Source organism: Oncorhynchus keta, chromosome 19, assembly GCF_023373465.1.
Source record: "Oncorhynchus keta strain PuntledgeMale-10-30-2019 chromosome 19, Oket_V2, whole genome shotgun sequence".
Lineage (NCBI taxonomy): Eukaryota > Metazoa > Chordata > Actinopteri > Salmoniformes > Salmonidae > Oncorhynchus > Oncorhynchus keta.
In genome coordinates this window covers 54,278,173-54,410,706 of record NC_068439.1, presented here as the reverse complement: position 1 = coordinate 54,410,706, position 132,534 = coordinate 54,278,173, and the positions used below count along the sequence as shown (strand labels likewise).

The 132,534-nt window shown below is 43.3% G+C and overlaps 5 protein-coding genes and 1 non-coding gene across 8 annotated transcripts; 2 read left to right on the top strand and 4 right to left on the bottom strand.

The window, feature by feature from the left end:
* Positions 1 to 24,235: 24,235 nt before the first annotated feature.
* On the bottom strand, positions 24,236 to 40,446 carry LOC118398501 (cleavage and polyadenylation specificity factor subunit 2-like). 3 transcript variants are annotated; one of them, XM_052470802.1, is made up of 15 exons: positions 40,344 to 40,446; positions 39,799 to 39,964; positions 39,389 to 39,548; positions 39,108 to 39,213; positions 38,862 to 38,991; positions 38,358 to 38,473; positions 37,969 to 38,156; positions 37,204 to 37,494; positions 32,057 to 32,157; positions 31,611 to 31,814; positions 31,189 to 31,344; positions 30,087 to 30,309; positions 29,277 to 29,615; positions 25,102 to 25,236; positions 24,236 to 24,816 (listed from the first exon to the last, which is right to left on the bottom strand). In XM_052470802.1, exons 2-15 carry the CDS (start codon positions 39,945 to 39,947, stop codon positions 24,724 to 24,726), a joined length of 2,391 nt encoding a protein of 796 aa, XP_052326762.1. In that variant the 5' UTR covers positions 39,948 to 39,964; positions 40,344 to 40,446; the 3' UTR covers positions 24,236 to 24,723. The 3 variants fall into 3 exon arrangements, with proteins under 3 accessions (XP_052326762.1, XP_035649783.2, XP_052326763.1); XM_035793890.2 differs by having other exon boundaries at positions 40,287 to 40,419; XM_052470803.1 differs by lacking the exon at positions 40,344 to 40,446 and adding an exon at positions 40,187 to 40,332.
* A 95-nt stretch (positions 40,447 to 40,541) lies between these two features.
* On the top strand, positions 40,542 to 43,801 carry LOC118398504 (NADH dehydrogenase [ubiquinone] 1 beta subcomplex subunit 1-like). Its single transcript, XM_035793892.2, has 3 exons — positions 40,542 to 40,690; positions 43,262 to 43,406; positions 43,623 to 43,801. Exons 2-3 carry the CDS (start codon positions 43,267 to 43,269, stop codon positions 43,657 to 43,659), a joined length of 177 nt encoding a protein of 58 aa, XP_035649785.1. The 5' UTR covers positions 40,542 to 40,690; positions 43,262 to 43,266; the 3' UTR covers positions 43,660 to 43,801.
* A 78-nt stretch (positions 43,802 to 43,879) lies between these two features.
* Positions 43,880 to 48,113, bottom strand: LOC118398503 (ribosomal oxygenase 1-like). Its single transcript, XM_035793891.1, has 15 exons — positions 47,964 to 48,113; positions 47,548 to 47,679; positions 47,171 to 47,310; positions 46,976 to 47,075; positions 46,773 to 46,886; positions 46,502 to 46,608; positions 46,205 to 46,312; positions 46,036 to 46,070; positions 45,745 to 45,923; positions 45,426 to 45,530; positions 45,047 to 45,188; positions 44,738 to 44,858; positions 44,551 to 44,650; positions 44,360 to 44,446; positions 43,880 to 44,191 (listed from the first exon to the last, which is right to left on the bottom strand). Exons 1-15 carry the CDS (start codon positions 48,048 to 48,050, stop codon positions 44,123 to 44,125), a joined length of 1,626 nt encoding a protein of 541 aa, XP_035649784.1. The 5' UTR covers positions 48,051 to 48,113; the 3' UTR covers positions 43,880 to 44,122.
* A 5,443-nt stretch (positions 48,114 to 53,556) lies between these two features.
* Positions 53,557 to 102,523, top strand: LOC118398500 (exostosin-like 3). Its single transcript, XM_035793889.2, has 6 exons — positions 53,557 to 53,810; positions 89,823 to 92,461; positions 93,211 to 93,338; positions 94,663 to 94,807; positions 98,072 to 98,200; positions 98,854 to 102,523. The coding sequence occupies exons 2-6, from the start codon at positions 90,320 to 90,322 to the stop codon at positions 99,061 to 99,063; spliced, it is 2,754 nt and encodes a 917-aa protein (XP_035649782.1). The 5' UTR covers positions 53,557 to 53,810; positions 89,823 to 90,319; the 3' UTR covers positions 99,064 to 102,523.
* A 2,862-nt stretch (positions 102,524 to 105,385) lies between these two features.
* On the bottom strand, positions 105,386 to 131,413 carry syt14b (synaptotagmin XIVb). Its single transcript, XM_035792614.2, has 12 exons — positions 131,320 to 131,413; positions 128,560 to 128,610; positions 124,367 to 124,513; positions 119,625 to 119,777; positions 119,265 to 119,518; positions 114,812 to 114,982; positions 111,481 to 111,654; positions 111,286 to 111,378; positions 107,373 to 107,550; positions 107,123 to 107,179; positions 106,021 to 106,136; positions 105,386 to 105,938 (listed from the first exon to the last, which is right to left on the bottom strand). Exons 1-12 carry the CDS (start codon positions 131,411 to 131,413, stop codon positions 105,738 to 105,740), a joined length of 1,689 nt encoding a protein of 562 aa, XP_035648507.1. The 3' UTR covers positions 105,386 to 105,737.
* On the bottom strand, positions 119,828 to 120,013 carry LOC118398913 (U2 spliceosomal RNA). Its single transcript, XR_004828734.1, has one exon. It is a non-coding gene; the product is annotated as a U2 spliceosomal RNA (small nuclear RNA).
* Positions 131,414 to 132,534: the final 1,121 nt, after the last annotated feature.

The window sequence follows — 132,534 nt, the reverse complement described above, 5'->3', positions numbered from 1 at the left end:
GCACAGCTCTCTGGTCTTGGCCATTGTGGAGAGGTTGGATGGAGTCTGTTTGATTGAATGTGTGGACAGGTGTCTTTTATACAGGTAACGAGTTCAAAAAGGTGCAGTTAATACAGGTAATGAGTGGAGAACAGGCCGCTTCTTAAAGGAAAACTAACAGGTCTGTGAGAGCCGGAATTCTTACTGGTTGGTAGGTGATCAAATACTTATGTCATGCAATAAAATGCAAATTAATTACTTAAAAATCATTCATAAAAATTCTGGACTTTTGTTTTAGATTCCGTCTCTCACAGTTGAAGTGTACCTATGATAAAAAATGACAGACCTCTACATGCTTTGTAAGTAGGAAAACCTGCCTAAAAAGGCACTGTATCTCCCCTGACGTGGGCATGTTTTAAATAGAGACTGCTTTTGTTGTACAGTATTCCATATGAAGGCATCCAGACCTTATGAAAGTTGTACAGTATACCCTTAATCTTAAAACAAATCTAGTGATGCTATACAGAACTTGACGTCTTCCATCCATTGTGGGAGGATAACCATCCTTCCAATGAATGGCAATGCATTTATTAGCCACTCTAAATGCTAGGTTACACAGTTTCTTCTGATAACAGTCTCCAGTATCAACATTTCCAAGCAAACAAAAACCAGGGAAAAGGGAGAATCTGTAGCCAAGCCCCAAAGGAATAATACCATTTCTGAATGCATGATATTCAGTTTCACTGGCATATAGTATGTTCTATGGTGCAACACGATTTTGATTATTTAGTTAGCATGGATCTAGTTCAGTCTTATCAATTACCTAAACATATTTAATGATCTCTTACCTAGCTTGATGACTGTGGCCATTTTTGCTTACTTTCTGTTGTTCTAAAGAGAGATGACTAGAAGGGCCATGGGTCATATTAGATTGTGTAGAAATTATCTTTCGATGCCCCAGAAAATGTGATGACCACCAGACCCCCTGCCAAGTTATGTCCACCTCTGCAAATAGCACTGATGGGTGATTTAAAAAGTCATAGTCAAATCGATCAATAATATAATAATACTCTTAGCAAAAACTTTATTTTATTTTATTTATAATATGTAGAATCTATGAGAATAGAAGTGTTCAGAACTTTTGTGAAACATCACAGCACAAAACTGGCTGGTGTTCAGAGATAGATGGGAGGGGTTGTGTGGAGCTGAAGGATGGGACTGGATGGTGTTCAGAGATAGATGGGAGGGGTTGTGTGGAGCTGAACGATGGGACTGGATGGTGTTCAGAGATAGATGGGAGGGGTTGTGTGGAGCTGAAGGATGGGACTGGATGGTGTTCAGAGATAGATGGGAGGGGTTGTGTGGAGCTGAACGATGGGACTGGATGGTGTTCAGAGATAGATGGGAGGGGTTGTGTGGAGCTGAACGATGGGACTAAAAACAAACAAAAGATAACTATTGTAAAATATACGGTGTCCGTAAAATGTATATAGTATATATAAGATGAAAGTGGAAGCCTAAGAGTTGTTGTCTATTCGTTCATCCCATTTAGGGGAGGGATGTTAGGGTTAGTGGGAAAAAATGAAGGAAAATATATTTAAACAAAACAAATATGGGTGATTGGAAATGATGCAGACAATTACATAGATGGAAGCCACAATCTATCTGCAATATTAAAGCTGATCTACCCAATACATTTAAAAAAATATATATATACACATTACACACAAACTGAATTCTTCCGCTGCTACATGTTCACCACATACTGTACTTCTGTCTGAGTCTGCCGTCGCTGAAGTCATTTGTGGTAATGTCGAAGTGAGGGGCCTTGTAAAAAATTTTTTTTTAAAGTAATCAGCAATTGGATCATCCCGCAACCACACACCATACAAACTTGTCTCATAAGGGTAGACTGCCGTAGACCGCAGCCTTGATCTTGAGGCGCTGAGGGATGGAGATTGCGCCCCTCCCACTGGGCCCCATAAGTCACCTCAACTACCAAGATAACAGGCAGGAGAGGAGAGATGCCGCATGCAGCCACAGACCAATCCGCAAGGGGGCAGGTTGACATGTCAGAAATCAGCCAGTCCGCCAGGACTTACTGCAGCCGCCCACTTAGTCGAAAACACCAAGGAGGATATAAAGATCAAAGGGGCAAGGCACTCGCCTCACAATATCTGGTGGACATGCATTATGTCAGATCACCCTCAACCTCCAAAACACACTCTTTGCATTAAGGGATGTACTGCAATGCCATTTATGTTTTCTGAGGGCCCTGTGTCTGTGCCAGCTGGTCAAGTGTGAATGGAAGGCATCTCTGTCATTAGCGAGGGCTTTCTAACCCTGTGAGACCAAAGCATAGATCCAAATTAGAGCAAGAAAATGGATTACCCTTCATAAATACTTACTTGGCCTCTGATTATGAAAATATGTTTTTTTCAATTTCAGGTTTGTAGAACAATTTTATGGAATCGTTGCAAAAAGGCCACATGGGCTTCAATGGTTTTACAATTGTGCTAAAAACAACTGAAATGATATACAAATCCCATTCAAATGCAGCAAAAGCATTGACGTGATGGGAACTATTGTCTAATGGTATATACACATCTGAAATGGCAAAATGTACCAACTTGACCAATTCAAATGTTTGTATTTCGCTACCAAAAATGTATATTTATGAAAGGATCAACTATTTGGGGTGTTTTCTACGTATGGAGAACATCTGACTTACTTTTAGTAATATTTGGTTGTCCTGATCTCTTTTAGCATACATTAAAAAATATATTTACTTTTGGTCATTTGACATGTCTGTAAGACAATGAAATACATTTTATATTTTGCCTGTAAAGGATGCAATTTAGGTAACGTGGTTCTCACAGGGTTAATCTGGCCCCAGGTTCTTCCATCCTGCAGCATGGGTCACCAGCCAGCCAGCAACACACACGTCAAGGGAGGCCACGGCCCACAAAGCAGGCAGGCCACAGCCCACACAGCAGGCAGGCCACGGCCCACACAGCAGGCAGGCAATCGGGGAGCCGTGCCAGGGCTTGCTTACAGGACTTTATCCACTGTGCTACATCTACACATATCACCTGCTTGCTCCCTCCTGCTACTTTTTTTCTCCCCAATTTTGTGGTATCCAAGGTATCTTGGTAGTTACAGTCTTGTCCCATCGCTGCAACTCCCGTACGGACTGAGGAGAGATGAGGGTCGAGAGCCATGCTTCTTCCTGAAACACGACCCAGCCATGCCGCACTGCTTCTTGACACAATGCACGCTTAACCGGGGAACCAGCCGCACCAATGTGTCAGAGGAAACACCGTACACCTGGCGACCTTGTCAGCGTGCATTGTGCATAGCCCGCCACAGGAGTTGCTAGTGCACGATGGGACAAGAACATCCCTGCCGGCCAAACCCTCCCCTAACCCGGACGAGGCTGGGCCAATTGTGCACCGCCCCCATGGCTTTCCCGGTCGCGGACGGCTGCGACAGAGCCTGGACTCAAACCAGGATCTCTAGTGGCACAGCTAGCGCTGCGATGCAGTGCCTTAGACTACTGCGCCACTCGGGAGACCTCTCCTCCTGCTCCTTCTGTGGGACCCATCGCAGTGTATCTGACCTGCAGCAGAGAAATAGAGACAGAGAGAAAGCTGTGTGGGTGTGGACTTGGATGCAAAAGCAACAAAAATACTAACCTCATTGTGGGAAGCTTGTGTCATGTCCTTACCCGGGATAGACAAGTGTTGAGGGCGTTGACAATGGACTGAGTGACACACATAACAATACAGCAGTTTCTCCCCCTGTCTACCTCAGCAGTGGGGTGATTCATGCCCCACTATTCACAATTCAAATGAGCAATGCCTGCATCGTCATGCTACATTATTTAGCCATTCTAAAGTTGGTAGCAGGCTTTACGTAAACTGCATATGTAGTGTGGAGAAAGAAAAAGGATGACGGTGATATGTTCTTTTGGATGGGTTCAGATGTCAAGTTGCTAGGGTGGGCTGGGATATCCCATACTGTACATGAGTGGCAAATTCTGCTGAGGCCACCAGCAACACACAGACAGCCGAGCGAGCATACGTGTCCATCTCTCCAGAGGGGGCAGGGGGAGAGGCTGCCTGGGCCTGGGTGTCACAGAGCTGAAGGAGGGAAGTCTGACACCTTGTATTAATGCCTCGCGGGCATTGTAAATAATATTTTTCTAACTGTTTGGGAGCTGGTGGAGGAGAGAGGGAGGGAGTCTGGTCTGAATTAGTCTCCGGTCTGTATTAGTCTCCGGTTCTGTAGTCTCCGTTAATAGCATAACACTGAGGTCAGGACTGGCCTTTTTTATTGTCAGTTTCCCATGTGCTAACGCCGCCCCATACCATTCCAACAACTTCCCCCACCCTATCGGATACCGCAAAGAGCTGCAAAATCTGGATCCCTACAAATCAGCTGGGCTAGACAATCTGGACCCTCTTTTTCTAAAATTATCCGCCGAAATTGTTGCAAACCCTATTATTAGCCTATTCAACCTCTCTTTTGTATCGTCTGAGATGCCCAAAGATTGGAAAGCTGCCGCAGTCATCCCTCTCTTCAAAGGGGGAGACACTCTCGACCCAAACTGTTATAGACCTATATCCATCCTGCCCTGCCTTTCTAAAATCTTCAAAAGCCAAGTTAATAAACAGATCACCGACCATTTCGAATCCCACCGTACCTTCTCCACTATGCAATCTGGTATCCGAGCTAGTCATGGGTGCACCTCAGCCCCGCTCAAGGTACTAAACTATATCATAACCACCATCGATAAAAGACAGTATTGTGTAGTCGTCTTCATCGACCTGGCCAAGGCTTTCGACTCTTTCAATCACCACACTCTTATCAGCAGACTCAATAGCCTTGGCTTCTCAAATGACTGCCTCGCCTGGTTCACCAACTACTTCTCAGATAGAGTTCAGTATGTCAAATCGGAGGGTATTTTGTCCGGACCTCTGGCAGTCTTTATGGGGGTGCCACAGGGTTCAATTCTCGGGCCAACTTTTTTCTCTGTACATATCAATGATGTCGCTCTTGCTGCTGGTGATTCTCTGATCCACCTCTACGCTGACGACACCATTCTGTATACATCTGGCCCTTCTTTGGACACTGCGCTAACAAACCTCCCAACGAGCTTCAATGCCATACAACACTCCTTCCGTGGACTCCAACTGCTTTTAAATGCTAGTAAAACTAAGTGCATGCTCTTCAACTGATTGCTGCCTGCTCCCTCCCGCCCAACTAGAAAAATTAAATCTAGAATCGGCTTCCTATTTCACAACAAAGCATCCTTCACTCATGCTGCCAAACATACCCTCGTAAAACTGACTATCCTACCGATCCTTGACTTCGGTGATGTCATTTACAAAATAGCCCCCAACACTCTACTCAGAAAACTGGATGTAGTCTATCACAGTGCCATCCATTTTATCAGCAAACCCCCATATACTACCCACCACTGCAACCTGTATGCTCCCGTTGGCTGGCACTCACTACATATCCGCCGCTAAACCCACTGGCTCCAGGTCATCTATAAGTCTTTGCTAGGTAAAGCCCCGCCTTATCTCAGCTCACACCAAAGCAACACCCACCCGTAGCATGTGCTCCAGCAGGTATATTTCACTGGTCATCCCCAAAGCCAACACTTCCTTTGGCCGCCTTTCCTTACAGTTCTTTCCTGCCAATGGCTGGAACGAATTGCAAAAACCTCTGAAGCAGGTGTCTTACATCTCCCTCTCTAACTTAAAGCATCAGCTGTCAGAGCAGCTTACCGATCACTGTACCTGTACACAGCCAATCTGTAAATAGATGACTTCCTCATCCCCATATTATTACTTACCCTCTTTCTCTTTTTGCACCCCAGTATCTCTTACGTGCACATCGTCATCTGCGCATCTATCCCTCCAGTATTAATGCTAAATTGTAATTATTTTCACCTCAATGGCCTATTTATTGCCTACCTCCCTACTCTTCTACATTTGCAGACACTGTACATAGATCTTTCTATTTTTCTTTACTTTTGTTTTACTGACTGTACGCTTGTTTATGTGTAACTCTGTGTTGTTGTTTTTGTCGCACTGCTTTGCTTTATCTTGGCCAGGTGGCAGTTGTAAATGAGAACTTGCTCTCAACTGTCCTACCTGGTTAAATAAAAGTGAAATAAAATAATAATAATAACAAAACAAAAAAAAACAGCACCTGACAGCCTTGTCGTGTACATGGGGCGTCCCTATGAAAGTGCTGAATTTACTTCTTGCTGCAGGAAAAATGTAATATTCATCATCAACGTAGAGCGTTGGTTCTGTGGCAGCAGCAGCGCTGCAGGTCTGTTTGTATGCCTGGTCGGGTGTGAAGAGTAAACAGCACAGAAAGAGAAGCAGCAAAGAGCCTAGTCTATGCATTCTGGAGCCAGCAGTCATCTTCAGCACTATGCCTGACTGATATCAGCTCCTTAACAATTGGACTCTATCACCCATTGAGTGTCACCTCTGATACAGCCAGGCCAGGCAAACACACCTTGCCCATAAAATGTTTATTTCTCAAACACAGTGAGATGTAATGTGCCACAATGACATATTGACAAAGATCAACATATTTTTGTTGTTTAACCTTTATTTAACTAGACAAGTCAGTTAAGAACAAATTCTTATTTTACAATGACGCCCTACCCTGGCCAAACCCTCCCCTAACCCGGACGACGCTGGGCCAATTGTGCGCCGCCCTATGGGACTCCCGGTCACAGCCGGTTGTGATACAGCTCGGGATCGAACCAGGGTTTGTAGTGACGCTTCAAGCAATGAGATGCATTACCACAAATAACACTTAAAAAAATGACAAATACATGTTTTTGTTTATATTGAACTGCTTATCAATAATTAATCATGAAAATCCTTTATACTACAATCATTTTTGTTTATGCGTTGTTTAAAGTGCTTAGGGAAAGAAAATTGGCTTGTCCCAGCAGTGCTTTGTGGAGTTGTAGTGACATTTAGAGATATCTATTATTTTGAATGTTAGAAAGTGAAAAGTATTTCATATATTGTATAGATCAATAAGAAATTATTTTAAAACATATACACTACCGTTCAAAAGTTGCCAGTTAAGGACTTGTGAGGCGTCTCTAATGTACTTGTCCCCTTGCTCAGTTGTGCACCTGGGCCTCCCACTACTCTTTCGATTCTGGTTAGAGCCCGTTTGCGCTGTTCTGTGAAGGGAGTAGTACACAGTGTTGTATGAGATCTTCAGTTTCTTGGCAATTTCTCGCATGGAATAGCCTTTACTTCTCAGAACAAGAATAGACTGACGAGTTTCAGAAGAAAGCGCTTTATTTCTGGCCATTTTGAGCCTGTAATCAAACCCACAAATGCTGATGCTTCAGATACTCAACTAGTCTAAAGAAGTCCAGTTTTATTGCTTCTTTAATCAGAACAACAGTTTTCAGCTGTGCTAACATAATTGCAAAAGGGTTTTCTAATGATCAATTAGCCTTTTAAAATTATAAACTTGGATTAGCTAACACAACATGCCATTGAAACACAGGAGTGATGGTTGCTGATAATGTGCCTCTGTACACCTGTAGATATTCCATATTCCAGGATTCAGACAAGGGATGGAAGATAGCCCACTCTGTGCTTCTATCTCGGTGAGGGCACAGGGCATTTGTAACGAGCCTGATATAAGTAACTTCATTATGCTTCTGTTTGCCAAGCAGAAAGGAAGGGCCGGGAAAGGAAAGACTAACCTTTCGCCCCTGCAAATCACTGCAAAGAATCCCATTGAGGAACATCACAAAGGTTATTCCTGCAGTTCGTCAAGCCCATTTACTCTTGAGAAGATAACAGAGTTTCGGAAACAGGATCCTAAATATGATGCGGCTCGACTGGGAAACGTATAGGACAAATGTGGGAGTGGAGAGGTTTGCCGACTTCTCTATACGGTGATGAAATAAAACAGATGAGCCACAGGCTTTTTAAATACAATTTCAGTCGCTGCAGATTAAAAATGTGTCCACTTGTCCAAAGGTTTGGTGGTATTAAATTGTTCCCCACAAGGCCCTTATCAAATTGATATATGATTTTTTTTAAAAGAAGCATTCTATGTTTTTCACACCGTAATATATCTTGTTGTATGGGAGCCTATACAATAGAATGTTCACAGAGTGTTGACAAGTTGGAATGCTGACATGCTCATTGAAAATTATTATCAGTGGATGCTCCTCAGAGGAGGAAGGGGAGGACCATCCTCCTCAGTGAATTTCATTTTTTTTCCCATAGTGAAATGTGGAAAGCTATCCTTTTTAGATAAAATGGAAGACTTTCCGTCCTCCTATGTGTACATTGACTTCAATACAAAACATAGGAGGCTCAGGGTTCTCTTCCGCTTCTATAGACTTATATAGTAATTATGACGCCCTCCAGGAAGATGTTCTCCAACCTATCAGAGCTCTTGCAGCATGAACTGACACGTTGTCCACCCAATCAAAAGATCAGAGAACGAATCTAGTATTGAAAGCATAGGCTAACTAGCACTGCAGCGCATAAAATATTGACTCAAAAGAGAGAAAGCGAATAGTTGAACAAAGTAACTTTTTTAATGAAGGAAAGCAAGAGCTAGAGTATCTATATTTCATAATTTTTTTATTTTCACTCCAGCTAGCTAGATTAGTTTACGCAAACACCCGGAGCAAACAGAGAGGGATGCTATGTTATCTAGCTAGCTATGGCTATCTAACTCTGAAACTATTCCAAGTCAAGGTAAGCTTTTGGTTTTATTAATTCATTGCCACCAGGGCCCGCCGGTGTAACTGCTAAATAGCTTGCTGACTGTACACCTTACTGCATCATTGTAGCGACTTTACTAACACGTTAGTTCTAGTAGCTATGTTGTCTATGACGTTAGCTGATCCATGCCCCTACCTTTAAAGGTATCTGTGACGAACAGATGCATATCTGTATTCCCAGTCATGTGAAATCCATAGATTGGGGCCTAATGAATCTATTTCCGTTGACTGATTTCCTTATATGATCTGTAACTCAATAAAATCTCAGAAATTTTGCGTTTATATTTTTGCTCAGTTTATTATGGAAGATCGGAGAATATTAAAACCTCTTTGATGCAAAGTCTCCTGGTTAAGGGACCTGCGTGGTACTGGTTCCGACTGACATTTTCACTTAATTCGATCTTTAGACACCGATCTCTGATAATAAATGCATTAGGCCCTAATCTATGGATTTCACATGCCTGGGAACACAGATATGCATCTGTTGGTAGGGAAACCAGTCAGTATCTGGTATGACCACCATTTGCCTCATGCAGCGAGACACATCTCCTTCGCATAGAGTTGATCAAGCTGTTGATTGCAGTCTGTGGAATGTTGTCCCACTCCTCTTCAATGTCTGTGCGAAGTTGCTGGTTATTGGCGTGAAGTGGAAGACGCTGTTGTACACGTCGATCCAGAGCATCCCAAACATGCTCAATAGGTGACGTGTCTGGTGAGTACGCATGGAAAAACTGGAACATTTTCAGCTTCCAGGAATCGTGTACAGATCCTTGCGACCATTTTGGCTGTGCATTATCATGCTGAAACATGAAGTCGGAGGATGGCCAGATGGCGGCGGATGAATGGCACGACAATGGGCATCTCGTCACGATATCTTTGTGTATTGAAGTTGCCATCGATAAAAACGCTCGCCCACACAACGCCATACACGCTGTCATCCATCTGCCCGGTATAGTTGAAACAGAGATTCATCTGTGAAGAGCGCACTTCTCCAGCATGCCAGTGGCCATCGAAAGTGAGCATTTGCCCACTGAAGTCAGTTATGATGCCGAACTGCAGTCAGGTCAAGACCCTGGTAAGGACGAAGAGCACGCAGAGGAGCTTCCCTAAAGACTGTTTCCGACAGTCTGCCAAATTCTCTAAAATGAGGTAGAGAAATATGGTCGAGAAATAAACATTAAATTCTCTGGCAATGACTCTAGTGGACATTCCTGCAGTTAACATGCCAATTGGATGCGCCCTCAAAACTTGAGACTTGTGTGGCATTGTATTGTGTGACAAAACTGCACATTTTAGACTGGCCTTTTATTTATTTTTTTAAATAAAAGGCCAAAAATGTCTGCTGCACCTTTGTAATGATCAGGCTGTATAATCAGCTTCTTGTTATGCTACACCTGTCAGGTGGATGGATTATCTTGACAAAGGAGAATTGCTCACTAACAGGGAAGTAAACATTTGTGCACAACATTTTAGAGAAATAAGCTTTTTGTGCGTATGGAACATTTCAGGGATCTTTTATTTCAGCTCATGAAACATAGGACCAACACTTTACATGTTGCATTTATATATTGTTTTCAATATAGATGGTTCTAAACTTTGAGAATGAAAATATCAGTTTACTTTAGTTTAGGCACACCCACCAACTTTACCATCTGTCTTTTTACAGCTTTAAATGTGTTAATTGTGTGCAACGGTCCAAAGATGAATGGAAAATTGATAAGGATGTGGCCTTGGCTGATGCCTTGATGTGACAAAAACAAAACTATACTAAACCTTCATAAAATTCCTTTTTACTTCAGTTCAGCCCCCTACTTTACTGTGTTGCCATCTTTTGTTTTACAGCTTTTTTAACTTTATTGCTGCTTTGAAACAGTCCAAAGATTAATGTCAGACCAGGTACAAAGCAGAAATACATCTTATTGCACAATGAATGGGGAGGGAACCAGTAGTGAAATCATTGACACTTTTTAAAAGTTGGAATCCTTAGTTGCAACATCCATTTTTGGACTTGTAAATTAATGGTATATACCCATTGATTCTTAAAGAACATAGCTTAGAAATGCCTCATGAGCTTTGAAGGAAAGGACTGGGACTAGGGTGGACTGTAAACTATGTTCAGGACTGTTCCTACCACTATTGCACATCGGTCAGAATTAGATTTAGATTTAGCGGTATTACACACACAAACAAACAGGAGTTGGAGATTGGTGTGGATACCAAGGATATGCTTTAGGATGTGGTCTGGAAGGGAGATGAGGGAAACACATTAAGATCAACATAAGGTGCTGCAGACAAAACAAAGTAGTGGCAGGTGACTAAAAGGAATAGGAACTAAGGGCATGGACATACAAAGGGATAGAACATAGGGCAGCAAGTATATATTATTTAGGACTTACAGTTGAAGTCGGAAGTTGACATATACCTTAGCCAAACACATTTCAACTCAGTCTTTCACAATTCCTGACATTTAATCCTAGAAAAATTCCCTGTTTTAGGTCAGTTAGGATTACCACTTTATTTTAAGAATGTGAAATGTCAGAATAACAGGAGAAAATGATTTATTTCAGATTTGATTTCTTTCAACACATTCCCAGTGGGTCAGAAGGTTACATACAGTCATGGCCAAAAGTTTTGAGAATAACACAAATATTAGTTTTCACAAAGTCTGCTGCCTCAGTTTGTATGATGGCAATTTGCATATACTCCAGAATGTTATGAAGAGTGATCAGATGAATTGCAAAGTCCCTCTTTGCCATGCAAATGAACTGAATCCCCCAAAAACATTTCCACTGCATTTCAGCCCTGCCACAAAAGGACCAGCTGACATCATGTCAGTGATTATCTCGTTAACACAGGTGAGTGTTGACGAGGACAAGGTTGGAGATCACTCTGTCATGCTGATTGAGTTCGAATAACCGTCTGGAAGCTTCAAAATGAGGGTGGTGCTTGGAATCATTGTTCTTCCTCTGTCAACCATGGTTACCTGCAAGAAAACATGTGCCATCATCATTGCTTTGCACACAAAGGGCTTCACAGGCAAGGATATTGCTGCCAGTAAGATTGCACCTAAATCCACCATTTATTGGATCATCAAGAACTTCAAGGAGAGCGGTTCAATTGTTGTGAAGAAGGCTTCAGGGCGCACAAGAAAGTCCAGCAAGTGCCAGGACCGTCTCCTAAAGTTGATACAGCTGCGGGATCGGGGCACCACCAGAACAGAGCTTGCTCAGGAATGGCAGCAGGCAGGTGTGAGTGCATCTGCATGCACAGGGAGAATAAAACTTTTGGAGAATGGAATGGTGTCAAGAAGGGCAGCAAAGAAGCCCGTTCTACAGAAAAAAACATCAGGCACAGACTGATATTCTGCAAAAGGTACAGGGATTGGACTGCTGAGGACTGGGGTAAAGTCATTTTCTCTGATGAATCCCCTTTCCGATTATTTGGGGCATCCGGAAAAAATCTTGGTGAGGTGAGCGCTACCATCAGTCCTGCGTAATGTCAACAGTAAAGCATCCTGGGACCATTCATGTGTGGGGTTGCTTCTCAGCCAAGGGAGTGGGCTCACTCACAATTTTGTCTAAGAACACAGCCATGAATAAAGAATGGTACCAATACATCCTCCGAGAGCAACTTCTCCCAACCATCCAGGAACAGTTTGGTGACGAACAATGCCTTTTCCAGCAAGATGGAGCACCTTGCCATAAGGCAAAAGTGATAACTAAGTGGCTCGGGGAACAAAACATCGATATTATGGGTCCATGGCCAGGAAACTACCCAGACCTTAATCCCATTGAGAAGTTGTGGTCAATCCTCAAGAGGCGGGTGGACAAACAAAAACCCACAAATTATGACAAACTCCAAGCATTGATTATGCAAGAATGGGCTGCCATCAGTCAGGATGTGGCCCAGAAGTTACTTGACAGCATGCCAGGGCATATTGCAGAGTTCTTGAAAAAGAAGGGTCAACACTGCAAATATTGACTCTTTGCATCAACTTCATGTAAATGTCAATACAAAGCCTTTTACACTTATGAAATGCTTGTAATTATAGATTCAGTATTCCATAGTAACACCAGACAAAAATATCTAAAGACACCTAAGCAGCAAACTGTTTGAAAATGTATATTTGTGTCATTCTCAGAACTTTTGGCCACGACTGTACACTCAATTAGCATTTGGAAGCATTGCCTTTACATTGTTTAACTTGGGTCAAATGTTTCAGGTAGCCTTCCACAAGCTTCCCACAGTAAATTGGGTGAATTTTGGCCCATTCCTCCTGACAGAGCTTGTGTAACTGAGTCAGGTTTGTAGGCCTCCTTGCTCGCACGTGCTTTTTCAGTTCTGCCCACAAATATTCTATAGGTTTGAGGTCAGGGCCATGTGATGGCCACTCCAATACCTTGACTTTGTTGTCCTTAGGCCATTTTGCCACAAATTTGGAAGTATGCTTTGTCCATTTGGAAGACCCATTTGCGACCAAGCTTTAACTTCCTCATGTCTTGAGATGTTGCTTCAATATATCCACATACGTTTCCTTCCTCATGATGCCATCTATTTTGTAAAGTGCACCAGCCCCCCCTGCAGCAAAGCATAACCCACAACATGATGCTGCCACCCCCGTGCTTCACAGTTGGGGTGGTGTTCTTTGGCTTGCAAGCCCCCCCCCCCCCCCCCCCCCTCCCTTTTTCCGATGGTCATTATGGCCAAACAGTTCTATTTTTGTTTCATCAGACCAGAGGACATTTCTCCAAAAAAGTATGATCTTTGTCCCTATGTGCAGTTGCAAACCGTAGTCTGGCTTTTTTTATGGCGGTTTTGGAGCAGTGGCTTCTTCCTTGCTGAGCAGCCTTTCAGGTAATGTGGATATAGGACTCGTTTTACAGTGGATATAGATACTTTTGTACCTGTTTCCTCCAGCATCATTACAAGGTCCTTTGCTGTCGTTCTGGGATTGATTTGCACTTTTCGCACCAAAGTAGGAGACAGAATGCATCTCCTTCGTGAGCAGTATGACAGCTGCGTGGTCCCATGGTGTTTATACTTGCATACTATTGTTTGTACAGATGAGCGTGGTACCTTCAGGCATTTGGAAATTGCTCCCAAGCATGAGCCAGACTTCTGTAGGTCTACAATATATTTTCTGAGGTCTTGGCTGTTTTCTATTGATTTTCCCATGATGTCAAGCAAAGAGGTACAGCGTTTGAAGGTAGGCCTTGAAATACATCCACATGTACACCTCCAATTGACTCAAATTATGTCAATTAGCCAAACAGAAGCTTCTAAAGCCATGACATAATTTTCTGGAATTTTCCAAGCTGTTTAAAGGCACAGTCAACTTAGTATTTGTAAACTGCTGACCCACTGGAATTGTGATACAGTGAATTATAAGTGAAGTAATCTGTAAACAATTTTTGGAAAAATGACTTGTGTCATGCACAAAGTAGATGTCCTAACCGACTTGCCAAAACTATAGTTTGTTAACAAGAAATGTGTGGAGTGGTTGAAAAAACGAGTTTTAATGACTCCAACCTAAGTATATGTAAACGTGCGACTTCAACTGTACATTCTCCAAACAGCATAATAGGGCCTGATGTTACTTTTGATACCGGAGCTTCGAAACATTGTGCCGATGCTTTTATCCTTTATCAGAAGCACGTGATCAATGGCGACCGAAGCTTCGTTATGTCGAATAACCATCTGATTGGTTTGGTAGAAGACAAAAAGGCTACACTGCTACGCTACGGCATCATCTGTAATAATTTGACTAGCAGGTTCTGCTTGACTTGACACCCAGTGTCATAACATTATGACACGGTCATAACCATGTCCTAATGTCATAACAGCTGACATAACCTGTTATAATATGGTCACAACACTGTCATGACACATTTAGACCTTTTGTGATATATATTGCATTATTTTATGGATGGTTATGACACCTTCATAAGAGTGTCAAAACCCACAAAACCAACCACACAAGGCAAAACATTCCATTACACCATAAACATAATGTTGACACGTAGGCTATGTTATATATATATGTATTTTAATTGACCCTAGTAAATGATCATTGTAATTGCACACACATTGATGTCCAACATGCACCCCTCCCAATGCCCTGTTGATGACTGAATGCAGGAGCAGATTTCAGGAGCAGGACAAGAAGACAACCTATTAATGACTGATACAAGGGCATGTAAGTGATAGGCTTATCTGGTTTATATGATTATGATGGTCGTAATGCTTCTTGTCAGTGTCAAAGTATATACTGTTAGTCCAAGTAAGGCAAGGATTAATCTGCCCTTGCCTTTCATCCTGCTAGCTACTGTTCAATGGCTGGAAAATAAATGGGATGAGCTGAAAGCACGTATATCCTACCATTCAAAACTGTAATATCTTATTATTTATTTATTTTATTTAACCAGGAAGGGCTCATTGAGATTAAAATATATTTTTCAAGAGCACCCTGGCCAAGATAGGCAGCACCAAGTCATTACAAAAAAATTACAGAAAGACATGAAAAACTACAAGTAATCTAGTAAAAACCATTGAATTCACAAGAGTATAAAACAGCAAATTAAAAACATTGACAGGTCAGGGAATCAGCCTCAAAATCCTTCATCAGTGATTTAAAAACACCAATCGGGACAAGTTCTTCCAGTTTAAAAGTATTTTGTAAGGTGTTCCAAGACGATGGCAAAGAATACATAAAATCCCTTTTACTAAATTCAGTTCGGACATTTGGAACAGTTAGCAGGATAAAGTCCAGCGAACGAAGAGAGTACCCACCACATTTCTGAACAATAAAAATGCACTAATAAAAATGTAGTAAACCCAAAATGGCTTTGTAAATACAAGTATACCAGTGACTGAGCCTACGAGTGACTAGAGAAGGCCAGCCAACCCTGGTATACAAAGTGCAGTGGTGCATAAGGGTTTTGCAGTTTAAAATAAATCTCAAAGTACCATGGTAAAGGGTGTCAATTGATCTCAAACACTGAGTGGAAGCATTCATATATAAAATATCCCCATAGTCTAGTAAAGGCATAAATGTAGTTGATACTAGCCTCCTTCTGGCTTCAAAAGAAAAACAGGCCTTATTCCTAAAATAAAATCCCAATTTCAGCTTCAATTTTTTTGTAAATGATTGAATATGCAATTTAAAAGAGAGGCCGTCATCAATTAAAATTCCAGGATATTTATATGAGGTTACAACCTCAATCTCCTTGCCCTGACAGGTAGTAATAGGTGAAAGGTTCAGAGGTCTATTTCTTGCATTAGAAAACACCATTAGTTTAGTTGTCAGTATTGAGGATAAGCTTCAATTGACACAATGTATGTTGAACAGTATAAAAGCAGTTTGCAAGTTCTGGAAAGCTTTTGTAAGAGACGAGGCACAACAGTAAATAACAGTATCATCAGCATAAAAAAAGTTGTGCATTTTGGACATTTTTGTCTCAATCATTTATATAAATAGTGAATAAGAGAGGACCAAGTACAGAGCCTTGGGGCACACCATTCAAGACAGACAATTTAACAGACATAAGCCCATCAAATTGAGTGCACTGAGTTCTATCAGACAGATAGTTAGCAAACCATGCAACTGCATGCTCTGAAAGAACTACACTTGACAATCTCTGCCTTAGTCTAACATGATCAACTATATCAAAAGCCTTAGAGAGATCAATAAAAAGTGACACACAGTAATGTTTTTTGTCAATGGCTTCAGTGCTATCATTTAAAACCTTCATGGCTGCTGTAATTGTGCTATGCTTCTTACTGAAGCCCGATTGCTACATTGATAAAATAGAGTTAGTAAATAAAAATGATTTTAGCTGTTCACTTACAAGGGTTTCAAATGTTTTCACCAGCTTTGAGATTGGCCTATAATTATTTAAAATAGTTGGATCTCCCCCTTTTAAAAGTGGTAGGACAAATGCTGATTTCCAGATCTTTGGAATTTCATTACATTCAAGGGTTAGATTGAACAGACATGTAAAGTGGTTCAGCTATGAAATCAGCTGCCAGATTTAAAAAGCAGGGATCCGAAAGACCAGGACCTGCAGGCTTTCTCTGATCTAAGGATTTCAGGGCTTTATGTACCACCTGCACTGAGAATGGCAAAAAGCTAAAAGTTTGACCAGCTCTCACTGGTTCATCCACACAGGGTTGTACAGAGACAGAGGACACTGAATCAAACAGCCTACCAGATGATACAAAGTGCCCATTGAAACAATTCAGCATTTCAGTTTTGTCATATATAGCAACAGAGTCCTTCAAAACACATGACGGTAATTCATTAACATTACTGTTACCAGACATAGACTTAATAGCCTTCCAAAACGTTCTAGGGTCATTCAGGTTATCAGTGGTAACAGACATAAAATATTCAGACTTGGCCTTCCTGAGAAAAAAAGAACACTTGTTTCGTAACTGCCTAAAAATAAGCCAATCAGCATCAGAACATGATTTCCTTGCTTTAGCCCCGGTTAGATTACGGTCGTGAATAATACAAGACAGCTCAGAAGAACACCATGGATTATTCCGCCCTTTAACCCTGAACCTGTGGAATGGGGCATGTTTGTTTACTATTTGGGAAAAACCATCATGAAAGAATTTCCAGGCAGTTTCCACATCAGGGATAAGCTCAATCTTGCTCCAGTCAAAACAAAACAAAACAAATCATGAAAGAAAGCCTGCTCATTAAAACACTTCAAATTTCTCTTACAAATAAAATGTGGGTTTGTCTTTGGAACCTCAGTATTTCTAACAGCAACAACAGCACAATGGTCACTTAAATCATTACAAAAAACACCAACCGCAGAATATTTATGTGGAACATTTGTCAATATCAAATCAATCAGGGTAGATTTATCTGGACATTTAAGATTTGGGCGAGTGGGTGAGTTAATCAACCGGGTAAGATTCATAGAATTACAAAACATTTTTTATATCATCAGACACCGGCTTTAACCAACACCAGTTGAGATCACCAATCAAGATCATTTCACTGTAAATAAGTTTAGACATAAGGTGCGTGAAAGAAGAAAATGCATCACAGAGAGCAGAGGGGGGTCTATAACAGCCAATCACAGTTATAGAGAGCAGAGGGGGGGTCTATAACAGCCAATCACAGTTATAGAGAGGCCCTTTGAAACCTCAACATTCAAAGCAAGAAATCCCAACTGTTTACAAATAGTTTCAGACTTTGCCACACTTGCATGGAATTTAGATTTGACATATATAGCCACACCCCCACCTTTCTGAACCCGATCAGTGCGATAAACATTGTAACCACTTATACAAATATCCTTATCAAAAACAGACTTGCAGAGCCAGGTTTCAGAAAACACAATTGCATCAGCATCAGTTGGCTGAACGACAACATTAAGAACATACAGCTGGCGAGTTATACACTCCATCGGCAGGACAGAACAGCAGCCTCTGGTAAGACACAGGGTGGTGGCCTATGCATATATGTGAACAAAAGCTGGAGCACAATATCTAAGGAAGTCAAGGTTTTGCTCCCCTGAGTGGAGTAGCTCATGATAAGCTGTAGACCACACTATCTATATTTTTCATAGCTGTCTTCATACCACCACAGACCGATGCTGGCACTAAAACCGCACTCAATGAGCTGTATTCCGCCATAAGCAAACAGGAAAAAGCTCATCCAGAGGCGACGCTCCTCGTGGCCGGGGACTTTAATGTAGGGAAACTGAAATCCGTTTTACCTCATTTCTATCAGCATGTTAAATGTGCAACTAGAGGGAAAACAATTCTAGACCACCTTTACTCCACACACAGAGACACATACAAAGCTCTCCATCCATTTAGAAAGTCTGACCATAATTCTATCCTCCTGATTCCTGCTTACAAGCAAAAATTAAAGCAGGAAGCACCAGTGACTCAGTCAATAAGAAAAGGTTCAGATTAAGCAGATGCTAAACTTTAGGAGTCCTTTGCATTGACAACGTCGCCCCCACAGTGACTGTACGTACATACCCCAACCAGAAGCCATGGAATACAGGCAACATTCAAGCATTTTTTTTTTAAAACGCTCTGCCATCTGACAAACCATCAAATAGGCAAAGTGTCAATACAGGACTAAGATCGAATCATACCTAGTCAGATGTGGTAGGGCTTGCAAACTATTACAGACTACAAAGGGGAGGACAGCCGAGAGCTACTCAGTGACACAAGCCTACCAGATGAGCTAAATAACTTCTATGCTTGCTTCTAGGCAAGTAACACTGAAACATGCATGAGCGCATCAGCTGTTCCGGATGACTGTGTGATCACACAGACCTTCAAACAGGTCAACATTCACTAGGCTGCAGGGCCAGATGGATTACCAAGGCGTATAGTACTTAGTACTTCCGGTGCCGACAGAGATGGCTGGAAACTATGCAGTATTTTGTTCACGGAGACATGGCTCACTCGAGACATGCTATCGGAGTTGGTACAGCCAGCTGATTTCTTCAGGCATTGCACCGACAGAAACAAGCATCATTCTGGTAAGAAGAGGGGTAGGGGGGTGTGCCTTATGATTAACGAGACATGGTTTGATCATAACAACATACAGGAACTCAAGTTCTTCTGTTCACCTGACTTAGAATTCCTCATAATCAAATGCAGTACGATGGCCCTGAACAAACTTTATTTGACTCTATGTAAACCACATATCCTGAGGCTGCATTCATTGTAGCTGGGGATTTTAACAAGGCTAATCTGAAAACAAGACTCGCTAAACTCTATCAGCATATCGATTGTGCTACCAGGGCTGGTAAAACCCTGTATCATTGAAACTGAAAGCGCAAACCACTGCTTTTAACCAGGGCAAGTGACCGGAAACATGACCGAATACAAACAGTGCAGAGATTCCCTTCGCAAGGCAATCAAACAAGCTAAGCATCAGTATAGAGACAAAATAGAGTTGCAATTCAACGGTTCAGACACAAGAGGTATGTTGCAGGGTCTACAGTCAATCACGGATTACAAAAAGAAAACCAGCCCCGTCGCGGACCAGGATGTCATGCTCCCAGACAGACTAAACAACTTCTTTGCTCGCTTTGAGGACAATACAGTGCCACTGACACGGCCCGCAACCAAAACCTGTGGACTCTCCTTCACTGCAGCCGACGTGAGTAAAACATTTAAACGTGTTAACCCTCGCAAGGCTGCAGGCCCAGATGGCATCCCCAGCCGCGTCCTCAGAGCATGCGCAGACCAGCTGGCTGGTGTGTTTACGGACATATTCAATCAATCCTTATCCCAGTCTGCTGTTCCCACATGCTTCAAGAGGCCACCATTGTTCCTGTTCCCAAGAAAGCTAAGGTAACTGAGCTAAACGACTACCACCCCGTAGCACTCACTTCCGTCATCATGAAGTGCTTTGAGAGACTAGTCAAGGACCATATCACCTCCACCCTACTTGAAATGCTTTGAAAGGCTGGTCATGGCTCACATCGACTCCATTATCCCAGAAACCCTATACCCACTCCAATTTACATACCGCACAAACAGATCCAGAGATGATGCGATCTCTATTGCACTCCACACCTGGACAAAAGGAACACCTATGTGAGTATGCTATTCATTGACTACAGCTCTGATTTCAACACCATAGTGCCCTCAAAGCTCATCACTAAGCTAAGAACCCTGGGACTATACATCTCCCTCTGCAACTGGATCCTGGACTTCCTTACAGGCCGCCCCCAGGTGGTAAAGGGTAGGTAACAACACATCCGCCACTCTGATCCTCAATATGGGGGCTCCTCTAGGGTGCATGCTCAGCCCCCTCCTGTACTCCCTGTTCACTCATGAAGGCATGGCCAGTCACGACTCCAACACCATCATCGATTTTGCTGATGACAACAGCTGTAGGCCTGATCACTGACAACGATGAGACAGCCTATAGGGAGGTCAGAGACCTGACCGGGTGGTGAAAGTACAACAACCTCTCCCTCAACATGATCAAAACAAAGGAGATGATTGTGTACTACAGGAAAAAGAGGACGAGCACACCCCCATTCTCATCGACGGGGTTGTAGTGGAGCGGGTTGAGAGCTTCAAGTTCCTTGGTATTCACATCACCAACAAAGTAACATGGTTCAAGCACACCAAGACAGTTGTGAAGAGGGCACGACAAAACCTATTCCCCCCCAGGAGACTGAAAAGATTTGGCATGGGTCCTCAGATCCTCAAAATGTTTTACAGCTGCACCATTGAGAGCATCCTGACCGGTTGCATCACTGTCTGGTACGGCAACTGCTCAGCCTCCGACCGGAAGGCACTTTTGAGGATAGCGCGTACAGCCCAGTACATCACCGGGGCCAAGCTTCCTTCCATCCAGGACCTCTATACCAGGCGGTGCCAGAGGAAGGCCCTAAAAATAGTCAAAGACTCCAGCCACCCTAGTCGTAGACTGTTCTCTTTGCAACCGAACTGCAAGCGGTACCGGAGCGCCAAGTCTAGGTCCAGGAGGCTCCTAAATAGCTTCGACCCCCAAGCCATAAGACTCCAGAACAGCTAATCAAATGGCTACCCAGACTATCTGCATAGCAGCCCCCCGGAACACTGCTGCTACTACTCTGTTAGTCTCTATGCTTAGTCACTTTAATAACTCTACCTACATGTCCATATTACCTCGACACCGGTTCCCCCGCACATTGACATTAACTCTGTACAGGTACGCCCTGTATACAGCCCCTCCTATTGTTATTTACTGCTGCTCTTTAATCATTTGTTATTCTTATCTCTTGCTTTTTTTTGTTATTTTCTTAACTGCATTGTTGGTTAAGGGCTTGTAAGTAAGCATTTCACTGTTGTATTCGGCGCATGTGACAAATAAAATTTGACTTGATTTTGATTTGATCATACTACCCAACCCAATGTCCTCCATCCACAAATGCACAATTGTTTTATCACAAAGGCAATATGGCAGATGCCTGTATTATTGGCCTGGGGGATAATCTGTCATCGAGCTGCCTGCCTTTGTGGATGGATTTATGCTCACAGGGATCGCCTACCTTGTATTGTGTGCCGGTGTGAGGAGCCAGTTGCGTAAGAGGATCACCTTCGTAATTGTGTAATTCAAAAGGAGGATGCTCAGCCCATCACATGCATCCCCAGCAGCCCCCCGAGACAGCCCAGCCCCTCCATGTGTCTTATGAGTGGGTGGCCATTACTGCTTGAAGACATTGGCACAGAGGGATTACCCAGCCCCATGGAGTAGAGGGAATTAGAGAGAGACTGAGAGAGAGGGCAGGGGAAGGAAAGAGGGGTAGGGAAAGTGAAAGCAGACCCCTCCTCATCCTAACTGTATGCAGCGAATCAGGAGTGTTTCACACCCACATGGAACGGCTCAAACATAGCCTACCTTTGGAAGCCCAGACAACAAATGATTTGCCATTTGTGCCTGTGCCATATGTTGTTTCAAACATTCTTTCTTAGAAAACCACTCCTATTTCACATTATTCCATTGATGTCACTGGCAGCATTAAGTGGTCAGCTTAATACAGAGAAAAGAAGAGAGGGGAGGGAGAAAGAGAGGCCACCAGGAATTCAACGGGATCAGGTTGAATTAATTTGTCCTCCACAGAGCTATGAATAAATACACATACAGTAGATGCCCAGTTTTAAACTTTGCTTTTGGCCTAATATCCTTGCTTGTCCTCCCATCCCATGGCACAACTGAGAAGAAGCACAGCATTTCTCCTCTTCTCACTCAAATGGCACCCTATTCCCTATTTCGTGTCCTACTTTTACCAGGGCCCATAGGTCTCTGGTCAAAAGTAGTACATTAGGGAATAGGGTGTCAATTGGGATGCATTCAGGGCTCAGGTCTCCTCCCTGCCTCCTGGGGGCAAAGTGGGGCCTTAGCTGCTCGTTACATTAAAAAAAATAGGGAGCTTCTGTGACAGTCAACATTATAAACAACGCACTAAGAGGATTAAGCTGATGGACCTTTCTGGCGTTCCCACCGTCAATTATCAAAATGAAAAGTAGTGACTGGTCAGGAGCCTCTCTTGTTCCATCTCTCTCGGTTTATCTCCATCCCATTCTCTCTGTGTGAACTTCACTAATCCCTTCTGTGACAGAGAGAATAAAGGCATATTTTCTGCCGCAAATGTTGTGTGTGTATGTGTGTGTGTGCCTGTGCCATGGATTATAAAAAAGGCCATTTAAATTTTAATGTTTCTAAAGTGCAAAACTATATGTTATGCAACTGTTCTGTACAAAACGAACCTAGCTGCGCATCAGTGGGCCAGCCATCCATGCTGCTCATGCCTATAACTCCCTCCCCCCATCCATCCATCCCCATGATCCCTCTCTCCCCCTGCCCACCGTCAGCTCGCTTCGTCGGGTCGGCCCAGACTAAAACGTTCGTGGCCCACCATACTCTGACCGGCTGCAGGTTCATAGGTTGGGCAGTTTGGTAGTTGACAACGACTGAGGGTGAAGTGATGTCACTGTGTGTATGGTAGGGGAGGTGCTTTGACCCATGACGATAGTTCACAGAGTGAGTGTGTGTAGAGAGAAAGAGAGAGCGAGAGAGATTGTGTGTATGGTAGGGGGGTCCTTTGTTGTGGGTCGAGCCACGGCAGTGACATATCACAACTGCCCATGTGGTAAGGTGGCTCGGCGAGGGGCCACCCCGGGGATTTGCACAACGCTGACCGCCTGTGAGCGTAATGGGCTGAGACGATGTGCCACCACTACTGCAGCAGCGGACTTCAGCCAGCCAATGACACACCGCCGCCGAAGAGAAAAAGGCTGCCCCCCCCCCCCTAGCATCATCACAGTCACACCACCCTACTCACATTATAGTGCACTACTTTACACCATAAGGCTCCGGTTAATTTGGCAATTTGGGACACGCCCTCCCCCCAAGCAGTCTCCTGAGACAATGGTGAATTTAAACTTCACAGGGATAATAACATTGACCTTATATGTGGATTAGAAGACATCACAAATCAGCAAGCCATTGGAAATACATTCATTTCCCTCAGTCTCAATCTTAACTATATAACCTAATTTGTTACCTGAAATGTAAGCATTAGAGAATTAAGTATTATACCTTGTTATGTACAAAACTGAGTGAATTATGCTAATTTTCCAAGATATCACTGCAGGAACATCGTCATCTCTCAACCCTAGAATTGCTGCTGTGGGAGAGAGGTAGGGAGGAAGAGGCAGAAAAATGTCTCCATCTAGTGTTATCAAACCGTAACTGCAGCAGCACAGTAGAGCAAAGCCCCTTAATAGTACTACATACAGTCAAGGTCGGGGTCAATTCTATTTCCATTCACTCAATTCAGGAAGTAAACTGGAATTCCCATTCAAAATTGCCCTCATTGAAACATTGACCCCAAACCTACATACAGTACATATACAAGTCTGGTTCCCCTCTCAACCAACAGCAAATATATATGACACAAACCAATTAAATTGTTCAAAAAAGGGAATTTAATGTGTAGTAGAAAACAAAAAAAAAACAGAAACCATTTCAGCCTATGTCAAGCGATGTTGGCACTCTCCAGCGAGTGTGTGGTGAATGTTCTCGAGAGCTGAGGGAGTTTGAGGAGAGGTAAAAAAGACCCTAAGGGTTACCGTTGGTTCGCACATCATGTGTTCGCATCAAGGAGAGGTCACTAAGGGAGAGCCCATCTGTCTCTCACTGCGGGGGGAAAGACGCACAATAAAAAAATAACAGTAAACAGACAAAGGGGGTAAAAAAGGAGAAATCAACACAGCGGTTGGAAGTAAAACAGCTGGAGATGCTCGAGGGGAGCCCAGGTAGCCTGTGTGCGGAGAACACCTAGAACACTGTGGTCCTCTGGGTATCGTCCCCTCTCTCCACTCTCTCTCCTCTCAAACGGAATGTCTCTGTGTGATCATGTAACGGCCGACGCCGTCTCCGCGGCTGCTCGTCTCTCCTATACCACAGCATACTGCTGATAGAGCAGCTCGCGGATTTTATAGTAGTCATCACACAGGCAGCCCTCCAGGCCGATGCGCCCTGCCTCCGTCTGTACAGGGGGGCGACACAGACAAGGGTTAGAGGGGTCACGCATAGTCACAACCATTTCCCCCCCTTCAACATCCACAAATAGATGTGTAGATGGAGATGGAGTGGTGCTGACTTTAGTATGCAGCAGAAATGGTTTGTTTATACATAGGTTGCCCCTTCAGCCTACAAACTACTTATCGCCGGTCAGGGCTGGGATTGGCTTATGCTGTCAAAGCGAGCTGAATTAACTAAATGAATGACTGTGGTGTGCTGGGGTAGAAGGACAGAGAGACGGACAACTCACCCTGCGGACGGCCACAATGTTGTTGCACACCAGCACTCCTCCCACAAACTCAGCCTGGATGCCTTCCCTCAGCAGCACCTGCTTGAAGTCGGACAGGCGGGGCTCGTTGATGAACACCGACTGGTGGCCTGGGATCTGTGAGTTAGACAGGGTGTGTATGGGTTAGAACCAGAACACATTATATACAACTGATCTCAGACCAGTTGTATTCTACGGCTACATTTACACAGGTAACCAAATTCTGATTTTTTTTTCCACTAATTGGTCTTTTGATCAGATGAGCCTGTGTAAACGCATCCTATGTGGATTAGTAGAACCACAACCATACAGTTTCTGTACATCTGATCTCAGATCAGTATGACTCTAAGGACTATGTTATCTTTTTTTGCTCATTTACTGGCAAAAGAGCTGATCTGATTGGTCAAAAGACACAATTAGTGAAAAAAAGCTCAGAATTGGGCTGCCTGTGTAAATGCAGCCTTAGAAACAATATGAATGGACATTCAAAAATGTTACGGTGAAACATGAAACAAAATATTTTATAAGGATTACTGTGGCATTTAGAGGAAATAATCAAACTGCAAATGACTTTGCTATTCCAACTACAATCCTACATGGCCACGTGCTGACCAACTCGCAGGTGTCTTCACTGACATTTTCAACCTCTTCCTGTCTGGAATACCAACATGCTTCAAGCAGACCACCATAGTCCCTGTGCCCAAGAGCACTGAGGTAACCTGCCTAAATGACTACTGACCCGTAGCACTCACGTCTGTAGTCATGAAAAGCTGGTAATGGCTCACATTAACACCATTATCCCAGAAACACGAGACCCACTCCAATTTGCATACCGCTCAAACAGATCCACAGATGATGCAATCTTTATTGCACTCCACACTGCCCTTTCCCACCTGGACAAAAGGAACACCTACAAGAGAATGCTATTAATTGACTACAGCTCAGCGTTCAACACCATAGTGCCCTCAAAGCCTATCACTAAGCTAAGGACCCTTAGACTAAACACCTCCCTCTGCAACTGGATCCTGGACCATCCCCCAGGTGGTGAGGGTAGGTAACAAAACATCTGCCATGCTGATCCTCAACACCGGAGCCCCTCAGGGGAGCGTGCTCAGTCCCCTCCTGTACTCGCTGTTCACCCACGACTGCATGGCCAGGCACGACTCCAACACCGTCATTAAGTTTACAGACGACACAACAGACAGCCTATAAGGAGGAGGTCAGAGACCTGGCCGGGTGGTGCCAGAATAACAACCTATCCCTCAACGTAACCAAGACGAAGGAGATGATTGTGGACTACAGAAAAAGGAGGACTGAGCACGCCCCCATTCACTGGAGCTAAGCTGCCTGCCATCCAGGACCTCTACACCACATGGTGTCAGAGGAAGGCCCTAAAAATGGTCAAAGAACCCAGCCACCCCAGTCTTAGACTGTTCTCTCTACTACCGCAAGCCCAAATGCTTCTCAACAGCTTTTACCCCCAAGCCATGAGACTTCTGAACAGGTAATCAAATGGCTAACGGACTACTTGCATTGTGTCCCGTAAGTAAGCATTTCACCTGTTGTCTTTGGCGCACGTGACAAATACACTTTGATTTGATTATCTGTAGTGACCGTTTAGATCCGAAACAGACACGTACGTTCGCTGCACACTTCCTTCTCCGGCTTTTTGATAACGTTAGCAAAATTCCGCAACTTCATGGCCAACACAAAACAAATGGAACGTGTTAGCTCATGGTCAAAGTATTTACCTTATTGAACACACTTCTGATCTTTGATCAGTTGAACTGAATGGACTCTGTGGAACCCCAACCATACAGTTTTTAATACTGGTAAGTCTGACCTCCGATCAGTTGGACTCTGTGGATTAGTTCAGGGCTCGAGACAAACTTTTTGCACTTGTGGCACTGGTGTGAATCCAAATTTTTCAGTTGATGGCATCAGCACAAGATTTGGTCGCACCAATTTTTCACAGCAATAATGACCTGACCTGTGTCCCATAATGAACCTGCATTTCATATAGACCCAAGCTAATAATAACTAGCCACCTTTTAAATTAGAATGTCCTTGCAGGGCTTGACATACACGAAATTATCAAAAGTATGTGGACACCTGCTCATTGAACACTTCATTTGGGGCGGCAGGGTAGCCTAGTGGTTAGAGCGTTGGACTAGTAACCAAAAGGTTGCAAGTTCAAATCCCCGAGCTGACAAAGGTACAAATCTGTCGTTCTGCCCCTGAACAGGCAGTTAACCCACTGTTCCTAGGCTGTCATTGAAAATAAGAATTTGTTCTTAACTGACTTGCCTAGTAAAATAAAGGTAAAATTTATGACGGTGCCATGTTGAAAGTCACTGAGCTCTTCAGTATGGCCATTCTACTGCCAATATTTGTCTATGGAGATTGCATGGCTGTGTGTTCGATTTTATACACCTGTCAGCAACGGGTGTGGCTGAAATAACAAAATCCACTAATATGAAGGGGTGTCCACATACTTTTGTATATATAGTGTACATTGTTGTTAGGATGGAAAAAAATAAAACCTTTTTACTCAATCTCAATACTAGTGTTATTGGTAGCGATTTATAAGTCACTCTACAGTTGTATGGCCCTATAAAATCAGTTTTATCTTTTGGTAAATTCCATTTTCCCGGTTTCATGATCCAGGTTTCAGAGATTTTTTTTCTTTCACTCTCATAATCACACTTTTTGTTCTTCGAAAAAAAACTAAAATGTGATGTACCAAGTCCACAACAACACTTAAACCACATCAGAGGTGGAGAGGTCTGTGAACAATAATACAAATAAAAAAGGTTACAATGTACAGTGTAGGCTACATGTGATGGCTGAGTTTGCAAAACAAATGCCCCGTGATCGATACAAATCATCATAAAATGATTGCGAGGTAGGCCTACTTTGCATTCAACATTTAATTGGTATGTTTTTTTTGAGAAAGCCTTTAGACATTTTCATTCATACAGTGCATGACGACCGAATCGCACATCGCAAAAGATTCAACCAAGACTTTGTCCCAAACGTTTTGAATACCTGGTTTGCATACCCATTGCTGTTTGATTATTATTATTTTTTTAATTTAAAGGAAATTGTGAACCAAAAACAGACGTGATCAGCGAAATCTTTCTTCACTGGCACCCTCGTTTTTTTTTTTACCCCTGTAGTGCAACTTCAACTTCAGAGCTTCTTTACATCTGATCTCAGATCAGCTTGACTCTATTGACTGTAGACTCTGTAGAACCCTAACCATATATTTTCTAGGGCTGGGAATTGCCAGGGACCTCACAATCTGACATTGTCACGGTCCTTCTGTGCCGATACCATATGTATTGCGGTTTGATACTGCGACTTTGCTGCGATTTGATGTCTCAAACATATTGCTCACTATAAGTCTGCTGCAGAGAAACTACTTATTAAAAAGAAGATTGGAGAACAAACTATTGGATGAAAAAGTTGCCACAGCTATCACTAGCTAACATTATCTAGCTAAATCAAATACATGCTATTTTTATACAAATCAATACTTAAGAGTCAAATATCAATATAATGTCATCCAAAAATAATATTGCGATTTGTAACTATCAATTTTTTCCCCCATCACTAATCATTTCTATACATATAACCACAGATCAGTTTTACTCGGTGAGCTCCCTTCTCTCTGTTGCTAAATTAGCCACAGGCTAGCTTTCTTCCTGTGCATTGTGCTGCTCTTTGTGTCTATTGTCATATCAAATGTATTTATAAAGCCCTTTTTTTACAAAGTGCTATACAGAAACCCAGCCAAAAACCCAAACAGCAAGCAATGCAGATGTAGAAGCATTGTGACTAGGAACAACTCCCTAGAAAGGCAGGAACCTAGGACGAAACCTAGAGAGGAACCACTCAACCTATCATTTCCCTCTCTGAATAAAACACGGTCCCGGGATCAACACTAGTCTCCCTCGGGTCAGCCCTCTCCCATCCTCTTTCACCGAGGACAAAGCCACCTCATTTTACCCTCTTTCTAGCTCCTCTCTCTCCCTTTGTCTGAACTAAGGGATTTACAGCCAACCCTCCCCTATTCTGTGTCCTCCCCTCCGTCTATCCACAGTATCTCTCGCTACAGTACATCTCCTCTTCCCCTCCATCTCTCGCTCTCTCACCTCGTGGGCGGGCAGGGGCTCCAGGGTGGGGATGACGTCACTCTCCTCCGACGGCTCGCGCACGTCCTCGCCAAACAGCGTCTTCATGGCGCGCTGCTGAGCCACCACACTATGGTCTGGGGTGCCGTCGTCAGCAGGGGTCACGTCCATGGCCAGCTCGCCATCCTCCACGGCCTCCTCGCCAGCTCCCTTTTCACCCTTCACCATGCCCTCCTCGGGCAGCACGCCTGTGTCCACCTTGACCACGCGCATGTCCAGCACGCCGTCAATCCACGCCAGCTCCGTGTCCTTGGCGCGGCAAAACTGCAGCGAGCTCACCAGCGAGTCTTTCAACCGCACCTGGGCAGGAAGAATAAAATATTTAATGTATACATGACAAAGTGCTTAAGCTTAACATTTAAAATGTTATTGCACACAAACAAACTGCTTAACTGGGTCCTCTGTAGCCCAGATGGTAGATCACGGCGCTTGTAATGCCAAGATAGTGGGGTTTGATTCCCAGGAATACCTGTACGGTATATTTATGCACACACAACTGTAACTCAAATGGCATATATTATAATAATATTATTATTAACCTTATACACAATTGACCCACTGTCAAGTTACAAAATTCTAAGATGACCTGGGTTAAGATGACCTGGGTTGAATTAGTTGCAGTTACTTAAGCACATCATCATTCTGATTGGTGAATTGTGATAACACAACATTCTATGTCAATTATTCACAATCATATAGGGCATGAGTCAATCTGTCCCAAAATATTTTAAATTAGCATGGCATTTTGTATAAAATTCGAACCCGACTGACCTGGTAGATGTGTGTCTCACTGGTGGCGTCCACAGTCTCCTGCAGCTTAGGCGTGTAGACCTTAATGTCCTTGGTGAAGGCCTTGCAGGACTCGGCCAGGTCCAGGCTGGCCTCGGGAGGGCCGTGCACGATCACCAGCTGCCGCGGCTTCATCTGATTGATGATCTTCTTGATGGAGTCGCCGTCTGAACGCCCCTCGTAGTCGATGTACGTCACCCTGGCTCTGCACAGAATGATCAGATAAGAATTTATCATTTCTCAATATTTTAAATATGAATTAAGATATTCATTTTAAATTGTGATGTAAAAAAATATATATATATTCTATCAGCGGTATACAACTGGCAGTCCGCAGACCCCTTATTTTCAGCAAAAAAATTATAATATTTGATTTCAATGTTTTTATGAATATTGCTTGCAACAAAATAAACACATTTTGAATTACATACCTACAGTAGAAAAAAGGAGAATATGTTATTTCTAATGATACAAACTCTATCTCTTAACACTGAGCAAATTACACTCACAGGAGTATCTGACATAGGATTGAAAAAGCACCTGCAAATAGGCCACCAAGTGCCGCTGGCTGCTGTTAAGCCGCTAAACAGCTACTCTTAGCAAAAATGTGTTTGAGTTACCTTTCGAGCTAATAGGCTGTTAAAGTTTACACTTCCTATTCAAATTATGTGGGGAGATCAAAATATATATATATATATATTTTTTTAAACGATCTACCAAAGCAAATAAAATAAGAATAAAAAACATGACTTTTACAGGCCATTATCATTCCCTTGACGACAAGACGTGTGAATGTTTTCTCTCTTGCTAACGTATGATGGGGGTGGGTCGCCAGTTTGCCTGAGAGGGGGTCCCTGATAATATTAGAGAAAAATACTAAGGTGCTTTTAATATTATGCGCAAATTAAAATAACTATAGTCTTGGCATATCCACAAGGATCATTAAAATCCCAAACGTACACGTTTCAGCACCATGTGTTCCTTGTAAATCATTACAATATAAAAATTAATCATATTGTTTTTGTTGCATTGAGAGGCTCACTGAAGAAGTCTGCTTTCAATTTAGGTGGGTAGGCCCACTTACTTGATCTCCAGGTTCTCTGTAGTGGAGGTACACTTGGTGGGTACTTTGGATGAGGAGTCCTGGTCCATGGGTTCGTCTCCTTTGGCCATGCCCGACTCCAGCTTGTTCTTCTCCTCCTCTGTGGCCTGGAGCTCTGGTACCAGGAAGTCCTCAGGCCTGGAGACAGTCATTAATTAATACATCATCGTGTGAAGTTAGCTCTGCTTCAACAAAAAATCCATAGCTCATTATTCAAAGGGGTTTCTACCGAGGTAAAAGACAGTCTGTGTAGAGCATTTGTACACTTCTGTGCCTCCCGGACAGTAATGGCGCTGATATTTTCCTTGTCCAGCATCTATGGTTGATGCATAACCAGGTCAGCACAGCTCAGTTTTGATCAGCGTTTTAGTGTGAAAAGGGTAATAGCTTAATGACTACAGTACCTGATGATCTCTCCGTACTCATCCCATTTGACCCTCTCCTCGTGGGTGGGGAACATGGGGTAGGACTTCTTGGCCTGTTTGAAGAAGCTGCCCTTGCGGACGCCGTCTCCCTTCATCATCAGGTCGTGGTGTTTGGTCTTCACCATAGCCGGCAGCTCCAGGTCATCCTCCATGTCGCTCTCGTCACTGGAGTCCACATCCACCCTGAGAGACACAAATATATTAGACTCACACACACACACAATCTTGCTGTGTTTCTTCATCTCAAAGACAAACATCTTCGTTCCCGGAGACCAACTTCATGAATCTGTATAGTATGTCCTCCACGCACACATGCGCGTAACACACACACAGAACAATACCCATGTCTGGGAATATTATTCACGGTGCCCAAATATTGTAAATAAGTTGAGGCCCAAAACACACAAACAGTGTCAGTGACTCACTCTTTTTCTTGTTCAAGTTTTTTGGCAGCTTCCTTCTTCATTCTCTCTTTCTCCAGGTATTCTTCCAGCTCCCTGCCTTCCAGCTTCACCCGTTTTCTAATCTGTCAACATGACAAGAAAATGAAATGGAGAAAAGGGGGGGACAGTGCGAATGCCAGTGACACATCAAGCTGTTCCACGCTTGAGTTGAGACGGAAACAGAGACAGGAAGAGCCCTAGGGAGATGCTGCACCGAAATAAATAAATCCAAAAAGCTATCAGTCGGAGCCAAAATGGCCGCACAGCTGCTCTTCTATTTTTTTTGGGTTCCCCAAATAGTAACGGATCCAAATGTAATGTCCCAAGAAGAAGTTACCCCGCCAAAATAATGCAAAAGTTACATTTGAACTTCAATCCATGAGGAGAGAGTGCAAGAGACAGTCAACTAATAAGGCAAGCGTGCCAGGTTGTGCTGGTGTACCATGGTGTAATATCAAGGTACCAAAACGTCATGACACTTACAATAACATTATAGAATACTGTAGTACCATTTCATATGATACTACCAACTTTTTCAGCCCTACCGATATTAAGAACCTGCTGGTGCCGATTATAACATGTTTAGAAAGTTAGTTTGGTTTATAAATTCAGTTCAATTGAGGCAACAGCCACTTGTATATGCAGGTCCAATATCCACTTCCCTTTCAAGCGCATATCACCTGTGTCAGCTGGAACCAGCCAGCCGCATCCCCTACCAGTGCTCACTCACCTGCTTCACTCTGTCCACGCGTCTATTCCTCCGTCCGTTTTATTTACCCCCAATATAATTTAACCGCGATGGCGAGCAGGGATGCAGACCCAGACCCTTATGAGTCTTTTGATGTTAGAATTGTACATTTGTTACATTGGATTAGTGCGCAAAGCTGATACATAGTATCATTTCATCGCCTGTTGTAACAAAGAGCATGGACCGGTCTGAGTAGACTTTGCAAGCTCTCCGTCATGCAGACTCGGAGTGTCAGGGAGGGAAAATGGAGCACCGCTTTGCGACAAGCATGTTTGCAGCTTTACAGCAACAAAATAAAACCTTGTCTCTAGCCTAAACATTAAAAAAAATAAGACCCATATTACCAGAGATGCCTTTTATTCTTTCTATCGGGGTTTGCGCGCATTTTACATCGTTTCACAAACCATGTCGCAGGCCGTTTTAAACTAATCCCGGGTCGCTAATTATTGATTTGATAACAGTGTTCAGTCATGTACCCTAGCTAGCTAACAACCTGGTAACTTGACAGTAGGTTTAGGCAAATTTGATTGGCACAGGAAGAAAGGAAAATGTATCATTCATATAAGGCCAAACTAATGTAAGCCTAAACTATATCAAACATCTATGTTTATCTGGTCCTCCTTACATTCTGTTTGGTGTCTTAACGTTTGGAAAATTGGAAGCAGTGTGTGTATGTGAAAGAGAGAGAGTGTTGTCTGTTAATGAGAGTGAGTATGTGTTAACTGAAGAGGAAAGAAGGTTCCATGCAGTATTTTCTCCTTACTGACACTGACATGCAGATCATTCTGCAGTATTTTCTCCTTACTGACACTGACATGCAGATCATTCTGCAGTATTTTCTTCTCACTGACACAATGACATGCAGATCATTCTGCAGTATTTTCTTCTCACTGACACAATGACATGCAGATCATTCTGCAGTATTTTCTTCTCACTGACACAATGACATGCAGATCATTCTGCAGTATTTTCTTCTCACTGACACAATGACATGCAGATCATTCTGCATTATTTTCTCCTTCCTGACACAATGACATGCAGATCATTCTGCAGTATTTTCTCCTCACTGACACAATGACATGCAGATCATTATGCAGTATTTTCTCCTTACTGACACAATGACATGCAGATCATTCTGCAGTATTTTCTCCTCACTGACACAATGACATGCAGATCATTATGCAGTATTTTCTCCTTACTGACACAGTGACATGCAGATCATTCTGCAGTATTTTCTCCTCACTGACACAGTGACATGCAGATCATTATGCAGTATTTTCTCCTTACTGACACAGTGACATGCAGATCATTCTGCAGTATTTTCTCCTCACTGACACAGTGACATGCAGATCATTCTGCAGTATTTTCTCCTCACTGACACAGTGACATGCAGATCATTATGCAGTATTTTCTCCTCACTGACACAATGACATGCAGATCATCATGCAGGTATATCATAGGAGGTATATCACCTGAATTGGGGAGGACGGGCTTGTGGTAATGGCTGGAGCAGAATGAGAGGAATGGTATCAAACACGGTTTCTATGTGTTTGATGCCATTCCATATTCCTTCTTCCCATTCCTCCAGCCAAATCACAGGAATGCCTTTGCAATTATTAGCAAATCAGCCATTCGATGCAGTATTATATTATACACTTAACAGTGTGACGTTAAATTCAATGTGTTGTATTGAGTAGAAGTGTGAATTTCAGTGACAGGTTTTTGGAGAAGGTTTAGAAAACGTGAACAAGCGTCCGGGGGACGGGGCGAACAGGATGCTAAGCCACCAATTTTTTTCCACCATGGCATCGCGATACGACTCGGTATCGTGATCCTTGGCCTGGTATCCTATTGTTTGTAATATTTGGGAATCGTGACAAGCCTAGTAATGAAACGTGAAGCGGCGGGCCGCGTACAACCAACTGGGTTGGACAGCGAATGAGGCTGAAAGTAATTTGAGTAATTCATTTTCTTCATTTCAATTCGACTATTTCTTCCTATTTAAGAAACACAGACTCGGCCTACCTGTTTGACAGACACATTTATGCTTTCCATAGATTTGTCCGTATCCAAATCCTCCAATGCGGTCACCATTCCCTCCTTAAATACCTCCGTGTCCGTGAAAGGCTTGGAGTGTTTGGTTTTCAGCAGGGCTTCAACTGAGGGGGTATATCCTTTGTTAAAGAAAAGGACAGAAGGGATACCCTACCTATTGTTAGCTTAATATTTTGAAATGAAATAATAAAAAAAGGACCCCGATTACATAAAGCGTTCTATAACGATGCTCAACACTGGTGCCTCACATTACAGACAAGCTTTATAAAATGCACGCAAAATATCTGACTGACGCATATGGTTTCTCTCTATGATCATTTTGAAGCTGTGCTATGACCTATATTCGAAAGAGACAAAAAAAAAATGAATTTGCTTTCCTGTCACTCTATGCTAAACATTTATTGCATCTGTCGGGATGCTGTCTGGGTGGAAAGTTAACTTTTCAAAAGTAGGCTACTGTGCTTAGAGTCATAAGGACGTCCCAGACGTCATTATTTGCAAAAAGCAACAGTTTCGTAGCAAAAAAAGACACTCTGGTTTGACATTGGAGAAATATGGTAAGAATGCATATTTCTGGGACCAGTCTTCCCTTAAACTTCTATTTTTACTAGCCACCTTTGTTTTGAGTGTCATTGTCTCTTGATTGCAAGATGATTCTCCCCAATCAACGCATAAAAATATATTTTAAAAACTAATTTAGTAAAGACATTTTTGATTATATCAGTGTAATCAGATAGAAATTATTATGTTATTGTCATTGAATTGACTATAGACACTTAACAAAAATATAAAAAGCAGCAAGAGCTGCCAGATCCTAGAAGTGTTCCATACCCTCAAATCGTATTGCTCGCAAATGTGGAACACAAATTCCTTCACATCCCTGTTAGTAAGCATATCAATAAGCATATTAAATGGCACGATCATTACACAGGTGCACCTTGTGCTGGGGTCAATAAAAAAGGCCACTAAAATGTGTAGTTGTCACACAACACTATGCTACAGACGTCTCAAGTTTTGAGGGAGCGTGCAATTGGCATGCGGACAGGAGGAATGTCCACCAGACCTGTTGCCAGAGAATCTAATGTACATTTCACTACCATAACCCGCCCTCCAACGTTGTTTTAGAAGTTTTGGCAGTACATCCATCCGACTGTACAACCGCAGACCACGTGTATGGGGACATGCGGGCGAGAGGTTTGCTGATGTCAACGTTGTGAACAGAGTGCACCATGGTGGTGGTGGTGGGGTTATGGTATGGGCAGGCATAAGCTACAGACAACGAACACGACTGCATTTTATTGATGGCAATTTAAATACACAGAGATACCGTGACAGAGATCCTGAGGCCGATTGTTGTGCCATTCATTAGCCGCCATCACCTCATGTTTCAGCATGATAATGCACAGCCCAATGGTCGCAAGGATCTGTACACAATTCCTGGAAGCTTATATACAGCAGCTTCACACAGCCATTGAAGAAGAGCAGGCCCCAATCAACAGCCTGATCAACTCTATGCAAAGGAGTGTCACACTGCATGAGGTAAATGATGGTCACACCAGATACTGCCTGGTTCGCTGATCTATGCCCCTACCTTTTTTTAAGCTATTTGTGACCAATAAATGTATATCTGTATTCCCAGTCATGTGAAATACATAGATTAGGCCACATTTATTTAAAATTGACAGATTTCCATATATGAACTTTAATTCAATAAAATCTTTGAAATTGTTGCATGTTGCGATTATTTATGTCCATTATACTAACCAGATGTGTTAAAGGCCCAGTGCAGTCAAAATCGTGATGTTTTATATACATTTCTGAGGTTGGAATAATACTGTGAAAATTATGATAATGCCCTTTTAGTGTCAGAGCTGTTTCAAACTTTATTCCTGTTTAAGGTGGGAGGGAGTTTTGGCCTTCAATGGTGACATCACCAAGCGGCAAATTAGTTAATAGACCAAGAAGAACGTTCCAAACCTCTGCCAATAACAGCAAATGTTCAGTCTTTCCCTCCCTACTCAGACCACTCAAAAACAGTCATAGCAAACTTCTTGCTTGAGAAATTGCCCTTTGCTGAGAAACTAAACTTGTTTCTTTTTGACCATGATAATTGAAAACACTCTAAGTAAGGTACTTATTGTTACACAGAAATGATTTGATTGAGATAAAAAAAAAATGACTGCATTGGACCAATGGTGTCCAATTTGTAGTGTAGGCTTATGAATTGGGCTGCTATTACACTAATTATGTTCTGACCCGTTGACTACTAGCCCAGAAAAATTCCCCCGAAGGCAAACCTAGTTGCAGACCCCTGTCCTAGTCTCACCTCCAGGTCTAGCATCTTCTCCCCGGGGTTATCGATGAGGTAGCGGCCCAGGGTGCCAGGCGTGGTGCGGTAGGTGAGGATCACTGAGTTCTTGGCCTCCTGGCACCACTGGATGAAGAGCTCGCGGGAGAAGCCAGACTCCAGGTCGGGCTGGCTGCAGAGCACCACCTTGGGGCTGGGCACACGGGCTAGGTCGGCCAGGCTGTGGCACAGGGACAGGTGGCGGAACTGGAAAGGGTTGTTGCGCTTGTCCTCGAAGCAACGCATCAGCTTGTCACTCATCCACTCCACCTGTAGGGGGAGAATATAACAGGCAGAATCACGTCTCTTGTTAACGTGCCTATTACAATGACAGGATAATCACACAATATTAGCAGGCCATGCTCCATGTGTTACAACAACATTGAGAAAAAAATATTAAATCCATCCCACAAAAGTCAATCGTTGTAATATCTTTCACAAAATGTATGACCGAGCAGTGAGCACTATTGAAAAGTAAACATTAGCACAAAGTTGATCACATCTCCTCATGGTGAGTGAGCTAGATACCTGGGTTCAAATATTATATATTATATATCTTTCAAATACTTTAGCTCTGCTTCACTGAGCTTGCACGGTGCAACTGGACCAATGGAACAATCCCAAAAGTGCAAACCCCACCCATCTGGCACTGCAGGCAGGCTGAAACAAACACTTAAAACTATTTTAAAGATTTTCTGGTACTGTGTGACCATGTAATGAAAAGGGTATTCGTGTGGCCGAGACCTGAGACTTGGAGAACTCCACCACGTTGTAGCTGACGTTGTTGAGCAGGGCCAGAGAGTAGACCCCGAGACCGGCGTCCTTCGTCCTCCAGATCTGGTCCAGCAGTTGAGCCAGCTCAAGCACACGGCCCGCCGTATCCACGGCAATCAGCACGTTGCCGTCACCACGTAGCGTCTCCATCACATTGGCTGAAGGGGGAAATGATTGGCGGGTTAGACATTTTTGAAATATTCAACGTTTAGGTATTACTGTAGCCTGGGCCCAGATCTTTTTGTGCTGTCTAGCCATGGCCATGGCGTGACAGTGACCACAGGAGTTGGCAAGACAGCATAAAAATATTTGTGATTAGGATAGCATTACTGCACACGAGTGAGAGTTGATTAACTTACTGAGAAGCTGCTCGTCCCTTTGTTTGCGACGCGGCTGCACGTATGTAGCGTTAAAGGAGTCTGTGATGAGCAGAGAGGGACGACTCACCGACTCCAATGTACACCCATTCAGGTGGCTGGGGGGAAAGATTTACAATATGTTGCGGGACCAACTTCATATTGATGCCCATGATTTTGAAATTAAATTATGTTTGATGAGCAGGTCTCCACATATTTTTGATCATGTAGTGTGCCTGAATGTCAAGCCCTGCAAGGACATGCTAATTTAAAAGATGGCTAGCCTTTATTAGCCAGGTTCTATATGAAATACAGGTTCATTATGGGACACAGGTCAGGTCATTATTGCCACGCAGCTGTTTCAAGTTGATGCGGCCAATTCCATAATAATGCCCATGATTTTGGAATGTGATGTTCGATGAGCAGGTGTCCACATACTTTTGGTCATGTACTGTACCTTGAAGGTTCAGCAGCAAAATAAACATGCACTATCCAGTCTCTACTCACATCTCTCGCTTGTGGTTGAAGTCCACCGCGTAAACAATCTCCTCCTCCCCATCCTTCACAATCTTCCAGATGGTCCCACCGATCATGTGACCAGCAGGAAGTGGAGTGATGGACAGACCGTGTCCTTTCCCTGTCCAGAGGAGTAAAAAGGTTGTTTGAACCAGTGTTTCAGCTATAACAAGGAGGTTACTCAATAGAAATATGATCATTCAATCACTATGTAAGACTGATACATGTTTTACTGACCTTTCAGATTTACAATCTGGGAGTACTTCAACTGCTGGATTTTATCAAAAGCGCAGTCTACATCATCCAGGGTGAACAGGTTGAAGTCCTCTGTGTTGTTGCGCGACTACCAAAACAACAGATCCCAATTGTGAGAATAGTTTTACAGTGCACGGTCACCTCTTGTTCAATAGGACATTACCCACATCCCCTAGCCTGGTCCCAGATGGGGTGCTGTCCTGCTGAGTTGGCAAGACATCACAAACAGATCTGGGACCAGGGTAACATACCCCTGCCTTTACCTGATACAGGTCATACATGAACATCTGACCCATCTTGTAGACGGGGATGGTGGCGTAGATGGGGCAGTTGAGGCCCAGCTTGCCCACGGCGTAGGGCAGAGCCCCCAGGTGCAGGGGGTCAGGATGGGAGAGGAGCACCGCATCAACCTGGTGGACATACCTATTGAGAAGGGGAATGGCCCGTAAGAGATCTGATTGACAGGGATAAGTTCTAGTTGTTGACTTCAGGAATCAAAGACAATGTCTAGATAGCGTAGATCAGTGATTCTCAATCCGTACCTCCAATCACATTTTGCTCTGCACATGTGCCACTTCATGTGTAACCAATCATTAGGCCTATGTTCTGAGTCTTACCAAGTACTCCCTTTGGATAGGCCATGTACCCCATTGAGAACTACTGTGTGTTCTACCTTTTCATGGCATCAATAATGTCCATAGAGAAGCTCTCATCCCAGCCACAGTCCAGGAGGAAGCGGAACTCATCCACTTGCAGCAGGTAGCAGAGGGCAGACTCCTCCTGCACCCCTGACACAGCGGTCAGTTTGATAATAGAAGTCATTCTCCTCAGCTGTCATACTGCAGGGACAAGACCATTACCTAGTTATCAACAAGATGGCTATATATTTCGAGCCACTTTCACATGCAGAAAATATGACTGACGACGAACAGGTCTGCAGGTCTGATCTTTATAATAATGTGAACAGACATGGTCCATGAACGGTACATGGACATGATACACTTACACAGCAATTCTTAACACTACTCATCATACAGAACTAGTTAGAGAAGCCATGCTACCTATTGTATGTTTGCAGTCCAAGCTAGCTAACGTTAGCTAGCATGCTAAGTTGGCCATCAGACTAATTGTCCTATAAAAATGGGCCATAGAGTAACATACCATAAAGTGCTATATAATATTTCACAAAAACTGAGCAAAGAAATCAATAACACGAACAGTCTAACATTACGGCATTTTCAGCAACGATTGTCAACACGTCTTTCAATGAAGCGGAAGCTTGCCGCTGAAAATGTGAGAGGTCACTGGGGAGGTACCATCAAGTCATATTTATCGCATCGTGAATAGAATAACTTTTATCTTCACAGAAGAAAGCACCCGTTTTTTTACATTGAAATTATCCCCCAGACGAATGTTCTAATATTCTGAAGTTGAAGTCATATTGAATTAAACTGTGTTTTTTAATGATTCATTGTTAGAAGGCAACAACACAATTTTAGAGCAGGTGGTAGGGTCCAACGTCCTCTGAGAGCCAGTGAGCAAGAGAAGTCGAAGGCCGAGACTAGGTAAAATGTCACTTTTTTTATGCCTTCCTATAAATTCGTTATTAGTTTGACGTCGTTATAAGTATTTCTATAGCAGTGCAATACTTCAAATATATATATAATTCAATTGCAACATACTGTATAATTATTGTGTGAAGAATCGAAGCATATTGTTTGCGAGCTAACGATGTTAGCTGGTCCTATTGAGTCCATGCTTGTCAGCTAGCTTGCTGGTTTAGATTAATAACAGATATATATGGTAATAATTTCAACGATAGTTGACGATAGCTATTAGCTAGTTAAAAAAAATTGTTACCGGTAGCTACCGGAATGAATGTATTTGCTGATGCAGTTGTGGGCACAAACTAGCTATGATAACCAGCTGATATAGCTAGCTATTTCTAGATTTGAGCAAATACACTCATTCTTGTCAGAAATTGAATATTTGCTGATAGCAGTTGTGTGGACACAAACTATCTATGGTAACCAGTTGATATACAGTACCAGTCAAAAGTTTGAGGTTTCTTTATTTGTACTGTTTTACACATTGTAAAATAATTGTGAAGACATCAAAACTATGAACTAACACATACAGAATCATGTGGTAACCAAAAACAGTGTTTAACAAATCCAAATATATTTGAGATTCTTGCCTTGATGACAGCTTTGCACTCTTGGCTCTGTTGCATACTGGGTACATATTCAATGGTCGGCAGTGGAAATGTGTTAAAAGTCAAGGGGTCTGAATACTTTCCGAGGGCACTGTGTTATATATACACAGCAGACACTTTTATCTAAAAGACACTTAGTCATTTGAGCATACATTTGAAGTATGGGTGGTCCCGGGACTCCAACCCACTATCCTTTTAGCACGATGCTCTAAAAACTGAGCAACAGAGGACCACATAACATTTGGTTTTTAGTGACAGGATTTGGTCATGCATTTTGAAGCATCCTGTCATAGGCCCTACCACTCCCATTGTTTCAATAGCGGCGATGCTAAGGCTAGCTGTGGGGTAGCTGTGGGGTAAGTAAAGGCAACTAAGCCATATTCTCTATCATTTTCTCTTAGGATCAATGGATGAAACACTGTCGATAAAATTAAGTATATAGTAGCCACCATTTGCCTTGACAGCTTTGCACAGTCTGCATTCTCTCAACCAGCTTCACCTGGAATGCTTTTCCAACAGTGTTGGAGTTCCCACATATGTTGAGCACTTGTTGGCTGCTTTTCCTTTACTCTGCGGGCCAACTCATCCCAATTGGTTGAGATCAAAATGCCCTTACACAGTCTGGAGGTGTTGGGTCATTGTCCTGTTGAAAACAAATAAGTCCCACTATCTGCAAACCAGATGGGATGGCATATCGCTGCAGAATGCTGTGGTAGACATGCTGGTTACGTGTGCCTTAAATTCTAAATAAATCAGACAGTGTCGCCACCAAACATCCCCACACCACCTCCTCCATGTTTCACGGTGGGAACCACACATGCGGAGCTCATCCGTTCACCTACTCTGCATCTCACACAGACACAGCAGTTGGAAATCTCAAATTTGGACCCATCAAATCAAAGTTTTTGTCACGTGTGCCGAATACAACAGGTGTAGTAGACCTTAGTGAAATGTTTACTTACAGACACTAACCAATAGTGCAAAAAAGGTATTAGGTGAACAATAGGTAAGTAAAGAAAGAAATAAAACAGTAAAATGACATTTGAAAATAATAGTAGGGAGGCTACATACAGACACCAGTTAGTCAGGCTAATTGAGGTAGTATGTACATGTAGATATGGTTAAAGTGACTATGCATATATGAACAGAGAGTAGCGGTAGTGTAAAAGAGGGGTTGGTGGGTGGCGGGACACAATGCAGGCAGCCCGGTTAGCCAATGTGGTTTTTGCAACTGAATTTCAAAGTTCAGAATTTTCTGGATTGACTGACCTTCATGTCTTAAAGTAATGATGGACTGTCGTTTCTCTTTGCTTATCTGAACTGTTCTTGCCATAATATGGATTGTCTTTTACCAAATAGGGCATCTTCTGTTTACCAACCCTTCCTTGACACAACTGATTAGCTAAAACGCATTCAGAAGGAAAGAAATTCCACAAATTAACTTACGGCACACATGTTAATTTAAATTAATTCCAGGTGATGACCTCATGAAGCTGGTTGAGAGAATGCCAAGAGTGTCATGAAGGCAAAGGGTGGTTACTTTGAAGAATCTCAAATATAAAATATTTTCATTTAACACTTTTTTTGGTTACTCCATGATTCCATGTGTGTTATTTGATGTCTCCTATTATTCTACATAGTAGAAAATGGTAAATAAAAACCCTTGAATGAGTAGGTGTCCAAACGTTTGGCTGGTATTGTAGCTATTTCTAGAATTTAGCAAATGTGCAATTGGACAAATTTGCTAGATTAAACTACTGTAGCTAGCTAATTGACTGCCAAATGTTATGACGTTCATCCTTTACCAACTGCTTGAAATTGACATCAGAAAGACTGGTATGCTAAGTTATGCTGCACCAAAGATTTTTTTATACAATTTGGTTGCATACAGTAATCTAAAAACTTGTGTTGTCACCAACAGGAAGTATGGTGAACTTTGCTGCCCTGATGCGTGACCATTGGGTTAACATATTTGTCCCCCTTGGCTTTGTTATCGGGATCTACATGGACAGAGCACAGGACCAGAAGCTGACCGCTTTCAGGAACAAAAGCGCATTGTACAGCAGGTATAAATCTGCAGCACCCACACAGATACTATAGATGCGAACCATACTGTGCTGGCACAGATTTATTTTCAAGCAACTGAAAATGTGAAAACAGGCCAGTATAGCTTGGTCCCAGTGTTTGCATGCTTTGATGTCTAGATACTGCCATGCCTGATATTCCTAGAAATAATCTAAGTGGGTTCTAATGGTTCTCTGAATTTTCTCCTCTATAAAAAGGGAGCTGAAGCCTGGCGAGGAAGTCACCTGGAAGTAGACCCACCTGTCGTGGACTATTTATTGTGCATTAGTCACATTTCCTGTTGTGATTGACATTTTCTGGATGGTCTTCAAATCAAGCACCCCGATACGTTTCAGTCACTGTATCAACCAATAAACATGCCCTGTTGTCATCTTAACCTCTAGTCATTTGTGATTTAAGTATACAACTATAGCAGTAAGACAAAGTTGGACATTAGCAACACACAAACAAGAAGTGTTTTACACCAATATGCAAGTAAGTTTAATTCAATACTTACTGAACAAGGGTAACATTGTAAAATAGCTATTTCAGCTCTATTACTAACCGTTTTTGAAGATTTTAGATGAATTTGTTGTAGAGGGCAATGCTGATGGACTACTGAGTAAATGACCGCTGTCCTAAAAATCGGAACAATTCTACCTACACATAATAGTGAAGTGAATGATGCTGGCATGGCAGACATTTACTTTGAAACTCTTCAGGATTGCTGCAGAGGTTCTGCAGTGTGAATAAGCCCTCTCTTAAACAGCAGCTCAGCCAAGGACACCTGGAAGAGCAGGGAATTACGTCTTTAAGAAAACTGCAGTGCAGAGACCAACACTGTATATCATCAAGGCTTGACCATGCACTACAGAGATGCGTATGTGATTAGACTTTATGCAGAAGAAAGCATACATGTTTTAGCAATGTTGTATAACATGTTGAGGAAACACACCTTGTCCTCAGCCAACTTGCATGGCAAGCTGCCCACTGCCACAAACTTTGGATATGCATGGATCAGAAACTCCATGGCATCTGTGTGCTGAAAGAGTTGCATCAAAGGTCATCACTGCAGTGCACCACATCAGACAGGCACACGTCACTGCTATATTAGCAAAGCAATTACAGAGACCCAAACATTCATACCTCTGCTTTTATTTCAACACTCTTGGGCTCCTCCTTGTGGTAGACTCTGGAGTTGTCAGCAGTGTAGTAAAGCCAAACTGCTTCTCCATCACTGCATAACCTGCAGGGGCACAAAGGAAAGTCATGGTCTTTTCTGGAAAGGTCAACCCTTTATAGCCATGCTTTTGTGTTTAATGCTGAGAGCTACCTGGCGATTCCAGAACGGACGAGTCTGACTCTGATCTGGCCTCTGATGGCCACACCCATGTCCACCGGCTCTCCATTCTCCCACCTGGAAGGAGCTCCCTGGACACTGCTGGCCCTTTCCTCTGTGGATAATCATCAGAAAAATTTAAACTGGCAGAGTCACATTAGTCACTTTAAAGTGTGACATTTTACAGTAAATATTTACATTGAGTCATTTAGCAACTATTATACACAGTGACTTACAATAAGTGGTTTCAACTGAAGGTAAAAACAACCACCTATCACAATTTCAAGTAAAACCTTGTGGTACCTGCGGTGAGCATAGGGGGGAGACAGTCATGGAGATAGCCCCTAGCTTTCTGATCCACAGCAGCATCCACAGGGGCAAAGGTTGATAGCTTCTTCATCAGACCCTCTATTCTGGATAGGAACTGGGCCCTGCGTGGATCCTCCTATACGTACACAGGTAGATTGAGGGTCGTTACGAGGGTGCAACGTTACAGTATGTTCCGGTAGAAATAGATTTTGCGGAACAGATGTTCTTTGCAATGGGGCATAGGCGTCAGCTCTGTAGCGTTTCTATCTTCAAACGTCTCACCCTTCTAAACACACCACTGCTGAGGGTGGGTGCTTCAAGGTTGATTGTACATTTGAAACCAGGCACAGATAAATGGTGGCATCTGAAGTACCTTGTCTGAGTTCTGCACCCCCATGTACGTCAGGTAATCCACAGGCAGGCCTCCTCTGAAGTCCACATCCTCCTCCATGGCCATCTCTAGGGCTGCTGGGACCACCTATCAAATAGATCATGTTCTACATCATACACAATACAAGCCTATACTTACAAGTAAATGCATTTTTTTTGTATGGACATGCCATATTGTATAGCCTGCAATATTTTCAGTTCTTACTCAAAGTGTAAATGTATTTATTGATACAAAATTAGACAAAGAACTGGATAATGTCCCATACAAGGAATGCATAGGATTAAGCAGGTTAATAACAAACCTTTGCCAGTAAGTTTCCCCAACTGTTCCTCTGGTAAGATGAGACAGTGATGTGGAGGGAGTGAGCATCTGACAGGCAGTCCCCCTGGTGGATGAACCCTCGGGGGAAGTAGAGGAGGTCCCCAGCCTCCAGGACTGCCTCCAGGATGGGCTTCCCGATCTCTGAGTGGCTAAAGTTAGCTGGAGGAGGAATACCAAGCCATCTGTAAGGAATGAGCCTGAGGTACAGGGGAGTGATCTGTCATGCTTATTGTCTATTCATAGGCACAACAGTGGACAAAAGATTACTTACGACTGGAAACGACAGGCAAGACCTCATTTTCTGACCTGAAAAGTGACAGGAAACACACATCCCACAAAATATATTTGTTTCTCAGCAGAGTTTACTGACATGAATCCAGTTCAAAATGGGTTGATGGTGCTGATCACCTTTTTGGGAATTGTACTGAGAAACTAGTCACCTGGGGTTGTAAACTCTCCAGTGCTTCTTCCCTTCCAGCTGAACCACAAAGGCCTCAATATCATCGTAATGTGGAGCAAAGCCCTGTGTTCCTGGAGGTGTCAAATACCTGGGGACGCAAAATACATTTGTACTGAAATGTCATGAGGAAGTGCATCAGCATGCGGTAAGAATACAACAGAATAGTTTGTCCTCCCAGGAGGAAATTATGTTCACTGTCCCATACATGTTCAATAACTTTCAATGATGTGTGAGAGCATCTCACTGGTCAGATAGATTGTCAGAGAGGGTGACTCACATGTTGGCTCCTGCCATGCTGCCAAAGTGCTCCTGGAGGATGGACAGCACATTCCACACAGTGGAGGAGAAGGCCTGGGGGTTAAGCATACGCAGCGAGCAACCACTCTGGACAACATGGAAGACAACAGGTTGGGTTTCAATATTATGTTGAGGTACTAAGGACTTCTAACTAAAACATGTTACACGGCCATTGGTATGATCTAACCAACACCTGCTCACACTTTGTAAATGAAACTTGACAATCAGTAGACTTTCACTTGGCTTTTTACCTCATAGAAGTCCCATACAGTGAATGGGAGAGCCCTCCCTGGAGGATTGTGTGTCTCTCTTTTGCCGTTTCTGTAGCTGGTGACATCCAGGTTCACCCCATACTGAACGTCATCCTGAAAATATCAATACAATAGGAAAAACCTTATTTGAGCAACAAAAATGACACTAAACACAAGATGTGTAGCTAGTCGTGACACCTTACCCGTCTTAAAATGCGATCAAACTCTGCTGTGGAGAACAGTCCCGTATAATAGTCTGGATTCTGACGTTTGATCAAAACTGGCTTCTTTTCCCATGCATCTCTATAAGATCAAGGAAGTCAATAGTTAACAAAGGATATCTTCCTGTGCAATCGACTACAATACTGTACTGTGAAAAGCTACACTGACATCATTACCTGAAGAAACTCTTGGAGGGAATTGGGTGGATGAGCCACTGGAAAAGTTTGCTGGCTCTCACCCTGCTGTTGCTGACTTTAGCCAGGTCACTCAGCAGAGCATCTAGTGCCACTCCGCTACACTCTCCACACTGTACCTCCTGCATGCAACCAGACAATCAGCATGTTTAAGGGGTTCAGTTTGACCAGCGAGGCACAGAATAGCTTATATTGATCACAATCAGTTGAGCTATTTGGGATGCAAAGTGATTGTAGAGCAGCGATTCTGCTCAGTCTGAATACAATGTAGTTTATCTCAAACACATACAATGACTGAAAAACCCAGGGAACCACCGTCAAACAATTACATAGTCTATATGCTGATGCCCCAAACTAACCTCTGCCAGTCTCTCCACCCTCTCCTCTCTCTGTGCCGCTTTTTTGACCTGCTTGCCCATCCGTTTCCTTTTGGTCTTTTTGATGGATTTGGGGGTCTGGATACCATTTTCCTTCTGCTTCTTTGCTGTAATCTACAAAAGCATCCAGTAGGCAGAGGCAGTCAGGCATGAAATGGTATTAGGTAATCAACAGTCAATTGCTCAGATGCATATTGCAATAGTATATTAAACAGATGTCCCTTACTTATATACACATTATGGAAGACGCCAACTTCAAAATACATACATTTGCTAGCTACTTCAGTTGATTTGTCAACACAGTTGACGTTTGCCGGCAAAATAGGACAAAAAAAAACATAGCCTATCTGAAATTGGAAGCGGGCAAACACCAGTAGTAATAACATAACCCAAAGTACCTTCACAGATGATGTTTTAACTTCAGGAGTCGATGCTAATAGCGCATTTTGGTACAATTCAAAAGCTGACACATGTTTCTTCTCCATGTTGTCGAATATTTTCTCATTCCTGACGTCATCAATAGTGCGACAACAGGGATATTCTTACGGGTATTTTATCGCTACATTCTCTATTGCATCTGGATTAAAACTGAACGTTTCTACATGTAAACTCTTATGTTTATATGACTCTGGTGATAAAGACAGAAAAGATTCCTGTAAACGACTATGTTAAATATTTAGGAATACATCTATCAAAAAAACACTTAGACAACATATGAATGCCACTCCTAAAATTAAGAAAACCAAGAATATTTTTTTATAATTACAAAGGTATCTGTCTATACTTGGGAGAGTGATTCTGTCCAAGGCAGATGGACTGTCTTGCGTTGTGTACCCCTCATTATCTTTATTAGTAAATCCCTCTACCTCTAAAGAGATCAACAAGACCTTTCTTGACTTCATCTACAAAAATAAAGCTCACATACTAAAAAGTCAGTCCTCTCAAATTAAAGAGCTGAAGGAGGTCTGGAAGTATTGCATTTTGTTGACATAAATAACACTTTCAAGATCAATTGGTTGAAAAGATGTTTGGTCAATACAAAATCAATTTGGTATTTCATTCCAAACAATGTGTAATAAGTTTGGAGGTTTTCAATTTTTACTGAAATGTAATTATATTCCACTAAATTGGCTAGGTTTCACCAACAAGCTTTAATGTCCTGGAAAATATGTTTTCTGCATAATTTTTCCACTCATAAAGCTATTTGTGGAATAATTCAAACATATATCTATAACATATAATTCAAACATATCCCCCCTCCCTCCTCCCTCTCTGCAGATGACTTCGTCAACCATTTTGAAAAGAAGGTCGATGACATCCGATCCTCGTTTGCTAAGTCAAACGACACCGCTGGTTCTGCTCACACTGCCCTACCCTATGCTCTGACCTCTTTCTCCCCTCTCTCCAGATGAAATCTCGCGTCTTGTGACGGCCGGCCGCCCAACAACCTGCCCGCTTGACCCTATCCCCTCCTCTCTTCTCCAGACCATTTCCGGAGACCTTCTCCTTACCTTACCTCGCTCATCAACTCATCCCTGACCGCTGGCTACGTCCCTCCCGTCTTCAAGAGAGCGAGAGTTGCACCCCTTCTGAAAAAACCTACACTCGATCCCTCCGATGTCAACAACTACAGACCAGTATCCCTTCTCTCTTTTCTCTCCAAAACTCTTGAGCGTGCCGTCCTTGGCCAGCTCTACCGCTATCTCTCTCAGAATGACCTTCTTGATCCAAATCAGTCAGGTTTCAAGACTAGTCATTCAACTGAGACTGCTCTTCTCTGTATCACGGAGGCGCTCCGCACTGCTAAAGCTAACTCTCTCTCCTCTGCTCTCATCCTTCTAGACCTATCGGCTGCCTTCGATACTGTGAACCATCAGATCCTCCTCTCCACCCTCTCCGAGTTGGGCATCTCCGGCGCGGCCCACGCTTGATTGCGTCCTACCTGACAGGTCGCTCCTACCAGGTGGCGTGGCGAGAATCTGTCTCCTCACCACGCGCTCTCACCACTGGTGTCCCCCAGGGCTCTGTTCTAGGCCCTCTCTTATTCTCGCTATACACCAAGTCACTTGGCTCTGTCATAACCTCACATGGTCTCTCCTATCATTGCTATGCAGACGACACACAATTAATCTTCTCCTTTCCCCCTTCTGATGACCAGGTGGCGAATCGCATCTCTGCATGTCTGGCAGACATATCAGTGTGGATGACGGATCACCACCTCAAGCTGAACCTCAGCAAGACGGAGCTCCTCTTCCTCCCGGGGAAGGACTGCCCGTTCCATGATCTCGCCATCACGGTTGACAACTCCATTGTGTCCTCCTCCCAGAGCGCTAAGAACCTTGGCGTGATCCTGGACAACACCCTGACGTTCTCAACTAACATCAAGGCGGTGTCCCGTTCCTGTAGGTTCATGCTCTACAACATCCGCAGAGTACGACCCTGCCTCACACAGGAAGCGGCGCAGGTCCTAATCCAGGCACTTGTCATCTCCCGTCTTGATTACTGCAACTCGCTGTTGGCTGGGCTCCCTGCCTGTGCCATTAAACCCCTACAACTCATCCAGAACGCCGCAGCCCGTCTGGTGTTCAACCTTCCCAAGTTCTCTCACGTCACCCCGCTCCTCCGCTCTCTCCACTGGCTTCCAGTTGAAGCTCGCATCCGCTACAAGACCATGGTGCTCGCCACGGAGCTGTGAGGGGAACGGCACCTCAGTACCTCCAGGCTCTGATCAGGCCCTACACCCAAACAAGGGCACTGCGTTCATCCACCTCTGGCCTGCTCGCCTCCCTACCACTGAGGAAGTACAGTTCCCGCTCAGCCCAGTCAAAACTGTTCGCTGCTCTGGCCCCCAATGGTGGAACAAACTCCCTCACGACGCCAGGACAGCGGAGTCAATCACCACCTTCCGGAGACACCTGAAACCCCACCTCTTCAAGGAATACCTAGGATAGGGTAAGTAAGGGTAAGTAATCCTTCTCACCCCCCTTCTCCCCCCCAACAAGATTTAGATGCAAGTGGCTGTTCCACTGGTTGTCATAAGGTGTATGCACCAATTTGTAAGTCGCTCTGGATAAGAGCGTCTGCTAAATGACTTAAATGTAAAATGTAAATGTAAATATCTGTAAGGAATAAGTCATTGTTCTACCCTAGCTGGCATGAGAGGAATATTTACTTTGTTTTTGATGTTTTCGACAACAGGGGTAATATTCTTGCATATGCAGAATTTATAACATTGAATGAGTTTCCAATTCCTTTCAGAGAGTTTATTTATGTGATCAAAGCCGTTCCCAGAGGTCTAACTACACTAATGAAAACTCATCTTAGCTTTGGTGATGATCACAGAGCTTATCCAGATCTCCGTTTGGAAGGCGTTGGCTTACTTGAGAAATCTTGTTGTAATAAATACATAAGACAAATTTCCCATTCACGGAACCAACTTACGCCTTCGAGGAAACATTTTCTGGAACATGCTTATTCCTGACATTGTCTTGGTTGATGCCTTGCAAATATTGTATACCAAACAAATTTAAGGAAGTGCACTTTAAAATTCTACACAAGAATCTATGTCATCCAAATTTGTGGCTATTGATGATGTCTGCATTTTCTGCAAAGAAGATGGTGAAAATCTGACTCACTTGTTCTATGAATGTAAATCTGTGATAATCAATCAAATGTATTTATAAAGCCCTTCTTACATCAACTGATGTCACAAAATGCTGTACAGAAACCCAGCCTAAAACCCCAAACAGCAAGCAATGCAGGTGTAGAAGCACAGTGCCTAGGATAAACTCCCTAGAAAGGCCAGAACCTAGGAAGAAACCTAGAGAGGAACCAGGCTATGAGGGTTGGCCAGTGCTCTTCTGACTGTGCCGGTTGGAGATTATAACAGAACATAGCCAAGATGTTCAAATGTTCATAGATGACCAGCAGGGTCAAATAATAATAATGACAGTGGTTGTCGAGGGTGCAACCGGTTAGCACCTCAGGAGTAAATGTCAGTTGGCTTTTCATAGCCGATTATTCAGAGTATCTCTACCGCTCCTGCTGTCTCTAGAGAGTTGAAAACAGTGTGTCTGGGACAGGTAGCACATCTGGTGAACAGGTCAGGGTTCCATAGCCGCAGGCAGAACAGTTGAACCTGGAGCAGCAGCACGACCAGATGGACTGGGGACAGCAAGACGTCATCAGGCCAGGTAGTCTTGAGGCATGGTCCTAGGGCTCAGGTCCTCCGAGAGAAAGAAAGAAAGAAAGAAAGAAAGAAAGAAAGAAAGAAAGAAAGAAAAAAAGAAAGAAAGAAGAGAAAGAAGAGAGAAAACGAGAGAGAGAATTAGAGAGAGCATACTTAAATTCACACAGGACACCGGATAAGACAGGATAAATACTCCAGATATAACAGACTGACCATAGCCCACCAACACATAAACTGGGAAAACCTAACAGAATACTTATATACTTTTTTGAACATTATGAAAGTTTTTAACATGAAGGATATAATATGTTACTTTTGCAATGATAACAAGACAATTGAAATGATTTTGAATTATTACATTTTTTTGCCAAATACTTTAGACACAAACAAAAATTCCAGAATTCTATAACAAAATTACAAATGTTTTTGATTGAATTTAATGATCTTGTTGAGACATTGTACCTTGTGAATAAGAAAAATAATAACATCTTCCTGAATCATTATAATGAGATTTCTTCTGAGTGAATGCAATTGCACTAGACTTGTTGTTCTTTAAAAAAAAAGTTTTTATATATTAAATGTTTTGTATGTATTTAGTATTTTCTTGTTTATAACTGTGTTTTGTTTTGTTAGACATGTTTGGTGTAGCGATATAAGTTGTTTTGTATTATGAATAAAAAAAAAATAATACATTTAAAAATATATTATTATTAGGGATTTTTATTTGTAAATCAGCTAACTACAAGCTAGATAAAGAACTTTATCGCCCTCTACTGTGCAGGCTGTTTAGATGCAGCAATCTCTTTTGTCATACTCCGAGTGCTTTTACCAACGATGTATGGAAACCCTGGGCTATGTATTGGTCATATTGCCCCTCCCTGGAAGGAACAGTCCATAGAAATTAATGGAATTAGACAGTATTTCAATTGAATGTTTCAAGGACAAAATTACATGTATTTAAAATGTGAGGACAGCAATATTAGCGCTCTAAAACATTTTTTTTAAATGTTTTAATTTGTAATCGTTTATGTCTAGCTCACATGCCATAATTTGAAAGTATGCATTAAGGTATCTGTAATAGAATACACCTGTCAAATTAGAAATTAATAAATGCATTTGTATAGCTTCCGAAATACGTTTTTACACTTGAGGAGGAATACCAAGATGGCTGCACGGTGGCTTCAATACAGAATAAACGTGTCAAATTATAAATTGTCATCCAGAGTTTGTACACATCGTTAGTTTGTACCAAAGGTTATGACAACTAACACCCTTTAATCTGTGTTTGTACGGTGTAGGCTACTTTTAAAGCCTTTACATAGTGCTTACTTTATTAATGCTGTTCTAGATTTAATTACATATTAAGAAGCATGGAAAATAAGTAAATCAACTTCATGTATGATTTTCCTTTGCTCAAAAGAGGTATGCATGGTCTACAAGCAGAGCAGTTTTAATACCTCTCACTTTGTAACATGATAGATGTGCTTTTATGGGCAGCTGGCTGCCTCCCTCAATACTTGCTAAGCCTAATGCCATTATAGTTTAGGGTTTGGAGAGGGTTTTTAACAATACCTCCCGCCCTGTGCCATCGGTAAAGACTAGTCAAGACCTTTTGTCAGAGGCTGTCGTGCTTAATATGCCCCTGCTACATACCCCTTAGTTTACATAATATATCTGTTTAAATGATGAAATCGACTGTTTATGGATGTTTTGTTTTATTTAGCTTGCACAGTACATCTTGTGGGCATACTCCGTATAACAGTACAACCACAACGTTTATGGCCACAAGGTGTAGCACTTCACCGCTACAGTTTGTCCAAGGTTCAGCAACTCCCAGTCCCAGAATGCTTCAGTATGCTTGCCTAGCCTTCTCCAACAATGCAGCTCAATGTAAAATTGATCGTGCACACAGGGGGATCTAGATCTAGCTAGCTACGCGTACATGGTTACATTAAACACCGAGCATGCCATTTTGTTATCACCTTGCATAACGTGACATATATTTTGAAGCCTTTTGAAGGTTTTTATTTGGAGACATTTCGGAGCTTCATACCGGGTGAGTAGCAAAGCTAACTACCTAGCTAAACTAACATTCGTCCGCTAGCAAGTAAATGCCTGTTGTGGATAGCTGGTTTATTGGTCAGATGAGACATGGTCCCCCTTTTTGCCTTTTCTCCAATCCCCTCATCTTGTTGTGCCGAGACGTATATTACTCTTAACTATTCAGTGATGAACTTAGCCATGTCGCCTCGAGTATTATGCTATTAAAAGCCAGCGTTGTGTTTGTGTGTCGGTCGTTCTTAGTCCCATCGAGAGCGTGTTTGCTTTGATCTCTCCCCTCTGACGGACACGACACACACAGTCATTAGCTAGCTAGCGATACTTATTTTATTTCGTTTTATTTGACTAGGCAAGTCAGTTAAGAACAAATTCGTATGTACAATTACGGCCTACACCGGTCCAAACCCGGACGACGCTGGGCCAAATGTGTGCTATGGGACTCTCAATCACGGCCGGTTGTGATACAGCCTGGATTCGAACCAGGGTGTCTAGTGACGCTTCAAGCACTGAGATGCAGTTAGACCTTAGCCTTAGACCGCTGCGCCAATCGGGATCCCATATAGTGTATAGACATTACATGATTAAGGTGACTAAACAGTACTTGGTGTCAGTGTTACAGGCAAGCAAAATGTTGTTTATTGCAGTTAACTAGTAAGCTAGCTGGTTACCTAGTCAATGTAACTAGCTAGTCTTTTCCCCATTTGATTTGCATGCTGCAATGAATTTGGCTTGCCACAATACTTAGCCAATTCAGTGCCATTGGCATGGAGTGAATCATGGTATGAAGAAGGGTGACACCACACCAACAACAAGGACTTGGGACAAGGATGTTATGTTGTTCTGTTACTATAAGCCTCAGTAGAGGTCCCCAGAAAAGCTACTACTTAGGAATAGTGGTACTAAATAGAGGTAATTGCAAACCTCAGTTTTCCTTAATTATCATGATAGTTTATTGGATTTCATATGTTAGCTATATTGATATTTTACATGCATGGGTTACCAAGTAGGGTCATTTTGACCCAATAAGAAACTATTGGAAAAAGAAACAATCATTAGACATGTAAATAATGTCCTCTGCAATAAAATAACCAAAACCGACTGTTATTTGAGCCAAATTACACTTAATTTGTATATTCTGTAAAAAGGGTGGTACATAAAATGTATATATACTTAATTTTATTGACAGTGTTTCATCCATTGATCCTAAGAGAAAATGATAGAGAATATGTCTTAGTTGCCTTTATTTACTTACCCCACAGCTAGCCTTAGCATCGCCGCTATTGAAACAATGGGAGTGGTAGGGCCTATGACAGGATGCTTCAAAATGCATGCCCAAATCCTGTCACTAAAAACCAAATGTTATGTGGTCCTCTGTTGCTCAGTTTTTAGAGCATCGCGCTAAAAGGATAGTGGGTTGGAGTCCCGGGACCACCCACACTTCAAATGTATGCGCAAATGACTAAGTATCTTTTAGATAAAAGTGTCTGCTAAATGGTGTGTCTGTGTGTGTGCTCTGTGGCTCTGTCCCATACTGGGTAAGTACATATTCAATGGTAGGCTGTGGAAAACGTCAAGGGGTCTGAATACTTTCCGAAGGCTGTGTGTGTGTGTGTGTGTGTGTGTGTGTGTGTGTGTGTGTGTGTGTGTGTATTACACACACACACAGTGCCTTCGGAAAGTGTTCAGACCCCTTGACGTTTTCCACATTTCCACAGCCTACCATTGAATATGTACTTACCCAGTATGTGACAGAGCGTGTGCAAAGCTGTCAAGGCAAAGGGTGGCTATTCGAAGAATTTCAAATATACACCATTTTGATTTGTTAAACACTTTTTTTTTTGGTTACTACATGATTCCATATGTGTTATTTCATGGTTTTGATGTCTTCACTATTATTCTGTAATGTAGAAAATAGTAAAAATAAAGAAAAACCCTTGAATGAGTAGGTGTTCTAAAACTTATGACCGGTATATGTATAGGTTGTGTGTGTGTATAGATATATACATACATGCATACAAATGTCCTTGTTTTTGTAGGAAAAGCACATTTATTGTCCATTAAAATAACATCAAATTGATCCGAAATACAGTGTAAACATTGTTAATCTTGTAAATGACTGTTGCAGCTAGAAACTGATTCTTTTTTTTATGGCATATCTACATAGGCGTATAGAGTCCCATTATCAGCAACCATCACTCCTGTGTTCCAAGGCACGTTGTGTTAGCTAATCCAAGTTTATTATTTTAGAAGACCAATTGATCATTAGACAATCATTTTGCAATTATGTTAGCAGAGCTGAAAACTGTCGTTCTGATAAAGAAGTGAATAAACTGGCCTTGAGTATCTGGAGCATCCTCGTTTGTGGGTTTGATTACAGGCTCAAAATGGCCAGAAATAAATAACTTTCTTCAGAAACTCGTCAATCTATTCTTGTTCTGAGAAATTAAGGCTATTCAATGTGAGAAATTGCCAAGAAACTGAAGATCTCGTACTACGCTGTCTTCTCCCTTCACAGAACAGCGCAAACTGGCTCTAACCAGAATAGAAAGAGGAGTGGGAGGCCCGGGTGCACAACTGAGCAAGAGGACAAGTAGAGTGTCGAGTTTGAGAAACAGACGCCTCACAATTCCTCAACGGTCAGCTTAATAAAATAGTACCCGCATAACACCAGTCTCAATGTCAACAGTGAAGAGGCGACTCAGGGATGCTGGCATCTAGGCAGAGTTCCTCTGCCCATCCCATCCATCTTTAATTTTTCTTTGCATCTCTGCCTAGAAGGCCAGCATCCGGGAGTCGTCTCTCCACTGTTGACGTTGAGACTGATGTTTTGCGGGTACTATTTCATTAAGCTATTTAATAACCCCAAGAAGTTCTGGAAAACGATTAAAGACCAGGAGAATAAACCCTCCTCACAGATACCCATGTCCCTTAATGTTGATGTGGTTGTTACTGACGAGCACATGGCTGAGCTCTTTAATCACCACTTCATTAAGTCAGCATTCCTATTTGACTCTGCCATGCCTCCTTGCCCGTCCAACATTTCCTCATCTCCCAGTCCTTCTAATGCGTCTATCCCTGATGCTCTTCCGTCTTTCTCCCTGCAGGCGGTCACTGAGTCTGATGTGCCAAAGGAGCTCCTTACACTTGACCCCAAAAAAGCATCTGGGTCAGATGGTTTAGACCCTTTCTTCTAACCTGTTATGGCTGCAATCCCGATACCGGGATCGATATGACAACTACCAGTGAAAACAGAGGGCGCCAAAATTCAAACCACAGACATCTCATAATTACAATTCCTAAAACATACATGTGTCTTATATCATTTTAAATCTTTTCGTTGTTATATCCCACCAAAGTGTCCGATTTCAAATAGGCTTTTCAGCGAAAGCACTACAAACGAATGTTAGGTCTCCACCACAATAAGCACAGCCATTTTCCAGCAAAATATAGCCTTCACAAAAACCAGAAATAAAGATAATTCAAGGTTAGTGATTAATTTTATCTTCATCAGATGACACTCATAGGACTTCACGTTACACAATACATGCATGTTTTGTTTGATAAAGTTCATATTTATATATTTTTTAAATCTTAGTTTACATTGGCGCGTTAGATTCACTAGCTCCAAAAACATCAAGTGATTTTGCATAGCCACATCATTCAACAGAAATACTAATCATAAATGTAGATGATAATATAGTTATACACATGGAATTATAGATATACCTCTCCTTAATGCAACTGCTGTGTCAGATTTTTAAAAAACTTTACGGAAAAAGAAATGCATGCAATAATCTGAGACGGCGCTCAATTTAAAAACACCACAGCCGCAAAGATGGCGTCAGCATGGTGGTATACATATCCAAACGTTAATTCTGGTCAGTGTTATATCGGACAAAAACTTCAAAAAGTGATATTACCGGCCGAAGAAACATTTAAACTAAGTACAGAAACATTTAAACTAAGTACAGAATCAATCATTAGGATGTTTTTAACATATAGTTTCAATAAAGTTCCAACTGGAGCACTCCTTCTTGTCTTCGTGAGCAATGGAACGCAAGTGACAACCATGAGGAAAAAGTGGGATCCCAAAATGGCTGCTTGATGGACAGCTGATATATTCTGCTCTCATTCATTCCCACAACAACATAGAAGCCTCATTATAATGTCTATTGATGGTTGACATCTAGTGGAACCCAGAGGCAGTGCAACATAATTCATATCTCAAGGGGATTTCATTGGGGACTCTGGTGAATACATACAAGCTCAGATTTCTGACTTCCTGTTTTGATTTCAACTCAGGATTTTGCCTGCCAATATGAGTTATGTTATACTCACAGACATCATTCAAACAGTTTTAGAAACTTCAGAGTGTTTTCTATTCAATACTAATAATAATATGCAAATATTAGCATCGATGACTGAGGAGCAGGCTGTTTGATATGGGCAGCCATAAAAAGTTAAGGTTGCTGCCCCTATCATCGCCAACTCTATCTCTGACCTTTTTTAACGTGTCTCTCCTCTCTGGGGAAGTTCCCATTGCTTGGAAGGCAGCTGCAGTGCGTCCTTTATTTAAAGGGGGAGATCAAGCTGATCCTAACTGTTATAGGCCAAATTCTATTTTGCCCTGTTTATCAAAAGTGTTTGAAAAACTTGTCAATAATCAACTGACTGGCTTTCTTGAAGTCTAGTATTCTCTCGGGTACGCAATCTGGTTTCCGCTCAGGTTATGGATGTGTCACTGCAGCCTTAAAGGTTATAAATGATGTCACCCTTTGCCCTTGATTCTAAGCAATGTTGTGCTGCTATTTTTATTGACTTGGCCAAAGCTTTTGATACAGTAGACTACTCCATTCTTGTGGTCTGGCGAAGGAGTATTGGTATCTCTGAGGGGTCTTTGACGTAGTTTGCTAACTACCTCAAAGAGTGCGGTGTATAAAGTAAGAACATCTGCTGTCTCAGCCAATACCTGTCACCAAATGAGTACCCCAAGGCTCGATCCTAGGTCCCACGCTCTTCTCAATTTACAGTGGGGCAAAAGAGTATTTAGTCAGCCACCAATTGTGCAAGTTCTCCCACTTAAAAATATGAGAGAGGCCTGTAATTTTCATCATAGGTACACTTCAACTATGACAGACAAAATGAGGGGGAAAAATCCAGAAAATCACATTGTAGGATTTTTTAATTAATTTATTTGCATATTATGGTGGAAAATAAGTATTTGGTCAATAACAAAAGTTTATCTCAATATTTTATATACCCTTTGTTGGCAATGACAGAGGTCAAATGTTTTCTGTGAGTCTTCACAAGGTTTTCATACACTGTTGCTGGTATTTTGGCCCATTCCTCCATGCAGATCTCCTCTAGAGCAGTGATGTTTTGGGGCTGTTGCTGAGCAACACGGACTTTCAACTCCCTCCAAAGATTTTCCCAGCCACGTTTCATCTTCAATGCCCTTGCTGATGGAAGGAGGTTTTCACTCAAAATCTCACGATACATGGCCCCATTCATTCTTTCCTTTACACGGATCAGTTGTCCTGGTCCCTTTGCAGAGAAACAGCCCCAAAGCATGATGTTTCCACCCCCACGCTTCACAGTAGGTATGGTGTTCTTTGGATGCAACTCAGCATTTTTTGTCCTCCAAATACGACGAGTTGAGTTTTTACCAAAAAGTTATATTTTGGTTTCATCTGACCATATGACATTCTCCCAATCTTCTGGATCATCCAAATGCTCTCTAGCAAACTTCAGACGGGCTTGGACATGTACTGTCTTAAGCAGGGGGACACGTCTGGCACTGCAGGATTTGAGTCCCTGGTTGCGTAGTGTGTTACTGATGGTAGGCTTTGTTACTTTGGTCCCAGCTCTCTGCAGGTCATTCACTAGGTCCCCCCATGCGGTTCTGGGATTTTTGCTCACCGTTCTTGTGATCATTTTGACCCCATGGGGTGAGATCTTGCGTGGAGCCCCAGATCGAGGGAGATTATCAGTGGTCTTGTATGTCTTCCATTTCCTAATAATTGCTCCCACAGTTGATTTCTTCAAACCAAGCTGCTTACTTTTTGCAGATTCAGTCTTCCCAGCCTGGTGCAGGTCTACAATTTTGTTTCTGGTGTCCTTTGACAGCTCTTTGGTCTTGGCCATAGTGGAGTGTGACTGTTTGAGGTTGTGGACAGGTGTCTTTTATACTGGTAACAAGTTCAAACAGGTGCCATTAATACAGGTAACGAGTGGAGGACAGAGGAGCCTCTTAAAGAAGAAGTTACAGGTCTGTGAGAGCCAGAAGTCTTGCTTGTTTGTAGGTGACCAAATACTTATTTTCCACCATACTTTGCAAATAAATTAATTCAAAATCCTACAATGTGATTTTCTGGATTTTTTTCCTCATTTTGTCTGTCATAGTTGAAGTGTACCTATGATGAAAATTACAGGCCTCTCTCGTCTTTTTAAGTGGGAGAACTTGCACAATTGGTGGCTGACGAAATACTTTTTTGCCCCACTGTACATCAACAACATAGCTCAAGCAGTAAGAAGCTCTCATCCATTTATATGCATTTACATTTACATTTAAGTCATTTAGCAGACGCTCTTATCCAGAGCGACTTACAAATTGGTGCATACACCTTATGACAACCAGTGGAACAGCCACTTGCATCTAAATCTTGTTGGGGGAGAAGGGGGTGAGAAGGATTACTTACCCTTACTTACCCCTATCCTAGGTATTCCTTGAAGAGGTGGGGTTTCAGGTGTCTCCGGAAGGTGGTGATTGACTCCGCTGTCCTGGCGTCGTGAGGGAGTTTGTTCCACCATTGGGGGCCAGAGCAGCGAACAGTTTTGACTGGGCTGAGCGGGAACTGTACTTCCTCAGTGGTAGGGAGGCGAGCAGGCCAGAGGTGGATGAACGCAGTGCCCTTGTTTGGGTGTAGGGCCTGATCAGAGCCTGGAGGTACTGAGGTGCCGTTCCCCTCACAGCTCCGTGGCGAGCACCATGGTCTTGTAGCGGATGCGAGCTTCAACTGGAAGCCAGTGGAGAGAGCGGAGGAGCGGGGTGACGTGAGAGAACTTGGGAAGGTTGAACACCAGACGGGCTGCGGCGTTCTGGATGAGTTGTAGGGGTTTAATGGCACAGGCAGGGAGCCCAGCCAACAGCGAGTTGCAGTAATCAAGACGGGAGATGACAAGTGCCTGGATTAGGACCTGCGCCGCTTCCTGTGTGAGGCAGGGTCGTACTCTGCGGATGTTGTAGAGCATGAACCTACAGGAACGGGACACCGCCTTGATGTTAGTTGAGAACGTCAGGGTGTTGTCCAGGATCACGCCAAGGTTCTTAGCGCTCTGGGAGGAGGACACAATGGAGTTGTCAACCGTGATGGCGAGATCATGGAACGGGCAGTCCTTCCCCGGGAGGAAGAGGAGCTCCGTCTTGCTGAGGTTCAGCTTGAGGTGGTGATCCGTCATCCACACTGATATGTCTGCCAGACATGCAGAGATGCGATTCGCCACCTGGTCATCAGAAGGGGAAAGGAGAAGATTAATTGTGTGTCGTCTGCATAGCAATGATAGGAGAGACCATGTGAGGTTATGACAGAGCCAAGTGACTTGGTGTATAGCGAGAATAAGAGAGGGCCTAGAACAGAGCCCTGGGGGACACCAGTGGTGAGAGCGCGTGGTGAGGAGACAGATTCTCGCCACGCCACCTGGTAGGAGCGACCTGTCAGGTAGGACGCAATCCAAGCGTGGGCCGCGCCGGAGATGCCCAACTCGGAGAGGGTGGAGAGGAGGATCTGATGGTTCACAGTATCGAAGGCAGCCGATAGGTCTAGAAGGATGAGAGCAGAGGAGAGAGAGTTAGCTTTAGCAGTGCGGAGCGCCTCCGTGATACAGAGAAGAGCAGTCTCAGTTGAATGACTAGTCTTGAAACCTGACTGATTTGGATCAAGAAGGTCATTCTGAGAGAGATAGCGGTAGAGCTGGCCAAGGACGGCACGCTCAAGAGTTTTGGAGAGAAAAGAGAGAAGGGATACTGGTCTGTAGTTGTTGACATCGGAGGGATCGAGTGTAGGTTTTTTCAGAAGGGGTGCAACTCTCGCTCTCTTGAAGACGGGAGGGACGTAGCCAGCGGTCAGGGATGAGTTGATGAGCGAGGTAAGGTAAGGGAGAAGGTCTCCGGAAATGGTCTGGAGAAGAGAGGAGGGGATAGGGTCAAGCGGGCAGGTTGTTGGGCGGCCGGCCGTCACAAGACGCGAGATTTCATCTGGAGAGAGAGGGAGAAAGAGGTCAGAGCATAGGGTAGGGCAGTGTGAGCAGAACCAGCGGTGTCGTTTGACTTAGCAAACGAGGATCGGATGTCATCGACCTTCTTTTCAAAATGGTTGACGAAGTCATCTGCAGAGAGGGAGGAGGGAGGGGGGAGGATTCAGGAGGGAGGAGAAGGTGGCAAAGAGCTTCCTAGGGTTAGAGGCAGATGCTTGGAATTTAGAATGGTAGAAAGTGGCTTTAGCAGCAGAGACAGAGGAGGAAAATGTAGAGAGGAGGGAGTGAAAGGATGCCAGGTCCGCAGGGAGGCGAGTTTTCCTCCATTTCCGCTCGGCTGCCGGGAGCCCTGTTCTGTGAGCTCGCAATGAGTCGTCGAGCCACGGAGGCGGGAGGGAGGACCGAGCCGGCCTGGAGGATAGGGGACATAGGGAGTCAAAGGATGCAGTAAGGGAGGAGAGGAGGGTTGAGGAGGCAGAATCAGGAGATAGGTTGGAGAAAGTTTGAGCAGAGGGAAGAGAAGATAGGATGGAAGAGGAGAGAGTAGCGGGGGAGAGAGAGCGAAGATTGGGACGGCGCGATACCATCCGAGTAGGGGCAGTGTGGGAAGTGTTGGATGAGAGCGAGAGGGAAAAGGATACAAGGTAGTGGTCGGAGACTTGGAGGGGAGTTGCAATGAGGTTAGTGGAAGAACAGCATCTAGTAAAGATGAGGTCAAGCGTATTGCCTGCCTTGTGAGTAGGGGGGGAGGGTGAGAGGGTGAGGTCAAAAGAGGAGAGGAGTGGAAAGAAGGAGGCAGAGAGGAATGAGTCAAAGGTAGACGTGGGGAGGTTAAAGTCGCCCAGAACTGTGAGAGGTGAGCCGTCCTCAGGAAAGGAGCTTATCAAGGCATCAAGCTCATTGATGAACTCTCGAGGAACCTGGAGGGCGATAAATGATAAGGATGTTAAGCTTGAAAGGGCTGGTAACTGTGACAGCATGGAATTCAAAGGAGGCAATAGACAGATGGGTAAGGGGAGAAAGAGAGAAAGACCACTTGGGAGAGATGAGGATCCCGGTGCCACCACCCCGCTGACCAGAAGCTCTCGGGTGTGCGAGAACACGTGGGCGGACGAGGAGAGAGCAGTAGGAGTAGCAGTGTTATCTGTGGTGATCCATGTTTCCGTCAGTGCCAAGAAGTCAAGGGACTGGAGGGAGGCATAGGCTGAGATGAACTCTGCCTTGTTGGCCGCAGATTGGCAGTTCCAGAGGCTACCAGAGACCTGGAACTCCACGTGGGTCGACGCGCTGGGACCACCAGGTTAGGGTGGTCGCGGCCACGCGGTGTGGAGCGTTTGTATGGTCTGTGCAGAGAGGAGAGAACAGGGATAGACAGACACATAGTTGACAGGCTACAGAAAAGGCTACGCTAATGCAAGGAAATTGGAATGACAAGCGGACTACACGTCTCGAATGTTCAGAAAGTTAAGCTTACGTAGCAAGAATCTTATTGACTAAAATGATTAAAATGATACAGTACTGCTAAAGTAGGCTAGCTGGCAGTAGCTGCGTTGTTGACACTACACTAATCAAGTCGTTCCGTTGAGTGTAATAATTCTACAGTGCTGCTATTCGGGGCTAGCTGGCTAGCTAGCAGTGTTGTTTACGTTACGTTGAGTTAAAAAGAACGACAATAGCTGGCTAGCTAACCTAGGGAATCGGTCTAGACTACACAATTATCTTTGAAACAAAGACGGCTATGCAGCTAGCCACGATCAAACAAATCAAACCGCTGCACTGCAATGAAACGAAAATGTGAAACCACCTGACCGGGTTGTTGAATTCAAAACAGCAGACGTTGGCTAGCTGTTAGCAGTTAGCTGTTGGCTAGCTAGCAGAGTCTCCTACGTTAAGGACGACAAATAGCTGGCTAGCGAACCTCAGTGAATTAAGATAATCACTCCAAGGCTACACACACTAAACTACACAATTATCTTGGAAACAAAGACAGCTATGTAGCTAGTTAACACTGAACTAATCAAGTCGTACAGTTGAGTGAATAGCACTACAGTGATGCTAATCTGTGTGCGTTAGCTAGCTCCTGGGCGAATAGCAGTGAAGGCTACGTTAGGGCGACGAACTACGATAATTATGCAATTATCTCTGATACAAGGACGGCTATGTAGCTAGCTAAGAAGAATTGCTAAGATTAGACAAATCAACCGTTGTACTATAATGAAATGTAATGAAAAAGTTATAAAAAGTTATACAACCTGCAGAGCGAAGTGCGAATGCGACCGCTCGCTCCAACCGGAACCGGTTAAGAGACCGGTGCAGATGATAGTCTTATTCTCAGCTGGCCCCTCCTCAGATATTATGGTAAACGCTCTACAACAAAGCTTTCTTTGTGTCCAACTAGCTTTCTATGCCCTTAACCTTGCTCTGAACACCTCCAAAACAAAGCTCATGTGGTTTGGTAAGAAGAATGCCGCTCACCTCACCAGTATGATTACTACCTATGAGATTTTAGAGCTTGAGGTCGTCACCTCATGCAAGTACATGTGAGTATGGCTAGATGGTACACTGTCCTTCTCTCAGCACATATCAAAGCTGCAGTCTAAGGTTAAATCTAGACTTGTTTTCATCTATCCTAATCCCTCCTCTTTCACCCAGCTGCCAAACTCACCCTGATTCAGCTGAACAACCTACCCATGCTAGTCTACGGAGACTTAATTTCATAGATCGGCAGATAAGGGTGCTCTTGAGCGGCTAGATGTTCTTTACCATTCGGCCATCAGATTTGCCACCAATGCTCTTCATAGGACTCATCACTGCACTCTATACTCCTCTGTAAACTGGTCATCTCTGTATACCCGTCGCAAGATTGATGCTTATTTCTAAAACCCTCTTGGCCTCACTCCCCCCTAGCTGAGATACCTACTGCAGCCCTCATCCTCCACATACAACACCCGTTCTCCCAGGCACATTCTGTGCTCCCCAAAGCACACACATTCCTGGGTCGCTCTTCTTTTCAGTTCGCTGCAGCTAGCGAACGAGCTGCAAAAAACTGGACCGTTTTATCTCCATCTCTTCATTCAAAGACTCAATCATGGACACTCTTACTGACAGTTGTGGCTGCTTCGTGTGATGTATTGTTGTCTCTACCTTCTTTCCCCTTGTGCTGTTGTCTGTGCCCAATAATGTTTGTACCATATTTTGTTCTGCTGCCATGTTGTTCTGCTGCCATGTTGTTTTGATGCCATGTGGTGTTGCTGTGTTGCTGCCATGCTGTGTTGTCGTCTTAGGTCTCTCTTTATGTAGCGTTGTGATGTGTTATATATATAATTTATCCCAGCCCCTGTAGGAGGCCTTTTGTAAATAAGAATTTGTTCTTAAACTACTTGCCTAGTTAACTAAAGGTTAAAAAAAATAAAAATAGTAAAACACTTTAAAAGAGAAAATTCTATGTAGCCAAAGATTCTAGGGTCCCCTAGGAAACACTTATTAGCACTTTGGTTCCTGTCACAATAACTCCTCCTGGCATTTTCATATGTTGTCATGTCAAACAACACTTCAGAGTGCCCACTGATTCCAACAGTTCACCGAAGTGTTGAGCTCTTAATCTTCAAATCGCGATTGCAACATTTGGTTAAAAGTAAGGCCCATATCGTGCAAACCTACTTGGCAGTGTGTAAATGAGTGCAGGAAAATGCTGAAAATAATTTTATGTGGAAGTTGAATTGAACAGTAGAAAACCATCATAATGGAGAAAGACCCATTGAAATCACTGAGAATGTATGTGTTGCCACTCTAGGGTCACGCACTACTCATAAAGCAAATGAAGAATTTTTATTATTCAAAAAGATAAAATACAATCAAATACCATGTTTTTTTTAATACTGTGATATTTTGGCCATATCACCCAGCCCTATGTGGCTGCACCTACTGTACTCAGGGCTCTTTGACCAAGGCTGATAAAGAAGTGAATAAACAAACCGAGTTTGGGAAACCCTGAGTTGACGGATCTATCATTCAGGCCATGCGCTTCATTCATGATGAGAATATTGTTAGCTAGCTAAATTAGAGCGAGTGACTAAAACCAGTGCGGGAAGCGTTTTCCTGCATTGACGTTTTCAGTCACCAGCGCATGCCATTTACAGTTGAAATATATAGCCAACACATTTTGAATTCGACCACAGTGTAGTTTACATTGATTTCAGTAAGGAAACATTTTGCGTTATGAACAGCTAGCGTGTGCTAGTACATTATGGGATAACAAGCCAGAGATGGAGAAAATGATTTCTTCACATGACCTTTTGACTGTTGTAAAGCGATGTAGTGAATCTACTCAATACAAAGTGGTGACATTATGAACTGCGTGTTACAGGAGTTTGGTCTTGTGGAAAGTTTCAGATTGACCTTGAGGCAGTTAAATTAATTCAGCCGCCTTGTTTATTAGTGTGCTTGTGGTGCTTCAGCCCAAAACACTTCTGCATTCTTATCCACTGCCATCGATCTTTAAGTTGTACTTAAGGTAACTGAACAAGTGTTTCGTATTTACTTGCGTATTTATAGAGGATATAGTTGCTTTTTAGTGGTTATCGTGTCAACCACAAATAACGTGATTAAATTACATTACATAAATAATATACATTTTCATATTAAGGAATCATGATTTAGAGTATCAGTTAGTCCATCAGAGCACAATTTGTGGGGGGGAAAGTAAATGCAATACAAAAGTATGTGACAGCTGCTCGTTGAACATTTCATTCCAAAATCATGGGCATTAATATGGAGTTGGTCCCCCACTTTGCTGCAATAACAGCCTCCACTCTTCTGGGAATGCTTTCCACTAGATGTTTGAACATGAGTGCGGGGACTTGCTTCCATTCAGCCACAAGCATTAGTGAGGTCGCGCATTTATCTTGGGCGATTTAAGCCTGCCTCGCAATCGGTGTTCCAATTCATCCCAAAGGTGTTGGATGGGGCTGAGGTCAGGGCTCTGTGCAGGCCAGTCAAGTTCTTCCACACTGATCTCGACAAACCATTTCTGTATTGACCTCCCTTTGTGCACTGGGGGCATTGTCATACTGAAACAGGAAAGGGTCTTACCCATTTTGGAAGCACAGAATCTTCTAGAATGTCATTGTATGCTGTAGTGTTAAGATTTCCCTTCACTGAAACTAAGGGGCTTAGCCCAAACCATGAAAAACAGCCCCAGACCATTATTCCTCCTCCACCAAACGTTACAGTTGGCACTGTACATTGGGTCAGGTAGCGTTCTCCTGGCATCTGCCAAACCCACATTCGTCCGTCGGACAGCCAGATGGTGAAGCGTGATTCATCACTCCAGTGAACGCGTTTCCGCTGCTCCAGAGTCCAACGGTGGAGAGCTTTACACCACTCCAGCCGACACTTGGCATTGCACATGGTGATCTTAGGCTTGTGTACGACTACTTGGCAATGGAAACCCATTTCATGAAGCTCTTGTGGGAGAATGGATGCAGCTGCTCCGTTTGATCCATTGCTGAGGCGTCTATGTGCGTGGGCAATTACTTCATGTTTTTTTTATGTGCAAGCTATGTCTACTGGTGCCGGTTTAATGACAATAAATTAGCAAATAAGCTAGAGGTGTTGTCTTTTGCAGTGTCTGCTCGACTTTCTCCCGACAGCGCTGAGAGGGTGCAGACGTTTGGCCGTGTTTGTCGATGAATGTTTGTGTTGCAGGGCGGGCTCTAAAGCCTGACTCATCAACATCTGTTTTATTTTCTCTCTCTCTGTCAAGAGGGGGAAAGGTATTTATACGGGCCAAGCGCCACTTCTGAAGTTCAGTTCATTGCGTCTCAGAGAATATGCAGAGTAGTCCACTGTGTAGGTAGAGAACATGAAGGGATCAGAGGCAGATGAAATCAGCATGGAGAGTAAAGGAATTGCACTGTGATAGAATGTTGGTATGTGAGAGGGAGGGAGGGAGGTGGCAGAATTAATGTGCTCTTGGCAGAGACGGTGGATAGCAGAGGAACACGCATGTTAAATCCTGGCCCCGCTTCACTATCGGGATTACTTAGCTAATCCATCCTCTCCCAAGCTACATTTTTTTCCAGAGCCCCGTTTGCCCTCTTTTTTTTCTTCTCTCCCCCCAGAGGATCCCGATGGCAATCCCACCCCCACACAATGTAAACATATGTGTAGTTAAGATGAAAGCAGTTAAAAATAAATAGCTAGCCTAGCACGGGCCAAGGGTAAATATTTGAATGGAAGCCCAGTTAGAGTGGTGGCAGAACATAACGTCCTGTGAATAGGCTGTCAATGAACAGGACGTGGTCTATGTGGATCCTTTTCAGACCAAATTGATAGTGCTATGGCCCTCTGTTTTCTGGGCTCTTGAAAGCTTTTGGCTAGTTGCTGATGGAATGGGGCTTACTTGTTACTGGAATGGATCGATGGCGGTCTCCGAAGCCAGATATTCACTGTTGCTCTTTCATTGACGTCCAAAATGCATACAAGTGAAATGTGGGTCTTTGCCTTGTGAATGTTTCCGTAAACTGTTAAGATTTGGGTGCCGTCTCCATTGTGGCGGTATACCGACGTAAATCCCCCATGGTAGGGGCTAATCACCCTGGCTCCTCTCCCACAATCCAAGAGAGTCTGGAGAATGGGGTGGGGGGAGGAAGAGGGGGTGGGCTGGGGCTGGCAGCTGTTGGCAGGGCTTACCTCCATCTGTGATGGGCTAAGCTAGCTGCCTAGGCTGGGATAGGGCGAGAGAGGCTCTCAGGAGGCCCAGGAAACCAGGGCTGCCACCGCTGCTATGGCCAGATTACAAGAGGTAGGATTTATTTATTTAGAATTGGCTTGCTGTGTGCAAGTGTTAGGCTCATTCGGCTGATTTTTTTACAGCGCTGTTTCCATTGGGTTGCTTCTAACTTCTGTTAGTCTTGCTTAAAGGGATATTTGGGATTTTGACAATGATGGCCTTTATCTCCTTCCACAGAGTCGGATGGACGCACGGATACCATTTTTGTCTCTGCATGCAGTTTGAAGGAAGTTGCTAGCTAGTGTAATTGCCAACTAGCGTTACCCATAGACTGCCAGTCGGGCTAACGCTAGTTAGCATTGGCTCACGAAACTACCTCGAACTTCCTTCATACTGGACAAGGAGACATAAAAATGGTATCCACAAGTTCATCTGACTCTGTGGAAGTAGAAAAAGGGCATCATTGCCAAAATCTCGAAGTATCCCTTTAATTTGGTCAGCTGCATGATCAACTTTCTGTGTTCATACATAGAAATGGAGAGTTCTGGCACAAACTCCACCTTCCCAAAAGGAAACTATAGCACTGTACAGTTCTAAGCTTGAGTCATTACACTGACAATGTTTGGAAGGTAGACTAAATATGCTGTGGCCTTAACATTCAGAGCACCTGTTTTGTTCTGTGTGGTTGCCTGTTCGTTATTGCGCTGCTTGACAGATCCTGTCTGTGCGCTAAACTGGTTTCCATTCTCTGGCTGACACAAGGTCCTGCTGACTGACTGCAGTGATGTCTGTCTGTGTGCCATGGATGGAGCTGATCTGGCCTGTGCTGCTTCCTCTGCTGCTCTCTACTTCATTTCTCCATTAGCACAGACAGCCAGCGTCTCCTGTTGTGCCCTCTGCCCTGGGGCACTTCACTGCAGCGCCTCGCCTCGGATGGCTGCAACTCGCACCGCTGCGGATGTCAGTCCTGACCAGAGAAAGGGAGAGGCGTGCGTGTGCGTGCATCTGACACTCCAAGAGAAAGCGTCAGCCGCAGGGAATTTGAAATGGAATCAATCACCGAAGCCAGCAGTCTCCACCCTAGAATACAAAAAGGAACTTGTTTTTTTCCCTCAAATTTTTCTCTCACTTCCCTTGAATGACCTGTTGTAATGCTGTGACGCTAAGCCGTCGACGTGCTTGTGGGGTGTAATGTCTGGCTTCGCGTTGCTGGAGACTATGCTTGATTACAGCCCGGTTGACTAATTAAGGTTGCCCTGCCCTTCAAATACCAAAGCGAGCTCAGCTCATGATTAAATGGGCGCCAATCCATCCTCATCAAGAACTGCGTCAGAGTCCTATGGCCTGTTTGATCTGCAACATAAAGTGTAAATATATATTTTTAAAAGAGTAGAAATGTACATTTTAGGGGGCATTCAATGACATAAGAAAATTAGCGTTCAGCTTTATTTATAGCCAATACACTTATGCGAAAGATTCCCGGTCAGAGAATAAGTAAGTGAGAGAAGGCTGTGATTGGAAAGACCCAGGAAAGAGAAGTAATGCATTTCAATTGGAGCCCTTGGTCATTCTCAGGCCTTGAATCTCCTTCCAGTGGATTTACAGCCGTTATCAGGAGGGGCCCCACTACCCCATCTGGATCAGATGTTTCCCGTAGTTCAAAATGACCTGCGAGGCTAACTGGGAATAAAGCAAGGAGCTTTAAAATTAGGTGTTTGTTCGTGTCATAAGTATTTTAGGGAAATGGGCTTGAAAGGTTCTCTCTCTGTTTTTCTGGTAAGTGGTTCTGCATTTACGGTTTCACCTCGCACGCTCGCGCGCATGCTTGTAATGTATTGCTGGCAGACCTTTTTGATGCTGTATTTAATTCATAACAATAGATGTTTTTGCTCTGCTGCTTCATAACGCTGTCCGTGTACAGAACCGGACTTCGACATGTAGGCTAGTCTAGTGGCTACTAACTTCATTTCACCCCACTCCCTCCTCTATCTAGCCAAATTAGGCTGGCACATAGGATTTAACGAGTACCACGATGCCTTTGTCTGTAATTTGATTGCGGTAACGAAAGGGTCAACCGGCAATCACTCACAGCCGTTTAGTTTGTAATTCCCCCGTGAAGGTGGATTCTCATCCTGACAACGCGTCACACGGACCATGCATCACCTACTTTTCTAATACCAGGCATATACTACACGGCTTTCAAAACCCTGACAACGCTGAGCCGCTCACATTAAATGACTGTCTTTCTTGTCGTTTTTTTTGTTGTCTTGCCAACGTAGTGGTGCGCAGACTAAACGGTGTGGCACGGACGGACGGGCTGGGGGGGTCACACTCCAGGTTCTTCACTTGGTCGTATGAGGATTCTATCTCAAACGAAACCCAATATATTTTTTGGGTTTGTCACGAGACAGACCGTGCCAAGCAAAGATGGAGCTTGACAGTGAAATAGCTGGCCACACTTTGTGTGTGCACTGAGAAACCCAGTTGTTGGGGAGAGGCGGGCAGCCTGTTCTGCAGAGGGAGTTCAAGGTAAATAAAGCCCAATCAAAATAGGTAGCTAGCCTGCACATTTTCTTTTTGTTAAATAGTTACTTGGCTGGACATAGTCTTTCTCAACATGTTAAATGATGCCTCGTGGCTTTTGCTTCTGTTCTTGTCCACATGTCAATAGGACTACACTCAAACAACTGCTCTTTAAAGTCTCATATTTGGAGAGCTGGCTTGGAGGCACCCAGGCCCATCTGTCAGTGGAACACACGGTATGCACCATTTTTATAAACATTTTAGTCATTTAGCAGATATTCTTATCCAGAGCGACTTACATACTTTTTCGTACTGGTCCCCCGTGGGAATTGAACCCACAACCCTGGTGTTGGAAGCGCCATGCTCTACCAACCGAGCCACACAACCTATTCCTGCACACACAGTGGTGGAGAGCATTCCAATTACCAATGTATGCACACCGCTACAGACACGGTCTGATCACAATCCAGCTCATTGTTAGTTATTGGTGCTGAGTTATCTGCTTTTAATGACGGGTCCTAGAATAAGGTTCTCTGTGTCTCTCTTCCTCTCTGTGGGTCCACTGTAACTCAGCTAGAGACAGGCCCTCAGGGCAGTCAGCTGGCTGCAGATGAGCCATGGCTGAAACAGCTGCTGCTCTCCACTCCCTCCCACAGCCCTGTCACCTTGCTCCAAAGCAGCCTTCCTCCTCTTCCTCATTCTTCTTCTCCTCAGAGAATACTCCCCTTGCTGTGAAGTTAGTGATTTCAGTTGGTAGTTTACTGAAGCACAAAGGGAGGGACCCTATTAGGAAATCAGACATGCGCAGGCACAGTTGGAGCATTTCTCAGATACCGTTCTCACTCCGTACTCGCTTAGTGCTCACACAGTTGGCTGCGTCCCAAACGGTACCCTGTTCCCTGTATAGCGCACAAACCGGTCAAAAGTGATGCACAATGTAGGGGAAGGGTGTCATTTGGGACACAAGACAGTGTCATCTGCTGGGATCATCTGTTCAATAGCAGAGCACCTCCAGAGGCCTGTGCCAGTTGCTGCCTCAGCAAACAGCAAACTCAGACATTCGGTGCAAAAGTCTGTGTATTCTGATTCTGGATCCCTAAGTCCCTCGTGCTGTTCATGACTGGCGGATACATCTGCTCAACAATGATGCCCCCTCGAGTTATACCGAGGCCCCCTGTCCTCAATTGTCAGCAAGCTTTAACCATGTCATCATCTGCTTTGTGTGAATTCAAATAAAAATTCACCCAAAACCACTATTTCCTTTCATTTACAGTGTTAAATAACTGTGAGAACAATATTTTTTTGTGAACAAATGTTGTATTTTGGCTTAACTCAAACATGAAATGAACCAGGGAATCAATAGAACATCACTCGGATGTAGAAAAACAATATAACATTCAAAATGTGTGGACCTTTCCATTTAAGACCTATATAATAAGTTGTGCGTTGCGGAACTATAGGCTGCTTTACAACAAAGATGCAAGAACTAAAGAATAACAGAAAAATCGAGGCGTCAGAATGAGATCTCTGTACCCATCTGGAGGAGTGCATACACAGTACACTGGGCCCTATTAAAAATACAGGCTGTGTGATCTCTCCCTCTGTCTGCCCCCGGATCTCTCTCTCTCACTGTCTGTCTGTCTGTCTGTCTCGCTCTCTGTCAAATTCACATTAAAAATAACTTTGCAGCCAGGCAGGCCTCAGGTCTGTGCAGTTTTCTTCCCCCATTGGTGTTGCATAGACTTTCTCATTACTCACACTGACAACCGCAGACGAGCTACAAAATCTCTCTTCCTGCCATCCCCAAATCGAGTTGAGACAATGCCCCCGGTCTATTTGAGTCCACTCACTTCTAATCTCTCACTCTCTCTCGCTCTCTCTTTGGATGTGGCTGACTGACAGTTTTGTCTCCTTCTCTCCTAGGGCTGAATAGTATTACGTATTTTACGATATACCGGTATTGATGCACTGACCAGTTTGGGTTTTTACTTTAACTTCTATTACGGTTTTTAAATGTTTGGTTTGTTAAATGTTATCCGCCGTGTAATGTCCATTTTTATAGTTCGCTTTAGTCATCTTCCTCCTCTCTCTCTCTCTCTCTCTCGCTCTCTCTCGCTCTCTCTCGCTCTCTCTCGCTCTCTCTCGCTCTCTCTCTCTCTCTCTCTCTCTCTCTCTCTCGCTCTCTCTCTCTCTCTCTCTCTCTCTCTCTCTCTCTCTCTCTCTCTCTGCTGCTGCTTTCCACACAGACCTTGCCCCGCCCCCTGTCACTCAAGGAGCGCGTTTGTTGTTCCTCGACCACAAGACACTTTCATTCAGTCCCTGCATGGTTAATGTAGCACATGCAACAATGTTGATGACAACATTTTTGTTATAATTACACTATTACTTTGCTTCTTACATCTACAAATAGCAAGTTTGTCATTTCTTAGCAAGTTGGGCCCAAATATTGTTAGTCGCTAATCACTAATACTAATCGCTAGCTAGCAATTAGAGGTCGACCGATTATGATTTTTCAATACCGATACCGATTGGATGACCAAAAAAAAGCCGACACCGATTAATCGGCCAATTAAAAAAAAGTGTATATAAATATATTTATTTATTTGTAATAATGACAATTACAACAATACTGAATGAACACTTATTTTAACTGAATATAATACATCAATAAAATCATAAATAATTAATAATAATAAATGAGGAAACATGTTCAATTTGGTTGAAATAATGCGAAAACAAAGTGTTGGAGGAGAAAGTAAAAGTGCAATATATGCCATGTAAAAAAGCTCATGTTTAAATTCCTTGCTCAGAAAATGAGAACAAATGAAAGCTGGTGGTTTCTTTTAAGAAAGGCATTGATGTTTATGGTTAGGTACATTTGTTCAACGATGTGCTTTTTTTTTGCAAGTGACACAATTTCCTAGTTGAAAGAAATTCATTTTAGCAGGCGATATTAACTAAATATGCAGGCTTAAAAATGTATACTTGTGTATTGATTTCAAGAAAGTTTTGATGTTTATGGTTAGGTACACATTGGTGCAACGACTGCTTTTGTCACGAATGCGCTTATTAAATAACCGTTTGGCGAAGTAGGCTATGATTCAATGATAAATAAACAGGCACCTCTTCGATTTATATGCAACGCAGGACAAGCTAGATAAACTAGTAATATCATCAGCCATGTGTAGTTAACCTCTCTGGGATATTCGGGGCGGTAGCGTCCCACAACAACAGCCAGTGAAAGTGCAGGGCGCCAAATTCAAAACAACAACAGAAATCCCATAATTAAAATTCCTCAAACATACAAGTATTTTACACCATTTTAAAGATAAATGTGTAAATCCAGCCACAGTGTCCGATTTCAAAAAGGATTTAACGACGAATGCACACCAAACGATTGTAGTCACAGAAAAAGAGTCATTTTTCCAGCCAAAGAGAGGAGTCACAAAAAGCAGAAATGGAGATAAAATGAATCACTAATCTTTGATGATCTTCATCAGATTACACTCATAGGACTTCATGTTACACAATATATGCATGTTTTGTTCGATAAAGTTCATATTTATATCCAAAAATCTCAGTTTACATTGGTGCGTTATGTTCAGTAGTTCCAAAACATCCAGTGATTTTGCAGAGAGCCACATCAATTTACAGGAATACTCATAATAAACATTGCTAAAGATACAAGTGTTATGCATGGAATTTTAGATCCACTTCTCCTTAATGCAACCGCTGTGTCAGATTTCCAAAAAAAAAAGCACACCATGCAATTATCTGAGTACAGCGCTCAGACAACAAAACAAGCCATACAGATATCCGCCATGTTGTGGAGTCAACAAAGTCAGGAATAGCATTATAAATATTCACTTACCTTTGATCTTCATCAGACTGCACTCCCAGGAATCCCAGTTCCACAATAAATGTTTGATTTGTTCTATAAAGTCTATAATTTATGTCCAAATACCTCGTTTTTGTTCGCGCCTTTAGTACACAATCCAAACTCATGACGCTTGGGCAAGTCCAGGCAAAAGTTAAGAAGAAAAGTCATATTACAGTCCGTAGAAACATGTCAAATGATGTATAGAATCAATCTTTAGGATGTTTTTAACGGTCAATGTTTCAACCAGAGAATTCCTTTGTCTGTAGAAATGCGATGGAACGCAGGTCGCTCTCACGTGAGCAGCTCATGCCGCTCTGGCAGACCTCTGACTCATTCAGCTCCCATTCCCCCTCCTTCACAGTAGAAGCATCAAACAAGGTTCTAAAGACTGTTGACATCTAGTGGAAGCCTTAGGAAGTGCAATATGACCCCATAGACACTGTATATTCGATAGACAATGACTTGAAAAACGACAAACCTCAGATTCCCCACTGCCTGGTTGGATTTTTTTTCTCAGGTTTTTGCCTGCCACAGTTCTGTTATACTCACAGACATCATTCAAACAGTTTAGAAACTTCAGTGGTTTCTATCCAAATCTGCTAATAATATGCATATATTAGTAACTGGGCCTGAGTAGCAGGCAGTTTACTCTGGGCACCTTATTCATCCAAGCTAATCAATACTGCCCCCCAGTCCCAAAGAAGTTAACTAGTGATTATGTTAAGATTGATGGTTTTTTACAAGTTACACTTAATGCTAGCTAGCACCTTACCTTGGCTCCTTGCTGCACTCGCATAACAGGTATTCAGTCTACCACGCAGTCTCCTCGTGGAGTGCAATGTAATCGGCCATGATCGGTGTCCAAAAATGACGATTACTGATTATGAAAACTTGAAATTGGCCCTAATTAATTGGCCATTCCGATTAATCGGTCGACCTCTACTAGCTATACAGCCTGATAATCCCTGTGATTGTGTAGACCTACATTCATGTTTTTTGTGCAACAGTATCTTTTTTAAATCAAAGAGAAATACGCAAAGCAAGAATGTTAGCTACGTGAAGTAGCTAACAGAGAACATTACATGTAAGCCAAAGATTATAGGGCCCCCTAAGAAACACTTGTCAACACTTGGTTCCTACCCGTCCCCATAACTCCTTCTTGGCATTTTCATTTGTTGTCAAACACTGTATTCAAAATTCCCGCTATTATATTATAACTATAGAATTAGAGTAATCATTCTATTTTCATGATTCCAACAGTTCACCCAAGTGTTTTGCTCTAAATCACAAGTCAAATCGCAATTGCAATATTTGGTTAAAAATAAGGCCTAGATTGTTTTCCCATATCCTGCATCCCTATGTGGCAGTGTGGAAATGAGTGCAGGAAATGCTGAAATTGGAAATGCTGAAAATGTATTTTTGGTTTAAGTTCAATTGAACAGTATAAAACAATCAGAATGGAGAAAGACGCAATGAAATCACTTAGAATGTATGTGTTGCCACCCTAGGGTCACGCACTACTCACAAAGCAAATTTTGAACATTCATTATTCAAAAACATAAAATACTGTCAATTATTTTATTTTTTTGAAACCCTGATATGATATTCTGGCCAGAAGTGTAGGACTCCCTCTCTTTCACTCACCCAGCCAGTGTGCAGAGAGACTGTTCAAACATTTAGAGATGCACTTGTCGCTTGCATGGCGAAATGATAGTGTGGGAACCGGGAAGTTTGTTCTTCTGACTGTGTGCTTCTTAAACTCTGTCTGGAGGGTTAGCCAGTGATGGCTCAACTCGTCTCGACCTCAGAAACTAGAGCCACTGACGCTTGCCTGACTCACTTCTCTTAGGGCCTTATAAAATCGGTTTGTATTTTCTGCCCAATTCCGCTCTGACAAGCCTAGTCTAGACCTGTCTGGTCTTACTCTTTACCATAAGGATATAGGCCTAAAGCCTTCCAGCCTAACTAACTAGGCTGACATTTGGCCCTTTTCATGATTCTACGTTCAGTTCTCCCTTTTTACTTCCCTTCATGCCAACTTCATCATGTTGCCTTGTCACTGTCACCTGACGCACATTCTATAACTTTAAAAAGTTAGCTTGACATTAACAGCTCGAGTTCATAGCAGCCTCACTATGCGGCCAAAATGAAATTAACTTTGATATCGCAATTAGATTAGACAGCTCTGTTCCCCGGCTCTGAGCACCAACGTGCTGACTAACTCCTCAACTGGCTGCTCCTTTATCTGGGTCATCAGGCTGTGCTTCTGCCTCTACCCCCTCCCGGGAGAACAGCCCGGGCCTCCTGATTTGATCATGTTGCAGAATTCTGAAATGGAGCTGAAATAATTGAGGTGGCCCAAGCCTTACATGTTCCTGTTGATGTAGCCCGCTTTAAGGTGAAGACAAAGAAACAGTATCGTAATGCATGCCGCTGTAATACAATGCGTTCCGGGCTGCCTTTTACAGCCTCAGTCTGTACCTCCTTGTGGTTGTCTATCCCCGAAAGTGCAAGTGCAAATGGACCCTGCCGTCGATTAGGAGCTGAACATAAAACTGCCTCGTAACGCCGATGATTAGATTATCATTGATTCTCACATAAGCTGTGTCTGGCATGATCAATACTGTGTGTGTGGATCAGTGTTTCCGCTAAAGTAATTTAGCTGTGGCGCTGTGCCACTGCAAATTAATTGCCACCACGCTCCAAAAAAATATGGAAAATGAAGAAAACAAGGCGCACTTTTAAAGATTCTAGAACAGTCTACACACAGCTTTTTGTGACATGAAGTGGTTTCTGTGAGAAGTACAGGCAGGGGGCTTGTTACCGGGGATGGACTTCTATTTTACACTACATGACCAAAAGTATGTGGACACCTGCTCGTCGAACATCTCATTCCAGAATCATGGGCATTAATATGGAGTTGGTCCCCCCCCCACTTTGCTGCTATAACAGCCTCCACTCTTCTGGGAAGGCTTTACACTAGATGTTGGAACATTGCTGTGTGGACTTGCTTCCATTAGGCCACAAGAGCATTAGTGAGGTCACGTTGTGCCTGTCATTGTGAAAATGGAAATGGCCTAACCCAAACTGTTGCCACGATGTTGGAAGCACAGAATCATCTAGAATGTCATTGTATGCTGTAGTGTTGAGATTTCCCTTTACTGAAACTAAGGGGCTTAGCCCAAACCATGAAAAACAGCCCTAGACCATTATTCCTCTTCCACCAAACTCTACAGTTAGCACTATACATTGGGGCAGGTAGCAATCTCCTGGCAGCTGCCAAACCCAGATTCGTCCGTCGGACTACCAGATAAGGAAGCGTGAATCATCACTCCAGAGAACGCGTTTCCACTGCTCCACCCATTGTGCATGGGGATCTTACAGTTGTGTGCGGCTGCTCAGCCATGGAAACCCATTTCATGAAGCTCCCGACGAACAGTTCTTGTGTTGTTGTTCCTTCCAGAGGTAGTTTGGAACTCGGTAGTGAGTGTTGCAACCAAGGACAGACCGGTCCCGTTCTGTGAGCTTGTGTGGCCTACCACTTTACGGCTGAGCTGTTGTTGCTCCTAGACGTTTCCACTTCACAATAACAGCACTTACAGTTGCCCGGGGCAGCTCTAGCAGGGCAGAAATTTGACAAACTGACTTGTTGGAAAGATGGCATCCTATGACGGTGACACATTAAAAGTCTCTGAGCTCTTCAGTAAGGTAATTCTACTGCCACTATTTGTCTATGGAGCTTGCATTGCCATGTGCTCAATTTTATACACCTATCAGCAACGGTGTGGCTTAAATAGCCAAATCCACTCATTTGAATGGGTGTTCACTTTTTTTTATATATACGGTATCTTTCAACCTTTATTTAAGCAGGGAGTTAGCATTGAGATGAGGGGTGTGAAGGTTTAAACATTAAAACGTTTAAACAAAATTGAGATCCTTAACGTTAAGAAAAATCCCTAACTGATTTTTTTGTTGATTTTTTTTTCTCTCCACTTTAGTTGAAATCACAATTCAGTTATCACAAAAAAATATGATTTACCATGTTATAGCCGCTATGCTTTAAAGGCCTGGGAAGTTGTGTAATTCAAGTAAAACCAGAGAGGAAGAGGCAAACTTTAGGCTACTTGGTGAATATGCAAGACAAGACATTACGAGATTCACATTACCAAAAATGTATGAGTACCCTTCTGCCTTCTTCGGTCTGTTGCGTGTAGAATATCATGGCAGCGTTTCCCGAACTTGGTCCTCGGGACCCCAAGGGGTGCACCTTTTTAGTTTTTTCTGCCCTAACACTGCACAGCTGGTTCAAATGATCAAACCTTGATGATTAGCATATTTTTTTAATCGGCTGTGTAGTGCCAGGGCAAAAACCAAAACATGCAAACCTTGTGGTCCCAAGGACTGAGTTAAGGAAACCCTAGCCTATTCGTGGCACTGAGGTCTTCGGGCCAGTCTTTTAGGCACGGGGTAGCCTGCTCTTCATTTTTGCCTCATATGAAATTGCAGAAGGCTTCCGGTTGCCTGGATCAATTTATGCTTTTCAGACGATGGAATGCGGCTATGGAATGTCTGTTAGGGTAGGCTACACTACGTATTTTTTATGCCGACATGAAACCTTCTCTGGTGATATGAACAGACATTTTACTTACCTGTAAAATAATTCCTCTTCTGAACCGGGACTAAAATCCATCACTAGGCAACCAGAACTGTCAATCAAATAATCGTGCGCTGACGCCTGCTGCCTGTGCGCAGACCACTCTCTCCTACAAAAGTACTTTAAAGTTAGTTAAATACCGTGACTTACCAAGACATTCAGTATAAATAAACACATCTAGCTAACACAGCATAAAAAACAACACATCAATCAGCAACGTTTATTGTTGTCAGGGGGGGAAAAATAGATAATATTTTATGACAGAGCAGAATTCTACTGTTGGAAAAGATAAAGACCTGATGCAGCATTTTTTTTTTTTTTTTTTATCGTCTGAAAAGTTATCAATTGTCACGATCAACATGTAGCAGTGTTCTATGTCTGTAAAGGTTTACAGTAGATATAAATTCATTGCCCGGCCCTATTTTCCGAATTGACTGACCTTCATGTCTTAAAGTAATGATGGACTGTTCTTGCCATAATATGGACGTGGTCTTTTACCAAATAGGGCGTCTGTATACAAACCCTACCTTGTCACAACACAACTGATTGACTCAAACACATTAAGAAGGAAAGAAATTCCACAAATTAACTTTTAACAAGGCACACCTGTTAACTGAAATGCATTCCAGGTTTCTAACCCATAAAGCTGTTTGAGAGGATGCCAAGATGGTGCGAAGCTGTCAAGGCAAAGGGTGGCTACTTTGAATAATCTCAAATATTAAATATATTTTGATTTAACACTTTTTTGGTTACTACATGATTCCATATGTGTAATTTCATAGTTTTGATGTCTCCACTATTATTCTGCAATGTAGAAAATGGTAACATGAAAAACCCTAGAATGAGTAGGTGTGTCCAAACTTGTCACTGGTATTGTATACACTACCACTCAATGGTTTGGGGTCACTTAGAAATGTCTTTGTTTTCCATGAAAACATACATGAAGTGAGATGCAAAATGAATAGCAAATGTAGTCAAGACGTTGACATGGTTATAAATAATGATTTTTATTATTTCAGTGAAATACGGAACCGTTGGGTATTTTATCTAATGGGTGGCATCCCTAAGTCTAAATATTCTTGTTACATTGCACAACCTTCAATGTTATGTCATAATTACTTAAAATTCTGGCAAATTAGTTCGCAATGAGCCAGGCTGCCCAAACTGTTGCATATACCCTGACTCTGCGTGCAATGAACTTAAGAGATGTGACACAATTTCACCTGGTTAATATTGCCTGCTAACCTGGATTTCTTTTAGCTAAAATATATACTTCTGTGTGTTGATTTTAAGAAAGGCATTGGTGTTTATGTTTAGGTACAGTCGTCCAACGATTGTGCTTTCTTTTGCAAATGTGCTTTTGTTGAATCATCCCCCAGCGTTGCATCGATTATAGTTAACTGTACGGTTGCAAGATTGGATCCCCCGAGCTGACAAGGTGAAAGTCTGTCGTTCTGCCCCTGAACAAGGCAGTGTTCTTAACCGACTTGCCTAGATAAATAAAGGTATAAAAAAAAAATTGGTGCCCAAAAATTCCGATTGTTAGGAAAAATTGAAATCGGCCATTCTGATTAATAGGTCGACCTCTAATGTGTACTGACCAAGACCAGATGGAGAGCACACGTTACACTGGTTTTAGGGTCTCTGCACTGGCTACCTGTGAGTTTTAGAATTCATTTTAAGATTCTTCTATTGTATTTTAAATTAATCCACCGTTCTGGACCCCAATACATGACATGTCATACATGCTTTTAAGTTCTCTCAATGGTTAACAATCCTTCTTTAACTTCTTGCGTCGAGCCATCCCCGGATCCGGGACCGTGACTACAGCCTCAAGCCCATTACCATAACGCAACGTTAACTATTCAGGAAAATCGCAAATGAAATGAAATCAATATGCTAGCTCTCAAGCTTAGCCTTTTGTTAACAACACTGTCATCTCAGATTTCCAAAATATGCATTTCAACCATAGCAAAACAAGCATTTGTGGAACAGCATTGATAGTTAGCATAGCATTTAGCGTTAGCATTCAGCAGGCAACATTTTCACAAAAACCAGAAAACCATTCAAATAAAATCATTTACATTTGAAGAACTTCTGTTTTCAATGAGGAGACTCTGTTAGATAGCAAATGTTCAGTTTTTCCTGAAATATTATTTGTTTAGGAGAAATCGCTCCATTTTGTGCGTCACGTTTAGCTAAGAAAAAAACCTGAATCCAAGATTGTTAAAATCTATCCGCAAGCTCATGAGCATAACACAACGTTAACTATTCAGGACAATCGCAAATGAAATGAAATCAATATGCTAGCTCTCAAGCTTAGCCTGTTGTTAACAACACTGTCATCTCAGATTTTCAAAAATATGCTTCTCAACCATAGCAAAACAAGCATTTGTGGAACAGTATTGATAGCTAGCGTTAGCGTTTAGTGTTAGCATTCAGTAGGCAACATTTTCACAAAAACCAGAAAACCATTCAAATAAAATAATTTACCTTTGAAGAACTTCTGATGTTTTCAATGAGGAGACTGTTAGATCGCAAATGTTTAGGAGAAATCGGTCCGTTTTCTGCGTCATTTTTGGCTACCAAAAAACGAAAATTCATTCATCAAAACGCCAAACTTTTTTCCACATTAACTCCATAATATCGACTGAAACATGGTAAACGTTGTTTAGAATCAATCCTCAAGGTGTTTTTCACATATCTCTTCATGATATATCATTCCTGGAAGTCTCCTCTCTGTCTCAATCACATGGATGAATGCGAGCAGCTTGGAGATTACGCAGCAATTTCAACAAAGGACACCGGGCGGACACCTGGTAAATGTAGTCTCTTATGGCCAATCTTCCAATGATATGCCTACAAATACATCACAATGCTGCAGACAACTTGGAGAAATGATAGAAAGGGCAGGCTCATTCCTGGCGCTTTCACAGCCATATAAGGAGACAATGAAAAACCGAGCCTCAAAAATCCTGCTCATTTCCTGTTTGAAGTTTTATCTTGGTTTCGCCTGTAGCATCAGTTCTGGGGCACTCACAGATATCTTTGCAGTTTTGGAAACGTCAGAGTGTTTTCTTTCCAAAGCTGTCAATTATATGCATAGTCGGGCATCTTTTGTGACAAAATATTGCGCTTAAAACGGGCACGTTTTTTTATCCAATGAAATAGCGCCCCCATAGGTTGAAGAGGTTAATCGGTCTCCTCCACTTCATCTACATTGATTTGAAATGGATTTAACAAATGATCCATTATTGATGTCACATCTTTCATCTTTGTGAAAGGGTTTGGTGTCATGTTTATATATTTTAACAGCAAAGTTGGGTAAGTCGGAAGCTTGTGTAGTAGAGCTTTGTAGACAAAAAGGGAATAATTAAGAGACCTACGGTACTTTAATGAAGACCAGCCAACCTTTTGATACAGGATGCAGTGGTGAGTATTAAAACTGTCCCCTGTGATAAAGCGAAGGGCGCTATGGTAGACTGCATCCAAAGGTTTAAGAGTAGTGGCTGCTGCAATCTGGTAAATGGTGTCGCCATAGTCAAGAACTGGCAGGAAAGTTGACTACAATCTACTTCCTGCTATTTACGGTGAGGCAAGATCTATTTAAATCTTCGACTTTTAACTAGCCCGTTCGTAGTTTAAAAAATCAAATTAAAACTTTGTAAATCCAAATGCCCAGGTATTTATGGGCGGGAACCCAATTGATGGAGAACCATCCAATGAATAACTATGGTAACGATACAAAATAACAGATGAACTGGAATCACATTACCCGAATACATTATATTAACTTGTTTGTGCAAGTTTTTTTGGACTTCAATTTAATTAAGTGGATGAAAGCCCGTTAAAAGATCACGTTTTGGATCTCGGTAATGAGGAGCTCAATTGAGTAAATGCAGATAGGCACCCCCATGTTTGTCTTTATTTATTACCGCTACACTAAAACATGCTGGGCTGTTTGGTTGACCCAACTGCTGGGTTGTAGGTGTTGGGTTTTCTTTGAAAAGAGCCAGGGTGGGTGGTTGATGCGTTATAAAGATATGACCCAGCAGGTCAGATCAAAAGACTGGAGGCGTAGTTTAGTAGGGGCGTGGTTTCCACCTGTGTAAAATGTATTCCTGTTCTTTTGTATAGTTATCACATGTTAAGGTTGAACATTTTTACATTTGTGTAGCTTCAATGAGACATACAGACCTATGAGTTCCCTAAAAACATATGCAAATCTAATTTTTTGGGATAAAAATCCAGCATGAAAGTAAGAAACTGTTGGTTAAATTAACCCATGTTTGGGTAATCCCAACAACCTAACATGTTGGGTTATTCAGGCAACTCAACTGGCTGGGTCAAAGTAACCCAGTGTGTTTTCAGTCCAATATTTACCCAGTGCTGGGTTACGAAAGTGGGTTGTTTTTAACCAAGCATTTTTTCTTCTTCTCTACGCTGCTTCAGTTGGGCTAAAGGTGATAATGCTAGTGTTTTCCATTTAGCACCGGTTACATTTTCCACTTCATATTAACCAGGCTACTTTACATTTTAAAAGTTTAAATTCTCTAGTCCGTCGAGCCCTCTTCCAGCTCGAATGAACGATATGTGTCTTCTAGTGATCTATTGATAGGATAGGCGCCTGTCAGTCACCAAGCGAACGATGACAGGGAAACGCAGCAGCGACGAAGAAGCAACGCTAGAGGTTTCACTCTCTCGCCAAAACCTGTCAAAAATGAAACTTTCTGATGAGGCAAAGTGAATGCAGTGCGGGCATCTAAACGCTTTGTGTAGCCATTAGCGAGGATGCTAATAAAAACACTTCTGGTTGATGAAGAGGCTTTCCCAAAGACCGTCTCAATTACATGTTAACTACAAGTTAACAAGTTATGCTTCCTTGGCAGAATGATATACTAATTATTTGAATAAATCCAGTGGGTATTTGTTTTGCAAACTCTACCATCACGTGTGCACTACAAAAACAGCTAGGTGAGCACTTCAAATAAACAGTAACTACACCCAAAATTCCTCCAGATTCTTCAGACCTCAAAAGTGGTCTCCTGGTTCGGTTTAAGCATTGCTGTGGACGTGTGATTTTTCAGAGTGAGAATGGGGAAACCTGAAAAAAACGAAACCTTAAATTGTTCTGTTTTAATAAAATACATAATTTGAAAAACATACATTGTGGAAATTCATATCTTGCCGTACAACTGTAAATAAGACTCATCTCGAGAGAAGTTTAAATGTTAACAGGTTTGTTGTCTTAGTAGTTCTCTTAGTCCTGATCATGTACAGTTCATCAATTTCCTTTACTTTTCTCTCATTTTGTTACAGCCTGGATTAAAAATATATTAAATTGTAATATCATGTCATTGTTGAATACTCATTTCTGATTATAATGCACAGTATATCAGCAAGGTAGAATTCAATGTCTATAGTGAACATTTTTCATGTTCAATGTTTGAGCTGCTTTTTAAAGCAAAAGTCGAATTGAAAACATTGTTGAATTTGATTTTCATAAAAGCAAGCTAGGACCGATGGTTTGGTTAGCTAAACTAGCAAGTCGGTTTGGTTACGAAGGCGCCTACTGTAGCTATCTAGTACAATTGCAAGCTACTTCAGTGGATGTTTCACGCAATTATATTGGCAAATGGACACTTTTCTAGCAGCAAATGTGTTAAATTATAGCCATTGTATAAAAGGGATAATCAACTCGGGGTTCTATGCTTTCTCTGGAAAATAATGCAACTCCCTGGAAGGTCAGTTCCTCTCCGCTAGTGTGTTGTGGAACACACCGTCCACGTCGTTCATTATTTTCCAGAGAACGCATAGCCCCTCGTTGACTCAAGACATTTCCGATTTATTTAAGTATTCAACCCATTTTGTTATGGCAAGCCTAAATAAGTTCAGGTGTAAATATATGCTTAAAAAGTATTGTATGTTGCATGGGCTCACTGCGTGCAATAATAGTGTTTTAACATGATTTTTAAGTGACTAATGCGGCCCTAAAGTAATACTGCAAAAAAATGTGGCAAAGAAATGCATTTTTTTGTTGTCCTGAATACAAAGCGTTACATTTGAGGCAAGTCCAACACATCACTAAGTATTTTCAAGCATGGTGGCTGCATCATGGTATGCTTGAAATCGGGCACGGACTAGGGAGTTTTCGGGGGGATAAAAATAAATGGAATACAGCAATGAGCAGAGGCAACATCCTAGTGGAAAACCTGGTTGTCTGCTTTGGAACAGACACCGGGAGGCGAATTTACCTTTTCAGCAGGACAATAAACTAAAACACAAGGCCAAATCTACACTGGAGTTGCTTACCAAGACAACATTGAATGTTTCTGAGTGGCCTAGTTACTGTTTTGACCTAAATCGGCTTGAAAATATAGGGCAAGACTTGAAAATGGCTGTCTGGTAATGATCAACAATCAACTTGACAGAGCTTTTAGATGAAAAAAAAAAGAATAATGGAGAAATATTGTACAATCCACGTGTGCAATGCGCTTGGAGACTTACCCAATAAGACTCATCTGTAATCGCCGCCAAAGGTGCTTCTACAAAGGATTGACTCAGGGGTGTGAATACTTATGTAAATTAGATTTCTGCAATTACATTTTTTTTTTTATACATTTCCCCAAATTTCTAAACGTGTTTTCCCTTTGTCATTATGGAGTTTTGTGTGTAGATGGGTGAGGTAAAAAAAATACATCTATTTATTCCGTTTTGAATTCAGGCTGTAACAACAACAAAAAAGTCAAGGAGTAAGAATACTTTCTGAATGCACTGCAGGCCTAGACCTCGACAATATCAAGAACAACTTACAATATACTGAATTCATACATTTTCAGTCATTAAAATTGTGAAGTCATGACTTTCCTACACAATACCACAACAAATATTTCCAATCTGAGAGGTAAACTCATATTCAGTATGCAGTAATTTTGCTGTGTATTTCAGATGGAATTAGAATGTACCAGAGGCCACAAATAGAGCTCTGACCCGGGGACACCTGGCTGGCTATGTTTTCTATTCACTTGTGGAAAACACTGCAATTCTTATGCTAATCACATGCCTAATAATATCATTATCATTATCATGTGACACAGTAGCACTTTGGAGCTGACCTACTGGGCGCTGTGCTGATAACTGCTGCCATAATGGCACACGCTGTGTTAAGAAGGCTAGCACCTGATAGCAGCAAGGCTAGCCCCTGATAGCTACAGTACAGTGTGGAAAATAAGAGCAGACCTGTGTGGCCATATTGCAAGATGCTCCATTAGTCGGAGAAAAATGCATATGCTGGATGCTTGAGTCTCCAAATCGTCACAAGGCTTTTCGTAATCTATGTGTTATAATCGAGCAGGCAGGCAAACATGTTTTAATAGGACAGCAGTGAAAGTGGCCCTTCTGCAGATTAGGTCTCACTGTAGCCCAATGAATGGTCCAGCCTACTTGTCACGACTGTGAGTTTATGGCTCATCTGCAACTGAACCTTATCTGTTGCCAAGGTAAACACGTACTTGGTCACACTTTCTATTTTGTGATATTATATGTCTGTGTGAAATCTCATTCTGAACTCCATTCTGTAATGTTAGTCCTTATCGGGTTTGTGGTTTAGTGTGCAGGCCTAGTTGATAGGCCTTCAGCCAAACAAGCCATGTCTACCAATATGTAGCAGTGAGGACACTGTACTCTCTGGCCTTGAGATAGTCTAGTTCTGTCCTGTTTTTGTTATGTGGCCTTGTCCAAGACTGGTGTGAACCAGCATTGATTAGTTTGTGTTCCGTGCCTTTTTTTGTCTTTGGTCTGCTGGAGAATAGGCTACTTTCATTCTTTTCTGATGCATTAAGGACTCTTGTCTGAGAACAAATGCCTATGTCCTTTTTGGTCTCTCCTCCTGTCCCTGGCTGCCCTTACCATTTTAATCAGTATGTCTTTCCTATCAGCGCTTTGGTTTATCTGCTAATGGTCTGCTGATTGCAAAGCCAAAACTTTGTTGTTACGGTTTCCTCCAACACAGCGTATTGTGATTCTGCAGTCTCTCTTTTTAGAAATGACCCGTACAACAGGAAGACCTGTCTCCTTTGTGATTTAGCCCTGGGGAAGCCAGCAAAGAGGAGAAAACCGTTAGTTCCTAATGAGGATGATGCCTAAAGGGATGAGATGCTGTTACTATGAACCATACCTCGTGTCAGCGGTTTTGATACAGTGTGCACAGTGCTGCTGATCAGATAGGTTACTGATCCCTGTTTTAGGCTTGTGGAGAGACATGGGTGGAAAACTAGACTCATCGTCATGATAACACGACCATGTTTAAACCATCAAAGAAGCATTATTTGGCGAAATACATAAATATGTGCTATGTTTTCCCCGTAAAACATTTTAGAAATCTGACTTGCTGGGTAGATAAACAAGGTGTTTATCTTTCATTTGAGCCATTGGACTTGTTAATGTGTGGAGGTTAAATATTTTTAGGAATACTTTTGCGTTCCATGCGCCACCTTCCAGCTGAACGTGGGGGGGGGGGGGTTTATCTACCCAGCATGTCAGATTTCTAAAATGTTTTACGGGGAAAACATAGCACATATTTATGTCAAACCACCACCGAAGACACAGCTAATTTGCATAGCCAAGTTGAAAAAAATATGCAATCAACAAACGCAGGATTAAAAGAAAAATAATGCACTAACCTTTTGAAATCTTCATCAGATGAGAGTAATATAACATGTTACACAGTACATTTATGTTTTTTTCAATAATATGCTATATATATATCCATAAATCTCTGTTTACAATGATGCATCGTTCAAAAAATGCTAGTCAAATGTCCTGAGAAATGACGATAGCTCCGGCAGATAACGTCAGCTAACAAGGAATACACATCATAAACTTTGACTAAATATGCATGTTCTACATATATATAGTTAGATACACTTCTTCTGAATGCAATCGCTGTGTTACATTTATTTTTAACGTTACAGGTTTCGTTCACTAGGCTATACTATGAGTCGGTGCTCAAAAAGTAGCATTATGGCTCTATCTTGGAGTCCACACAAACCCAAATTTACCACATAAATATTCCCTTACCTTTGCTGTTCTTCCATCAGAAGACCTGGAAGGAATTATACTTACCAAAAACAGCGTTTAGTTTTGCAGTCTGTGTCTTTCGGTTCTCAAACACGACACATTTCGGTTGAAATGTAGCCAAAAGTCAAGTGGATGCGCACCAAAACGTCAAACTTACATATTATATGTCGACTAAACTTATCAAACTAAGTTCATAATCAATCTTTAACATGTTATAAAGGTGTACAGCAATCGTGAGGACGAACAGAAACGCATGCATTGTATAATCGATCTTGGAAAAAAGACAGGACCGGAGCAGAGCGCGCATAAAAGTGACCTGTTTTTCCGTGTGACCGAAAGGTTTCGGCCCGCCAAAACTCTCGTGAGCACGCGATTCTCACAATGAGAAGCCCCATTGAAAGCTGAGATCGCGCTGAAGACAGAGAGACTGTTCCCAGACCTGTAAGTGCTTGGGAAGGGTGGGGGCGATGACGTCAAAGTTGGGCCAACTTTTCTGATGAGAGAGTTTGGGAGAATGACTGCCCTGAGAGTTCTGCTTTACATACAGACATAATTTAAACGGTTTTAGAAGCTTTAGAGTGTTTTCTATTCAATAATATTGTTTATTTGCATATATTAGCAACTTTTGACAAAAAAATAATATGTTTACTATGGGCACGCAATTACTCCAGCGGGGGCAGTAGACATATGTCACGTCACGCACACAATTTAATTGTTAAGAATGTTTATCCTCGTGATGTCATCAGAATGCTGGTATGGTTCTTATTTGGATTATGACGTGAAGGCTGGACTTTTCTGGATGTTTTTTCTTTTTAATCTGATATACTAAGAATGCCAACTAAGTGACCTTAAATATGACCATTTTGACATAGTTTCTCTTTATCAGTTTCAGGTCTTGTTATTCAACGTTGAAGGAGAATTTGGAGGCCTTTCATTCTTTGACGGACCTAGAAGAAATGGGCACAACCAGGGCAGTAGCAGCTGACCCATGATGCCACACTGCAGGACTGTGACCAGCCATGCCCTCCTCTCCAACATTTACCAGAAGGGGCTCCTCTCCACCCGACAGTTTGCTCCCATAGGCCAGAAATACAACTACACCATACAAGAGGAACGATGGCAAGGACTTGTTTGAACTATGGCACGCCAGCAAGACAAAGGTGAAGTCCCCCAACATCTGATACCAAAAGGAAAACCACGATCAGGTAGATCCACTCAGATGACATTTTATCCATTTTATGAGGACAAAACAAGTCGATTTAACAATTCTGATGGTTTAGCGGCTACACTGTTTCACCATGTTGACGAGGTTGCACCATGGCTGCTGATCCCTGTAGACTAGTAGAGACTCCGGCGCTGAGCTAAGCCCAGTGACCCTAACCCATGATGCAGCGTAACGGTGGCGGGGTGGGGCCCGGCGGCCAGCCGTGGCTGCTGCGGCGCGTGCGCCTCACCTGGCTCAGCTTCATGCTCTTCTTCATCCTGGTTTTCTTCCCACTCATCGCCCACTACTACCTCACCACCATCGACGAGGCGGGCGGCCCCGACAAGCGCATCTTCGGCCCGCGGCCCGGCGGCGAACTGTGCGAGACCAAGCACGTGCAAGACCTGTGCCGTATCCGCGAGTCAGTCAGTGAGGAGCTGCTACAGCTGGAGGCAAAGCGGCAGGAGCTGAACGGGGAGATCTCCCGGCTCAACCTGCGCATCGAGGCGTGCAAGCGGAGCATCGACAGTGCCAAGCAGGACCTGCTGCAGCTGAAGAATGTCATCAGCCAGACGGAGCACTCGTACAAAGAGCTGATGGCCCAGAACCAACCCAAGCTCTCTCTGCCCGTGAGGTTATTACCCGACAAGGACGACCCAGGCTTGCCCCCGCCCAAGTCTGCCCGTGCCTGCCGCCTGCGCTCCTGCTTCGACTACGCCCGCTGCCCGTTGACCTCTGGCTTCCCTGTGTACGTCTATGACACGGCCTCCTACCCCTGGGGCGAGTCCCTGGACCCATTGGTCAAGCAGGCCTTCGCCACCTCGGTAAAGAGTAGCATCTATGTGACGAACAACCCCAGCATCGCCTGTCTGTATGTGGTGCTGGTTGGGGAGCTGCAGGAGACTCTCTCCTCCCCCCTCCCGGCTTCCTTGGAGCTGGAGAAGCAGCTGAAGGCTCTACCCTACTGGAGGTCTGATGGACACAACCACCTCCTAGTCCATCTTTCCAGGAAGTCCATGACGCAGAACTTCCTGTACAATGTGAGCACGGGCCGAGCAGCAGTGGCCCAGTCTACCTTCCTGGAGCAGCAGTACCGCGAGGGCTTTGACTTGGTGGTGTCCCCGCTGGTCCACGCCCTCTCTGAGCCCAACTTCCTGGAGGTGCCGCCCCAAGTGCCCGTCAAGAGGAAGTACCTGTTCACCTTCCAGGGCGAAAAGGTGGAGTCTCTGCGAAGTAGCCTGCAGGAGGGACCGCACCAGTCCTTTGAGGAGGAGATGGAGGGAGATGCGCCAGCCGACTATGATGACCGCATCATCGGCACGCTCAAGGCGGTTCAGGACAGCCGTCTGGACCAGGTGCTGGTGGAGTTCACCTGTAAGAGCCCGCGACCCAGCCTGCCTACCGAGTGGGCTCTGTGTGGCGAGAGGGAGGAGCGGCTCGAGGTCCTCAAGGCCTCCACCTTCGCCCTGGTCATCTCCCCCGGGGACTGTCAGTTGGTGGCCTCTGCAGGCAGTAGCATGAGGCTGTTTGAAGCCCTAGAGGTGGGGGCCATCCCTGTGGTGCTTGGGGACCACGCTAGGCTGCCCTACCATGAGCTGATCCGCTGGAGCGAGGCAGCCATCATGGTGCCTAAGCCCCGCATCACCGAGCTGCATTTCCTGCTGCGCAGCCTATCAGACAACGACCTGCTGGCCATGCGACGACAGGGCCGCTTCCTGTGGGAGACCTACTTCTCCACCTCGGAGAATGTACTGGGCACCATCCTGGCCAGCGTCCGAACCAGCATCCAGGTGCCTGCCGCACCCATCCGCGAGGAGCCCGCCCAGGAGATCCCCCACAAAGCAGGCAAGATGGCCGGCACGGACGCCAACCTGGCCGACAACGGTGACCTGGACCTGGGCCCCGTGGAGACGGAGCCACCCTACGCCTCGCCGCGCTTCCTCCGCAACTTTACCTACACATCAGCCAACACCTACCAGACCTGGAACCGTGCCCCGGGGCCTTTCCATCTGTTCCCCCACACGCCGCTGGACCCCGTGCTGCCCTCGGAGGCCAAGTTCCTGGGCTCGGGCACGGGCTTCCGCCCCATTGGCGGCGGTGCTGGGGGCTCGGGGAAGGAGTTTCAGGCAGCGCTGGGTGGTAACGTGCCCCGGGAGCAGTTCACAGTGGTCATGCTGACCTACGAGAGGGAGGAGGTGCTAATGAACTCCCTGGAAAGGCTCAACGGGTTGCCCTACCTCAACAAGGTGGTGGTGGTGTGGAACTCCCCCAAGCCTCCTTCAGACGACCTGCTGTGGCCAGACATCGGCCTGCCCATCGTGGTGAGTACTTTCCACCGCCGCTGAATACAAAACATGCCCCCTCTGCTAAGTGCTCACTGCTCAGACTGAACAATATGATTGAATGGGAGAGAGTGATCTGAAAGGCCCTGCTCGTTCTACCCCATTCTGAAATGCAAATAGTGTAACTTGTGTCGTGGCGCAGCAGTCTTGGAAGGCCGTGTGTGTCTGAGAGTGTGCTCAAGCCCATTGGTCTCGCTGCTGAAACTCATTTAATCTGCTCTCCCTGCTTCGCTTACAACACTGCAGGGCAGCCGGACAAATTACATCGGCTGATATAAAGTGTGACGTCCACAGAATAGGTCTGTCTTTTAGAATGGAACTCAACAGAATACTCAAGTATCCCAATTACACTGTCTGTAGGAAAGAGATTCCCTCTCTGATCTTGAATGACTAGCCTAATTGGTCCACGCATTTGACAAACCGCATAACTATTGAATGCTATTAGATCATTTCATACTTTCATGTTTTTTGTTAGATGGGTTAGCCTAATAAAGCTGTTGATAAAGGAGGGGCTGAGTGGTTTGGACCATTACCCCGTGCTATACTTTTGTGAAATGCCACATTAAATGGATAGTGATGCAAAACATACTGTTTTTGCTCTGTATTCAAAGTCCTCTATCTTGAAAACTTGACTACCGACATGCACATATTCTTGGGATTGTATTAACAGTGAACTAATTAAGAAAATACTCAAATATTTTCAATTTAATACTTCTCCTGTCCTGCAGGTGGTGCGCACGGAGAAGAACAGCCTCAACAACCGCTTCCTGCCCTGGGACGCCGTGGAGACGGAGGCCATCTTGTCCATCGACGACGACGCCCACCTCCGCCATGACGAGATTATGTTTGGGTTCAGGTCAGTTAGAGGGGAGTCTGGGACCAGTCATTGGATCCAAAGCTCTTTGGAGAAAGAAAGTGTACTTTGTTTTGTGCCTCATTGATTTTCAAAGTGATGCATTTTTCTTTGGAACCCAGCAGAAGGATGATCTGTCTACAGATATCGACAAGCATCGTGTGAATCGACACTTAGTCCAAAAGTTTTAAAAAATATATATATATATATGACCTCTGCTGCACATATATATATATATATTATAATAATAATGAAAAATAAAAATAATTATGAAAAAACGCACGCTGACATTTTGAAAGCATTTTCAGCTCAGTACCACACCATAAACCAAAACATGGCACTAATGCAACTGACCCTGATAGATCAACAAGAGAGAAATGGACCGTGTTGACTTTCAAACGCCACATGAGCATACAGTACTAGACTTGCCTCACCTTGAATATCACATCAGAGCCATGTGCAAAGCTACATTGTGGGATTCAAAACAGAGGAGAGAGAAAAAAGCCGAGCTAGGGAATGTAACACCTCTCAAATCCATAGACGGCGCTCTACACGCAGTGACTGGACGTATTTTTAAACCATATCTTGAAGCTATACGTACTTTGTTTCCAGTCTTTGTTGTTTGTAAACAATGGAGAAATACAACATTGGCCTGTAATTTTGGGTTATGATGAAGATAGATCATTGCCCCCTAAGCCATTTATTGATAAGTTACATTCTTCAAGAATCAATGGGTAAATATTGATTCTTGACCATTTGAACAGCTTCCCAAAATCCCCGACTGCAGTATTGTCCACAGGTTTTACCACTTTTGCAGCGTGTCCAGGCAGGCACCGTATGAATGGGGTCATTTATCATGAAGTATCCTGTAATCATTTTTTCCCTCACCAGAACCACGGCTAAATTCCCACTGGGACGTTCTATAGCGTGGGTGTAATGGGAATGTACTAGATCTCAAAGGGAAGGGGTTATACTCTTGTACGTGCCAAGCATCCAGAAGTAGGAGCGTGTCGTCTGATAACAGCATGTAGCTGTTGATACTCCCCAATCAGTGAGCACGTCCTTGTATTCTCGTGTGCGTCTGTGTGCACGTCCGAAAATAATACACAACAGAACACACATCTCTTCTCCTTGTAGATTGCCGTCCTCGCTGACGAGCTGTTGGAGACCTTTTTGTCAGCTGTATGATTTTCCTTATAGGCCTACTTGTACAATACAATATGAATATATTGTGGTCTCATTTTGATGCAATTCTCCTCAGCTCATTCTCCCCAGTATATTGCTGCCTTTTTCGTCATGTTTCTTTTGGTCTGGTTGTGTGGATCAGGGTGTGGCGGGAGGCCAGGGACCGCATCGTGGGCTTTCCCGGGAGGTTCCATGCCTGGGACGTCAACCACCAGTCATGGCTCTACAACTCTAACTACTCCTGTGAACTGTCCATGGTGCTGACGGGCGCCGCCTTCTTTCACAAGGTACTCCCCCTCTTCCCTCCCCCGTCGTGACACCTTTCAACCCCGTGAGCCCTGACCTCTGCTGCACGTCGCTCTGTTCGGTGGTCCTCTGTAGCTCAGGTGGTAGAGCATGGCTCTTGCAACACCAGGGTAGTGGGTTTGATTCCCGGGACCACCCGTAATGTAGAGCGTATCGGTGACTGCAAGTCACTTTGAATAAAAGCATCTGCTAAATGGCATATATTATTATATCATACAGTGTATTCAGAAAAACTTTTTCCACATTTTGTTGTGCGTTACATACAGCCTTATTCTAAAATTGATTAAATAGTTTTCCCTCATCTACACACAATACTGTATAATGTTGAAGCAAAAACAGGTTTTTAGACATTTCTGCTAATATAAAAAAAACTGAAATATCACAAGTATTCAGACCCTTTACTCAGTACTTTGTTGAAGCACCTTTGGCAGCGATTACAGTCTCAAGTCTTCTTGGGTATGATGCTAAAAGCTTGGCATCTGTACTTGGGGAGTTTCTCCCATTCTTCTCTGCAGATCCTCTCAAGCTCTGTCCGGTTGGATTGTGAGCATCGCTGCACAGCTATTTTCAGGTCTATCCAGAGATATTTGATTGGGTTCAAGTCTGGGCTCTGGCTGGGCCACTCAAGGACACTCGGAGACTTGTCCCGAAGCCACTCCTGCGTTGTCTTGGCTGTGTGCTTAGAATCGTTGTCCTGTTGGATGGTGAATTTTCGCCCCAGGCTGAGGTCCTGAGTGCTCTGGAGCAGGTTTTCATCAATGATCTCTCTGTACTTTGCTCCGTGAATCTTTCCCTCAATCCTGACTATTTTCCCAGTCCCTGCCTCTGAAAGACATCCCCACAGCATGATGCTGCCACCACCATGCTTCACCGTAGGGATGGTGCCAGGTTTCCTCCAGATGTGACGCTTGGCATTCAGAACAGAAAAATTTGTTTCTCATGGTCTGAGAGTCTCTAGGTGCCTTTTGGCAAACTCCAAGCTGGCTGTCATGTGCCTTTTACTGAGGAGTGGCTTCCGAACTGGCCACTCTGGTGGAGTTCTGTAGAGATAGTTGTCCTTCTGGATGGTTCTCCCATCTCCACTGAGGAACTCGGGAGCTCTGTCATTGTGACCATCTGGTTATTTTTTTTTTTTATTTCACCTTTATTTAACCAGGTAGGCTAGTTGAGAACAAGTTCTTATTTGTAACTGCACCCTGGCCAAGATAAAGCATAGCAGTGTGAACAGACAACACAGAGTTACACATGGAGTAAACAATTAACAAGTCAATAATACAGTAGAGAAAAGGAGAGTCTATATACATTTTGTGCAAAAGGCATGAGGAAGTAGGTGAATAATTACAATTCTGCAGATTAACATTGGAGTGATAAATGATCAGATGGTCATGTACAGGTAGAGATATTGGTGTGCAAAAGAGCAGAAAATAAAATAAATAAAAACAGTATGGGGATGAGGTAGGTAAAAATGGGTGGGCTATTTACCGATAGACTATGTACAGCGGCAGCGATCGGTTAGCTGCTCAGATAGCTGATGTTTGAAGTTGGTGAGGGAGATAAAAGTCTCCAACTTCAGCGATTTTTGCAATTCGTTCCAGTCACAGGCAGCAGAGAACTGGAACGAAAGGCGGCCAAATGAGGTGTTGGCTTTAGGGATGATCAGTGAGACACCTGCTGGAGCGCGTGTTACGGGTGGGTGTTGCCATCGTGACCAGTGAACTGAGATAAGGCGGAGCTTTACCTAGCATGGACTTGTAGATGACCTGGAGCCAGTGGGTCTGGCGACGAATATGTAGCGAGGGCCAGCCGACTAGAGCATACAGGTCGCAGTGGTGGGTGGAATAAGGTGCTTTAGTGACAAAACGGATGGCACTGTGATAAACTGCATCCAGTTTGCTGAGTAGAGTGTTGGAAGCAATTTTGTAGATGGCATCGCCGAAGTCGAGGATCGGAGGATAGTCAGTTTTACTAGGGTAAGTTGTGGTGTGAGTGAAGGAGGCTTTGTTGCGGAATAGAAAGCCGACTCTTGATTTGATTTTCGATTGGAGATGTTTGATATGAGTCTGGAAGGAGAGTTTACAGTCTAGCCAGACACCTAAGTACTTATAGATGTCCACATATTCAAGGTCAGAGCCATCCAGGGTGGTGATGCTGGTCAGGCGTGCGGGTGCAGGCAGCGAACGGTTGAAAAGCATGCGTTTGGTTTTACTAGCGTTTAAGAGCAGTTGGGAGGCCACTGAAGGAGTGTTGTATGGCATTGAAGCTCGTTTTGACACTCCGATTTGACACACTGAACTCTGTCTGCAAAGTAATTGGTGAACCAGGCAAGGCAGTCATCCGAAAAACCGAGGCTACTGAGTCTGCCGATAAGAATATGGTGATTGACAGAGTCGAAAGCCTTGGCCAAGGCCCTTCTCCCCCGATTGCTAAATCTGGCTGGGTGGCCAGCTGTAGAAAGAGTCTCGGTGGAGGCCACTGTGTTCTTGGGGACTTACAATGCTGCAGAAATGTTTTGGTACCCTTCCCCAGATCTGTGCCTCGACACAATCCTGTCTCTGTGCTCTACGGACAATTCCTTGACAATTCCTTTGACCTCATGGCTTGGTTTTTGCTCTGTAATGCACGGTCAACTATGCAACCTTATTTAGACAGGCGTGTGCCTTTCCAAATCATGTCCAATCAATTGAATTTACCACAGGTGGACTCCAATCAAGTTGTAGAAACATCTGAAGGATGATCAATGGAAACAGGATGCAGCGGAGCTCAATTTTCGAGTATCATAGGAAACGGTCTGAATACTTATGTAAATAAGGTATTTCTTTTTTTGGGGGTTTATTAAATGTAAAAAAAAAAAAAAACTGACTTTGTCATTATGGGGTATTGTGTGTAAAATGAAGAGTAAAATGTTTTATTTAATACATTTTAAAATAAGGCTGTAACGTATCAAAATTGGGAAGGGGTCTGAATACTTTCCGAAACCTGTCTTCTATAAGATACATCACCCTCATCCCTCCTCTCCATGACTTCCTTGTACTTTCTTTGGTCTGATCTGTCTCACCCTCGTTGTACCTGGGCCATATTCATTAGGCACCAAACGGAAGAAAAGAACGTAAAACAGAGGGATGACTTGTCCACTGGACGCGCTAATTTTCTGTTGCACTTTCTTCTTCTTTTTTTTTTTTACACTGAGTGTTCTAATGAACGGAATGCCGGTTGATTCCCTCGTATGTTTTGTCTCTCTGCTGCAGTACTACGCGTACCTGTACTCGTATGTGATGCCGCAGGCCATCCGCGACATGGTGGACGAGTACATCAACTGCGAGGATATCGCCATGAACTTCCTGGTGTCACACATCACCCGAAAGCCCCCTATCAAGGTCAGTGGGGCGCACACACACACACATATACTCCAAAAAGACACACACACCCCCGGGCACTGTTTATTTATATTTCTGCTCACTTAGCCAACCATTACTCAACCTGACATGCTCAATATTCTGTGGCAAATTATAAATCAGAGCACAACAAGATTGGATTGTTGCCCTACGCTTGCGTCTCCCTCGACATCTATTTGCAAGACATTTATACTAGTATATACATATTTATGGATAGTGAACTAATTATGCCAATCGAGCCAGGGGGGATTTTGGGACCTGGAATCTTGGAATATTCCCAGGTGTTCCATTCCGGAATTAAAACAGGCTTCGATGGCGGGTGTGACTTGACAGCAAGTTGTCCCTGGTAAGAATAAGGCAGGTGAATAATGCATGTGGTGGGAGGTAACCTCCTATAACCAATGAGTGTCTTTCCTTTTCCTGGAGAATCAACCCTAAGAGTCAACCTTATTTTATACACTGTAATATGTGTCACGGTATTCAATTCTGTGCAAGTATTCTGTCCCAGTATTCATTGGCACACACTGCCATATTTTACGACCACATGTTCATGGTATCGACAAAGCAATCAAAATGGTTGTAGCATTGTGATTAGATACACACAGACACCACCCTTTCCATTTCCTCCCTCTTAGGTGACGTCTCGTTGGACCTTCCGCTGCCCCGGCTGCCCACAGGCCCTGTCGCACGACGACTCTCACTTCCACGAGCGCCACAAGTGCATCAACTTCTTTGTCAAGGTGTACGGCTACATGCCCTTACTCTACACACAGTTCCGCGTGGACTCTGTGCTCTTCAAGACACGTCTGCCCCACGACAAGACTAAGTGCTTCAAGTTCATCTAGCCCAGGGCTAGGCCCAGCTAAGGAAGTTGGGCAGAACGGAGCAAGAGAATGAGGAACTTGGGCAAAACGGAAGAAAGGCGGAAGAGGGAGCAGAGAGGGCTGGTTCTGAGATGGATGGAGGTTTTGGGGGTGAGGGCCTACACCTAAGAATTGGATCTAGGATGTACAATAACAACCCTCTCCAGTTAATTGGCTGAACCCCCTCAGAGCTGCCCCCCCCACACCTTTACTGGAACCCCTGATAGGCTGGAAGCAGAGAAGGGCCGCTGCCAATCAAAAAGCCTTTTCATTTGTTTTCTGTCCTCATGTCATCTGTGTGTTTTATCAGCAACCACTACAGATTCAATTTTTTGCGCCACTTTTTATGGGCACGAGGGGTGGTAACACTGCCTACCCAAGGACTTAACTTGACTCTCAGAGCCAAACTCAAACTGACAATGTAAACGACTGGTTTTAAACTGACACAGGGAGAGCGAGACCGAGAGACAGTGGACTGTCGCAGTGGGTCCTGAGCTCCTGAATCGCTAGCTAGACATGTAACCTTTTGGGAGAGAAACAAAGGGGCAAAGGCATATACGGTTTGTCATTGCACTCATTTCTTTATTTTATTATTTTTTTTACTCATTTTACATTTATCTACTCTACTCTTGTATCTGAAACCGCGAGAGAAGCACTGATGGTCGCAGAAGTATTTTTTTTCGGTGATCTTGTTTTTTTTGTTTTTTTTTAACGTGGTGTTTAATTTTGTAAATCCCAATCTCGACGTGGGATCGACCAAGATCCTCTTGTCGTTGGCAGACCCATAGAAATAGAATTACTAGAATGGGCAAAGCCCCTCAGACCATGGCATTCTCAGAGTAGATTGTGTTTCTATGGGCAGACCGAAGCTAACTCCAGACAGAGTCCCGTTTGTCACTCTGCCTCTCAATGACTACAGATGGAGACTAAAGAACAGGATTATTAGGCCACAAGTTCTATATATTTACCCCCTCCCCCCCTCCCCCGAAAAAAAATTGCTCAAATATTCATAGGAAAATGGGAAAGCAATTACCTAACACTTTTGTTAAGGCTACAGCAGACTACAATGGTTTTAAGCTGGACCGAAACACTTAGTAGGCCCTGTTGTTTTCAGAATGGTTGTCACCAGCCGTCACTGAGCGTTTACACGGCTTTTTGTGACTTTTTGGATCTTGGTGGTATTAGGCTACCTATCAATGGTCGGTGTTAAATGACGGGTTAGTCGTTCCTATATAGTCCTCTAATGAAGTGTTCAGTAATGGAGGAGGGTGAACTTGCCCTTAGATTCTGATATTGGGTCAGTTTTGCATTTCCCCCACCAATGGTTAAAGGCCCAGTGCAGTCAAAACCGTAGATTTTTGTGTTTTATCATGTATTTCCACACTGTGAGGTTGGAATAATACTGTGAAATTCTGAAAATGGTGACGCCTTTTTTAGTGTAAGATCTGTTTGAAAAGACAGACAATTCAGCCTGTTTTGGTGGGAGGGTGTTTTGGCCTGGTGACATGACCAGGTGGTAAATAAGACTTTCAGACCTCTCTGCCAACAACAGCTCAGACCACTGCTCTTTGCTAAGAAGCTATTTTTGTTTTCAATTCAAATGGTCAAAAAGAATCACAGTAAGGTACTTGTTACCCAGAAGTGATTTGATATTGAGATACAAATGGCTGCATTGGACCTTTAAGGTTAGGATTGGGGGAGGAGAAGCTGATCCCAGATCTGTACCTAGGGGAAGACTTGACCCCGGAACATTTAATCATTGTTTCAATTGGGCACTTTTGGGAAACACAAGTCTAAACATATCAGACCTTAGTGCAAGGAACTGAAAAACAAGCTTATTTTGGTGTTTCTATCCCTCATCATCATCACAGTTCCATTCAGTATTAACCTCCAAAATGAGCTGCTTCTCTGTACAGCGTCTCCACATCCGGTCCCTCAAGTTTCATTTTGTAACGATTGATGCTCAATGAATGTTTTCTTTGCCAAATAGGTACGATTTTAACTGCTGAAAAACAGCACAATGTTTTGCAGAGTGCACAATGTGAACGCTTGTTAATAGGATACGGTCTGGTACACCCTTTTACCCCCTCACCTCTTTTAGACAGCTCCCCCCTCTTAAAAAAAAAGAAAAAAAGAAAGTTGACTCCCCCCTCACCAATTGAAATGGCAGTGCCTATACAGCCCTTATAAATGAACGTGCTTTGACCTTTTCTGGCTTCATTCCATTGATTTGACTTGAGGATCTAATCTGTAACACTAGATCCTTTATTTGAGATGATTCAGGAGATGTGATGACACTGTTGATCAGCAATAGGAATCTATTTGATTCCGGGAAGTTCAAACTATGGAACTCCACATTATCATCCCCATGATGTCTGTATATTTATTGAATTGAATATATAAAATGGGTATACTAAGGCTTGCTTCTGAAGGGGTTAACTTTGTGACTAGAAATGGTGGCTGCAATAAAAATGAAACGTGATCTTGGTCAACAGAACCTCCTCACCTGACTGACCACGCATCACTGGTCCACTTCAACATCTATTCCACATTGGTTCAAAGTCCTTTCATTGAAATGACGTGGAAACAACTTTGATTCAACCAGTGTGTGTGCCCAGTGGGGGGGGGTCCTCATTAGAACACTAACGAGAACCAGCAGGTGGCATTGACAGCTCGACTTAAAACTCGCCCTAAAACACAGACCTAGGGATCATCTCTAGCCTACGCCAATCCTAACCTGAACCTTTTTAAGAGGTGAAAAGCAAAACTGTCTTTGAGACCACTACAGTCTGGGTATGTGCTCAAACCTGTTTTTGACTGACTCAGTCAGCCCATTTGCAATAATGTGCACTCACACATACCAGTGGCTTGAGTTTGAGCTCCAGATGCTGTCTGAAAAATGACCTGGCTGACAGACACACTCCTAACATTTCCAGGGGCAGGGAGGGGTCGACTCGGGTGACATCTCATGCAGTGCTTTGGAAGTCCCACCTCTCCCCTCCCCATTTTCCCCCTCGGCGGACAATGACACAGCTGGTTTTTCTAGTGTCAACAGATGAAGAGGGCCAGGAAAAAGCCACCAATCATTCCTCTAGCTAGCTGTTTAAGTGTTCTGAAACTATGCGCTCATGGGACTGTTTCCCCCAACACACCCAGCCCTGGGTCTTGTTCATTAGGCACCAAACAGACTGAAACAGGAAGTCCCTACCTGAAGTTGGTCCAATACATAAAAAAAAAAATAAAAAAAATCTAAAATCAAAAAAACGCTTTAAAGCTGTTTGCTAGTGTGCCCCAATGAATTGGACCCTGGGCTCGGCTACCTGCCAACTGCAACTACTGCTGCCTGCCCTGTTCTGTACCAGACTGACCACTGATGACAGGGTAAAACAAACCGTTGAAGGCCAGACATGGAATTAAAATCTCAACGTTAGTTTAAAGCGTGTCTCTGACTCGTGTTGTTCTTTTGTCGTCCAACTCCCTGTCTCCTCCTTTCACCGCAGAAATGAAAAAGTAGGCATACATTTCCTGACGTTCTCTATTCTCACACGTTATTAGCCACTATGAGCATGTTCATCTTCATCAGTGACACTGGAAGTTAGACTCTGGGGATTTACTTCAGTCAGCATACTGGTGGATCTCAGCGCAATATGTCACCCATCTCTCCATGACTCCATGCTGCACACGGTAGAAACCCTGACCCAATGGTTGTTGGGCGTCGGGCAGCAAGCCTGAACTAAACACTGAGCCACTAACATCACAAGAGGGAGAGATGAGAGACTCCTCCCCTCATCTCCAGCCAGGAGAGCGAGGGAGGAGGGAGTTCTTGTAACAGTAAAGCCGGGGTGTGGTGCTAGTATGAGACTCTAGTGTTCACTTCTGCTTCTCGGTGGCAGCCATCAAACATGTTTCACAGTGAAATGTGAAATAAACCCTGTGTTCCAGGCCTGCTTCAGAGTCAGCATGACACACTCTGTGGAATCCTGCTTGTCATACTGTACACCTTTTGTAGCATAACTTCAGTACCCATAATGCTCTGTTTCACCAGTGATTCTCTACATAGAAATATAACGACTTTCTATGGAAGAGCATACTGTAGTGTGGATGAATTAAATATATATTTTCTCGCCCGCCTACACACAATACCCCCATAATGACAAAGTGAAAACATGTATTTTGACATTTTTGTACATTTATTGAAAATGAAATACAGAAATATCTCATTTACATAAGTATTCACACCCGAGTCAATACTTTGTAGAAGAACTATTACAGCGGAGTCTTTCTGGGTAAATCTCTTAAGAGCTTTCCACACCAGGATTGTGCAACGTTTACCCATTATTCTTTTAAAAAGTCTTCAAGCTCTGTCACATTGGTTATTGACCATTTCCAGACAACCAATTTCAGGTCTTGTCATAGATTTTCAAGTAGATTCAAAACTGTAACTTGGCCACTCAGGGACATTCACCGCCTTCTTGGTAAGCAACTCCAGTGTAGATTTGGCTTTGTGTTTTAGGTTATTGTCCTGCTGAATGGTGAAGCAGACTGAACCAGGTTTTCCTCTAGGATTTTGCCTGTGCTTCGTTCCATTCCGTTTAGTTTACAAGCATTCCTTATTGATTACAAGCATACCCATAACATGATGCAGCCACCATTGAGCTTGAAAATATGGAGAGTGGTACTCAGTAAAGTGATTTTCCCCAAACCTAACGCTTTGTATTCAGGACAAAAAGTTAATTGCTTTGGATTTTTTTTTTGCAGTATTACTTTAGTGCCTTGTTGCAAACAGGATGCATGTTTTTGAACATTTGTAATATGTACAGGCTTTCTTCTTTTCACTCTGTCATTTAAGTTAGTATTGTGGAGTAACTACAATTTTTTTTTTTTTTTTACAATGTTGTTGATCCATCCTCTGTTTTCTCCTATCACAGCCATTCAACTCTAACTGTTTTAAAGTCACCATTGGCCTCATTGTGAAATCCCTGCGCTATTTCCTTCCTCTCAGGCAACTGAATTAGGAAGGACGCCTGTATCTTTAGTGACTGGGTGTATTGATACACCACCCAAAGTGTAATTCATAACTTCACCATGATCAGAGGGATATTCAAATAGTTTTTTTTTTTACCCATCTACCAAAAGGTGCCCTTCTTTGCAAGGGATCTTACAATTATATGTATGTGTGTGGTACAGAGATGAGGTAGTCATTCAAAAAATATGTTACACTATTATTGCACACAGAGTGAGTACATGCAACTTATTATGTGACTTGTTAAGCACAAATTTACTTCCTGAACATTTTTAGGCTTGCCATAAAGGGATTGAATACTTATTGACCCAAGGTATTTCAGTCATTTTTCTATTTTTATTTTGTTTTTATTTTACCATTTCCACTGACATGGGGTATTGTGTGTAGGCCAGTGACAAAAAAATCCATTTAATATTCAGGCTTTAACAACATAATGTGGAACAAGTCGAGGGGTGTGAACTTTCTGAAGGCACTGTGGCTTCGAATATGCAATACACGAAAGGTGATGGGTCTTTTATAAGGATGGTGTTGGTTACAGAGTTGTCTGATTCAGTGAGCCACAAAAATTCTCAAATGATGCTAAATGTGATTCTGAAGATGTACTTTGTATTTTGTGGTCTTGAACACATGCACACAAGATAATACACGCTATTACAACGGGAGATGAAATGGCTGTCAAAGAAACCCCCCAAAATAAAAATTACAAATCAGTCAAATGTATGTTGCATAATGTCACAAAGTGTAAAAAATAAGCATAGCTCGTTAGCATAGTTGTTACAGGCCCAGCTGGATTTAACAGTCATGGTAACATCATACCTGTTACCAATGGCTGTGAACGTCAGTTGACAAATGACTGATGCTGGTGTTATTAGAAGTCAGTACCATTAGAAATAGAATTAACATTTCGGCCATATTGAGTGAATCCATGATTGTATCATTTAAATTGCAGTGGGGCTTTTCCCCTTCTTGTAATTCTATTTCTATGGCCAGGACAACTCCAGAAGAATGTGAGGGGGCTGGCTTGTTTTGGTCGTTGTTCTCCTACACACTCTTTGGTCCTCGGTTCAGGATGAAAATGGTCCATTGTACGAGATATGTATGGTCGTATTTTGATCATCTTCTGTAAACAATTACATGCAAAATATATTATTATGGACCAGAATATGGGAAATGAATTACACAAAATTGGCATCAATCAAGAGACTGGATCAGGACCCGCTGTGTTCATTTCAGTAGCAGTTTCGTCCATTTCATAACTGAGGTCTATCAGCTGTTGTATTAAAAGATCAGTCTGACAGTCCCCATTGACCATGACAGGAGCAGGAAGTCATTGCTTAGAACCGGTCAAGTGGCTCTTTTACATATTAAAGGGTATTTAAAGCAGCACTTAATGAACAGTGACTCCATGTGGAATCCACGTGCCTCTCATAGCGCTGCACCCTCACACACATCCCAATCCAGGTTCATATGCATAGCATTGGTAGATGGTTCCTCGTCTGCATCTCTGACGGAAGGTCAAGGAACCAATCCCCTTTCAACACCGAGATCAAGACACCCTATAATCTTCCTCTGGCTCTGTATTTCTCCTCCTGTGTCACCGAGATGAAATCTTGTGATTCTCATTAAGACCTGTTCAAGATTCCAAGAGCGCGTGCCAGTTGCACACCTGCTGTCCCCCGGCCTCCTTCATCTGGCTCCAGTGGGCCTGCTGCTCCTCTCCAGTGCTGTTGAGCCCCAGGGACACCCAGCCCACCCTCTCCCTGGCCTTCATGCTGCTCCTCCGGCTGTACACGGACACCACCAGGGAGACCTCGGACAGCTGGAAGAGGGCCACCTGGAAGACGAGAGATGGGGTGGGTTGTAAACAGGGTCCATGTATGCAAAATGTATTATTTAATATCTCTTCCCTCCCTCACCTGGAAGACAAAGGTCTCCTTGTAAGTGGGGTTGGGCTGGCCGCGGCAAACTGACGTCTTGCACTTGGACATCTCCTTGCCCTTGGAGTCGAGCATGGTCAGCTTCACGTAGGTGTCTGGGGAAGGGAGGAGGAAGATGGTGAGAGGCTGCCATCTAGTGGAGAATAATACAAAATGGCGTATTGCAGAAGAAGATCTTCAAGTCATGTATAGTCTATTGTAATTCCATTGTTTCGTGCCTGTAAGTGATTCTGGTGATATCTTGTATATGTATGCCCCTGTGGAATCAGTATATATGCTGGACTGTGTACCATGGGGCGCTGAGGTTTGTTACCAACTCCAAAGCCCTCACTCATCACTGTACGCTCTGTGAGAGTGGGCTGGATCTCCTTAGCTCTTCTGAGATTTAATCATTGGTAGGTTTATATATATATATAGATAGCCAGCTACCATTTTACTTGTGCTATGTAGCTACATTGTCCGGCAGACAAACTATTGCCTGCGCTCACCGGACTGTGTTTTGTTGATTGTGCCTAAGGCCGTACAGAGCTATATGGTAAAAAGCTTTCCAGTTCTCTGCCTCTTTGACCTGGAACGAGCTTCAAAGGGTCGTGAAATAACAGGAGCCGTCCCTTTAAATGGGTTTAAAGCTAGGTTAAACACTACAATGGAAAATAAAGTGTGTGTGACGGGGAGGGGTTGTTTTGACCCCTTGTCGCACCACGCTTTCCCAATACATCTTGCTGTTCAATGTGTAAATTCATGTTTTTAAACTGTATTGCGTTGTTTTATGTTGAAAATGCTATTTTGGCCAGGTCTCTTGTAAAAGTGATTGTTAATCTCAACGAGACTAACCTAGTAAAATAAAAAATTGTGTTGACCCACAATAGAATACGAATTGCTTTTTGATACCAGCCATTTTTTTGGGGTTCTTTTTCACGATAAAATATGTAGAGGGATTGGTGTTAAATGCGAAAGACACATTTCAGTTGTACAACTGACTAGGTATCCCCCTTTCCCAACATTATCAGTAGACCCAGAGAGGAACAGACAGTGACTCTGGTATAGATAGAGGTACATGGATTGATAACAGTGGGCTCACCTCTCATGATGTAAAGTTGTCCCCCGATGAACCGTTTCATACAACAGAACAGACCACCTGGGGGACACCACACAGAGGGAGGAAAGAAGAGAGAAGACCGTATGACGACTGAAGTAAATAGCTGGTAGATGCAAAAATAGGAATAAGAACAAGTATTCAGTTCTATGGATTTGAATGCTAATCTACCCAACTACTCCAAAACATTATCACAGACACAACAGGAAAATAGACGTGTTATTTGTCCACTCACTGGGAGGTTTGTCTGAGGCTGTGTTTTTGAAGTGGCTGCCCTGGATGACCTCTGCAGAGAGCCTACCAGTGGTGGCGTTGTAGATGAGGCCCAGTAGAATTTCTGGGGAGGAGTCCCTGGTGGAACGGTAGGATAGAGCCCCTGCACTACGGGACACACTCACCAACGACCCACAGCCCTGTAGGGAGAAAGGAGAGGATGGACAACACCACATGCAGAGTTCGAGGCAGGTGGGAATTAGTACAATGCAACTGAATGGCTTGGATTGGGTGAGACTATGCTTTGTCTAAAGCAGCCGGCTCTCTCGTCTGGTTTTCAAGCGCCACAGGAGAGCACAAAACAACCGCTGATTTTAATTGGCTGATCTCTCAGTCCATCACCTTTGAGTGTAGATGGGCAACTTTGATGGGTGGGAGCAAACAATCGAAACTCATCATGAGAAGCCGCAGTGGCTCGCCGGTCAGTGTACCCACATCCATACCCACACATGCAGTCAGAGATGGCCTTAGCCTTGCGAGCAAAACATTTTAGCAGCCTCTCTCTTGACAGAGGAGAGAAAAGTTTTAGAGATAATTTGCTGCTGATAATTTTCTACACATTTTGCCATGGGGTGTAGAGACAATGTTGCAGTTTTATACATATGTATTCACCCCCTTTGCTATGAAGCACCTAAATAAGGTTTGGTGCAAGCAATTACCTTCAGAAGTCACAATTAGTTAAATAATGTCTACCTGTGTACAATCTAAGTGTCACATGATCTCAGTGTGTATATATATATATATATATATATATATATATATACACACACACACCTGTTCTGAAATGCCCCAGAGTCTGCAACACCACTAAGCAAGTGAAACCATGAAGAACAAGGAGCTCTCCAAACAGGTCAGGGACAAAGTTGTGGAGAAGTACAGATCAGGGTTGGGTTATAAAAAAATATAAGAAACTTTGAACATCCCACGGAGCACCATTAAATCCATTATTAAAAAATGGAAAGAATATGGCACCACAACAAACCTGCCAAGAGAGAGGCAACCACCAAAAATCATGGACCAGGCAAGGTGGGCATTCATCAGAGAGAAAACAAAGAGACCAAAGATAACCCTGAAGGAGCTGCAAAGCTCCACAGCAGAGATTGGAGTATCTTGTCCATAGGACCACGTTAAACCGTACACTCCACAGAGCTGGTCTTAACGGAAAAAAATAAGGAAATATGTGCCAAATGGTATGTGGGAGACTCCCAAACATATGGAAGGTACTCTGGTCAGATGAGACTAAAATGGAGTTTCTTGGCCATCATGGAAAATGCTATGTCTAGTGCAAACCCAACACCTCTCATCATTCCCACAGTGAAGCATGGTAGTGGCAGCATCATGCTGTGGGGATGTTTTTCATCAGCAGGGACTGGGAAACTGGTCAGAATTGAAGGAATGATGGATGGTGCTAAATACAGGGAAATTCTTGAGGGAAACCTGATTCAGTCTACCAGAGATTTGAGACTGGGACGGAGGTTCACCTTCCAGCAGGACAATGACAATATGAATACTGCTAAAGCAACACTTGGGTGGTTTAAGGTTGAAACATTTAAATGTCTTGGAATGGCCAAGTCAAAGCCCAGACCTAAATCCAATTGAGAACCTATCCAACTTGAAGGAGCTGGAGCAGTTTTGCCTTGAAGAATGGGCAAAAATGTCAGTGGTTAGATGTGCCAAGCTTATAGAGACATACCCCAAGAGACTTGCAGCTGTAATTGCTGCAAAAGGTGGCTCTACAAAGTATTGACTTGGGGGGGTGAATAGTTATGCACACTCAAGGTTTCTGTTTTTTCTGTTTCATTCCTTGTTTGTTTTACAATAAAAATGATTTTGCATCCTCTAAGTGGTAGGCATGTTGTGTAAATCAAATGATCCAACCCCCCCCCACAAATCTATTTTAATTCCAGGTAGTAAGGCAACAAAATAGGAAAAATACCAAGATACAGTGCCTTGCGAAAGTGTTCGGCCCCCTTGAACTTTGCGACCTTTTGCCACATTTCAGGCTTCAAACATAAAGGTATAAAACTGTATTTTTTTGTGAAGAATCAACAACAAGTGGGACACAATCATGAAGTGGAACGACATTTATTGGATATTTCAAATTTTTTTAACAAATCAAAAACTGAAAAATTGGGCGTTCAAAATTATTCAGCCCCCTTAAGTTAATACTTTGTAGCGCCACCTTTTGCTGCGATTACAGCTGTAAGTCGCTTGGGGTATGTCTCTATCAGTTTTGCACATCGAGAGACTGAAAATTTTTCCCATTCCTCCTTGCAAAACAGCTCGAGCTCAGTGAGGTTGGATGGAGAGCATTTGTGAACAACAGTTTTCAGTTCTTTCCACAGATTCTCGATTGGATTCAGGTCTGGACTTTGACTTGGCCATTCTAACACCTGGATATGTTTATTTTTGAACCATTCCATTGTAGATTTTGCTTTATGTTTTGGATCATTGTCTTGTTGGAAGACAAATCTCCGTCCCAGTCTCAGGTCTTTTGCAGACTCCATCAGGTTTTCTTCCAGAATGGTCCTGTATTTGGCTCCATCCATCTTCCCATCAATTTTCTTCCCTGTCCCTGCTGAAGAAAAGCAGGCCCAAACCGTGATGCTGCCACCACCATGTTTGACAGTGGGGATAATGTGTTCAGGGTGATGAGCTGTGTTGCTTTTACGCCAAACATAACGTTTTGCATTGTTGCCAAAAAGTTCAATTTTGGTTTCATCTGACCAGAGCACCTTCTTCCACATATTTGGTGTGTCTCCCAGGTGGCTTGTGGCAAACTTTAAACAACACTTTTTATGGATATCTTTAAGAAATGGCTTTCTTCTTGCCACTCTTCCATAAAGGCCAGATTTGTGCAATATACGACTGATTGTTGTCCTATGGACAGAGTCTCCCACCTCAGCTGTAGATCTCTGCAGTTCATCCAGAGTGATCATTGGCCTCTTGGCTGCATCTCTGATCAGTCTTCTCCTTGTATGAGCTGAAAGTTTAGAGGGACGGCCAGGTCCTGGTCTGATACTGTGGTCTGATACTCCTTCCATTTCAATATTATCGCTTGCACAGTGCTCCTTGGGATGTTTAAAGCTTGGGAAATCTTTTTGTATCCAAATCCGGCTTTAAACTTCTTCACAACAGTATCTCGGACCTGCCTGGTGTGTTCCTTGTTCTTCATGATGCTCTCTGCGCTTTTAACGGACCTCTGAGATTATCACAGTGCAGGTGCATTTATACGGAGACTTGATTACACACAGGTGGATTATATTTATCATCATTAGTCATTTAGGTCAACATTGGATCATTCAGAGATCCTCACTGAACTTCTGGAGAGAGTTTGCTGCACTGAAAGTAAAGGGGCTGAATAATTTTGCACACCCGATTTTTCAGTTTTTGATTTGTTAAAAAAGTTTGAAATATCCAATAAATATCGTTCCACTTCATGATTGTGTCCCACTTGTTGTTGATTCTTCACAAAAAAATACAGTTTTATATCTTTATGTTTGAAGCCTGAAATGTGGAAAAAGGTCGCAAAGTTCAAGGGGGCCGAATACTTTCGCAAGGCACTGTAATTTATCTGAGTGGACATCATACAAATCAGGTTACTTCTTCTTGGCAAGAAATTGCACAAACAGACCCCGACCACATACACAGACACACAGTTGTGTATTGCTACACTAAATTGGGGACCAACAATTGATGCCCATTCAAAATCCCATTTTCCCTAAACCTAACCTTAACTCCTAAACCTAATCATTTTCCTTTTTAGGACCGGCCAAATGTCCTCACTTGTCCGAAATCTCTTTTCTGGTCCTCACAAGTATAGTAAAACAAACATACACACACCCCTTTTTACCCCTATCTTCGCAGTCACTCACCATTAGTGCAGTGCCAGGCTCCAGTGTAACGGGCAGCGCCATCTTGCCCTGCAGGTTGAGTTTAGTCAAATAGAAAACCTTCTCGCCCAACACCTAACATAAATAATAATATAATAATATATGCCATTTAGCAGATGCTTTTATCCAATTTGACTTACAAGAATTATTGCATACATGCTTGTTTTTCCCCCAAACCTTCTCCTTCTTCATCCTCCTGACGCTGTAGAGGCGGAACCGGACGGCGTGGTCCGCCAGTGTCTCCTGCTCCATCCGGGAGAAGCGGAAGGTCTCTGTGAACACTGGGCACGGCCCCCTCTGCACCCCCGTCTTGGCCCGCTGCTTCTTAGTGGGCAGTAAAACCAGGTGTACCTACATACAGTGCATTCGGAAAGTATTCAGACCCCTTGACTTTTTACACATTGTTAGGTCATTGCCCTATTCTAAAATATATTCCATTGTTATTTCCCCCTCATCAATCTACACACAATACCTCATAATGACAAAAGCAAAAACAGGTTTTTAGAAATGTTTGCAAATGTATAAAAATAAAAATAACTTAAATATCACATTTGCATAAGTATTTAGACCCTTTCCTCAGTACTTTGTTGAAGCAACTTTGGCAGCAATTACAGTCTTGAGTATGACGCTACAAGCTTGGCACGCCTGTATTCGGGGAGTTTCTCCCATTCTTTACTGCAGATCCTCTCAAGCTCTGTCAGGTTGGATGGGAAGCGTTGCGGCACAGCTATTTTCAGGTTACTCCAGAGATGTTCGATCGGGTTCAAATCCGGTCTCTGGCTGGGCCACTCAAGGACATTCAGAGACTTGTCCCCGAAGCCACTCCTGCGTTGTCTTGGCTGTGTGCTTAGGGTCGTTGTCCTGTTGGAAGGTGAACCTTCACCCCAGTCTGAGGTCCTGAGTGCTGTCACGATGTGGTCTTTTGGGTGTATATTGTGGCCCCCCATCAGGTTTACTTCTGAATGTTGTATAAGATGGATGAATAAGTAAAATAATACTTTTGGAAAGATAATGTGATAAAGTCTTCTAAATGACAATTGGTTGTTTTATGGGAACTTATGCACAGTCAGTAGCCATGCCCAGGTGGGCACAAACATGATGAGACGGCCCTTTTCTACTCAAGAATAAAAGCCCCTGTGGCACAATTCACAGTAGACCACGCAAACCACGGTGTAAGCTAAGGTTGCAAACGGTTGAATTCCTAAGACCAAAACATGTCTGGTGACGCTAGTGTGTGAAGTGGTTTAAACTACTACTCTACCAGAGGACAAGACCAGAGAACGTGGAGATCATTCCCACGTTGAAATGGCAAAGAAATCTACAAACTAAAGAATAATTATTCAGAATGCAGCTGTTTAAATACTTTAGTCTGGTAAATGCATCTGATTCAAAGAAGATTTCCAAATGGAACTCTGAAGTATCCATTATAACAACTACTACAGACCGAGTTCTGGGGAACACAACCAGAGACTTTTCTGTCAACTCTCTCCAGCAGATGGACCGGCGACCACAGAGAGAGACAAGACATATACGCTCGTAAATATGTAAATTGCTTCCAAATTTTTCCAATGAGTGGTCGTTCATGTAAAGTATTAGCAATTTCTATGAGTGTAGTTATCAGCTATGAGTTTCATGCTCTGGAGTGGTCCACACCCCCTTTCCTTTGTCTACCAAGCCGTCATATCGGTTTTGTCCGCTAGGGACTTTTTCTTTGTATCATGCAGTACCCCACGTATTAACTAATTGTGTGTGTTTTCATGTTTTTCTGTGATTTGATTAATTAGTTAGTAAATAAATAATTAAGCCAATTTGTATATAGCTGATTCATAATTTATGCTAGGGTTCGTGCAGATATCCAAGGGTTTGCGACGTTCAGTAATGACAACTGATGAGGTACAATACATTAATAAGCGACTGTTTTGTTATGAAAATATCTTAGAGTCGATTCGGGAAATAGAGACACTACAAAAATGTTCCCATGGTGCCCCGACTTCTTAGTTAATTAAAGTATACATGAGTACTTTAAATCACATAATAATAATAATAATAATAATAATAATAATAATAATAATAATAATAACTACACATAGAGAATTGATTTGATAAAATAACAGTCTTCACATTAATGATAGTCACAGACACAACAGTGTTCTGGAGCAGGTTTTCATCAAGGATCTCTCTGTACTTTGCTCCGTTCATCTTTCCCTCGATCCTGACTAGTCTCCCAGTCCCTGCCACTGAAAAACATCCCCACAGCATGATGCTGCCACCCCCATGGTTCACCGTAGGGATGGTGCCAGGTTTCCTCCAGACATGACGCTTGGCATTCAGGCCAAAGAGTTCAATCTTGGTTTCATCAGACCAGAGAATCTTGTTTTTCATCATCTGAGAGTCTTTAGGTGCCTTTTGGCAAACTCCAAGTGGGCTGTCATGTGCCTTTTACTGAGGAGTTGTTTACATCTGGCCACTGTACCATAAAGGCCTGATTGGTGGAGTTCTGCAGAGATAGTTGTTCTTCTGGAAGGTTCTCCCATCTCCACAGAGAAACTGGAGCTCTGTCAGAGTGACCATAGGGTTCTTGGTCACCTCCTTGACAGAGGCCCTTCTCCCCTGATTGCTCAGTTTGGCCAGGTAGCCAGCTCTAGGAAGAGTCTTGGTGGTTCCAAACTTCTTGCATTTAAGAATGTTGAAGGCCACTATGTTCTTGGGGACCTTCAATGCTGCAGAAATCTTTTGGCACCTTCCCCAGATCTGTGCCTCGACACAATCCTGTCTCGGAGCTCTACGGACAATTCCTTTGACCTCATGGCTTTGTTTTTGCTCTGACATGCACTGTGAACCGTGGGACGTTTATATAGACAGGTGTGTGCCTTTCCAAATCATTTCCAATCAATTGAATTTACCTCAGGTGAACTCCAGTCAAGTTGTAGAAAGATCAAGGATGATCAATGGAAACAGGATGCAGCTTCGCTTAATTTTGAGTCACATAGCAAAAGGTCTGAATACTTATGTAAATAAGGTATTTCTGTTTGTTTTTTAATATAAATTCACAACATTTTTATAAAACTGTTTTTGTCCTGCAGGTTTCCAGTCCAAACCTCACCTAACATACCTGATTCAGCTCGTTTGGTCTTGGTGAACGGCTAACAAGTAGAATAAGGTGTTCTAAATGAAGGTTGGAGTAAAAACCTACAGGTGGTAGATCTCCAGGAGGAGAGTTTGGTAGAATGCTTTATAGCTTGCTGTAGGCATGCATGAGCCTTCATAATGTCTTCTAATGTATTATCTCTCTTTTTGTATAATTCACCGTAACTTAAGCTGAAGCAGATGCTCTCATCCAGGGTGACTTGCAGTCAGTGCTGGCAACTAAGGTAGTAGGTACAATCACATATCACAATCATTGAAAGTAAAGCTTTCTTGGAAAATAAACGCTTGTAGCAAGTGCTAGTGAGAAAATATGTTTACGTGTGAGAGCAAGTACGACAAGTACAACAGTAAAGTTTTTCACCTGCCACGCGATGTTGCCTGTCTGTTTGAGCACGGGGATGTCGGTTGCCGCAGTGACAGTGACGGCGAGGTGTTGCTTGCCCGAGTCATACTCGAAGGCCACGTCCAGCGTGCCGTACTTAGCCAGTGGCTCGGGCTCATAGCCACCGGGGAGCTGGGAGGGTGAACCATCCTGTGAGTGAGGGGGAAGGGGTGAGAGGGAGAGAGATAATGAAAATATGAATCTTTTAGTCATCTATGACATCACAGAGTGAGAGTAGATATAGTCCCTTAGAGCACTGGGTGAAGGGCAGATGGGATGGTGAACCATCTTGTGAGAGGGGGGAGAGCGAGGAGAGAGAGAGAGAGAGAGAGAGAGGGGAGAGAGAGAGAGGGGGAGAGGAGAGAGAGAGTGGGGGGAGAGGAGAGAGAGAGAGAGAGAGATTGGGGGGGAGGAGAGAGAGAGAGGGAGAGAGAGAGAGAGGGGGAGAGAGAGAGAGGGGGAAGAGAGAGAGAGGGAGAGAAGGAGAGAGAGAGAGAGGGGAGAGAGAGAGAGAGGGAGAGAGAGAGGGAGGGGGAGAGAGAGAATTATAAGATTCATTTTAATGCATAAAACCACAAGGTACAAGTTAGCTAAGCGATTCTGGAAAGACAGGATAATCTTCCACACATATTTGTCTTAATATTAACTAAATGTGAAATACATATTTTGATAGATCAAAGTATTAGCTTTCACACCATGTTATTTCTCATAAAATGCAACTATATGGATTTCTGTCAACTCCGTCAGACACTATCAAAGGCATTTCACCAGCAAGTGTTTACAGGCCTTGATCAAATATGTCATACAAATCTCCAAACTCATTTTTGTTTTATAGCACTATTAAATGCACCAGAGCAAATTTCTTAAGCATTTTGGCATCTTTTTCTAGATTTAAAACATTTAAAAAAAACATGTATTAAGCAAACAGATCTAGCACAGCAAATGCTTCCATTGTTTGAGGATATGCTGAAGAACAGTGATATATATATATTTTTTTTTATATTTTTTCAAGATATTGAGGGGTGAGCCATCAGTGACGTAGTTGACAAGGCACTTACGGAGTTGACAACAGATTCTCAAAACAGATTTTTGCCTCTACGAATAAAAGTTCAATACAAACACTTGTAAAATATGGAATCCCAATAAAACCTTTACTTTACAGACCATGAGTGGTCATGTTGCACTGCATGTAATGAGGACATGAATAAGGGGTCCTTATGATAACTGATCCTGCTCTTTCCGGATTTTTTACAAAACTGACCAAATCTCCACACATCTTTTATGAATCGTAGTTTTGAGAAAATTATTTTTTAATGTCACAGAGGGCTTTTGAAAGAAACGACATGATATAATTTTTCAGTAAATGTTCATTATTGCCATTTATATATATATATATATATATATATATATATATATATATATATATATACAGTTGAAGTCGGAAGTTTACATACACTTAGGTTGGAGTCATTAAAACTCGTTTTTCAACCACTCCACAAATTTCTTGTTAACAAACTATAGTTTTGGCAAGTCGGTTAGGACATCTACTTTGTGCAAGACACAATTTTCAACAATTGTTCAAAGACAGATTATTTCACTTATAATTCACTGTATCACAATTCCAGTGGGTCAGAAGTTTACATACACTAAGTTGACTGTGCCTTTAAACAGCTTGCAAAATTCTGGCTTTAGAAGCATCTGATAGACTAATTGACATCATTTGGGTAAATCGGAGGTGTACCTGTGGATTTATTTCAAGGCCTACCTTCGAAATCAGTGCCTCTTTGCTTGACATCATGGGACAATCAAAAGAAATCAGCCAAGACCTCAGAAAAAAACTGTAGACCTCCACAAGTCTGGTTCAGGCTTGGGAGCAATTTCCAAATGCCTGAAGGTACCACGTTCCTCTGTATAAACAATAGTACGCAAGGATAAACACCATGGGACAACGCAGCAATCATATCGCTCAGGAAGGAGATGCGTTCTGTACCATAGAGATGAACGTACTTTTGTGTGAAAAGTGTAAATTAATCCCAGAACAACAGCAAAGGACCTTGTGAAGTATCTATATCCACAGTAAAAACGAGTCCTATATCGACATAACCTGAAAGGCCGCTCAGCAAGGAAGAAGCCACTGCTTCAAAACCACCATAAAATAGCCAGACTAAGGTTTGCAACTGCACATGGGGACAAAGATCGTACTTTCTGGAGAAATGTCCTCTGGTCTGAGATGTTGTTTCAATATATCCACATAATTTTCCTTCCTCACGATGCCATCTATTTTGTAAAGTGCACCAGTCCCTCCTGCAGCAAAGCACCCCCACAACATGATGCTGACACCCCCGTGCTTCACAGTTGGGATGGTGTTCTTCGGCTTGCAAGCTGATGATGAAACAAAAATAGAACTGTTCAGCCATAATGACCATCGTTATGTTTGGAGGAAAAAGGGGGAGGCTTGCAAGCTGAAGAACACCATCCCAAATGTGAAGCACGGGGGTGTCAGCGTCATGTTGTGGGGGTGCTTTGCTGCAGGAGGGACTGGTGCACTTTACAAAATAGATGGCATCGTGAGGAAGGAAAATTATGTCGATATATTGAAGCAACATCTCAAGACATCAGTCAGGAAGTTAAAGCTTGGTCGTAAATGTGTCTTCCAAATGGACAATAACCCCAAGCATACTTCCAAAGTTGTGGAAAAATGGCTTAATGACAACAAAGTCAAGGTATTGGAGTTGCCATCACAAAGCCCTGACCTCAATCCCATAGAAAATTTGTGGGCAGAACTGAAAAAGCGTGTGTGAGCAAGGAGGCCTACAAACCTGACTTAGTTACACCAGCTCTGTCAGGAGGAATGGGCCAAAATGCACCCAACTTATTGTGGGAAGCTTGTAGAAATGAGTGTATGTAAACTTCTGACCCACTTGGAATGTGATTAAATAAATAATTCTCTCCACTATTATTCTGACAATTCACATTCTTAAAATAAATTAGTGATCCTAACTGACCTAAGACAGGGAATTTTTACTAGGATTAAATGTCAGGAATAGTTCAAAACTGAGTTTAAATGTATTTGGCTAAGGTTTATAACTTTTTTTTTATTTTTATAACTTCCGACTTCAACTTTATGTATATATGTGTGTGTGTATATATACACATACATACACACACACTACCCTTCAAATGTTTGGGCTCACTTAGAAATGTTCTTGTTTTTGAATGAAAAGTACATGTTTTGTCCATTAAAATAATGACTATTGTAACTGGAAACGGCAGATTTTTTTTATGGAATATCTACATAGGCGTACAGAGGCCCATTATGAGCAACCATCACTCCTGTGTTCCAATGGCACGTTGTGTTAGCTAATCCAAGTTTATAATTTTAAAAGGCTAATTGATCTTTGGAAAACCCTTTTGCAAATATGCTAGCACAGCTGAAAACTGTTGTTCTGATTAAAGAAGCAATCAAACTTGCCTTCTTTAGACTAGTTGAGTATCTGGAGCATCAGCATTTGTGGGTTCGATTACAGGCTCAAAATGGCCAGAAACAAAGCGCTTTCTTCTGAAACTCAGTCTATTCTTGTTCTGAGAAATTAAGGCTATTCCATGCAATAAACTGCCAATAAACTGAAGATCTCATACAACGCTGTGTACTACTCCCTTCACAGAACAGCGCAAACTGGCCCTATCCAGAATAGAAAGAGGAGTGGGAGGCCCCGGTGCACAACTGAGCAAGAGGACAAAGTACATTAGAGTGTCTAGTTTGAGAAACAGACGCCTCACAAGTCCTCAACTGGCAGCTTCATTAAATAGTACCCGCAAAACACCAGTCTCAACGTCAACAGTGAAGAGGCGACTCCGGGATGCTGGCCTTCTAGGTAGAGTTCCTCTGTCCAGTGTCTGTGTTCTTTTGCCTATCTTAATCTTTTATTTTTATTTGCCAGGCTGAGATATGGCAACTCTGCCTAGAAAGCCAATAGTCATTAACAACATTAACAATGTCTACACTGTATTTCTGATCAATTTGAGGTTAATTTAATGGGCATTTTAATGGACATTTCAAAGTGACCCCAAACTTTTGAACGGTAGTGTATACTGTATATATCGAAAGTATTTAGAAAATTCTCTCAAAAATATTTTCCTTATAACATTCCCCTGAATGTACATTTTAAGCTCAAATAATGCAACATAATAAAATACAGTTTCCCTGCCAGACAAGGATTGTCCCGACTTTCAAGAATCCCTGAGCTAATTTCCAGCTATTCTATTATTTTTGAGAGACATGTGTATTCCACCCCCTCCCCCCTCGCCTTGTGGAGTTTGTGCTACGCCAGTGAGCTTGCTCAGGTAGTGTCGGCATGCCCGGCTAGCATGACACAGTGTCCTATGGGAAATGCTAACAGTCTGGTGCATGAGTGTCTTTGTCCTAGCTCACCTCTGGTCCCAGGATGGCAGTGCTGTCACTAGGTACATCCTCATCATAGCCCTTGTTGAGGTAACTCGCAGTGTCCTGGTCAACGCTGGCCTTGCTGGATCGCCGTGTACCATTGCCGTCAGGGTTCGACTCCCCCAGACCCCCTACCTCCGACCGCGAGAGAGACACCCGGACCGGTCTATCCTCGTCCTGATACGGGGGAGGCTGGTTCTCGTTGAGGGGGGAGCCCCGTCTCATCCGCTGGATATTGTTGGCTGTGGAACAGAGTGATGGATACGATTCATCTGTGACTTAGTAAACATCTCGGATGTGTGTGTATGTGTGCATGCATGTATGTTGTCACATCAATGAGTTTCTCACTTTGTCCAATGGAGGCTTCACTGCTGTGATGGCTGGTGTGTTTCTGTCTGTTATCCCAGACTGAGGCTCTGTGCTGGGCTGAGGATTCAGAGTGTCTCCCTGGTCTGTCCTCCTCACTATCGTCCTCAGAGCCATGTTCTGGGCAGCTCTGGTCTGGACAAACAGATACACACACAAGATCATAGTACATCATCACAATCAGTCAACATAAGACACACCTCCACTCACAGACCACAGAGGATGTGTCCTCGCAAAAAATGGAAGGATTTTTTTTTTTTTACCCTGTTCCACAAATGTATTTCATGTTCTCCAGTTAGGGGATGTATTAGACAGCAGACTGATAAGAATGGATACTACACTTGATCTTAGCCGAACGTCAGAGAAGAGAAGTATCATATTTCTTACTGGTAAGCTATTCCTCTGTGTCCACGATATCACATCTACAACACTCATTTGAGAGAAATAGTTAAATCTGTGAGGAGAAAGAAGTGAAAGTGTAAACATGACAGCTACAGACAGATGTATTTGGATCCATCCATGACTGTTAAAATAGGATTTGTTTTCAGTTTTAGAACCCATGACTTCAGTTAATTAATGTCACAGACAGACATGAAGAGTAGAAGAGAATAAGAGATCCAGAGAGATCTCACCTTTATCCCCTCTCTTCTTCTTCTTCTTCTTCTTCTTGTTCTCTTTCTTCCCTTTCCCCTTCTTATTCTTCACCTCACGCTCTTTCTTCTTTCCCTCAGAAGCGGGAGATACAGAGGCTTCAGTCTCATTCTGCTCTCCGTCTCCCTCGGGGCTCACCTCATTCTCCTCCTTTTCAGTTTCCCCCTTCTTTTAATTTTTGGATGCTCTCGACTCTTCCTCGGGGCAAGGAGACTGTGGAGGATCGCTATGGTCGTCACTGGTGGACCCCATTGGATTTGTCCTCTTTCTGGCCCTCGTTGTTCTGACAAGCAGTGTGGTTCTCTTTAGGGGACAAGCTGGTTTCTATATCTTCAGGCTCTTCCTTGATGGTCTCCCCAAGGCTATTTTCCTTTTCCTCCACCTGCTTCAGCCTCTCCTCCTCCTTCTTCTCCGCCTTCCTCTTCTCCTTCTCCTCCTTCTTCCTTTTGTCTTCTGGTTCCTTGTCCCCCGCAGAACTCTCCCTTGGTTTTACAGCTCGCCAGCCTCCATCTTTCCACACCCATTCCAAGTGGGCTGGAAGATAGTCCTCTGCGGTCACTTCACTCGATTGGTTGTTCTTCAAACCATAGTCACTGGATTGGTTGAGCTTGGAGCTTTAGTCTGTTAGGCTTGAGCAGGCCTCTGAAGCCTGCCGCTTGATTTTGCTCCTCACTGACTCGGCCATCCCTTCCTGGGCCTTCCCGTCCTTGCTGTCCTGGCCCCCCTCTGCCCTATCTGCAGCCTCCTCCTCCTCTGTCTGCACCTTCTTGATGACCTGGTCGCTGAGCTCGGTCAGCTGGTCACTAACGCTGTAGGTGGCATCAGTGACAGCGCTGGCGAGGTCGTCCACTGTGCTGCTGACTGAATCCAAGATGGAGGAGATGCTGACCGATGGTATGTTCTGACCGAAGCTCTGGAAGAACGCCATGTTGGTTGGATTTGCTGATGGCTGTGGCTGCTGTCCTTCTACACACTGTCTGTTGTGTTCTAGAGTATATCATAATCACAGCTCTGGCAGGGACATTTGGTTCATGAGAGTGTGTAGGAAAGGTATTACTATCTGAAATCCATGACTTACACTTTATACATGTATGAGGAGGACAATTTGTGGTTGGGAATAGGGATCATGTATATTCACAACATTCTCACCCACAAGCATGTATCTCAACAGTGATTATGAGAGTTTTAAGTTGCCAGTCAGATTATATACAGTGCATTCGTAAAGTATTCAGACCTCTTGACTTTTTCCACATTTTGATGCGTTACAGCCGTATTCTAAAATTGATTAAACACATTTTTTCCCTCATCAATCTACACACAATACCCCCAAATTATAAAGCAAAAACAGGTTTTGCAAATGTGTATTTAAAAAAAACTGATATCACATTTTGTCACGCCCTGACCTTAGAGAGCCGTTTTATTTCTCTATTTGGTTAGGTCAGGATGTGATTTGGGGTGGGCATTCTATGTTGTCTTTTTCCCTGTTTTTGGCCGAGTATGGTTCCCAATCAGAGGCAGCTGTCTTTCGTTGTCTCTGATTGGGGAGCATACTTAGGCAGCCCTTTTTCCCACTTTCTGTTGTGGGATCTTGTTTTTGTTGCTGGTTTAGCGCTACATTACTTTACGTGTCATTTATATTTCTTGTTTTTTTGGGTTGTACCATTTAAATAAATTCAAAATGTACGCCTACCACGCTGCACCTTGGTCTCATTCCGACGACAGCTGTAACAGAAGATCCCACCACAGAAGGACCAAGCAGCGTGGTCAGGAGGAATGGACCTAGGAGGAGATTTTAGATGGGAAAGGACCCTGGGCGCAGGCTTGAGGGTATTGCCGTCCGAAGGAGGAGATGGAGCTAAAGCGGAGCGGCGACGTTACGAGGAGTTGGAAGCGAAGCTAGCACGAGAGGCAGCCCCAAACATCAGGGTTCAGACCGGAGTCAGGGTTCAGACCTGAGCCAACTTCCCGTGTTTACCATGGGGAGTGAGTGACTGGTCAAGCACCGTGTTATCCAGTTCTGCTCACCATGCCTTCGGTGCGCAGCCCCAGCCCGGTGCGCTCTCTGCAAGCTCCCCACAGTTGCCGTGCTAGAGTGGGCATTAAGCCAGGAGAGATTGTGCCGGCTCAGCGTTCCTTGCCTCCGGTGCGTCTCTTCGGCCCAGGTTGTCCTGCACCAGCTCTACGCACAATATCCCCAGTTCGCCAGCACAACCCAGTGCGGCCTGTTCCAGCTCCCTGCACTTGCCGGGCTAAGGGGGGTATCCAGCCAGGACGAGTTTTGCCAGCTCTGCGCTCCAGACCTCCGGTGCGCCTCCACGGTCCAGTGTGTCCTGCGCTGGCTCTACGCACTATGCCTCCAGTGCGCCGTCATAGCCCAGTGCATCCGGTACCAGCTCTCCACACTCACCAAGCTAGAGTGGGTATCCAGCCAGGATGTGTTGTGGCAGCTCCACTCACTAGGCTGCCAGTACGTCTCATCAGTCCGGTGGTACCTGTTCCAGCTCCACGTATGAAGCCTCCAGGGATGATCCAAGGCCCGAAGCCTCCAGTGATAATCCATGGCACGAAGCCTCCAGTGATGATCCATGGCCCGAAGCCTGTAGCGACGGTCCCCAGTCCGAAGCCTCCAGCGACGGTCCCCAGTCTGAAGACTCCAGCAACAGTCCCCAGTCCAAAGCCTCCAGCGACGGTCCCCAGTCCGGAGCCCCAGCGACGGTCCGCAGTCCGGAGTGTCCAGCGACGGTCCGCAGTCCAGAGTCTTCAGCGACGAGTTGCAGTCCAGATTGTCTCCGGCTATCTTTCATTGTCTCTGATTGGGGAGCATACTTAGGCAGCCCTTTTATCCACTTTCTGTTGTGGGATCTTGTTTTTGTTAGTTGCTGGTTTAGCACTACATTAATTTACGTGTAGTTTATCTTTCTTGTTTTGTTTTTTTTTCTTCATTTAAATAAATAAAAAATGTACGCCTACCACGCTGCACCTTGGTCTCATTCCGACGACAGCCGTAACACATTTACATAAGTATTCAGAACCTTTACTCAATACTTTGTTGAAGCACCTTTGGCAGTGACTTTAGGTCCTGAGCGCTCTAGAGCAGGTTTTCATCAAGGATCTCTCTGTACTTTTCTCCGTTCATCTTTGCGTCGATCCTGACTAGTCTCCCAGTCCCTGCCACTGAAAACATCCCCACCACCATGCTTCACCGTAGGGATGGTGTCAGGTTTCCTCCAGATATAACACTTGGCATTCTGGCCAAAGAGTTCAATCTTGGTTTCATCAGACCAGAGAATCTTGTTTCTCATTGTCTGAGAGTCTTTAGGTGCCTTTTGACAAACTCCAAGCGGGCTGTCATGTGCCTTTTACTGAGGAGTGGCTTTCGTCTGGCCACTCTACCATAAAGGACTGATGGGTGGAGTTCTGCAGAGATGGTTGTCTTTCTGGAAGGTTCTCCCATCTCCACAGAGGAACTCTAGAGCTCTGTCAGAGTGACCATTGGGTTCTTGGTTACCTCCTTGACCAAGGCTCTTCTCCCCTAATTGCTCAGTTCTAGGAAGAGTCTTGGTGGTTCCAAACTTCTTTCATTTAAGAATGATGGAGGCCACTGTGTTGTTGGGGATCTTCAATGCTGCAGACATTTTTGGTACCCTTCCCCAGATCTGTGCCTCGACACAATCCTGTCTCGGAGTTCTACGGACAATTCATTTTTGCTCTGACATGCACTGTCAATTGTGGGACCTTATATAGACAGGTGTGTGCCATTCCAAATCATGTCCAATCAATTGAATTTACCACAGGTGGACTAAAATCAAGTTGTAGAAACATCTCAAGAATGATCAATGGAAACAGAATGCACCTGAGCTCAATTTTGAGTCTCATAGCAAAGGGTCTTAATACTTAGGTAAATAAGATATTTCTGTTTTTTCTTTTTAATAAATTTGCTAAAATGTCTGTAGAAAATATTATTTTCAATTCAGAACTAGGCTTAATCTTGGTCCGAGAAACTATCTCAGGCTCATTGAACAATAAACAAACTGTTTACAGACTTTGCATGTTATACACCTTGACGTGTTTACCTTGCTGGTCGGGCCTATAGTCATCCAGACATGACAGGTCGCTTGTGCTCTCCACAGACAGCTTGTTGCTGAGGTAAAGAAAAAAGAGAGCCATCACGCCCATGAAGGCTGCAATGGAGGACAGGACCCCTAGCAGCTCAGGAGACACTGAGTAGAGAGAGAGGGGGGGAGACAAACATACATAGACATAAAGGAAGAGGGGGAGAAGACAAACAGAGACAAATGAAGGAGACAGTGTGAGAATGCGCCCTAGTGAATGAGTTGAGAAACCCGATAGCTTCCCCATTATGGTACAGTTTAGTTTGTGAATGAGTTGAGAAACCCGATAGCTTCCCCATTACGGTACAGTTTAGTTTGTGAATGAGTTGAGAAACCCGATAGCGTCCCCATTACAATACAGTTCAGTTCGTGAATGAGTTGAGAAACCCGATAGCGTCCCCATTACAATACAGTTCAGTTCGTGAATGAGTTGAGAAACCCGATAGCTTCCCCATTACGGTACAGTTCAGTTCGTGAATGAGTTGAGGAACCCGATAGCGTCCCCATTACGGTACAGTTCAGTTCGTGAATGAGTTGAGAAACCCGATAGCTTCCCCATTACGGTACAGTTCAATTCGTGAATGAGTTGACAAACCCGATAGCGTCCCCATTACAATACAGTTCAGTTCGTGAATGAGTTGAGAAACCCGATAGCGTCCCCATTACGGTACAGTTCAGTTCGTGAATGAGTTGAGAAACCCGATAGCATCCCCATTACAATACAGTTCAGTTTGTGAATGAGTTGAGAAACCCGATAGCGTCCCCATTACAATACAGTTCAGTTCGTGAATGAGTTGAGAAACCCGATAGCGTCCCCATTACAATACAGTTCAGTTCGTGAATGAGTTGAGAAACCCGATAGCTTCCCCATTACAGTACAGTTTGTGAATGAGTTCAGAAACCCGACAGCGTCCCCATTACGGTACAATTCAGTTCGAGAATGAGTTGAGAAACCAGATAGCGTCCCCATTACGGTACGATTCAGTTCGAGAATGAGTTGAGAAACCCAATAGCTTCCCCATTAAGGTACAGTTCAGTTCGTGATTCATTTTTCACTTCAAAGGCTCAGCAGACACTTATTCAGGCCAACAATACCTCATGTTACTAAGCAGCCTCCCACTGTTCTTGCCGATGTGTTATTTTTAACAGAGACCTCTGAGGCATTGAGTTTCACTGATTAAGCAGATACCGGGACAAACAGGGCACAAATAGCTTTCAAGGGAAATCCACGTCTCACGCCATCAATTGTGTCGATCCATCTAAATGCTTCAACCCCAAATGAATGGAAAGAGTATAGCACTAAATAAGATCTGAAAATGATATGGTGCTTATCTTTCCCATTACTTTTTGGGTTGTCGTTAGAATTGTCGTTATGGAAACAGGGTAGTTAATGGATAATATACAGGCCATGGAATAGCCACAGGTGCATGAGTGGGCGTTCGATTACAAAAATAACACAGAGATGCCAGAAAAGCTCGGAAAACACACCAAGAGTCCACGAGAGCCTCCATTTCGATCTGATATGCACATTCACTGCCACAGAACAATTCAGAAACACTGAGAATAATTCAGCAACGTTGAAGGGTCATTGGCAGAGTATCGTGGGCGGACGTTCATCAATATGAAAACGTCTATTGCCTGAGGAGTGAAGGCCTTACAGCTCTCGCTCACACTACATCTCCACAGGAAAAGGTGCACCATTCATCCAACCCTGGCTGAATTTAGAAGGAACTACTTCTCGTGGACTATCTCTTCTTCTCACCATGGCAACAGGCAGAGACCACTGAAGCCTGAGAACAGACAAGAAGTAGTGGCTTCTCCTGTCTCCTCCTCCTCCTCCTCCCAAAACGGATAGACTGATAGTCAAAGCTCAGCAGAAAGAGTGAAAGAAAGGGAGAGATAAAAATAACAATAACCCACATGCATAGCTCACCTTCTCCATTCGATTGTGTATGTGTCTCAACTGCTTCACACCTAGGCTATGGTGAATTATTCCATTCTGTCAAAACACCAGTGTTGTGTGCTGTTCCCCTTAGTGGTAATCCGGTTATCCAATACAATTATTCAGTCTAACACAAAAATAAATAAATAAATCGGTTATGATCCTAATATTGAGTCCAACGTAACCAAAAGCTGTAACAACGCTTCGAGACCATAAGGTGATCTTTCGTGTTTGGTCAAAAATTCCTTGATTCTTCTCAACACCCAACACCGTTACAGTACCTATCCTCTCTCACTGAAGACAATTCTAGTAATTGAGTCAAATTAGGTCCTGAAGTGAACCTGAAGTCCAATTGCCAGGCTTAACTGTCCTGTGCTGTATGTCCCTGTCCCTGACCTGAGTGCGGTGGTGACACTTCATAAGCTACTGCTGTTTGCATGTCAACTGCTCCTAAATAATTCAAACACCTGCAGTAACCGGATGCCTCTCTCATTGACAGATGCTGGTGGACCTTTAGCCATTAGCTAGCCCCATGCTAACATGACCCGAGCCTGTGTTCACAAAGTCTCAGAGTGCTGATAGAGGATCAGTTATGCCTTTTAGAGATGAATGAATATGATTATATGGACAGGGAGAGCTGATCCTAGATCAGCACTCGTAGTGAGATGCTGTTGTCCCGCTCTGCACTCACTAAGGATTACTGTTATAAGGCAATAGAGGCTGATGGTGAGTGAAGTCATGGACACTGGACTTATTCATCTCATACTGACAGATGGGATGAGCTCGTATGATGAGTTTCCAAAGCAGCTGAGTGTGTGTGTGTGTGTGTGTGTGTGTGTGTGTGTGTGTGTGTGTGTGTGTGTGTGTGTGTGTGTGTGTGTGTGTGTGTGTGTGTGTGTGTGTGTGTGTGTGTGTGTGTGTGTGTGTGTGTGAGAGCATGGGTGGATGTGAATGGGTAGGGGTGTGTGTGTGCGTGCATGCATGTGTTTGTGTGTGCGTATGTACAGTACGTGCATGTGCGTGCATGTGTTTGTGTATGTGTGTGTGTGTTGTGTTTTCCCAAGGGCAATCTATGAACCGAGCATCAGAGAAAGAAAACAACAAGCGCGTTCTGCTGTAAAGTATGTGAACTTGAACTCCCAAGCCTCAGGGCGACATCTGTTTTCCAGATAACTGACACAATATTCTGTTCACACAAAAAAAAAAAAAAAACACTAATTAAAAGTAAAAGACCATGAACGTTTGACATTCCACTAATGGAATATATGTCAACAGCCGAGTTACTCTGACAAATGTGTACCATGTTTGTCCACAAAATTCGAATGAAAAAAAGAGAGTCTACGATATGACATTTAAATACTGATGAAAAGAAAACTGCCATATTTATTCTAGTATTTCCTCTTTGCATAATTCGCTGTTTACATTCAGATAAAACAAAAACGTTTCATTGTCACATACACCAGATAAGTGCAGCGAAATGTGTTGTTTTACAGGGTCAGTCATAGCAGTCCAGCACTCCTGGAGCAAATGAAGGTTAAGTGCTTTGCTCAAGGGCACATGGACTGGCCTACCACTCTAACCGCTAGACCACCTGCCACCCGACTAGCTGAGCATGGTAGCAATGGCAATATCCTTTTTCAGGACCCAGTATCAGAGTGCCATTGTATGCGTGTTTGAGGTTACTAAGGAAATGTAGGGCACGCATATTTAAACGCAATTGGTTAATCTGAAAACGTTGCCCCCCATATACGAAACAAAACCTCTGTGGTAAATAAATAATGACTACTATTGCCTTCTCTGGAGAAGAGGTCTAAAACTTGATTCACACACCAGTGGAGGCTGGTGGGAGGAGCTATAGGAGGACAGGCTCATTGTAATGGCTGAAATGGAACGGAGTCAAACGTGGTTTCCATATGTTTGGTACCGTTCCATAAATTCCATTCCAGCCATTACAATGAGCCTGTCCTCCTATAGCTCCTCCCACCAGCCTCCTCTGTCACACACAGATATAGAATCTTCTAGAAGTGTGTAACAATAGAGTAGCCAACTCTATACTCGAAAGATACAAACAAGCAAAACAGATAGCCAAGTGCTTTGATGGAGCCATCTCCCTGCTTTTAGGGGGATACAAGTACAGTCAAGCAAACAGTCAAGGAAGCATAGAGTACAGTAGAGTACAGACAGACAAACAGAGCAACCCCCCTGATCTTACCTCGTCTGGCACAGATGAGCTCATGCACCCCACAGCTCCTCCCACCACCACCTAAGGGGTAAGTAAAGGGATACGAGCGTCAGGGGTCAGGGGTTAAGAAATTGCTCTGGCTCCTATGTCAACTCCTCCTCAGGCTACTGAGGCAGGCAGATGTCACACTAATTAACTCGAGCCAACTAATCTCATGGGGTTATCAAGTGTTTAAGTACATTCAATTAGATGTATCAAGGCACTGTCCCATTACATAATGAGAAGGAATTCACTGGAGGAATTCACTAAAGGGTTCAATTCCTTATCTGTGAGGAATCACACATGAATGAGGGTTTAAAATCGAACAAAAACGTGTCTGTCCATTAAACCGTTGAATTTAAATGTTGAGAAGTAAAATAGAATAGAGAACACAGAGTATACTTATATACAGCGCATTCAGAAATATTCAGACCCCTTGACTTTTTCCACATTTTGCTACATTATATAAAGTATATACTTATGTAAATAAGGTATTTAAAAATAATAATAATAATACATTTGCAAAAAATTGAACAACCTGTTTTTGCTTTTTCATTATGGGGTATTGTGTGTAGATTGATGGGGGAAATGTTTTATTTAATCAATTTTAGATTAAGGCTGTAATGTAACAAAATGTGTAAAAAGTCAAGGGGTGTGAATACTTTCTGAACGCACTGTAAATAGATCAAAGTTCTTAACCCTGCATCCCAACCTTCACAAACTCATAGGACAATAAAGACAAACACGCACACAGGCACATGCAAAGTACACACACGTAGGCACATGCACTCATGCAACACACACATACTTGGCACTATGTCGTGTAGGAATTACTTTTCTGAGTGGCTACAGAGAGAGTGTACTATAGTTCTTAGTCGCATAGTAGCTCAGGCTCTTGACCCTCAAACGACCCTCTCACTACTGAATGTGTACTATACTCCCTATGGAGTGTGAGTTTACAGAGACAGAGCACACACGGGAAGTTCACATTGAAGGAGGAAATCGAACTACATCACTGAGGTCAATAAGGCAGCAAGGGCAGTCAGGGCACTGAGGTAACCTCTCAGTCAGGGCACTGAGGCAACCACTCTCAGTCAGGGCACTGAGGCAACCACTCTCAGTCAGGGCACTGAGGCAACCACTCTCAGTCAGGGCACTGAGGCAACCTCTCAGTCAGGGCACTGAGGCAACCACTCTCAGTCAGGGCACTGAGGTAACCTCTCAGTCAGGGCACTGAGGCAACCTCTCAGTCAGGGCACTGAGGCAACCTCTCAGTGAGGGCACTGAGGCAACCTCTCTCAGTCAGGGCACTGAGGCAACCACTCTCAGTCAGGGCACTGAGGTAACCTCTCAGTCAGGGCACTGAGGCAACCCTCTCAGTCAGGGCACTGAGGCAACCTCTCTCAGTCAGGGCACTGAGGCAACCTCTCTCAGTCAGGGCACTGAGGCAACCTCTCTCAGTCAGGGCACTGAGGCAACCTCTCTCAGTCAGGGCACTGAGGCAACCTCTCTCAGTCAGGGCACTGAGGCAACCTCTCTCAGTCAGGGCACTGAGGCAACCTCTCTGAGTCAGGGCACTGAGGCAACCTCTCTCATTTCATACAAATCAACCTCAACACTACTCTGTCTTGTGAGTCTAAGCCACTTGACTAACAGCTTGGTTAAAGCTTCCCTTCCCCGTGTTGACATTTTTGCAGAGGACAAAAACAAGAGGTTGCTCAAAGAGTGCAAAACAGGCTACTGCTTCAAAATGAATTATGTTTTTACTTTGGCAGTAGCCCTATATGACCAGTAGTGACTACTTTTTCTATCGCTCTCCGTTTCTATATTTGCCGTCAGCCGTCTAGCAAAAAATGTCAGGTAAAAACCAAAAGCACTTGAAAATAGGCAAATCTTTTATATCTTCATGCAATATCTGCAGCTTGCAGAAAATGCTTCCTATTTGCTCTCAACGCAATTTTCTGTTGAGCCGAAGCCTGCCTCAAAAAATTGGATATAGGTTACAAAAAAGCAATAGCTTAAGTAATTTAGAAACATTTTGTGTATTTACACCAATGACCAGTACAGTATAGACGAGCATTGGCTAAGGACCAGCACATTCACCAACTGACAGCTGACAATCTCTCCTCTCTCTTCCATCTCACAGCACCACATTTGCCAGGTGTGACTGCCGCACTTCCAATGCTGAGATGGGATCGCAACCAACCAACCTGCTAGTGAGTACACGTGACCAAGTAGCCCATAAATGCGTATGACATGCAGTATTGCCCAGAAGCAGGCATGCAGTTTTCAATCTAGACATTTTTAAAAAGATAAACTGACAGGTAGGCTACCATTGACAGCATTGATCTGACTGCACCACTCATAAAGTTCTGATCCCATTATCCTATAATACACTTCAACACTTACTCCTATTTCTAAGGAAGCATTTGTGTAGTCTATCAATATTTCGATACAGTCATGCATACGACTAAGCAAAGACAACGTAATGTCCGAGTCACATGTATGTTATTGGTCGCTGTCCACTTCAACACCACTTCGCGCGCATCCGGTGAAGGTACTGCAACATCCCTATTGCCTCTTGCGTCTAATTTTCAGCATCCCGTCTCGCTATGTAGGCTGCCTACAGCCCAAGCTGACGGGACAACGCAATGTGCATCTATATCATTACTAGACATCTATCTTGCTGAATTAATGGTACTGTCACTAAGCATTCTAACTATGTCCCATGCAAGTTAACGGTGTACTTACCATCAATCGCCATGATGTTCTGTTTCGGACTGGTCCAAGGCGAGGGGGTGAAAACTCGGGAGAAGTTATTCTTGTGTTTGAGGGAGGGGGGCATTGTTTGACGCTGTTCATCAGCACCGCACATTGAGTGTAGCCTACCTGTAGGTGCAATAAGAACGAGTCAATTATTTGCAATACATCGTTTAATAATTGTTCATTTGCATGATGGATTATGTATTCTTTTTTTAAGTGTATAGGTCAACATGAATTCATTATGTGTGTATCAAATAGGCTATTTTATGTTATGCATACTGTCGTAAAGTAAAAATGTTTGTAATATTTATACACTGAACAAAAAAATAAACGCAAAATGTAGTGTTGGTCTCATGTTTCATGACCTGAAATAAAGATGCCAGAAATGTTCCATACACACAAAATGTTCATTCTCTCAAATGGTGGACACAAATTTGTTTACATCCCTGTTAGTGAGCATTTCTCCTTTGCCAAGATAATCCATCCACCTGACAGGTGTGGCATATCAAATGGCTGATTAAACAGCATGATCATTACATGGGGCGGCAGGGTAGCCTAGTGGTTAGAGCATTAGACTAGTAATTGGAAGGTTGCAAGTTCAAATCCCTGAGCTGACAAGGTACAAATCTGTCGTTCTGAACAGGCAGTCATTGAAAATAAGAATTTGTTCTTAACTGACTTGCCTAGTTAAATAAAGGTAAAATAAATCAAACATAGTGCTGGAGACAATAAAAGGACACTCTAAAATGTGCAGTTTTGTCACACAACATAATGCCACAGATGTCTCAAGTTTTGAGGGAGTGTGAAATTGGCATGCTGACTTGTAGGATTATCCACCAGAACTACTGCCAGATAATTTAATGTTAATTTCTATACCATAAACTGCTTCCAACATTGTTTTAGAGAATTTGGCAATACGTCCGACCGGCCTCACAAATGCAGACCACATGTAACCAAGCCAGTCCAGGACCTCCACGTCTGGCTTCTTCACCTGTGGGATCATCTTGTGTAGTTTTCAATATTAATCAGTTTTCCCATTATTGCATGTTCTATTTTTTTGTGCTGGTATCAATTTTATTACAATGAATTAGTAATAATGCCAGATAAACAGTAACTATATAGCGGGCATTTGGCTTTATGCAAAAAGTAGCCAGATAATGTGCTTAAAATGTGTAGCCTGGGAACATTTGTATTTTTTTTTCA

Coding starts and splice junctions, on each gene's coding strand:
- LOC118398504 (XM_035793892.2), top strand. CDS start 43,267: ATGGTGAACTTTGCTGCCCTGATGCGTGACCATTGGGTTAACATATTT. Junction 43,407..43,622: donor AAAAGCGCATTGTACAGCAG/GTATAAATCTGC, acceptor CTCTATAAAAAG/GGAGCTGAAGCCTGGCGAGG.
- LOC118398500 (XM_035793889.2), top strand. CDS start 90,320: ATGATGCAGCGTAACGGTGGCGGGGTGGGGCCCGGCGGCCAGCCGTGG. Junction 92,462..93,210: donor ACATCGGCCTGCCCATCGTG/GTGAGTACTTTC, acceptor CCTGTCCTGCAG/GTGGTGCGCACGGAGAAGAA. Junction 93,339..94,662: donor GAGATTATGTTTGGGTTCAG/GTCAGTTAGAGG, acceptor TGTGTGGATCAG/GGTGTGGCGGGAGGCCAGGG.
- LOC118398503 (XM_035793891.1), bottom strand. CDS start 48,050: ATGGAGAAGAAACATGTGTCAGCTTTTGAATTGTACCAAAATGCGCTA. Junction 46,887..46,975: donor TTGATCGCATTTTAAGACGG/GTAAGGTGTCAC, acceptor TGATATTTTCAG/GATGACGTTCAGTATGGGGT. Junction 44,651..44,737: donor GTCCGTTCTGGAATCGCCAG/GTAGCTCTCAGC, acceptor GTGCCCCTGCAG/GTTATGCAGTGATGGAGAAG.
- LOC118398501 (XM_052470802.1), bottom strand. CDS start 39,947: ATGACTTCTATTATCAAACTGACCGCTGTGTCAGGGGTGCAGGAGGAG. Junction 32,158..37,203: donor AGAAGATGCTAGACCTGGAG/GTGAGACTAGGA, acceptor TCATGTTGACAG/ATTAGAAAACGGGTGAAGCT. Junction 29,616..30,086: donor GTGAGACACACATCTACCAG/GTCAGTCGGGTT, acceptor CTTCCTGCCCAG/GTGCGGTTGAAAGACTCGCT.
- syt14b (XM_035792614.2), bottom strand. CDS start 131,413: ATGCCCCCCTCCCTCAAACACAAGAATAACTTCTCCCGAGTTTTCACC. Junction 119,778..124,366: donor CTATAGGCCCGACCAGCAAG/GTAAACACGTCA, acceptor CTGTTTGTCCAG/ACCAGAGCTGCCCAGAACAT. Junction 111,379..111,480: donor GGAGGATGAAGAAGGAGAAG/GTTTGGGGGAAA, acceptor TATTTATGTTAG/GTGTTGGGCGAGAAGGTTTT.